Genomic DNA, 114296 nt, shown 5'->3' with positions numbered 1-114296 from the left:
TCTCTTTTTCTCTGTCTCTCCCCTCTCTCCCTGCTCCTCCTACCCCCACTGTCACCTCTCGTCGTAACCTCCGCTCTCTCTCCCCCTATGTCCTTGCCGCCTCTGCTCTCTCGCCTCCCTCCTATCGACTCCTTCTCACAACTCTCTATAGACTCTGCTACCTCCACCCTCTTCTCCTCCCTCACCTCCTCCTTCATCTCCCTCTGTCCCCTCACCTCCTGACCTGCTCACCCCTCCCCAACCCTGGCTCTCCTCTGTGCTCTGCTCAGCAAGAACCACACTGCGATCTGCTGAAAAGAAATGGAAGAGAACCAAACTCCCTGCTGCCCTAGACCTCTACCGCACTCTCCTCTCCTCCTTCTCCTCTACTCTCTCCTCTGCTAAATGTACTTATTTCCAATCTGTAATCCAAGCCTCCACCAACAACCCATGTAAACTATTCTCTACCTTCTCCTCCCTCCTAAACCCTCCCCCTCCTCCTCCCTTCTCTATCTCCTCTGATGACTTTGCCTCTTTCTTCTCTTTTAAAATCTCAGATATCCGCAAACTCTTTAATACCTCTCCCTCCCCGATATCTTGTAACAATTGTAAGTCGCCCAGGATAAGGGTGCCTGCTAAGAAATAAATAATAATAAAGATAAAATATAAAGAAATTGCCACTTGTGCATATTCATGAGCAGTCAAGACTGGGGCGTGGTTTGGTACCGGGTAGATTTATGTTTTTTTGGGATCAATTTTTTTAAATTTTTATTTATTTAATTAAAGAAAACAATACAATACACAAAACAATTAGACCAACTCCCCCCCCTGATGGCAACTCCCACCCCATCCAACCCACCCCACCCACCCCAAGAAGGACCCTAGAAGCAGAATTCAGTCAATAACAGGTGAAGGTCTGTCCAGCAAGGTATTGATAAAGTCTGAAGCCGACTCCCAGGCTCGCACAGTCCCCCCCCCCCCCCCCCAGCCCCATGGATCCGAGCGGTGGAAAGCTCCAAATGAACAATGTCGAGGAAAGAGAATCCATTTATGCCAGGGAAGGGAGTGGGGGACTGCCAACGAAGGGCTATCATTTTTTTAGCTGCAGTGATGCCGGCTAACCAGATCCGTTTTTGATTAACAGAAAGATCAAGTGAAGAGTCATCATCTAATAATAATATTTTAGGTGAACAAGGAATCTCTCTATTAAGAATAACATATAGGGTTGTAGAGACCTGCTTCCAGAACACAAGCACATCAGGACATTCCCAGACCATATGTAAGAATGTACCTACGGTACCCTGGGGACAGAGCATGCAAAGGGGAGTAGGGGCCAGTTTCATATGACATCTAGTAGTGGGTAGATTTATTGTCTGTATCTTAATTAATAGCAACTGCTTCAGACTGATTTGGCATGCAGAGAGAAAAAAAAACGTGGGCTGCAGTGGATATTCAAATAAATTGTAAAATTGAAGAGATGGGCTTTGTATCACAAACTTGGTGACGGAGTTGGAAATGGCGTGCAAGGAGTAAGTGCATTAATTTGTTACATATATATATATATATAATTGGGATTGATTTTATTCATAATACAAGGGCGGTCATGATGGTCGTGTTGTGCTGAGTTGGGGGGGGATACGTCTATTATATGATATATGCAATAAGGCCTGGCTGGGCATCCGTATATGTTGAATATATGGACGCCTCGGGGGCCTTCAACCCTAAGGACCCGAGAAGTCCTTATATTCAATGTATACGGACGCCCAGCCAGGCCTTATTGCATTTATAATCCTGGTAAAACAGTGGATTTGAAGAAAAAAAAAAGCATAAATCATGTTTAAGGCAAAAAATGATCAGTGTTTTTTTTAATTAAATTTTTACATTAAATATCCTTACGCCAAATAAAAATTGTCTCATGTATGACTTTGAACTACACACCAAGTTAAGATGAGTAAATTAGTTCAATTAAATTCATGTGAAAGAAAGTAAATCGTTTTTTTTGATAGTGTGCACAATCCTATTGAAAAAATACACCAGGGGGCGGAGTTCTTTTTTTTCTTCCTGTCAGTGCAGACACACTGAGCAGAACAGACGTGAGGAATAAAAATAAATTAATCTCGGATTTCAGTAATTTGTTCAAGATCTGTGTCAGAGAGGGGTGGATAATGTGCACAAGTGCTTTTTTGAGTTTTTCTTTGGCGTTTACAATACATTTACAATAAAATACATTATTTCAAGTGACAAAGTCGGGGTGAGTGAGCATAAAGACAGCAATTTTTTTTTTGGTATCTTTTTTTTCCAGTTCATTTAATTGTTCTTCATCCAAATCGGCATGTCTACTTATTACTTTGGGCTTTTTGCAGGTAATTGGTCACTCATTTTAATAGTTACAGCTGTACATCTGTAAGTGAGTATGCAAAATGGCTACCGACAGTTAGTTTAAATTCTGTGAGGCAGAACAGTGATTTAGAATATGTGACAAGGCTCCAACTGTCCGTATCCATCCAATACGGACAGCTGGAACCTTGCTTGACCAATCACATTGCTTGTTTCACATTTATTACGAGCCCTGGATTATGTAAGAAATAACCCATGACAGGATGTGAGGTAAGACAGTTCTTACCGCACGCCCTGGGTGTGTTGTGTGCCTCGTGCCTTCAACCACCCAGGAAGTTTGCGGTCTTCAAGAGAAGCTGACCAATAATTTCTGAGGCTGTTTTCACACCAATTCACACCTAACGTCCTAGATTGTAAACCAGCATTAGATGATATGTGGACAAAACGACTTCCGTGTCAGTTTGCGCAGTCCTTCCAGTAGGTGGCGAGCACAATAGAATTCTATGCCGAACGTGACCTTGTTTAAAATCCCAATGGTTGTGTCAGCAGAGAGCAGGCGAGAATTTAATTTTTTTAAAAATATGTTTCTGAAATCGGAGGGTATTGGTGTGATGTATCTGTTATGTCTAGTTTAAACATTGCATACTTGCTAGTCAGTTTTATAAGGTGATATTTAGTTTAATAAGTAGATGCGGCTGCTGCATATACCGTATGTATATGTATATATATATATATATATATATATATATATATATATATATATATATATATATATATATGCTGAGTGAGTGGTTATTTCTCAGATGGCTTTTGAATAGTGTTACTGCTACTGCTTGCCTCTGAGTTTTCTTTGTTCTGTTCTCTGACTAAATAAATACCACAGTATATATGCTGTTAATTTTTCTGTTATTCTTAGTGACGGAGATGAAAAAAAACAGTTTGTTGAGTGATTTAAATGCTGTTTCTGTTGTATGTTGACATTTTTACCTATAGAAACACTGTTTAGATAATTGTTACTATTAAGGCGTAGTAATATTAATAGATCAGGTAAGTAAGTTGGTCTATGATGTCATAGCCATAAGGTAAGACAATTATTACCGCACGGTCATGTGATCTTGTTCAGCCAATCATAGTACTTAATTTATCCAAGCCATTTTATAAATATATATACAGGGTGGGTCAAGACTGTCATAAAGGGGGGATACCTGATACGAAACATACTGTTAAAGTAAACAATATTTATTTTTAACAAAAGGGGGGGCAGGGGGCGGGAGGGTCTGGACCCCCTCCCCGGATCCGCCCATGATTGATTTTATATATATATAATAATAGTTTCACTAGTTAAACAGGAGAAGTATGCAAGGTTGTGCTAATCTATTATAAAAAGAAAACAGATAGATAAATTAATGCACCTCAAGATTGTATTTCGTCTATTATTCGTACTGATAAAACAAGGAAGCCGTTACTTGGATCATGGTAACGTTATAGCTATTTGCACTTGTTTTTATTATTATTATTATTATTATTATTATTATTATTATTATTATTATTATTATTATAGTCAAAATTGTGTTAAAAGTATTATTATCTACCTATTATGTGTTCATTTTTAGCATGGATGAAACCAGAGTTAACATTCTTTATGACAGATTAAATTAGCATTTTCTAGACAATGAATAAACTTAATATCCTGTTAGGTCATTGCTTGTTATCTTTAAAAAAATCACAGTTATTTAATTTTACTTTTGGTCTATAAAATAAACTTCATACCTTGAACTTGTATCCATGTTGTTCTGGTACTTTAGGTATTTGTACTCCACTGTCCAATACGATTTGCCTCGCGCATATCTACATGGGGCGGTACAAACCTCAGTCCTCTACAAATCAGAGTGTTCTATTAGCAATGGTTTCCCGCTTTATGAAAGGTAATGTACGTGTTTAAAAAACTAATACAGGTAATTATGTACATGTTCATTTAGGGTTGGTAATATAAACTGCAGCCTAAGGTATCAGAAAATGCTACTGCATAAAAAAACTAGTAGCAAATTAAGAGTTTTGGTAGCAAAATGCTACCAAATATACGTTAACTTCGAGCCTTGGTGTTAGAGCAGCACAAACCAATTGTTCAGATTGAGCTATCCACAGAAATCAGGTGACCATTCAAAATGAAACAAGTGAAGAAACTGTTGCTTGGATTTGTGATGATCATTGCTTTTCTTAGACTGTGAAGAACAGCAATCCACACAAATCCAAGCAGCTGATTCTTCTGAATTGTTTCACTTGGAATGGTAAATTAGCCCAATCAACACCAATGACCCTCACCTGTGGAGAGCATCCAAATAATTGTGTAGCTCTTGTACAGTATGTGAGGCCTTTATTAGGATCAATGCAATTGAAGTCACTGTAATCCAACTGTAATCTGAAGCAATTTACTCTTCACCTCCATCTGATAAATGTAATGTATCAAATGTTGACAGACAAGCCTGTGACAAATCCAATCAATCTAGCCTAAACTGAAAGGGCAATGCTAATACAGGATTCGATTAAAAATGCTATGTAACACCTTGTTATATTGGCATTTCATTAGTGATATAACACAGCTTCAGAAGCTCTTGTGATTCTGTTTCAGCTGAAGAAAGACCATGCATGTTTTAACATAAAAAGCATAGGTGTTGTCTTTGAAAAAAAACAGACATAAAAAAAGATCAGACATCCGTCAGGATCCTTGTACACCAATTAAGACCAGTAGGCCATTGATGGAATATTGGCACATGCAATAGCTGTACTGCACAATAGCAACACATGTGCAAATAAAAAGTATATATTTTTCCTGTGATACTAAAATAAAAAATAAAGCTACATTCATAGGCCTAACTTTTTTAAATCCAAGTTTGCTACACTTAATTAGCTTAATTACCATTGCTGCTGCATCTGTTTTCTGTGTGCAGTTGAACTTAATTTAGAATATGTTTTTTTCAGTTTGAAAAGTCACTAAAGATACAACATAATAGTGTAGTCCTCTCCTCCACGTTGGTTCTCACCAAGCTTTCTTTGCTGGGCAGAGAGAACATTTTCAGTGCTGTGTCATTCTCATTGAATTAAACAGTTAAATATTCTTTAACACACCAGCATGAAAAAGGGAAAGGCCTTCAATGTTGTGCTGTTCCTACAGAGGTCAGTGGGATCTGAGCCATGCGTCCATTTATCTTCACCGACTGGTAAGTGGGAATTTCAAATTAGGTAAAGGAAAAAGTAAAGAGTTATCATTGAGTATGGTGAATAGATGAGGGACAGAGTGTGCTCTGATAAGCATTAAAGTCACAGCACACTGAGTACCGTAAACACTGACAGTGCTGACGATCAAATGCCAGTTTTCACACTCACAGAGACAGACACGGAACAATTACAGTAAACTGAAATTCACAATCCAACTAAAGGGTATGCATCCACCAAGCCACCAGCTAGATGACCATTCAAAAGCCAAGTCCACCCACATGCAGCACTTCAGGCAGACAGGCTAGGCTATTATTAGACACGGTGCTTTGATTTAGAGCAGCAGAAACCACCACCTGGGGGAAACAACCCACAACAAACAGACAGTGTACTGAAACAAATGTCACAACACTGCAAAAAGAACAAGTAACACTAGGAGACAAAAAAAAACCTAGAAATACTGAAGAGAAAACTTAGTTTAGTTTATTCACTTTGTGCACACAGGGCCAGCACAGGTACATCTCAATAGTGCAGCACTAATGCAAAGAGAGACCCAAGTAGACCATACTCAGTAATAAACAATACAACAATTATTATACATCCAAGACGACTGGGTTGCCCCAGTCGTGTTGAGTGAGAAGGATGGCAGCTTACGTCTCTGTGTAGACTACCACCGACTCAACACGGTCACCTGCAAGGACGCGTACCCCCTCCCGAGGATCTGGATGTGATTGCTTGCTCCCGGTGGTTTAGCTCACTGGACCTGCGGAGTGGGTACTGGCAGGTTGAGCTCTCCCCTGATGTGTGGGCGAAAACTGCCTTTACCACAGGGCAAGGCCTCTGGCAGTTCCAGGTGATGCCATTTGGGCTCTGCAACGCAACGTTTGAGAGGTTGATGGAGATGATGCTGCAAGGGGTTCCACGGTCTGACTGCGTGGTCTATCTGGATGACCTGCTGGCACACCCCATCGAGTTCAGCAAGGGCCGGGACCACCTGCGGTAGGTGCTGGAACAGATCCGGGCCGCCGGGCTGAAGCTGCACCCTGGGAAGTGCTGCCTGATGAGAAAAGAGGTACATTTCCTGGGCCATGTAGTGGGGATCAACGGAGTGGCCATCGGCCCTGCCAAAGTGGACGCCGTACGAAATTGGCCCACTCCAACCTTCGCCAGGTTCGCGGATTCTTAGGCCTTGTCTCGTATTACCGGCGGTTCGTGAAGGGATTCGAAGACATTGTTCGGCCACTTCACCAGCCCACTGAGAAGGGCTGTCGGTTCAAACTGTACCTGTATGGGCGGTACGTCACCATCCGGACAGACCATGAGTCGCTGCAGTGGCTACTGCAGAATCAAGGAACCGCCCGGTGGATCGAGGCCCTGCAAGGGTACCAGTTTGAGTTCACACTGGGCCGGGAGGCAGCACGGAAACACAGACACTCTATCCCACCACCCCTGTGAAGAGGAACAGTGTTGGCACTGCACCTGCCTTGAAGAGAAAGAGGCCGTCAAGGAGACCCTGGCGTGAGTCAACGTTGTCACTACGGCCCTGGGGCCACTGTGGGAAGTACTGGCCGACAACCTACTGCGGCTGATCCAGAACTGGGCCCCGTCACGGTGAGACTGACCAAGGGCCGTCGGCTGACATGGGAAGAGGTGGCACCCCTCTCCAAGGAGGTAAAGGGCTTTGTAGGACAATGGGACAAGCTGAGCCACAACAGGACGCTCTGACAACATCTGTGGACCGCGGGGCGACCTCGGAGTGCTGAACAGACTCAGATACAGGGCCCTGCCACGTCGGTAGGGTCCCGTCATAGGAGGACCCCGTGAAAAAAAGAGCTGAGGAGGTCGGGAGGATTGGATGGTACAGGCAGGGTAGGCAGTCCACCGACTTGGCCATGACCATTTGCTACGGATCCAGTGAGGGAGTCCCGGAGGTGTACAAGAGCGCACCAACCCCCTTGGAGGTTCCGGGAGTAAAAAAAAAAAGTATTGCCTTTTCCCTCAGGACCCCTACCTGAGTAAACACTACTATATATATATATATATATATATATATATATATATATATATATATATATATATAAATGTAAGTTTCCTACGGTATGTATATTTGTCATTTTTATATGGGTATCTACTCACCCATAGATACCCATATAAAAATGTGAAACCAACCATTTTGTGCATGATAGTTACAAACATGGGCGGCATGGTGGCATAGTGGTTAGCGCTGCTGCCTCACAGCGCCAGGGTCCTGTGTTCAAATCTGGCCTAGGGTACTGTCTGTGTGGAGTTTGCATGTTCTCCCTGTGTTCGCGTGGGTTTTCTCCGGGTACTCCGGTTTCCTCCCACAGTCCAAAGACATGCTGTCCAGGTTGACTGGTCACTTTAAATTGCCCTCTGAGTGAGAGTGTGTGTGTGGTGCCCTGCGATGGACTGGCATCCCGTCCAGGGTGTAGTCTTGCCTTGCGTCCTGTGTATGCCGGGTTAGGCTCCGGCTCACCACGACCCTGTAAAGGAGTAAGCGATTAATGATAATGGATGGATGGATAGTTACAAACATACATTTTAATTTAAAACATGTATATATATATATATATATATATATACTGTATATACACACACATACATACAGTTGTAGTCAAAAGTTTACATACCCCAATGCAAATTTAGAATTACTAGAAATTTCTTGAAAACAAAGAATTTTAGGAAAATCTTTTGTAGCAAAAGATTTGCTTTTGTGGATGACAAAAAAGTTGCATACAAATATTTATTTCAGCGTTTTTTTTTTGCAAAACTCAAAAAATGCTAATTCAGAAGTATTCATACCCTGACAAGTAAAATTAAAATAATAGCTAGTTGAGGCACTAACTTTTCTTTAGCAATAATAACCTCTTTTAAACTACTAGGATATTTGTCAGTGAGCTTTTGGCATGATTCTTGATTTTTTTGGTATGAATTTTTACCATTATTCAACGCAAAATTGTTCCAGTTCATTCAAATTCCGAGGACTTCTCTTGTGCACAGCCTTCTTCAACTCGTACTAAAGATTCTCAATTGGATTTAGATCGTGACTTTGACTAGGCCATTCCAGAACCTTGATTTTATTCTTCTTTAATCATTCTGAAGTATATTTTGATGTGTGCTTTGGATCTTTGTCGTGTTGGAATGTTCAGTTGCGCTTTAAACTAAGTTTTGTAGTGGAGGGTTTCAGATGATTGGCCAATATCTTTTGGTATGCTATGGAATCCATTTTACCATGTATTGGAACTAAATTTCCTGTGCCATTAAAGGAAAAACAGCCCCATAGAAGGATATTACCACCTCCCTGCTTGACAGTAGGTATGGTGTTATTTTCTTTGTACGCCTCACCAGACTTTCTCCAAACATAACAACTATCAGTGTGACCAAATAGCTCGATTTTCTTTTTTGTTTCATTACTCCACAAAACCTTTGACCAGAACTCACATCCATCATTCAAATGCCGTTTTGCAAACTTTAAGCGATTGTCCTTGTGACGTTTTCCTAAGAGTGGCTTTTTCTTTGGCCTGTGATCATTGAGACCTTCACCATGCAATACTCGACCTATGGTTGAAATGGAAACCCCAGTCCCACTTGCAGCCAATTCACTTTGAATATCTTTGGCAGTCAATCTCGGATTGTTATTAACCTTCCTCAAAATTCTTCTACTTCTTGGGATACTCGGGGGCTCCCGAGTGGCGCATCCAGTAAAGGCGCTCCGTGCAGAGTACAGGATGTGCCCTATAGCCTGGAGATCGCAGGTTCGAATCCAGGCTATGTCACAGCCGACCGTGACCGGGAGTTCCTAGGGGGCGGCGCACAATTGGCTGAGCGCTGCCCGGGTAGGGAGGGCTTAGGTCGGCAGGGGAATCCACGGCTCACCATGCATCAGCGACCCCTGTGGCCGATAGGGTGCCTGTGTCTCTGCAGTGGAGCCGCCAGATCTGTGTTGTCCTCCGGCACTATTGGTCTGGTGGCATTGCTGTGGATCTACAGTGCGAAAAATGACGGCTTGGCAGGAGCACGTTTCGGAGGACGTGTGTTCCAGCCTCCGTTTCCCGAGTCGGCGGGGATACAGATAATAATTGGGCGTGCTAAATTGAAGTGAAAACTGGGGTAAAATAATTGGCGACGACTAAATTTAAAAAAAAATAAATTAATTAAAATAAATTAAAAAAAAATAATAATAAAAAAAGAAGAAATTGGGATAATCAAATGCTTGAGAATCTTATTGTATCCTTCTCCAGCTTTATGATAATAAATAATTTTCTGCCTAAGATCTTCAGATAGTTATTTTTCACATATTGACTTATTGGTAATGACAGCAATCATCCTATGCCTAACCCTTTTATACTCTCTAAGAATGTTCACCTCACAAGCCAACATTTTCTAGACTTTTCTAGAATTAGGTTCTGCATTATCATATTGAAATTGCTGGCACCTTGTAGACAATACTATCATAGCATCAAAGGGTATGAATACTTTTGAATTAGCATTTTTGGAGTTTTGCAAAAAAATTGCTGAATTAAATAATTGTAGACCTCTTTCTTATAACTTTTTTTTCTTGTATATATATATATATATATATATATATATATATATATATATATATATATACACACACTTTAAGTTATATATTATGGGCAGCATATTTTGATAGAATGATGTATAATAGTGCATGAATATACTTACAAATGTGTGTGTGAGTTCTAAACAACAGAAAGGCTTCCTTAAACCTTGCAGTGTGTCTCATCTTCCTCTTTGTAGTACACAGCCCACAGCAAACCCCCTCTACCCGTAATTTAAAATGAAAGGTATGGTCCTCACCAAGATGCTAATGGCACTGAAGATTCTTCATTGTTTTGGGGTCAGTGTGAGGCTTTAATAGTAGACTGATCTCTAGGACCCAGATCTAAGCTGTAGACTACTTAAGACACAACACACTGCTGAGCCATGAATCCTTGATAACAATTATGTAAATACAAATTTAATCTTGTGATTATGTATGCGTAAAAACTTCTTGGCCATCACCATTTTTTTCCTGACCAGTTTTAAGAATCTTTTTTTTTTTTTTTTTAAATGTCAAAACTTTAAAAATGTAATGCCTTTTCTAAATTCTGACTTTAATGGTTCTAGTTATTCACATCCTTCATGTCATTCTGGTATGCTATGTATAAACACGTAGTGGCATGGATTAAGTTTACAAAAAAAATGCTGTTGTAAAAATGCTGTTGTTGGACAAATCATAGCAGATCCATGAAATTGCAGGGTATTATTGATCATTGGCACGTCTGTTTAAAACTCTGTTTTGAAGAGCATTGAGATTCAGGTCTGTTTAAATGTTTAAACATTAATGATTTATTAATTGATATGTGAGAGTGTGAACAGTGTTATGGTTTATTAATTCTTCTAGGACTCAACGATAGGGTATATGAGCTCTCCAAGGACTCTTGAATATGACACTGTTTGATCTCCTGGTGGTTTAAAGGATCTGCAGAGGCTGACTTTAGAGGCTTGTGACAGAGCCCTGTTAATAAGGAAACAGTGAGCCTAGTGAGATATTATTATTCTATTTTGTATATCGTAACAGTTTTGAGGATTGTTGTAGGTATGATTAGTAATGCCATAAAATCACGATTTTGCTTGTGGGGCCTTTTATTGTTTCTTCACAAAACAACTGAACAGTATTATTATTTTTTACATGCATTCGTATTCTCTTGATGTGTGACAATGTATTTTGTTAATAATTATCTAATTACCCAAACAGTAGGACGGCAATGATATTAAGGTACTAATATGCCTTATCATGTTTGCTATACTTTGTCATCTTACCATGTGTTTTTATGTATTAATCGTTACTCGCAATGCTATGATACTGATACTACCTTAAGTTTGGAAGTTGGTTACATATAGCAATACTTGCTAAATCGCTGCAGAGTAGTATCGGTCCTTTTCAGCAGTGTTTTCAATTAAAGTGGATCATTTTTTTCAATGGGTGGTGACAGAAATGTCTGTCCTTCCTACGGAGCGTGTGATTGGCTTCGATTGCATGGGAGGAGATGAAAGTACCACATGGAGTTTGCTGCTCTGTGCACAGTAATCAGCCGTCGCTGGACCTAAGTGATGCTGTGGAAACGGTTCAGTGTCTAGGAGAAGCGCTACATCAATGTACTTTACTTCTTAAACAAAAAAACAAAAAATTAAAAAGCAAGAAAATTTGCTACTGTTTCAAATATACCCATAGTCTACTTTTTTAATGATACTGATATTTGCACGTTTGTAAACCGTTTATGTCTTGTATGTGTTTTATGGGTAACATACAGTAGTACTAAACTAATGGAAAAATGACGGTACATTGTGAAAATATGGGCTTTTCGGATTATCTAGTACGGTTACTTTTCTTCATTTTCATTTTGGAGGGGTTGGCAAATGCTGGTGTGTTTTATGGACACGTTGAAGAGAACCTTCCACCTGAAACTAAAGTAGCGGGTCTCGGTATACCTATGTGGAGAATATGCCCAAGGTTTCCTTCCGAATCTGGACTGGGTTTTGCTTTAGACGGGGAAGAGGCTTCTGATTTTTATTTGTACTACCACCAAGGACACCTGCTTTTGAAAACTGCAAAAACGTTAGACAGGGAAGTCAAATCGGTTTACGTTTTAACAGTGCGAGCAACATCATATGTCTGTTCTAACAAAACTCTGTTGCTAAATATCAAGGTTCTGGACAAGAATGACAACAAACCACGGTTCATTCAAGAAATGCTAAATGTAGAAGTTGATGAATTTATTCCAATAGGTACTGAAATATTGAAGTTAGTTGCTGTTGACAACGATTCCGGGAAAAATGCTAGAATCACCTACTATGCTTCCCCCAAAAACGCGCTTCTGTTTGTTGTTCCCAAAACTGGGCAAGTAATGGCTGTAGACTCTCTCATGGGTGAAACTAATTTTACCTTCTATGCTTTTGCCAAGGATAGTGGAGACATTGCGATAAAAAGTAAACCTGCTATAGTTCAGATTCGTGTAAAAAAAAGTAAGGTGGACGAGATTGCTTCTAAAAATAGGAAGCCGAGAGCCGTCTCAGAAGAAATGTTCTATGCAGTCAGTGTTGCTGAAGATATGAAAGTTGGGGACCTGATTTTCACTGTGCCGGGGCTGAAGTTTGAAAAACAGTGGTTCGAGGTGATTTCTGATGCTGACTCTCCGGTGCGGATTGATAGAGACTCGGGGAAGCTGTATTTAGCGCAGAAGCTGCAGAGTGCCACAGACGTGGTGGTGAAAATCCAAAACTTAAAAGGTAAGAGTAGTTCAAACAAATTGTTTTGTTTAAGCAACAAGTATTGTGTCGAAAACATGTACACTTTGTTTTTCTGCTAGTATCTCTTCGTTTTGTCTTACGTTATGGTTATTCATGGTTTAAATTACATTTTCTTTATGGTTTACTCATGCTTTCGTCTGGCTAACTATTATGTCTATAATGAAGTTGTGGTGATCTTGAGAAAGTCAGTCAAAAGGAAGAACCATTCTTAATTTCTACCTCTTGTAAATCATTAGTTATACCGTATAAAGATTTTGATAGTTTCCAATCAAAATGTATTGGAAATGTCCCCTATCTCGGATTTTATTGCTCTGGAGATGCTCAAACATGTTTAATTTTTAACCATACACTCCTACGACCATGAAACTAAATTATTTTTATTTTTACTTCTACCTGACAAATAAATAACACTTTTCCAAGCTTGAACATTTACCTCCACATCTCTGTTCTGCTGTACAGATAATAACACACAAACACAAACTCCCCTTTTTTTGTTGTTGTTGCTATTTTTTTTTTTTTATAAAACCAAGAGGATTTCTTAATTATGCATTAAACAGTGTATCTTATTAAAATCTACTCAGTCGTAATCAGGACAGCACTGAAGGGCAGGTGACCACTTTTTAGATACGAATTTACTGACGTTTTGGTGATGAAAGCGAGAAATGAGAACAAACTGTGGCGTTTATATAGTCTGTCAGCTTGTTTGCAAAAATCTCAGAAAAGCTTAGACTGAATACATTGCGGTACCTGTTCAAGCACGCACGGGCGTGTGTCAAGGCTTCTGACACAGCGCACTTAAACTAATTGCAGTTTTAAACAGCATCATTTAACTTGTGTTTTAAACAAAGTGAATGTATTTACAAGTATATAATACAGCAGTTAAACAAATAGTCAAGTTTATGTCTGTATACTTAATTTTCGTCTGATACAGTATTATTCGTCCTTGGTTGCAAACTGAAGCATGATGGTAAATTTAAAGTTTTATTTAGGAAGAAAAAAAAAGTTAAACTTGCTCGTGTAATGTAACTCACTTGCTTATGAGTTACATTACACGAAGCAAAAAAAGTGTGAGAGTAGTGCAGGCTTTAAATTAATATAAATTATATCTACAAAATTACTTGACCTGAGATCATTTTCTGAATCGATTGGTATCACACCATTGTTTCAATGTGTTTCATCATCTGCAGTCCTCAAGAGACACAAGAACAGGCATTAGATACAGTACTGTAACTTAAAATACTATTAAAATAGGATTATGTTCTGTTCAAAATGTTGTTTAACCTATGCCACTACAATTTGAAACATTGTTAAAACAACCTGGCTTGATATCACACCTTGTTCATTTTGGATTATTTATTTAAATCATTTTGCTTGTTTACTGTTTACTGTTTTTATTTTTGTATTACCCTGTTAGCTATCAGGTTGAGTTAAACAAACTCAACACTGTGGGGTAAACTTAACCAGCCATTGGTAGGGGTCAACATTAACCCGAGTTACTTTTAACGTGCAAGAGAGCATTGAACATCTGTTATTCCAGTTGGATAGATATATCTGTGCCCCACTCCTCTTATCCAGTGTAGAGTGGGCCTTTTGTGTAAGTGTTGTGTTTTGTTTCCTAGTATCAGTTGGGTGAGGAAATTAGTGTGTATACTGTACAAGTGTGTTGGAGTAAAGTGTGCGTTTGTAACTTCTGTTTGCCCATGTGCAGCCTGCCACATCTATCTCCTTTAAGTGTTACTGACAAGCATGCAGTGTGATTTGTTTACTATACTTCTAAAAAGAAAAATAATCCTCTCAAACTGTCAAACCCATCAAAGCATTATGTGTTTAATTATAGCACGATGATAGGCTTACCTAATCCTTATTTTAATTCAGAGTTGGGTGGAGGAGTTAGTAATTAAACTTTAAAACGTTTGGAGCATTAACTGCAGTGCTCCAGACCAGAGTATAGCTGAAAAAAAATTAATAAAAAATAATGCAACAATGTCACACTTACAGTAAGCAAAACTAACATAGCACATAATTACATGCTATTTTATTAGCTTAAATGAAGTGATTCTTTTTTGCTGTTAAATCTGTAGCAGTATGTAAAACATCACGCAGTTTTAGTTTAAAATGCTTACGAGTGTTTGAACTGTGAAAATGCACAGGTAAGTGACCCTGTGAAAGTAATTCCTTTAGAAAGCACTTTAAGTGCAGCTCCAGCAGGAATTATTCAATGTAGGTTATTCAATGTAGGTTACTTGTAACTGTGTCTAGACTAACTGTTCTGCATTTCTGATGTAAAGCCTACTACTCCCTCTGTTTGTTCAAAGCAATTAGGAGTGTTTTCCCACCTGTGCCTCACAGACCTATAGCACATGTGGTGTTAAATGTAAAGCACATTCACAGCTCACCACACTGCAAGGGCAGCAGCATGTTTGTTTTTTGAAAGACTTACTAAATACCAGTCAATTATCACCCATATTGTTTCAACATGAAGAGGGGCTGAGGAGGGGACATGTTAACAACACGAATGTGAGGGAAATGGACCATAAAGTGTTTATTGTTGAAATGTGCATCAAACGAGCGAGGAAAGCGAACATGATCTGTTTTCTCAGTAATAGCCTCATAGATTTTCAACCCAGGGCACCTTTGGAAATGAGATGTCATCGCAATGGGGCTTTTTCCTGATTTAAATCTCTTTTTAAAAGATGACCTTGAAATTTATGCAAAGGCAGCATTCAATGACAATATCCTATGAAGTTCATTGGACAGCTTCTTATCAAAATAGCTTTGGAGATCTTTTAAATATGCGTCTTAAAAAAAACAAACATTATTATATATTACAACTAAACTTTTTAAATAAAACAATTTTTTTCTCTAAGATTCTCTCATGATAAATCAAAAACAGTGTATATTGTGGTCAGGGAGAGCTAAAATATTTCTAAGCTCCTGCAATTATTGTGCTATACATACAATATTAATATATTGCCATGCAGGCAATTACTAGTCACCCCCTAGGCTTCAGAGTAAGTTGCTTTTTATCCCGTTTTAGAACTAACTGAATACCTGCTGCTATTTACTTTAACAATAGCTCATATGTTATCCAGCTGGGAAGTTTACCTCTGGTTTCATGAGAGGTTTTCATTCTAATAGGTTAGATTTCAAGCTAAGCTGTAGGTTTCTGTCTTGCCTCACAGTTTTGCACCGCATGTAAACTCCAGCAGCCCAAGGCATGTCCTGCTGTGGTGGAAAGCTGCTTTGCACTTAGCCGTGCTGCTGAGCCGCAAGGAATGTGGGCTTGCTGTGCTGCTTTGAGCTTGGAACTTCTCTTCCAGGCTTGGGTTGGCTTGTATGAATATGCCTGTTCACACTATGGTTGGCATATGCCCAGTCCAGCAATGCTTAGTTATTGTGTTTTATATTTTGTTTGAAATGGCTTCCTGGCTCTTTCAGGGTATTACCTCACCCCTTACTCATATCTGGGCACACTACTGTGGTCTTCTGTTCTTTGTCAACATCCTGATAAATTAACTGTAGTATACTGTGATAAAAGCACAGCAGAAGGTTGTAGTTTCAGAACGGTAAGGCACTGTACTCCCCACCCCTGTGCATGTTATGTTTTGTATTATTTTGTATTTGTTGTATTATTATTTAAAACGTATTGTTTAATTTGAATAAAACACAATGTTTTTTGTTGTTGTTTTTGCAGCATGGATAGGGTTAAACTTCTGATTGATTGATTGATTAATGTATTATTAATTTGGAGACGGTCATGTGTATATAAACCCGCAGCTTTGGCTGAGTGGGGGTATAGTGTTCAGAGGTGGAACGAGAAAGTGAGACAGTAAGAACTAGAAACAAATATAAGCAATTGCTACTCGTGCTGGCTTTAAACCAGCACCATACTTGTTTTATATAGTGTTCGCTTTACTTTGTGTTTTGTCTGTTTGTTTTGGCCTAGGTGCCATTTTGTTTTGTAAAGTGTTTCTTTTTATTTACAATTAAAATGAGCAAGCAGCGCATTCATACCCAGTCTGCTGTTGATTTTCATTCATTTCCTGGTCTGGCGACATCCACAAAGCCATCCGTCACAGGCACATATACATCTTTTAAATAAGTAAAGGATTGTAAAAGGCAGGTAACCTGCAACATGTAATGGTGGGGTAAATTTACCATGGTAAACTTGTGTATTGTAGATCATTGTTGAGTAGGATAGCAAAGCCGCTACTTTGGCATAGAAGTAGTTATGGTGGTCATTTAAGGCTTTGACAAAGGAGGCATTTTTTATGTGAGATAGTTTTCTTGAGTGTTCATGGGAAAAAGGGAATTTCTAAACATTTTTGTAACATTGGTCTATGGGGAGATAATTATCTTGAAACTTCTATTTTCTTTTACCCTTCCCCATACAGTAACATTCTTTTTGATTATTATGAAAACCAATGCTTACTTTTACCATTCAGATGAAGTTTTGATTAAAACAGTTTCACTGCTGTGTGTGCTTGTTTTTTTTTTTGTTATTCATTTGTTTTCCTTTTTTAAGCTCTCTTTGATTTTGACATGGTTGCAGAGACTGCTGACATGTCCTCTAAAGAAAGATTTAGAAAAGAAAAAGAGCGGGAGAGTTTTTACTTGCCAAACTTATATACATGCTAATGGAGGGCACATCTTACTGAAGATGATCCATACTGTGACTTCAATGGCTGGGCTGACAGTGATAATGTTCCTTGAAGAGGCTTGGTTTGACTGCATAAAGGTGAGGGGCGAGGTCAAAATGCAACTGAGAAAAGGGCAGCTGCAGGCAGCATAAGAGCCAGGACAAATGTAATAATTTTATATTAAGGATTAAAGCTATCTAATATGCTTATAGCATGCAATGTCATAGACATTTTTAAATATTTTAAATATGTGTGGGGGTGCTGGGGTTAAAACTAAAGCTGCCAAATCTAAACAAACTAAATACTTATTTTGACGTTTATGAAATCGAAATTCAGGATTTTGAAAAAAAATAAAAATAAACAAATAAAAATGTATTTCAATTGCCCAGATATCTGTCAAATTAGATTCTGGAAAAGGAAAGATATTACATTCAGACATTTCAATCTGTTCATTCTGTTTTGATCCTTTAACTGCAGCCTTATTAGTGAATCAAACGTCATGCCCAGTCACAGCCACCCTGCCATTGTGTGATGATAGGTTATTGACAGGAGATAGAGAAAAGCCCAGGGGATATGTTGTTAATGATGACATAGGACAAGGTCATTGGATTCTCCCAGAATGGCTATTTGGTTAACTATTTACATGCAACACCTCCTAAATTTTAACTTGGTTGAGGCTTTAATAGTTTAAAATGATGGCCGAATTGAGATCAACCGCTGTTAAGATCATTAATATAGACGCCTAATGGGATTTGTTGTCTAAATTTTGTTTTAACTGACCGCAGTTTCGAGGAGCACTCGGTAAGAACATAGCTCCCTACACACACACAATTCTAATTGCAATAACTGGGAAAAAAGGATCATTATTTTTCATTATCTGTAATATGATTTTAGTAAAAAATAACCTGCTGTACTCTTGGTTGTAAGCAACTGTGTTAAAGATAACAGAGACGTATTGTATTGCAAACCGGTAGGTGCAAGAAATGAAGTTGCGTGAAAGGTTGATTTGACTGGATCCTGTTCTATGGTCTTGCCCAAGACATTGAGTCCTGAGGTGCTGAGTCCGAGACCCAGTGCTGACAGGTCATGTCCGAGACCTTTAATATCCGGTCTTGAGTCTGTTGTAGGAGTAAATACAGCTGCACTAAAAAAAATACATATGGGGCTCCCGAGTGTCGCATCCGGTAAAGGCACTCCGCCTGGAACTTGGAGATTGCCGGTTTGAATCCAAGCAATGCCACTGACGACCGTGGATGGGAGTTCCCAGGGGGTGGTGCACAATTGGCCAAGCGCTGCAGGCTTGAAGGAAAAATTACATTGAGGTCTGTGACCGCAGTGTTTTTATACTCATGGGGGCGGGCCATGACTACATCACAGACTCATTGAGCAGCTTTGGTGTATCTTATTCAGGTTTTGGGTCTTTTGTACATTTCTATTTCAGGGAACACGGGTTATGATAACCTAATGTTTTCTACACATTCAGCTAAACCAGAACTAGATTTTCAAAACATTGTTTCAGTAGCTGATGTCAACATGTAGGCCCTCCATATATTGTACAGCCATTTTAGCTGAACATTAATAAGTCTGTAATGTGTGTGTGTTTTTAAAAAGATTAAATTCACCCCTAACATAGCTCTGTAATTTTTAAATGTATTAGTTTTATTTTGATTTATTTCATGTAGTTATTTATTTGGTGGAATATTGGGCTTCATCCACAAATCTTTAACACATGAATATTAAAAGACAGCTTTTATAATTATTCAAATAAACTTTGATATTCATGAAACTTTTCTTATGAAAAAGTGTTTATGCTTCCAAACAACAAGACTCCATAAACATGACATATTAACTTATTATAAATCACGGAATTGCAGGAACTAATGTTAAACATAAAAACCCCCCATAAAAACGGAGTTGTTTTTAAATAGCATGCGTGAGATGTAAGTTGTACTGGAAGAATGTTATACAAAAGAGCTGTAGACAAACATTATATGATTGTTATTTTGCAATCTTTCAGTGTTTTTACCATGGTTCTGCTATGCATGGTTATACTATGTCATTTACCATTGATTGCCATGTTTTTTTCATGCTTCTGTTGACTTTGCAATGCTTATCTATGCTTTACCATTTCATTATGTTTTATGATGTGGTTCTCGTTCCCCTTTATTGGATATAACTTTGAGCTTATGAAGCAACATGAGTGGTGTAATGCCAGCTAGCAATTGACATTTTTGAAGCCTTATTAACTGATTTAAAAATGTCTTACTGACACTTAAGGCTCATCAGCCGTTTTAGATTTAACAAGCAGTTTTCATTTGCATTCAGTAGATAGTCAAACTTGGAGAATATGTTGAGATTCCACTGCCCTCTATATTGGAAACATAAGAGAAAAACATCCATAAAAAATGCAAGTGCAGTTGCAGCGAGTGGAGAAATCAATATTATGTAACACAGACTGAATAAAAACAAATCCCTCCCCTGTTATTATTGATTTCATCTGGGAGTGAAATAAAAGTCATAGACGATCATCTGCATATTACACTGCAGATTTTCTTTTGAAATGTGAACATCAAAGGAAAATAAACTGCCAGAAAAAAGGGCCCGTTTTAAAGATTTAAGAGATGCAGAAATCAATTAAGTAAATATGCAAAGAGTTATTTGGTAATGCTCGGCAGAAAATCAACAAACAAATACGGCTAGTGTAAGATTTCACATTCAATTCAGGTTCTTCTTGATAAGTTGTTGAACCACCCTCTCATTATCTGTGCTGACAAGAAAGGCTGGGGTGAACAAATAAATGCAAGGGCTATCTCAGGAATCGTTCAAGCAACAATTTACTTTATAGATAAGCATTAACATTAATTCCACCATATCACCTGCAGTTAAACATTTTGTGGACACTCTACTGATGACATGATGACTTACTTAAATTCTAAATGAGAGTAATGGAGCTGTAAAAATGCAAGAGAAATGTTCATGACGATAGAAACTTTATGATGTGTTTTTAACCTACCCCCCCCCCCCCCCCCCTTAGGAACTGCAAGAACAAACAGAGGCTCATTAACCACTGACAGCTGGAAGACAGCTCAAAATCACCAGGAGCCAACTGTGGGGGTTGTTGTGTGAAGTGATAGGTATTAAGAGCAGACTGATTCGTACACTGTCAAAATTGACTTTACAGTTTGCTCCTTATGTCCAAAATGGATGATTACACCGTGTAACAATTTTAATTGTTTTTTTGGTTCCTGGGTAGTAAGTGTTATTTCCTAATTGCTTATGCCTCAAAAGTATAGAAAATGGCTATTATTCCCCACAAACTTTGCTTTTGTGACCAGGACAGTGATATTTTGAAATATACCTGTTTTCCAGAACATTCCAGATAGATTCAGTGCTGAGTAAACTTGGAGTAACTTCTAGAACTTTCTAGAACTTTCCAGTAATATAAATAGTAGTATAAATACAGGGGCCTTAAGCCCACCAGTTCAGTTTAGTTCCAGCTGCCTAAGTGGATACATATCTGCATTTTTCTGAGATGGCATCAAGAGGCTGCAATGGTGGCATTCCTGATGGGTCTCCAAGGCGGTTTTACCAAGTTTCCCTGCTATCTTTGCCTTTGGGACAGCAGGGACACCAAGGCGCACTACCACAGGCGGGACTGGCCACAGCGGACCGAGTTCTCTGTGGGGAGGAACAACGTCGAGTGGGAGCCACTGGTGGACCCCCGGAAGGTGCTGATGCCACCACTGCACATCAAATTGGGCCTTATGAAACAATTTGTCAGAGCTCTAGATAAGGAGTCGGCAGCCTTCAAGTACCTTCAAGACTTCTTCCCTAAGCTGTCTGAGGCAAAGGTCAAAGCTGGTGTCTTCGTCGGACCACAGATAAAGAAGATCCTGGAGTGCTATGAATTCCCCAAGAAGCTCACTAGTAAGGAGAAAGCGGCTTGGAACAGCTTTGTCGCAGTGGTTCGGGGCTTCCTGGGCAATCACAAGGCCGAAAACTTATGTGGAGCTGGTTGAGACTCTGGTGAAGAACTACGGCACAATGGGCTGTAGGATGTCCCTCAAAGTCCATATCCTTGATGCTCATCTTGATAAATTCAAGGAGAACATGGGAGCGTACTCGGAGGAGCAAGGCGAGCGCTTCCACCAGGATATACTGGACTTTGAACGCCGCTACCAAGGACAGTATAACGAGAACATGATGGGAGACTACATTTGGGGGCTGATTCGTGTAAGTGATTTACAGTATAATCGTAAATCTCGAAAAACTACTCACTTCTAAATCTTTTGTAGTCATTTTTGTATTACTTTAGTATAAATACATGTTAAATTGGATTCATATGTTGTTTTTTTCTGACTTTATGTGAACGAAAAGACACAAATTCGCCCGTTTTCTCATTGGAAATAGGTAAATTCCAAAATATCACTGTCTGGTCACAAAAGCAAAGTTTGTGGGGAATAATAGCCATTTTCTGTACTTTTGAGGCATAAGCAATTAGGAAATAACACTTACTACCCAGGAACAAAAATTGTGTTACATAGTGTTATAGAGTAAGAAAAAAAAAAAAAAAACTATATTGTAAAAACAATAGTATTTTTTGTATTTAATTTTGTGCTACAATTAATAAGTTACATCTATTCCAAATACCAGACTAGAACATTCCACAGTGTAAAGAGGGAGGGAAAAATGTAGTAAACATTTTAAAAGGTTGTTATATATGCAGTCAAAAATCTGAAAATATAACAGCCATCCACAACTGGCACCAATCATAGCCGTTTCAGCTACTGTACTCCTAAACGATTACAGAGTCTTTTGTTCGAGCGTAGTGACGCCTTGGTAAGATATGAGGGCACTGATAAGGTTGCACACTGGTACTGATCTGGTATTATGGTTTTATGTTACAATATGAAAATGTTACCATTGTGGCATCATTCTTTAAATGTCTGATTCCACAGCAGCAGTTCTAAAATTGCCCCTTATAACAGAACTATAGCATTTACCTTGCAATGTCACTGGCTATTAGACTATTTGGCATTAGGGTATATATGGGAAGAGCCCAGTGAACCGCAAAGTCACTATGCAAGTTTAACAAGGTAAACTTGTATTAATGTAATACTGCCATTTCATTGCCAGATTATTCAAAGCTTGCATTCTGATTATAGTGGTACACAAAGTTGTTTTACTTGCCCATATTACACGATACAAAAAATACTATGTATTTTCAGGAATAAAACGTGTACAATATTATACTTGTCAGGTTATGTATACATTTTTGGTGATTTATGTTTTACAAACATTTCATGTGCTTTACATATTCCATGTAAGTAAATGTTAATAAAAAACCATCAACTTGTTTTTCACATATAAAAAAGGCCTGTCCTTTTTATAGTTTTCAGTTTAAAGTCATACAAGAGCCTTTGAATTTGAATGACAATTCAGCCGACAAAGAAAACTCTGGTAAAGATAAGCTAAATCTTGCTGAATTTTCATTACAATTTTAAAGCGATTTTTAGGACTTTAGGAACCATATTATAATAGGAAACGTTGTTTTTTTGTGCTAGTCATTACCAGTCACTTCTACAGCAGAAGTACGCTGGAGTTGCATTCAGAGTGTTTTGTGATGAGTGGTTCAGACGGGTAGCCTCACCTCAACAGGGACCTCTTGCATTAGAGGCTTGTTCCTTGTGATTCATATAATCAGTTGGCCTCCAGAGGGTCAGTCTCTAATGAGCAGTTGTCGTAAAAACTGTTTCTGTTCAGTAAGTGGATGAAGCCCCGGTTCTGTCTGCACCTGGGTTTTAAGGGCAAGACCTGGGATTTTACACATGAGTTGAATTAGAATGTTGCTGATTGGGTGACACAAAGAGCCTTGACCTTTGCACCTCAGTCTGTCATGCCAGGGCCCCTGATTAGGACTAGTGTCTCTGGAACTCAGCTTGGATCTCTTATGTATGAAAATAAGACCTTTTCATAGACCAAACATGAAGTAAGTTAGGTACAGTAACAACAATTTAGGCCAAGTTGTTTTACTTAACGTTATAGGCAGATGAATAATACAGTGCATCTGCTGCATTGGGATTTGACAACCAGTAATACTAAAAGAAACTTCAGGTAAAAAAAAAAAATGAATTGACAACAATAAACGCTTGTTTTGATGTTTTGACAAACTGTTTTCTTCAATTTGTTGAAGCGTTTGTTTATCTACCTTTACTAAATCTTTTGTGTGTGTGTTTGATGTTGAAGATTGGGTGGGTGGGAAGACTTGCCATTGTTTACCATTGATATTAACTTACATTTAATATGTGTTAGACATGCCTTGCCATTCTTTAATCATGCTTGGCTATTTTCAATGTTACAGTTTTTGGCAAAATAAGGCACGCTGAGTTTTCTCATCGACACAGGAGGCAATGCAGTCACAAAGCCTCTTGTCATTGCCACTAAATAGGTTACTCACTCTAGGCTAAGCTTTGTCATGATAATGCAATGTTTGGCATTTTATTAGGACTACAGTATATTACTGCACTTTTTACAGTGTCACAATGAAAGAATATACCCTATTTACAAAGCTATTTTGTCTGTTTTGTCAAAAAAAAAAAAAAATATATATATATATATATATATATATATATATATATATATATATATATATGTTTGATATTCTAGACTTGTTTTGACATGTTTAACAACAGCGTAGTGTGGGTTCATAAGGAAAATTTGATAAAAACATTCATTCAATAATGCAAGAATGAGAGCTTTGAGACCCAGCACAGCAAACAATTACAATGATACAAACAATTTCACTTACAGAGATCTGCAGTTACACCTTAAAATTTGGAAAACGTGATTGAGTCAAATTGTAAATTTTTTGTTTCTCTAAAAACTGGACACCACAAATACTGTGATTTGGTGGAACATTTTGGAAAGCCTCCGTTAATAATAATTCAGCATAAAATAATAGACCCAGTTTATTACAGTGATCAGTTCTTCACCCAGTTTATCATATTCCTTTCACATACAGTACATACGTCTCATCATTTTTTCACACACAAGGGAACCATGTCATACTTGTTTTTATAATCCACATAGTTAGAACAGTATATTAAATCCACCATGACTTATAAGAGTAGGCTATTTCTCTTTCTCAGCCTCAGTGATGGCAAGCCTATTACTGTAACACCGTATCCCATTGCTGGCTCTGTTAGACATGAGCTCTGATTGGCAGCCACACTAATTCTTCCTTGTCAAACCAAGCACTAAAACAGAACACCAAAGCACTCTAAACACACTTTTTGTAATTGCATTCAAGATTTTACACAAGCCTTGTATTATCTTATCAATTGGCTCTAACTAGCAAAGGAACCTCTATACCAGGGGATCAACACACATGGTCATTGCAGAAATACCCATTACTTTACCAAGAACACCATTTTTTATTTACTAAATACTACTCCTGTGTTATTAAAACAAAACTAAGCTTGTTTTTGTATTACTTCTTTTAAAAGAAAGTGCACGACCATCCAACAGTCTGTCTTTCTGCTTGTATCAGTCAGTTGGTCCACATGTATATTAAGCCTGCAAATCTAATTATTATCCAAGTTTCTTTGCCATTTACACATTACAATACACAATCCCTAACTGAAAACAAACCTTCATTAAGCCATTTTCTTATGCAACAAAATCTATGGTTCTATTATCATTTCAGCAACAACTGTATTCAGGAGGGACATACATCTGTCATTAATTGTCATGCAATATAAGATTGGCATTGGTATTTGACAACCGGTATGTTTTTTTTTTTTTTTGGGGGGGGGGGGGGGGGGGGGGGGGGGGGGGTTCTCTTAAAACCCACACAAAATAAAAACTCTAAATAAATACAGTATACAGCTATTCCTAAAAAAAACCAGTAAATCAGATTCTATTGCATGAAAGCCACAAGACCTTTAGTCCCCTGAGAAGAAAGGACGCTAAGCCTTTGTTTTATTTCTGTTTTCAATCGTCACACTTTTGAGTGTCAGAAACATTTTTAGTAGTGATAAAAAATAAATAAGTGCCAAGCAGCGTTCTGAGGTGCATGTGGCAAATGTGTCACTGGGATGGATAAAGTGATGCACAAAACTGCGCAGAGACCCCTTTGAAATCCACAACAAAAGAGGGATAAGCAGTGTATAGGGGAGTACTGAAGCAAGTCTGCCTTTGCCCATGTCTGTGAGTCTGAGAGAGGAGGTGTGCTTGCGCATTTACATTACATTCATATAAAAGACCATCAGATCCTCCGAGGGATTAGAATGTATGACAGGACCTACAAATGGAAGATTTAAAGTTCACATCCTCGGTTTGCAAATCTTCTTTGCTTAGAGTTTTAACCCATTGTACCCACCACACTCGACAGATTTAGCAAAGAGGAGGTAGATTAAAATTGTAAACATCAAGCATATTAGGCACCCCCATTTCCAGGACGTCATCAGTTAAATGGCTAGTACTTCATTTGTAATTCAATAAACAACACGTCCAATGATTAGCTAGATAGGGTTTTATATCTTATCCTCAATCCATTCGTTCACCGCTGTATGTCAGAGTTCATTTCCCCAGCCTCCACCTTTTTTTTGGCTTTATCTAAAAGAAGGGCAGCTATCCTGCCCCCTGCTCATGGCTTCCCTATAGTCAGCCTCTACACTATCAGCAAACTAAATAGTGGGCAGGGGTACTTCGAAGGGAGAGGCCAAAAATGTAATGAACCAATCGGAGGTAGAAATTTGCCTTTATCGGGTTTAACCCTATAATTAAAACACTTACCAATGATATGTAACATTACAGAGGAGACAGTCTCAGCACCCATCTCTCTATGAGGAAGTTAACACTGGGTATCGGGTCAATACATATTTTAACATTCTATTTGTTGTCCATCCTGCTAGCCTATAATTGGGTCAATGGATGATTTAATGGGGGTTTGTTTTGACCATCTTTGTTGTTTTTGATGACAGAAGATCAGTTGCACCAAAAGGCAGTTGTTTAAATTTAAGGTTTTGTAATGATTTCTGGAAGGGCACTGTTTGTACCAAATTAAAAAGGTTTCATTTTGCCATTCCTATGCAAAGTATTCTACAGTAAGGACATGTAAATATGTGCCTATGTGTGTGCCTGTGTTTGCACATGTGTAAAATGTTAACATGTAAGTGTGTGCGTATACGTGTGAAATGTTAACATATAAGTGTGCATATGTTTGTTCTTTGTGTGGGAGGGGGGGGTTGAAGGATGTATGTGTGTGCTAATGTGTGAATGTTCATTTGTGTGCTTGAGTTTTTTTTTATTAATTTTTTTTATATCACAAGTCTGGTATCACAGATTCTAGAGTTACCCTGTTGTGCCACTATCACTGGTTTCAGGCTTATGTAGTGGTGTTTGCTAGTATGCAGAAAAACAGAACAGAATATGTTCTGGCATAAATACTGAGGTAGCTGAACCTTTAAAAATAAATACAGATACAAACTGAATTGCCCATAAACCCTGAAGTTAACCACTGTGCATTTTTGCCTAAGAGTAAAACATTTTTTTATAATATATAAACATGAAAAAATGCCTCCTGTTTTTTTAATAGATCTTATGCATACCTATTGAGGAGGTAAGCAAATCAGATGAATATCAAGGACACTGAGAACATTTCAAGGGTTTTGAAGCCCATGGGAAATGGCAGACTCTTAAATCCCTTTCTAAACATGCACTTTTAATTACGCTGCAGAAGTCAGTTCTCAGGTTGAAATACTGTATGAAATGAGCATGAAATTGCTACAGTGTATTGAGTGTTATCTTCGCGAGCTTTAGCTGAACACACTCATTTGCAGTTAGTAACAGGTCCAACCTTTGAAGTTTCCTTCTAGCGAGTGAGAAGGGCTGCTTTGATGTTCTTTGCCTAGTGCATTTCAGCTGGGATTCCTGACAGTAAAAGAGTAGATGGGGAAATGCATTAGCTACCTCCTGGCCTGAGAATTGTGAGATAAAAGACAATGTGGTTTTCCATCTCACAAAGTAAACGACTACTTCATGCAGTTTATGGGGAATTTCAAAACGAGCTAAAGCTGATGTTGTCATTCTCAAAACAGTTCTTTTTTGCAATAATAATTTTGTATAAATGAGGTGAATTGAGGAAACTGAACCCCTTCCTGGCCATAAAGGTGACATGTTTGGTTCTACCCACTACACATGCCATAGGGTCCCTCCCTAATTCTTTAGCGCATTATTTATTTTATTTAGCAGACACCTTTATCCAAGGCAACTTACAGAGACTAGGGTGTGTGAACTACACATCAGCTGTAGAGTCACTTACAATTACGTCTCACCCGAAAGACAGAGCACAAGGAGGTTAAGTAAGTTGCTCAGGGTCACACAATGAGTCAGTGGCTGAGGTGGGATTTGAACCAGGGACCTTCCGGTTACAAGCCCTTTTCTTTAACTACTGGACCACACAGCCTTATGTATCATACTTATGGTTAGTTACTGTTCCAAATCAGTCAGCAGAAAAATACTTATATACAGTATTCATTTATGTATTTTACCTTTTTTCTGCTTGATTAAAGAAAATCTCTGTTCTAGTACACACCCTGTGAATTGTGTCTGTCGATCTAGACTATCATTGCCTTGTTGTCCTACACATTCAATACATCTAGGCTTGCTACTATTCGATTTTTATTTTTTTGCCAAATCGACGATTAATATCAACGTTTATTTTTTTAAAGAATTTACCTTTTTTTTCGATCTTTATTTTTCAATTCAAGGAGAGCATGGGTGAAATCGACCTTTATGCTTAAAAAACCAGACTTTTTATGCCATTGAGAAACGTCTCATTTAGAGAAACCCCTTTTATCATATTTGACTTGCAACAAAACTTGCACTTATTCTAAGCTTCGCCCCTGTCCTTAATCACAGCTGGACTCACTGGAGGCAAGGCAGACTGGCCCGCTTCGTCCTGCAGCGGAGACTTCAGCCGTTGATCAGGGTATACTGTGCACAATACTCATCAAGTGTTTTCCTCATGCGCCCCATTTTCAAATCGAAGTAGTAACTGTCACCGTATATACCTATAATAGCAAAAGTTTACCTACACCTTAACCCGCTAATTTCAAAGTAGGCACTTTGAATGACAGGTGCTGTAGCTGGTAAATGAAAGTGCACAGTCAGTCTGATGATTGACAGTAATTTAAACAAATGAGAGCATTCTAGTGCTGCTTCAGCCAACAAGATTATTATTATTAATTTCTAAGCAGATGCCCTTATCCAGGGCGATTTACAATTGTTACAATTATATCATATTATTTTTTTACATACAATTAGCCATTTATACAGTTGGGTTTTTACTAGAGCAATCTAGGTAAAGTACCTTGCTCAAAGGTACAGCAGCAGTATACCCCACCTGGGATTGAACCCACGACTCTCCGGTCAAGAGTCCAGAGCCCTAACCACTAATCCACACTGATGCCCTGCAGGACAAAATGACTGATGGTGAAACTACACTAGCCTATTAAGGAACCACTGATTTGACACAGCGACCCCTAGCCATTCACAGCGGAACAGAGACTGAACAGACAGCAAGTATAAAAACTACACAGACTAGAGATAATTTCTTAAATTATTATTTTTGGTAAGAAAAAAAAAAATAGTGAGTGGTTTTACCGACGTTTATCCTATATAAATTTATTTCAGTCGAACTCATATTTTTTGGGAATTCAATGTTTAACGAGCTTTACTGATTACAATCGAAAAGTAACAAGCCTAAATATATCCATTTAAATTTAGTATAGCAAATAAAGTAAAACAAAAACAACAACAAAAACGAGAGTAGTGTTTGCAACTAGTCTCCGTTTTGAATGACACATTGTAGAAATCAATCAGCTGGATGCAAACTGACTATCAGCAACTTTATTTCAGCATATCATTTTAAATTGTATTTTTTTTAATGTATCCATTTTCTAATAGCAATAGAACCCTCATAAGAGGGCTCTACCATCTGGTAAGGCCCTTCTCGTTATGGCATTCAACGGCACGAGGTGGTAATGCTTAATTTACACTCTACCAATTTGTTTGTTGCAGTTAACGGATATACAGATGAACCCGCTTTATATCATGATTGCTGTGCAGGCATAATTCATGATATAAAGCGGGTCATGATATAAACCGAGTTTCACGTTTGCCTATGACAGCACATTACGAGTGCGAGACAAAATGAAAGAAAACTAACAGTGAATTAAAGAGCAGTGTTTTAATACTGTACATTTAGTCGTTCTTTACATTTAAACATGCATATAGTTAACTACAGGACAAATACGTTTGTATCATTAACTGGAACGAAACAGTTTGTGTCATTATCCAAAAAAAGGCACTGTTGAAGAAGAAAAATTTGGCGAGGTTGGTGTTTTGTAACAAACTGTATCCCGTTTAGACAACCCACACAGTATGTGACAGGCAAAATGTCAGTTTATCAGCCAAAATGATTATTGGTTGTTAGTTGCGGTGAAAATGAATTACTGTACATCATGTGGTTACTTAGTAAAGCCATGCGGCATTTGACAAGCTGCACAAAAATTTAGCTTAAGTTATTGAGAATTATGTTTACCATGCTTTTACTATGCTTTTCAATGGAATACTACAGTAAACTTTTATATGGACTATAACATACATAGATCATTTATGTTTTAGTGTTCTTAAAATCAGAATTTTTTTTTCTTTTCTTTTTTTTTTATTTTTTGGTGATTTCATTTGGGATATTTTGTGAAACAGCGGTCTTGTTTGTGAATTGTTTCAAACAAGTTGCCTCCACTGCCAGCAACATGTTCCTGGATGAGATGTTGAGTCTCAGAGGATTAGACATTTTTTTTCTGCTGTTTTTGTTCTAAAGTACAAAGTTGTGGTTACTTTTCCCCAGAGCATATTTATAGAGGCAATAACATTGCTCAGCATATCCTCTCTTTTTTTTCTCTTACTGATAGTGATTTCTTCAGGCAGAAAGCCAATACATTTAATAACTGGTACGGTACAGATTGATTTCTGGAATGTCAATAGGCCAGCTGGATCAAAACAAACTGTTCACTTTTAAAAGCACTCCAAAGTTCCTTATAAATTTGCAGAGAGTGCATATCTCGCATTCAGAATGTCAATGGCAAAGCATTCTAAACGTTTAAACCACAACAGGTTCTATATAAACAGATGAATTGCATTAATATCAGGATTTTTCAGTTTTTAATTTATATTTAATGCTTTATAACATGTTTATAAGAGTGTGTTGGCTATCTCTAATAAAGTGGTAAGTGTACTTTCTCTTACACTCTTTCTATGACTGACCCAACTTGCTTTGCTCATGGGCCTGACACAGCAAATAGTGTGTGAGAAATCCACTTTAAACTTGATTAGAGGTAGCCACGGTACTCTTATAAACATACATGACAACATGGAAAGCCCTAAACCGGTGGTTCCCAACCTTTTCTCTGCCGCGGCACACCTTGATACCTTTTAATTATTTTTTGAGGCACACCACCATATTGTCTCCGAATGAACTTGCTCTCTAATCTCCTCAGTTTAAGCTGTTTACCACCCTTGCCATTTCCTCTTAACATCTTCATCAAGCTGCAATGCAAATTTTCCGATTGATTTAAAGTTTTCTCTGAGCACCATCTCAATGTCACCTGACATGACATGGAACTGTTTCAATTTCCTTGACTGCATGTGCACCTAACATTACTCTGGTGATTTCTTTGCATGCTGGTAAAATTAATTTCTCTGCGATTATATGTGGCTTTTTTACCTTTGCTACAAGATCAGCGACCACATAGCTTGCTTCCAGCACTTTGTCAGAAACAGTTGCACAGTCTATCATCAGTCCATATTGCAGATAGCTCTCTCGGAAGTGTTGGTTCACCACTTTCACTTTCTTAGTTTCATGTTCAGCTTCATCACTGCAAGTAGATGTGGAAGTGCTAAAATCTCTTTTCTTCCAGTATGTGTCTATTTTGGGTCATAAATTCGAAATTCACCGCTGTAACTTTTGAGATTTGTAATACTTACAACTTTGTACTTTATTAAAGTCTATTTCAAAGCTCATTTCAAAATGTCTGCTCTAGTGCACTGGGGTTTGAGATCTGTCCTCTAAATCACTGCAGGAAGAGCGAAAAAAGTGCCCTTGCTTTTCTGTTCCATACCACATCATGGATCATTATTGCTGTATGACAATGTGGGCAATAATCCTTACACTATCAGTGAACTAGAGCGGACATTTTGAAAAGAGCTTTGAAATGGACTTTAAAGTTATAAGTGTAAAAAGTTGTCATGATGTTAACAATGAAAAGAAAAATTACAGGTACGTTATTTAAACAGTTGTAGCAACACGTGGGGGGCGTGTAACGTTATATTTTTCAGAACCCCGCTACTTACTCTTTAAGGCAAATAATAATAATAATAATAATAATAATAATAATAATAATAATAATAATAATAATAATAATAATAATGTTTTAAGTCTGATCCGCTCACGGGGTCAAAAGTTATAGAGGGGTCAAAATTTGGTATATTTTGGACCCTCCAACCTTTGATCGATCTTTAACTCAAAAACTATCTGAGCTAGAGACTTGTGTCAAGTGTCTTTTTATTGGAAATTGATCAATGATATTAAGAACACAATTAAAAGGCAAATTAGTAAAATTACCCCTTGACAAAAATTCCATGTAACATTCAAACTCTCTGCTTCACACAAAGTTACAAGAAGGTAATATTTTTTGTTTGTTGTGAAACAAAAATTGAACATTACCTCCCCCCATTCCAGAGAATTCTAAATAATAAAAAGCTGGAACAAAAGTCACACCAGTCAGTGTCGCTTTTCTCTCAGCCTTTTTGAAATGTTGGATTTAAAACCCACAAGCTTGTGGAAGCTGAGGTGAGACTTGGGCACTGAACACTGCATAGTTATCAAGGGGTATCCAGCACTTGACGTCTAACTCTGACCAGTAGACACTGCTGTGATTTCCCCACTCAATAGCTTTTGAGTAAAAGGTCAACTTTTGACCCTTTGACCCTTTGACCCGATCAGGATGAAAATGTAATTCTTGTTTTTTCTTTACCTTAAACAATCGAGTTTGGTGTAAATCAGAGATTTGTAATTGTATGACCCAAATGTCCTTTTTCACCACTTGTAAAAGCTGCCTATTTTGAAGTGATGAGTGTGCAGCTGTTATTTTTCTCACCTCTGAAACTATGATTTTGTATAGAGATTTTCCATTTACTAACTCACAGTTGCAAAGGGGGCAGAAATTACAGTTACACAGCCCTAGTAGTAATTTATAAAACCATTTCACTTCATCAATTCAGTTTTTAGAAGTGGTTGAATAATGGTAACATTTTACAGTAAAGTGGCTGCCATACGGGTAGGGGTTTGAATAAAGCTGTTTAAGTGAATGAATGTAGGATGTATTTCTCAGGTAGGAAAAAGAAAATAACATTTAACTTAGTATATATTAATTACATTTGAATTCCCACCACTTAGTGAAGCGGTGGATGATATATCTATTACAGAAGAGGTCTCATGCCAGGCATCTGTACGTAAATGTAACACACACTTACCAAGTGACTCGGTTACTTTCTTTAAAATGAACTGCTCATGATATATAGCTTATATACACTTGTGGTTGCTCATCACATATGAATGTGAGAACTGCAAAGAAAGACCCTCCTGTCTCCATAGGTGGTGACACAGCTTGCTGCACACTTTCAGCATCCCCTTGTTGTCCCCTGATCGAGTTTCTTCTCTGGGCAGCCTGTATTGACATATACAAGCATCTCAGCCCAGTAACTCAGTTCACAAACTTTCCTTGCAAATGCAGCTTTCTTTTTTTTTTTTTTTCAGGGCCAACATGCCCTGTTTCCTAAGCACAAGTCTGCAAGATAATACAGCAGCACTCTTTTTAATGCACCGAGAAAGAACCCTGCAGCTAACAAGCTCCCTCAGTTAACAGTTTCATCTTTAATTATAAAGTGCAGAGAGAGACTTAGTCACAAGCAGTAAACACTTTCACTTAAGTGAGTTCAATTTGGTGTACAGAGCAGACAGAGATTTACATTTAAAAAGCCAGCAACACTTGAGACAATCCCACACACAGGTTTACTTTTCAATGCAAATGTTTTATGCAGCGAACAGCCATTTCTTAAACCAGTCCTCGACAGCTAGTACTAATAAAATGATGAATGTGTTTGTAATTTAACAAGTCAGACTCTTCCCTTTTTAAATACAGATGCATACTTCGGAAATCAGGAATATAAATCATCTACCCTAATCCCCAAAGGTTGCTTTTGATCTGTGTTAAAACAATACAGTTGTTAAAGCATTTAAGGGAGTCTTGGACTGTTTTAAATCGTATCTAAAATTTTAAGCAGATGTAGCTTTGTAAATGTGGAGGCTCAGTGCACTTGCCTCTTGGCAATTTTGTATCCAGACAGTCAGAGACCATTGCAAATAAAGGCACTGTATTGCTGGTGAGTCTGGATTTTTAATGGGAAACAGCTTTAATTTAGTGAATTATGTTTGAACTTGATTAGAAGGTATCTCATCTTACTAATCTTTAATAAATTAATTCAACATTTGAATGATTTTGTAACATTTTGTGGGGTCTATTCAATCAATCTAAACAGTGGTGGAACTAAATACCACCGTCCTTTAAATAACTAAAGAGGACATCTGTCTTTTTAATTATTTGTACAGACAGAAATCCACTGAAGAGACTCTCAAGCACTGTTTGATCTTCATAACCCTGTTTCTAACATTCTAATGATCTCAGTGGCAGGTTTTAGATCATGAATAGACCCCCATATCTATTGATAGAATGAGGGTATTTCTAGAAATTATCAATAAATTATGATTATCTCATAGTAATTTAACTTATTAATTTGTAATGCTGTCCTGCCACTAATTATTTAGTGTTTCCTTATATATATTAAAAAAAGACATCTGAAGCTACCTAAGATCATCAAAGCTAAGGCACTGGGTAAATCTTTCAACAAACTCTACTGAACTCTACTTTTCAAACCAATCCTTTTTACTGAACTGTTAACTGAAAGGGGGAAAGGGACATTTCACCTGAAACCCATGTTGACAGAGTCGATTAAAAAAGGGGCTGAAATATGATGGTCTTTGCTGTCACCTGGGCTTGGTAATTGAAACCAGGTTTCTGAATGTGCAAACATTCTATACCAGAGACAATAGGTGCTGTTAGAGAGGCATGCCTCACATTCACAGCTGCATTAAAAAGGTTAGCAAGTGATGGAGGGATGTTATTTGTACAGAGTTGGTCAACCAGTAAAAACCCTTAAATAAAGAGCACCATTGGGATATTTTTTCAATACCAGTGTATTCCCCCGCAAGAAGCCTTAACAGAATTATTAGTAGTGTGCAATATGGCAACACTATATACAGTAATTTGTCGCATATCCGACTGTGGTGAGACCAGAGTAAGGGTGGAGATGTAAGAAGTCGGATGAATGAATCCTGTTTTAAATACCATGATACACAGCTGAAACCATTACTATATTCACACAATTATTGTTTTGAGATTCAGCTTGTATTAGGGAACTCCCCTAAATCCCTTGTTTAGAAAGATACAGGGTATTAATGCTTATGACAGAGTAGCCGTCTGCCGTGTGGATGCATGCATAATAAACTAACTTTGCTGAAGAGGTTGATCAAAGCGGATAAACGGCTAGGCTGAGTATGTGACGGGTGGACACGCGACAGATTACTGTATTTTGAACAAATATTGCACTATGGACCTGATCTAGCACACTGGAACTGAATGGTATCATGGTACTTCATTAGTTTACCACAGTGAATTGCTTTATACCATTGGGATGGGTAATTCAAATATGAAAATGTTACCACTTTTGTAGCTACCAATATTCCACCTAGCTGAGAACCATTGCTTTGCTATTCTAGTTCCACTCCATTGCCATTGAAGGTCAGTAGGAAGGATGTTAAGCATTGGTTAGAACTGACCAACAAGCAGAAGATCCTAGATTAATATCACAACTGAGCTGATGATGCTTCAGAGCCATTACATTGCCATTGTAGTCCCACAGCATTGTCTTTGGGACTTCCTCACTCATAAATAACATACAGATAAATGCATTTTCCTTATAACTCTTACACAAGCAATGGAATTCATTGTTACAGTAGTTTTGACTGCATTCACCTCTTCTACTGCAGGATTTACAGTATATTGGTCTCAACTTCTGACTTTGGTTCCCCCATGGCAGTTGTTATCTAAGAGGGATTTTCTTCCACTGTGACAGTCAGCCAGCTGGCAGCACAGTGCTGAGTTTGCACTGAAATCCAGACAAAGGCACTGCCAGCCTGGGACCGAGCCTGCAGACACCCAGTCTCTCTGGGTCAGACACTAGCCTCCTACCGTTTAGGTGATCTGCAACACCACCAACAGCAAAAAAAAAAAAATGTTTTCTGCTGCCATTTTATGCAAATAGTTTTTAAACATTTGTGGTCAGTGGTCAAACTGTCCCTTTAATAAAACCTGGAACTCTGTAATTTTATATTATTTATTTTTTATACCAAATATATTTCTTTGTAACAAATCTTTGCACCCTTGTTGTCACAGACATTATGCTTGAACACAGCTTAGTTAAAGCCCAAGAACCTTTTAGCCTGAACCAAGAAGACTGTATTCCTACAATTTGACCAATGCTAGCCTTAGGAGAAAACCTTTTATTGACACTTCTTTAACATATTATTTTCCCTTTGTTGTATCTAAAATGGCAATATATTCTTGCCTGGAAGGCACTGATAGAAAGGAAATTACTCCTAACTTCTTTTTTTTTATATAACGAAGAGAAAACAGTTTGTGCTTTACGGACCAATTTTATGCTTCGGTAATAATTTGTTCATAAACATTTCCATTTCTACATCTTTGAATTGAACAGCTCTGAATGGAAATGTTGCATTTATGGAAATCTGTCAGTTTACATTACAGAATATGTATATAATGAGTAGTTTGAATTACATGCTTCCTTTGTGATATCTGTAATAACATGTGGCATGCTGCCTTTGGATCTTCAATGTATACAGCCTTTAGTGACTCTAATCTGCAGGCTGCTGCAGAGACCACTGGAGTGTAAAGAGGTGCTGGGACAGCAGCAGCTTCTGGTCAGTAGCTATGACCATAAAGTTTGACTATTGCCAGCTCTATCAGGCACTGCTAATTTATCTCCAGGGTATATACAATGGAATTGTACCATTTAGTTTTCATTGCAATTCATCTTTGGAAGGGTATGTTTCGTGACTGCAGCTAGCTGATTATACTGTGTGAGCTATAGTGCTGTGTTGCTTTGCATGGATAGATGGCCCTAAGCCCTTGCATTCATTCAAACTCCTATCAAACTGCAATTTTCTCCTGTTGTAAACCATTGATAGTGGGCAGATGATACAGTACATCAACATTTAACAAGCACTATGTCAGTAGGCTGTATTCTTACAAAAAAAAGAAGGTTATGAATGAGCAATGCTTTTATTTGGACCTGAGTCCAGAGTTAATTATTTGAGATACTATGACAGAATTTTAAATAAAGTGCTCCCACCATAGCTGTTACCCACTAGTTCTCTCTAAAATATAAAATTACAAATGTTGCATTGAAGCAAAAGCTTAGTAACCCTAAGCCTAGTGCCATCCTATGGAACATGCACTAGGAAAAAAAGGTCACTCTTTTGTATCAGTCTTACTGGCGTGAGCATTGCATGTTTAGCTTCATGTTGATCCATTCCAGTAGCTTTATCATCTAAGTTTTTCACAGTTCACCACAGAAGACTCTTGGGGATTAGGTGGTATATTCTTTTTCATCTTTGTTCCTTCCTGTTATCTGTACTTTTTTTTATTAAATGATGGTCTGGATAATTAGAACGATGGTCTTGTCTGGAAAATCTACTGAATCAATTATGAATTTGAAAAAAAAAAAAAAACATCCAGCCTTCTAACTAGATTAGTAGTGTATATTTCAAAAAGAGGAAATAATTAGACAGATGAAAGACATAATTGTAAAGATTGTGAGTTCTGAAGGTAATGAACATGTACCTTGTGTTGGAGTCAATTTTGCCATATTAATAAAATCTATGTTCACTGTCGAAATGTATTTAATTGAATCTTCCCTTTTAAGAGTTCTGTGGTGTATCCTAGCGAATGCTTAGAAAAGTATAGTAAAACCAAGTAAAAGGAATAGTGGAAGCAAAGTAAAATACAGAAAAGTGCTTAAACATGTCAAATGCATAGCATTGAAAACCGCTACATAATGACTGCCAAATGACTTGTAGCACAGAATGTTATGAAACAAATATACATTTTCACTTAAGAGTGTAATACAGTTCATGCCTGATTCTTCCAATAATGAACAAGAATATAGCATCATCAAATGGCATACTGTTACACCTCGTTTCCATGGACAGCCAACTCGAGTCCACTCGAGTGAGCTCGAATTAGTCTGAATTCTCCCAGAACTTGAGTTGGGGAAAATGGAGGCATTTCCATGCTTTTCCCAAGTTACCACGTGAGTTGGGCAGGAAATACTTGCAAGTTAAAAGGTCAAGATGTGCATTCGCTGCAGACGGTATTACAGTCAAATTGTCAATGTTTTAAAACATAAATCCATGTAGATATTATTTTGCATTTGTTTCATGTAGAACATATACATCTGGCAGATGTATGCAGAACAGTGAAAGAAGCGCTGGATAAGGGACATAATGTGCCAGATGTCAAAGTGGATATGAGAATAGCAGTGATGAAGCCAATATGATTGAAAACATTAAAAGCAGACCGGACATTTCCATCAAAGGATTTAAAAAATCTGGAATTGATGATGCGATCAGAAACCCAGAGGCAGTGTAAACTGCGCCTGCTTCTGTAGCAGGACTGTTCTTTTTTATGTTAAGCATTTTTCATGTTCTTTTTTTCTTTATGAGGGTTTAATTAACAACCAAAATTATTTATGCCAGACTTGTTAGAAAGTCTGTAACAAAATGGTTGAATGTTAAAATAAATTAGTTATGCACCATATAAAACAAGGCTGATTTTGCTGCAGTGACATTGTAGATGCTAGTATAACGAGTTAGTGTAAATGAGATACTGTTTTAGCAGACAGATTTCATTAAGTAAACATTTATTTGAATCTTTTTGGAATTAGTATTGTAGCGATCTTGGTTAAAGGAGGCAGGCGCATCACACAGGGCGAGGCAATCCACACACAGGCGGAGGGCAGGCGTGAACCCGGGACCTCTCGCATTAAAGCATAGCGCCGATACCGCTGTACAAAAGAGCCGGCTCCTTTGCAAGGAGCATATATCGGGCTTATGTCTTTGTGTGTGATTACATCACCTACCAGCCCTGCTGCTGCCTACCCCCGTGCATGCTACAGTATAAATGCAAAACGAAGTGAAAAACGGCAATTCAAGAATTGTCAGGCTCCTGCCCCAACTCGAGTAATTTAAAAACATAGAAACGGAAGTGTGGGGGGGCAACTCGAGCACGTACCCGGGTTATGTGGTTCATGGAAACGTGGGGTGATTTGTTTCTTCAGAAATCCCTTTTTTTTTTTTAAACTAAATTAATAAACTAAACTTCCCTGGGAAATTAAAAACCTTAATCTTCCTAATTCCTGAAAACTGACAACTTCATAATTAGTAGAGAAGTTTTAAGTGTGGGAAGCTGCAAGACATAATGAAATGATTTGAACGTAGGCACTGGAGAACAGTTTATAGTCTCTAAGCACTGTCTTCCGTTCTAAACATTATACAATCCGAACAAGTGAATACTCATAAAATTAAAAGAGTGAGAGCCTGCAATATTGTTTAATTTATGAGGTTAGCATTTAGAGGTGAATCAGGGAAAAACAATTCAAATTACATAGCGCTAATGCAGTTTGCTTTTACTGGGCTGGATCAACACAAGAAAAGCAGCAGTCCGCATCAGCTCATCGTGTTTTCAAGCTCTTACAAATTCAAACCAGATGGAGCCAACCTATTTTAAAGCAATACATTTGCCAATTTTATATGGGTTAGAGGCACTTCCTCTTTCTCATCTCATTAATAGTTAACAGAAGAAAAGGGGGTAGGAATTAACAATGAAAATAAATAGCCTTGTACATATCTTTTTAATAATTTTCTGTTTCGAATAACAAAGAAAATGTAAAAATCTGCGAGCCGCTAGAATGATATTTTCCCCAGTGGCCTGGTGGGTTCTCTACCCTTCCTCCACAAATCCCTATTGTTTCTTTTAACTTGATCTCCTTTAGCCTTCCAACGTCAGTCATGTATTTCAGTGAGTATATTGGCGTGAAGAGGAGGTAATGGCTGTGACTGGAAAATGAAAAATGTTTGTGGGGATTTAACAACTGAACCTCCAGGCTGACAGTGGCATCATAGCCTTCATTATTCCCCACTAAATAGTCTATCAGAGGGCAGAGACTCCTGTTACATACCATGACTGCCCTCTGTGTCTGACCAGGCTACTGCTGATCTTCAAGGCTAACGACTCGGAATGTTTACTTGGCTTCCATAGTAACTAAACCTGTCAACGGCTCCTGCGACCTTAGATGGCATAATTCTCATGAAGAAATTAGGAAGTAATCCTAGGAATGCTTTTTAATTGGGAACAGGGAGCTTAATGGTTAATATCCAAATAATGAATTTCCCTGAGCTGAAAGAAAGCATCTGTGATAATGCTCTTCTAGGCAGGGGTGTAAATTGGGAGCTGAGGCTCTAATTATAAACTCCCTATCTTTAGCCCCCTTGCGTGTGAGAATTTTAACACTTCACGTTGTATGGAGCTGCACATGCAGGGCTTTTAAAACAAATTGAGTCGAATGGGAGTTCCTCGCAGGAAGCTGAGCGCGATCACGTGCTCAGCTTCACCAAAACTCCATGTCTCTGTTGTTTATTTCCTGACTGGTCTGACGCCACCCACTCCGGCCGTCTGTGACACGATCATACAGTAATAGAAATAAGTTGCCAAAGTAAGGTAAAAAGTCCTTCTCCTCCTCGTCCTCCTTTTTCTACCATTTTTTGGCAGATTTTTGAAGACCCCAGGCACTTTTATCCATGCATATGTATATTACAGGACATCCGAGTTTAAAGACAATTAACTTGTTTTGTCAACATGGAAATATACTAGGGAATGCATTTATTTTGACGTGTATCATTTATATTAAACAATTTGTTGATATTTTAGAAAGGTCTAGCATGCGGGGATTTGAAACTATAACCAGTTTGCAAGCATGTTGTGTTACTGAGATTTTTTTTTCTTTTTTCGAGTCATCTCATCATTCTGAGATTCTGATCTTGATCTCTGAAAAAATTTGGTTTCCTGTCAGTGTGACACTCATTGTGGTCCTTATTGGTGCAATGATGGACATTGACGAAATATTTTTGGTTTCTTTTTAATCACTCGATCATTCATCCTTGACCATGACACTCTTGAGTGACTGTGACTGAAGCATATGCACTTAATCACCTAATTCAGGGTTCTTCAGTAGGCGGCCACGGACCAAATCCGGCCCGCGAGATACTTTCTTTTGGACCGTCAAGTGCCAGCTGTCCTTCATTACAAAAGCTGAAATTGCTGATACATAAGATTATAAGGTCGCCGCTAGCCAGGGTATTTGCTTCACCTAACAAGTTTTTTTTGGCAGCCTAATACAGGAACAAGTCAGCTGATTGGCCAAGCTTTAATTCTGATGAGCTATCATTTTGGCATGCGTCACAAATCTCCGCCCATTTGCTTAGTTTTAGTGCCTCATTGGTTGAGCAATGAGAGAAGGCTTTGTGCAATATGGAAACAGCGGTAGTAATATTTTTTTTCTTTAGTGTGGCGAAACTATCTAAATATTCTTACAAACATTGCTGCACATTAATTCGAAGCCACATCTGTGTCTAAAATGGCAAGTGATGTGTGGGATTAACATAAAAAAACAACAAGAAGAAAGTGATGATCCTATTTTCTGTTATGAGGAGAGTAATAAACGAAAACCAAAATTGTGTTTTTTTTTCTTTGTACACGCCCCCTTTTCCACATATATTTTTGAAGAGTTTATTTAAGTTAAATTTGACAGTTTTCACTTGCATGCACAGCTTAAAAAAAGTAAACCCCAGTAATGCTATTAGTTTGTGAAAATGTGTAATTTGCCACTTTGTTTATTGCGAAGAAACTACAATGGCAGGATTTTTTTTTAAAAAAAGGAAAAGGAAAAAAAAGTGATGTACTGTTTCTGCCTGAAAGACACACGTCAAAAGAGTATAATTTTAAGTTTGACAGCCTCTACTTTATAGTTAATTCAGTGGAGCAAAGTAAAGCCTTCACAACCTATTCTGGAATATTATAGTTTTATATATTATTTTAGGATAAATAATATTGGAAATTGCTTTAATTTCACTAGATTTAGCTGGGAATTGTGCAGCATGTGATTGGAACAGGTAAGTGAAAGTAGTTTTTGGATTAATTTAACTTAAATACGATAGAAATGTACTTTAGCGTAGGTATTGTATTAAGTTATATGATTGATTTAACCTATTACGTTTTCAGACGTTGTCAGACCAAAAACATATTTTAAAAAAAATCTTCCGAAACACCAGATGTTTGTCTTCAATTTATCATAGAAAGGCTTGGGAAGTTGAGAGCGGCTGCTGTATGTTTAAAATGAGAAACAGTTTGGTTTTATTACATGAACAAACTTAAGTGCATATGTCTATATTTCCTTTATTTTTCATATGATAAACTAAGTATTGTTAGGAAAATTAGCAATGCGGCCACCAGTAAGTGCTCAGTCACAGGAAATTGGCTGAAGAAACCAAGCCTGTCAAAGAATTTTTATTTGGCCTTAAAAAAGAAATTCACCTACGGCACACCTCTCAAAGATGGCACGGTGAATATGCACTTAAGTTTATTTTCCCATCTGTTTACTGTCATGCCATGTATTTAATTTAGAAACTTTTAATTTACATTTAAACACAATGGAGCTAGAACATGCAAATTTAGACACCGTGCTACGCTTTTAATCAGGCGCTTAATAAGATGCTTAAATACAACATAAGTGCTTTCAGTTAACTTGAATGCTTGCTGCGCAGTAATTGTCAGAACATTTTCTAGTTTTAATAAAATTAAAGTTAATAACATGCTGTTTTAATAGCATTACAGTGAGATTTGTATAATTATTTGTTTGCATGATGTTGTTTGAATACTGGTCAGGAAATGATATTTGCTTTCTATTTTTATTATTAATGGTGATCAAACATTGTATCATATTAAGTAGTTATTTCTGAGATGTATTAGTTGATTGGTGCAAGTGTAGTGTTGGAACGTTTTGTTACTGTATGTAAAGTGTGATTGGATAGTCGGATTTTTATGACCATTTAAACAACCCCCCACCACTACACACATCTTGAGCCCCCTGTGGCCCCCCAAGGTTTGGACATTGCCTTATCTGGCCCGCCACAGAATGTAATTGAGTACCACTGTCCTAGTGCAATCATTGTAGCTACACACTGTTTAAAGTCTCAAAAGCTGTCTAAACATGTTGTCCTTAAGTGCACAGGACAGCACTTCATATTTAAAACAAATATTTCATTCCTGATTAAAACAAAACCCTGGACTGTTGGTGGAATCACTGCTATATAACATTGATCATGTTTCCTATAAAACGAAAACCTTTCCACAAAATATTTGAATTGTAAATTAATTTAAATACATTTTATATGAAATGCTAAATCAATTGATGCTGATGCTGAATCCAGTGGTTCTATTAAGTTTTTTTTTGTGAGGCAGCTCTATCCTGTTCTAAAATATTTGACTTTGTGGAAACATTGACAGTTTCTCTTCTAAGAGACGTCTGTTACTTAGGATTCAGTTTCTTCTTTACTGTTTGTCTATTATTCAAGCCTTGTGGTGCTGCCAGAGCTCCCACAGGCAAACTTGCATCAATCATCACTAATCCGCTATCTGTATAATGAAGATAAATAATACACTATAGTTTCTCATCGTTAATATATGTACAATTAAGTATGGTGTCAGTAAGCTTTTGGCATAAAAGCTGTAGGCCTATAATATTTTTAAATAATACACTAGGCTATTTTCTCTCATTAATATAATAAATAAAAAACAGGCATATACAAGCTAAAACTTTTTAAAGAAGATGGTAACTTTAGGTAAGTTTAAAAAGTGACATACATTTTCTGTATGTTTATGTTTCTATTGGACTAAACCCCAATTAGATTACATTCCCAGGGGATTTACAGGCCACATAGGTTAATTAATTAGAAGTGAAAAAAGGGTAGAAATGTTAGATTGTTCTGTTACAACAGACGTGTGAATTTGAATACAGTGAATTATAGGTTATGGGCGCACTATACTGAAAGGAATTATGTGTTATGGGAGTAGCATACTGAAAGGAATGCTTGCACTGTATCTTTCTTGTCATTTTGGGGTTTGAAAAACCTGCTTTAGAGGAATAAATGATCTGTAGTGGAGGATGGAAATAATTAAAGATGTGATTGAATGGATGGGAATGAGAACCGATTCCTCAAATCAGTGGTGGAGACATCTGAAGTCAACTCACTCCACAGGAAACCTTCACTTGTTCCTTTCGCTGGGAGAATGAAAGAAATGACAACACAGTTCATCTTTCAGAAGACAGTGTAGTTTGTTTATGAAACAATGGCAGCTTCTTGATGCTGAGACACATGCAGCTTTGAAGACCAGTGTTTCTGTCCATCACATCAATTTGGAAAATTCTAGTAAGCAAAAAAATGTTAATTTCTCATTTTCAATAACATGTCACTGGAGAATATTGAAATACTGGTCCATATGTCTTTGTAATGTGTCTATGAAATGAGCAGTTTCTATTGCAGCACACGAGTCAGTTGAGACATTTTATGTAAGTCAGAAAACATTATCTCGCAATGTTACGTGTCTCACATTGGTTCTTACCACTAATTACCAGTCTAAAACCAATGGGAGGCATTTAGCAAAAAAAACAAAAAAACAAAAAAAAACCCATTGCGATTTAGAATAAGAGATTAAAACAGTAGAAACAATAAAAAAGACAAAGGGATTCAATTTCAGACCCGTGGGTTTCATTTTTAATAGCTGATGTTACGCAGTTGCTCAGTTTTATATCATTAAGTGGTGTTTTTCTCCCTCTTCGTTTTGATTTCTTCCTCTTAGAATTGTTTTTTTCTAAATTCCTGAGAGGAAGAGAGAGGGGAGAGACTAGATGAAGGTTGTGTATTATAACATGGTAAACCCAGCAAGGGGCTTCAATCTCTCTGAGATCTCCCTGAGTGAAACACAGCATAAACACGTACTGTGTTTAGTTATTTTATATGCACTGTTTTCTTTAGATTAACTGTGAAAACTTGTCATTATTGGTTTTGTTATGTTACTGACAGTTGTCAGTCAGTGTAGACGTAAATAAAATGCATATGTTATGTAGTAGATAGAGTGATTTTATTGCTGATGCGGTAAAGTGGGTAATTCATCCCTAACCACAACCTTTATTAAGATAAAGCTCTCAAGAGTTTCATTTCAGAGTTGGTAATGTCAATGTAAAATACTGTATTTAGTAAAGATTATCATATTCATATAATAATGAAGTTCATACAGTGTTAATACTTTGCTACAGTATGTGTACAGATACAATATAATGGGTATTTATTTCTCTGATTTTAAGAAGAATTAAATCAGGCCACTATAGACAGGAGGGGAAAACCATGAAAACAAGCATCAGTGTGAAAACTCCAGGGACACTGCATTGTAAGCAACGTCAGGGACATCAAGTAGAAATGTTAAGAGGGCTCTGCTCAACACTTCTGTAGGAAATGGCAGTTGTTCCTCAATGGAGGTGCAAGGGTTGGCCAGTCAGTGCATATCCAAGGCTGTTAGCAAGAGCTGCCAAGCCTTAGGCATTTTTCTGTATCACATGTGCTTTATTTTACCAGATATACTGTCTACTCATGTCAGTTCCCCCCAAGGTCAGACATTGGTTGTATTTTGTTAATCTTTTTGAAGGGTGCTTTGAGAATGAGTTTTAATAATATTGTTATAAGTTTGTAAGAAATAACTTTAAGTTAAAATTTGTAAAGTTATCAGAGAAAAACTCAAGAAATTGGTGCTTACGAGTTTTGTTGTTTTATATAAAAAAAGAAAAAAAAGAAAGCTAGAGAACTTAGCATTTTGTTAAAATTAAACTAAATGAGCTTGATCCACAATCACTTTTTTAAAAAACAGAAAAACAAACTAGCCAGCAATTTGTTAGGTGTTTCCTTTTGGAAACACAGTGACACAAAATCTGTGTGCAACCAGGCCAATAATCCACTTTATAACTCTCTAACTGAAAACTTTAGGCCCCGGCTTAATCCTTAAATCTCCTTAGGCCTGGCCTTACAGTCACTGTGAACCGAAGAAGAACTCTCTTCAAATTAAAAAAAGGGCTCTGCTTTCCCAAGATACACACCGGCTAGCAAGGCAAAAATGAATGTGGCAGCTTTGTGGAGTCATACAAGACTCTTTCTTCCATTGTTGTCCCTTTCCATAAACAGGCCTCCATATGCTTGCAAGCCTGCTCGTTTAAATAAAAATAAAAAGTGGCGCTACTTAGCACTTCTAGTAGCACAGTTTACACTAACAATAGACAAATCTTTTTTTTTTTGATCAATAGGTCGCGCCCAGGTCCTTGTGTGTGTATTAAGGAGAGTTGTACTACAGCTGTAGGTATTATATCCATTGTCTTCAACAAACACAGATGAACTATTTTTCCCATGTTAGAAAACATTGCCATTCATTACTCTGTATAACTACCCTGGCCTCTATTCTGAAGCGGGCTGATTAAACCAGCATGTGTCCTGAGGAGGGAGTACTATACTTTATATGAAGCTATTTAAGTGGAAAATCAAGTTGCGCCAAGGCTATTTTACCTGCATTATAGTGTACCAAAGAATTTGAATTCAGAGATCCTGTGGAGGATTAGTATGAATTGTTAAACAAGGAGCTGTCAGAGCTTCCCAGCATGACACACTTCAGCCCTGCTGGGCCTAGTTTAGCCTCAGCCCTTTTAAAGGCCACCTCACTAAGTCTGGATCCTTTTTACTGTTCCTTTTGATTGACACACTGATAAGTATTTAAAGACACATAACTCTCAAGAGAATAAAAAAGAATACGGTTTGGAAGCCCGGCACGTCTCACAGGGTGAAAGGAGATCAAATAGTTCAGGAAAGTCGGCAGTATTTTTTTTTAAACCAAAGGAAAATTAGCTGGAAAGAAGCTGAGGAATTTTAGCCTTTTTTTCAGAGGATGTGGTTATTGAAATTATTCAATTATGTATTAAGCAGTATTATTTATACAATTATTATAAAATTATTTAAAATAATCTACATTTTTGTTTATTCCTATCTCTGTTTCCCGTAATGAAGATGTTTTATGCCCCTTGCAACTGAAACAGAGATTTCTGAAATTTGAAATGAACTAAACTGCAATCCATATGAGGGGGTGGAACTTATTAGAGAAACCAACACCTGCTACTGGCTTTTAAATAATCCAAATTTCATTTGACATACAGTTCGTATAGGAGCCTGGGAGAGGCCAGACTTTTTCTCTTCCATTCAGTGACAGTGCCTTGTCAGTCTGAAACACAGACACGCCTGAATGACAGAGAGCCCCCCTTACAGCTGGCAAATATGCTGCTCCGGCTTGTTTCTGTTAGCAAGATGACAAGGTGCATTTCTATTGGCGGACTTCAAATGACATGACGGGGAACTTCTGGAGAGTCAAAACAGCAGCCTTTTTTTTTCCTTCTGGTACGTTTGATTGTCAGTTTTTGAAAAGAAAATTTTACATAAATCGTAAATAATAAATGAGTCCTTGCATACATTTTTTAAATGTTTTATTTTTTAATGCAGAACAAAAGTTTTGTTATTCATAATTTAAATCAAAGTTCCATATTTCCAGAGTCTTTTTCTTCTGAGTTGGAGTGGGTAAGTTACAGAGTTATTATAAAAACATTATCCAGAATAGGTGTAAAGTCTGTATGAATTATTAACTGTAGTCCTAAGAATAGTTTTAAAACTCAAAGTAACAGCAGTTTAAATGGGTCACTGCAGAAAGAGACATCATTTTTTGTTGGTTTCAGCACACCTAGAAGTAAAACTTAATCGTTCTCTTTTAGTGTCAGGCATCTTCAAATAAATGATTTCCTTCAGAAACTGCTAATGATATGCGCTTGGAGATCAAATATCCAAGACTTTAATCTTTTCTCTTATCATGTCGTTTTTTTTTTTGTTTTTTTTTTAATCCGTGGAACTTTGTCATCATAAAACTGTAGCTCAGCAGTGGAGGACTCAACACTAGAATTATTATTATTATTTTATTTAGGATTACCAAACCTACGCCTTTAAAATAAGCACAGTTCAGACCAATTTTAATCCCAAATCCTTTTGAATAATCACATAAGAAAAATAACTTTGGATAAATATAAGTACAAGACTTGAGTGTGTGTTTTGCGTATCGGCCAATGGCACAGGTCTAATAAGCATTCTGATTATGCAACCTATAAATAGGAAACATTAATGTCCAAATGTGAATTCAAATCACATCAAAGTGGAACATCCCATCATGCTGTTTAAACCACAGTGCCTGCCGGAGATGTATTGAACTATCTGCTAATGTGCTAAATAGATTATGGTGTTTGCTGAGGCTTTTCTACACAGTTGTGGACACAGTTGCTTATTTAAATGAGTCTGCAAAGTCCTTGACTGTTGCTAGAAGGCGTATTTATTTATTGTCTGTAATAGTTATTCTATTTCTGGAAAAGCAAGCCACGGCTTTTGAAAGGATCTTGTGTTATCCTGAGACAGTGTTAAACATCCAGAGGATATTGCTAAGAGAGAGAATGGTCGTTGCATGGTGGCAGGGAATCATTTTGTTGTTCTCATTGATGTTTTTATATATTCTAGGCCTCATTTGCGAAAGGACTCTAAATATGGAGTTGGCGCGCACTTAAAGCAGTTAGCCTAACGTGCACGATAAATCTAAATTTAGTGCCCCATTTACTAACAGAGAACGCATTAATTTACTTGCAGTTTGGCTAATTTACATACCATACCGTGCATGTTACATGTCTTGTGAGCGATAATTTAATGTGCAGTGACCACCATGATACCAGTCCAGGCGTATCTTTTGGTCAGTAGCTTATTGTGAAGGTGGAGGTGGCTTACATTGACCGAAAATGAGTGAGCAACAGACAGAGCACTCAGCAGCATATACAATAAAAGCAATGTTGTGCAATGGCATATTTTTCCCTCTGTGGGGAATATGTAATATAATTCCCTTTGAGCTTTAGCAGGGCTTTTTTGTGTAAATCGCAGTTTATTAAATAGGTTGCAATTAAAGCTTAATGGCATAGTTTAAAATAAATAGTTAATACAGTACTCTAAAGCAGGGATGTCAAACATACGGCCCATGGGGCAATTTTTTGGCATCTCGCCCATTACTTTATAAAATTGCATCAATGTACTGTATTGTTATGGAATTCTTTAAAACACGCTTATATAACACGTGTATTCAACACGTGCATTCTGTCTGCATTGTATGAGTGAGATACCCATTAAGCCAATCACAGCTCACAGAGGTAGTAAAATAGCCAATCAGATGGCACACAGGATCCGTTTCCTCACGTACATAATTTTGGTTAGGATAATTAGTAGCGAAAAAGTAATTGTAGATGTCACGGAAGCGAAAGGTGGAGGCGCAACACAGAAGATTCCTAAATCGTTAGCCAGATTGTTTTCACTGAATAATCTTTACAATAAGGCAACATGTCTGATTTGCCGTGCAATGGTTGCAGTTATGAAATATTATACCATTCAATGTTACTATGACACGCTCCACAAAGCAACACATTTTGAGTTTACTGGAAATTAAAGAGGCTATGGAGTCTCAACGAAAGGAAAGGACTCTTAACTTCAAGAAGCCATGGAAAGTGCAGAATTACCTTGAAAGAAATTAACTGGTGGGATTACAACAGAGAGTCACCATATATGACTGAGCAAAAGAGTGGATTGGCCAGCAGAGTTACTGGATTCTGCATCAACTACATTATGTGGAAAAGTTGCAGAATTAGAAAATGTAATGAGCATTATTATCAAGTGTGTGAGAAAAGAAGTGTCCTGACAGAAGTCATGAAAAGGTGCAATTCAAAGTAGTACTGTTTACTATTTCACATTTTCACAGCTTGTCAATATCTTTTTTTTTTCCAGTGCTGTTAACTTTATATTTTGGGATATAAGTTAAATATTGAGACATAGCATTATATACTCAGACATCTTTTTTTGTTGTTGTTTGAGATTTCCATTGAAATAAAATACTCTTCTATTTCTCATTATATTACATTTGTGAGTTTTTTTCTCAGTGTTCTAGGAAAGCTGCTTTTAGTTAATGTGTTTTGTGTAAATTAGTATATTTGGGTATATTAGCCTACATACAATTTATATAGACATTTTTACTTACATTCCGAAGTGTATGTATATATATATATATATATTTGTTAAGGTGCAGCCCATCAAGTGAACACTTAACTTAAATGGCCCTTGTTGCCAGATTTTTCTGTTCAAACAAATTTTTATTTATTTTGCGTTAGTGAATCTGTGAATCAAACGAACAAATCTGTTGAATTGATTCACTAAACTGAATGAATCAAATTAATCCAGTCAGTAAAAAGAATCAAACTGCACATCACTAGTTTTTAGGCCAGAAAAAGAGGTTTAAATAGCGCGCCTATCAGTGGTTAAAGCCCATTTTCCAAACAAACTAATTATCGCTCACTTTAATGTGCACAATACAGTCATCGCCCTTTAGTAAATACGGTGTGAATGAAGCTTATCTTATTATTCAGAGTGGGGTGCCTCATTTACTGTAAATACATTATTGTGTATTACCATATAGATCACATGTTCATTCTAATTACCATAGTATGGCACAATAAAATGAGTGTGCACCATAATATGCCCACTATTTTTGCGATAATTAATAAAATTGCAATAGTAAATACGGAAATCATTAACATGCACAGTAATTGCAATTATTGAGCACCATAAAGTTTAGCGCCCTTTCGTAAATGAAGCCCTCTGTCTGGAATATTGCTTATAATTGAATGAGCCTTGACTTTTTTTTCTTTTTTAAGATTCTCATCTCTGTTTCTGTTAAAAACGTTGTTTATGATAACTGCTGACAGCTCATAAAGGCAACATCAAATGATTTGGGCTTATGATAAATAGGAGTTGAGAATTTAGTCAGAAAGAATCCTAATGTATATTCCTATTTTCAATACAATTAAAATGCTAATTTTGGAGTTTCTACGTGCACCCAAGTTTTTATTAGTTTTTTAAAAGCAGTGTAGTGAATGTTACATTGGATCACCTAGTTGTTTATGTGTATGTTTTTAGTTCTGTATAGGTCACTTAAGTCACTTCTCTAATCATAGTTCTGAAGGGCTCTTCTTAAAAAAACAGCAACTGCACATTCAAAAGCCATCATTGCTGTTACTAGGTAAGTCCCACTTTTTTGAAACCAAGAAAAAGTTTTAAAAAGAGTTAAGGAGGTTCATGGACCACAATACTGCTTAGTGTAATTAATACTTTATCAGTTTGTCAGTTTGATGCCTATCATTTAAGCATCTTACATACAAGAATTTGGAAACTTGAGATGACATGTTCTTGCACTGAAGGCTTAAATTTATACAGCATTGTGACGGGGCAGAGGCCCTGCACATGTGTTGTGTTGAGTTGGCAGGGAAGGAGTTAATCTCTCCCTGCCAAATGCATGTGAGAATGTGGCTGGATTGAATAATTGATGTCATTTTAATTAGGCTCCAGCCACAGGTGTATTAAAAGGCAGTCAGGCTCCTTTGTGAGAAGGAGGAGTTTGGGTGAGTGTTTGTTCCTGTGTTAGGTACTATTTGAACCCTGGTCTAGTGAAGGCAAATGCCCGGCCAACCAGGGTAATGTTTTGTGTAAACCTTTTGTTTGGCCACTGGGCCGTATTTGTTTTGTGTTATTTATGTTTATTTGTTTAATAAACATGCACATGTGTGCATCATTATTTCATTACAAATTAAGTTGTATAAATGGAAAGAAAGCCCCAAACACAATTTCGTTATTCGGCACATACAGGAAAGAGCAACAACGCAGTAAACATGATTTGTAAATAAACAGTATAAAATGGCACTTAATTAACAACATGCCCGTAGGAAGCCTGTTCTCCGGTACTAGATCAGAAAGTGGGACAGACTCTATAGGATCTTTAATTAGGATGCACGCTCCCTCAGTGAGTCAGCTTGCTATCAGCTAGCAGATGGAGTGCTGTAGTTACCAGATTCTTCAGCAGGGGCATTGCGTCCACAGTCATCTTCTGCTGTGCACTTCTTTGTTCCTAAAGTCTCCCCCCTCTTGAGACTGGGCTGAAGCGAGTATTGCTCAAATGAGTTTTTAACTTTTTAAGAATGATGCTTCACATGGTTATGGTGATCCAACACAACTTCCTGCAAACTTAATTTGTAGAGTGTTTAAAAGTGATAAAATACATAGGGGGTCTGCTATTTGGAATAATGTTGTGTTGCTGTTATTTGTCCAACAATAATTAGGTTTCAAATTGAGCTTGAAACCACAGGAATACAGTGTTATGTTGTCTTTAACTATTAATCTTCATTCTGTGGTACTGGCAAAGTAGTGAGCTAATGGATAGCTCTTGCAACCCTGGGGTTCCTTCCACTGCAGACAATTACTTGCTTTCTTGCATGTTTCATCTGCAGACATAGTTTTTCATTGAAGTCTTTAATCTTTTTAACAGCCCTAGTTTTTGCTATATCTTGTCAATTTGTTTTGTATGGAATTAACTTTGTATTTGAAGTATTTGCAGATCATGAATTACGGAAAAAGATTTAAATGTCATTTTAAAAATAAAATACTTGATAGTGTTTCATGAATAAGGCTGCAATCTATATTTGAGTTAATATGTAATTACATATATGAATTACTCTTAGACAGACTAAGGTAGCTGCACAGTGTTTATTAAAAGTTTATTTTTTTTAGATTGATCACTCAGAAACAAAGTAATAGGGAGTATTTATTGCTGAGTTGTGATTCAGCTTGCTTGACATTTCTATTGTCTTGTTTATTTTAGGCTTCACATGTCCATAGGCATTTACATTTTCATGATGTGCATTACTATTAAAAGAAAAAAGATACAGTATTTATTGCCTTGCACAGAATGAGTAGGCTTTTCTGCTGTTGGTGATCATAAAAATCAGTCATATATATTATCATATAAGGTTGGTGAGAGGAAAGTGGAAATCGCTCTTACCATCTATCACAATGTTCCCCTGCCAGTCTTTCCCTGTAATAACATTGCATTTATAGGTTATCACAGCAGGAATAGCAACATGGCCAGCTGAGCCCTTAAAACACCAGATGCAAAATCACAAACAAAAAGGTATTGTGGGGCAAAACTGGGCTTCTGCACTGATATTTATTCAACAATAAAAAAATAACAAAACTAATAAATACACTTTTAAAACACAAAATAAAATCACAAGGGCCAAGGTAAATAAAAAATAAAAGTTAGTTAGTCAGTCTCTCTCTCTCTCTCTCTCTCTCTCTCTCTCTCTCTCTCTCTCTCTCTCTCTCTCTCTCTCTCTCTCTCAATAATTAACAATTACCAAATTAAGGCTCCAGCCACATTCTCACATGTGTTTCTGGCAGGGAGGAATTTGACCTCCTCCCTGCTGATCAAAATAATAATTCTGGTAATAATAGAAAAATATATATATACAATAACATAACAACAAAATAATAACAATAACAACAAAATAATTATATATATATATATATATACAGTGCCGTGAAAGTATTTGCCCCCTGTCTGATTTTCTGCATTTTTGCATATCTTTAACACTGAATGTTATCAGATCTTCAACCAAAACCTAATATTAGATAAAAGGGACCCTGAGTGAACAAATAAGACAAACATTTGTTACATATTTCATTTATTTATTAAAGAAAGTTATGCAACACCCAATGCCCCCGTATGAAAAAGTAATCGCCCCCTTAGACTCAATAACTGGTTACGCCACCTTTAGCAGCAATAACTGCAACCAAACGCTTCCTGTAGTTATTGATTAGTCTCTCACAGTGCTGAGACCCACTCCTCCATGCAGAACTGCTTCAACTCAGTGACATTTGTGGGTTTTCGAGCATGAACTGCTCGTTTCAGGTCCTGCCACAACATCTCAATGGGCCATTCCAAAACTTTAAATTTCTTGTTCTTCAACCATTCTGATGTAGACTTGCTTGTGTGTTTTGGATCATTGTCTTGCTGCATGACCCAACTGCGCTTCAGCTTCAGCTCACGGACGGATGGCCTGACATTCTCCAGTAGAATTCTCTGATACAGAGCAGAATTCATGGTTCCTTCAATGATAGCAAGGCGTCCAGGTCCTGATGCAGCAAAGCATCCCCAAACCATGACACTACCACCACCATGCTTGACCGTTGGTATGAGGTTCTTACTGTGGAATGCAGTGTTTGGTTTTCGCCAGACATAACGGGGCCCATGTCAGCCAAAAAGTTCCACTTTTGACTCATATGTCCATAGAACATTGTTCCAGACCTCTTGAGGATCATCCAGGTGCTTTTTGGCAAACTTGAGACGAGCATTCATGTTTTTCTTGGTGAGCAATAGTTTCCGCCTTGCTACTCTGCCATGAATCCCATTTTTGCCCAGTGTCTTTCTGATGGTGGAGTCATGAACACTGACCTTATCCGAGGCGAGAGAGGCCTGCAGATCCCTGGATGTTGTTCTAGGGTTCTTTGTGACTTCCTGGACGATTTTACGCCTTGCTCTTGGAGAGATTTTGGCAGGACGGCCACTCCTGGGAAGATTCACTACTGTCCCAAACTTTCTCCATTTGGATAATATGGCACTGACTGTGGTTCAGTGGAGCCCCAGAGCCTTTGTAACCCTTTCCAGACTGATAGGCATCAACAACTTTTTTCCAGAGGTCTTCAGGAATTTCTTTTATTCGTGGCATGGTGTGCCTCTAGAACCTGTGTGCTGACAACTTCACTCTGATGGTAAGGGCCAAAGTTAGTCAGATTTATATTGGGCAGGGCTGGCCCAAATCAGGCCTGGTTGTTAACCAAAGTACTCAAACAGCTGACCCTAGTTATCCCTTTAATTGGGTTGAGTTAACTAGGGGGGGCAATAACTTTTTCACACCTGAAGATTGCATGTTTGATTACCTTGCACACCAAACAAATGAAAGAAGCACCACTCTTTGGTGTCATTTTTTCTCTCAGACTCCCTCTATATACTACTACAACCCACAAAAAAATCTGACCAAATACAATGTGGAAAATGTGCAAAAATGCAGAAAATCAGACAGGGGGCAAATACTTTTTCACGGCACTGTATATATATATATATATATATACAGTTGTCCCGTGTTATACCGCCCCCCTTTATAACGCCACCCTCGCATACCGCAATCTATTCTCTCTGAACAAATGTCACCAGTATAAAAACAATGCTTTTTTTACTTGTTATATCACCACTCCGCTGTCCGCCATCTGTCAACTTCCCAAGCCAAGCAAAAGTATAAGCATTGTAGCTTAAATTATTTTGTAAAATAAATATATGGCAGTGTTCAATGGGGGATAGTATTCAGCAGGCTTACAGTCGTGCCACAAATGTTTAAATAACCAGTGCAGTACAAAAAAGAAATCGTACGCTTTGTTTTTATGAATTGTTGTTTAGGTGATTTGACACAAAATGAGTGTTTGTTTATTTATTCATTTATTTATTTATTTATTTATTTATTTTAAGCAGAAATTTGTAATTTTCTTATTGTGGCAGCATACAAAAAACATAACTGATTGTATTAAATCAGTAGAAAATATGTGATAAAATACTATGTGCTGTAAAGCCCTCTTTGTGGGTTTGCAATACCTCTACGCTTTCAACGCCGACCATCAAGTTTTTGCTTTTCAGGTTGCACAGTATCCTTCAACAGTGATTTATAGACTTGTGCAGTAGCTTTGACTTGGTGTTGATAGGAGAGTTTTAAAAGAGAGTGAAGTGGCCCATTGAAACTGAATTTATGTCTGCCCTGTATCGCCTCAGCATTCTGCACATTAAAGTAAAACCAGGAGCTCAAAGGTTCCTATTCCAGCCCATCACCTTTCATTACAAACCCCAGTCATTGTTTTAAAACCAGAGGCAGAAACTGAACAAGCCCTTCAAAGTGAGCCCTGAGATTATTATTCAATCTCAAGGGGCCCCTGTTTTTTCTTTAAGGTGTTTGTTTTATCAGTGCAATAAATAACCTGCGTTTTACGCATTTATTGATATAGTGACTATAGCAACTGCACATGCAGTGTTCATTAGATTGAACCAATGGTTAGTATGTTAAAGGCTTCAGTGTGAACTTCCAAATAATGAAAAACAATAAAAGGTCCAATGATCGCTTTCCATTGAGTTACATTTAAGGGAACATACCCTTAAAACCTATAGCATTGTAATGAGAAAGTCTTTGCACTCTAGTTCCATTCTTTTTCATTATTTGTCACTTATTTTCAGTTATTCTGTTCTTAGGCTACTTTTGAGGTCTGAAATGTAGGGAGTTCACTGCAAAACAGTGGCATAGCTATATGTAACAGAATCCACAAATACTTTGGTGATTCTGCAAGGTTTGTAGGGGTCACCTTTGCTGTGGGGTCTGTAGCCCTTCACCTCATGCTAAAAACACACCCGGCGTGATAGTAAAAGCAGTCATCATGACAGCAGTGCTTGATTGACCCAGATGTGCACACAAACAGACCAGCCGTACCTACCAGCAGTAAATGCGATGAACTCCTGTTCCCTTGAGGGTCATTTCTTAGTACCGCTGTAAGATCATGTGGATATTGCACTGAGGAGGAGGTGAACTACTTCCCTGCTTGTATCGATGCTAAGTGTTTTGTTTTTGTGTTGTAGGTGATAACTGGTATTTTTGCCACCTGACCCTGACAGTGCCCAATGTTTCCAGTTTGGAGTGGACCATGTTCCCATTCCCCTCTTTGGCAGCTGTTGCCCCCGATGCAGCGAAGGGCACCTCGGTTTATAAGCTCTCTGCGAGTCACAGGGGCAGTGATGGACCACCACAGGCAGCCCAGTACATTCTGATTGAAGGTAAGAAGCAACAGACAGTGATATGAAATCAACGTTGAAAGCTTTCCAGTGCACACTAGAGACACTGTCAGCTAAATTAGCAACAAATGTTGTTTCCAGCATAATGGAGTGATAAAAACTGATCAGATTACACATACTTACAGTCTAATGTACAGCATAGTCCTTGTCTTTTATTTTTTTAGTTTTTATAGTGATTTCATACAGCTGCTGTATTTGTCTACTGCAGCCACTGGCCCATGTTCTTTCATTAGCTTTGTACAGCACTTTTGAGATTTCCCAACGGATGAAAACCACAATATAAATGTAATATACTTACAATGTTCTTATAATATAAACATTCTTATACAGGTAGATCTTGAGAGTGCCTGCTCTTTAAAGAGTGACCTGTTCCAATATTGACTAGGGTTAGGGAATTATACTTTCTGGATAGTGTTGGTTGTCATGGTTGATAAATCTCCAAGAGCTGTTAATTTTGTTTTTAATGTACAAAAAAAAACAGATGGGACATCTTCTCATAAACATGGTTTAGAGAAAAAAAAAAACATCATTACATTTTATTGCTCACAAATGTACAGTAAGATACCATCATTATAATTAGGTTATATGCTTATGATTTCAGTTGTCTAATGTTAATTTTAAATAGGCTGTGTTTTTTTCACAGAAGAGTACCTCTTTCCAAATGGTTTGCATTAATAAGAAAGAGCATAGCTTAACTATATACAATAAAAATGGAGTGACACATCTTTCAATAAGTAAGCTTGCTCATTTTCTACTGGTTGGTAGCTAAGGAACTGACACTTCTAATTTAGCACCTTTTCTTTTAAAACAATTCTCGATGTTGACAAGTCTTGATGCAACTAAGTAGCAGGCCACCTATAATGATGAATTCAGACAACCTATGAAACCAGGTGCCATTATATGTTCTATACTTCAAAGCAGACAGAGTTGCTTTCTGAAGTCTCTTTGGTGTTACACAGTTGTAAGCCTCCCTGTATTGCTGTGTTGTGTTAAGGTTTAAAAAAAGGGCTTGACTCTCCATTGCTCAGTGTTTTTTCTTCTTATCCTAAATCTCATCAGGAGGTGAAGACAGATTCGAGGTTGACAGGAGCACAGGAGAGATCAGAACCACTGGGCTGCCACTCGTCCCACACAGCGAATATGTCCTCACAGTACAAGCTGTCGACAGGCTGGGCAGCAAGGGGCCCTACGCCTCTGTCTCTGTGCTGGCCGGCTCCAGACCCCCGCAGTTCACCAACGTGTCATACACTGTGTTCGTTCCTGAAAATACCATGGCAGGACAAGCGTGAGTAGAGAGCCCAGGGACTGTAGCTTGAGGGAAAATTGTTTGAACAAGCTCTGCTCCCTGTTTTATTATTAAATAATCTATTGCCCAAGAAGTTGAGTTAAAGTGTGAAAATTATAATATTTATTTACAGTCAAGGTGGGAAGTTGTTAAGCAGCGAAGAAACTCTTTGAACTAGGTTCCAGCTCAGCTTCCTACTGCTTAAGCAATAAATGCAAAATATTAAGCATGACTCACCAAAGTATATTTGTAGGATTAATGGGTAATAAAAAGTGTCTGACTCCTACTAAGTGTTGCACTTTTCTGTTTTCCAGGGTTGCAGTCGTGGAGGCAATTTCCTTCCAGAGACTGAAGCTCTCGTACACGCTGCTCATTAATCCCAGCAGCCTCTTCAGCGTGAACCAGGAGAATGGAGAGCTGAGCCTGACCCGCAACGTGGACTACGAGAGCGAGCACCACCTCTATCACCTACTGGTGCGAGCTCTGGAGCCAGGGGCGGGGCTGAGCACTGTTACTGAGGTACAGAATTAATGGTGTTTTGAAGCAGCTACAAACACAAAAACCATCACTTCCCTAGTCTCTAGTCTCAGTGTATTTAAACACATGTGTGGCACACCTAAAAAATACTATAGTACCGTCCAAAAGCACGGTAGTTTCCTGTAGTATACTGTATAGGTAACTAGTTTTGGAGATTACTATAGTATTTTTTTATATGGGCACACTCTTCTACTGTATGAACCACCTAGGTTAATTTGTAATAGAAGCTGGTTCTTACAAACCAGGCTGAATAACTCACTTGGCTGCAATCAGGTCAGAGATTCCTACACAGACATACTCAGTTTGTTATCATATTAATACAATTGCTTTTCAGTGTTTAAAAGCTGTTGGAATTCAAAGGAAACCTGTTTGCTGTTGGTTGCTGTTGTACACCATTGCATGGTATAATTCGTCCACGATTAGCTAGCTAGCTGCAAAAATAAGACTCAAGTTTGCACAGCAGCCAGCTAGAGAGAACATATATTTCAAAGCCAACAGTGAAGGTTGTTGGCGCTGATGCTGTTTGTACACATTTTCCATCTGGCTGGTGATTACAGGGCTTACATCCCCCGTCCAATGCCGACACCATCTGTAGGCCCCACTTTTTCAAAGGGCTGTTACTATTGCAGCTTGAAAACCCCAGTCCTGCTTCATCTGAACAAACTGCCAGATCTCCTCAGTCACTTTCAATTAAAACATTTGTTACTGGGTATGAAGCAAGACACGTTTCATTTGATGAATGAATAATGTAGCTAAACTGCAACTGCAGTCGAGCCCCTTAATCTTCAAGTACTTGTAGCACTTATTATAACTAATACACCCGCAAAACTGTGACATGTAAAACAGCCATTAGTCATTATAACTCTGTGTCACTGTACGCCAAAGGTTTGAGAAAGGATTTCAAATTTCAAAGTGATTCAGATGTAGTATGAGTAGATACTCTAGGTATACAGTATCTTTGAAAGTTTACTGGTAGAGGGCAAATTGATAAAAGGAAAAGGGCATAATTACAGACTTGAATTCATTTTTAATAGGGAGACTCTATCCTTGTAACAGCTTTAAAGAAATATCAAATAAGAGAACTGTAAGAAGGATAATAAGTTTTTGCTTTATATAAGCAAGGGAAGAGACAAAAATTACAAAGTAATAAGGTCATTATCAGCAAAAGATAACTTTTCATTTATTAAACAAAAATTGAAGGGAGGAATGAAATTCAGCACGGAAATAGTATTATATTCATTCACAGTTAATGTATCAGTGATCATTTGTAAAGACAATATATTGATTCTAATGGGACTTTTACTTTGTACTTGGTGTCAACTGGTGGAAATCAATTGTCATTATGACAATCATTCTCTTAAAGGGAAAGTCAAACCCACATTTTCTGTGCCACCCTACAGTATGTGTTCTCATAAAGGTAATGCAAATAAGATACATGTGGGGATCCAATTAGCTTCTTTAGCCTAACTCGAAAGGTATGATGGGTGTTATACCAGAAACTGTACTGAGAATAGCCAGAGTGAACACTAGTACCAACAGTCCCAGGCTTTATCCAGTGCACTGCTTGTTTGCATTAGCCTTGTCCTCATGCTCCAGAAAACAGACACAAAGGGACCCATGTGTTTTGACATGAAATAAAAAGTGACGAAGGACAGAGCTCCAGCAGCGCTCTGGATAATTTGATTAATTCTATGCCATTGCAGGTAGTGGTTCATATAAGCGATGAGAACGACTGCACACCGGAGTTCCTTCACTCCATCTACAGCCGAGACAATATCCCTGAAAATATCCCTGTGGGCACCTCTCTGCTGCAAGGTGAGACCCCCCCACCCACCAGAGCTCCCCAGAGACAGCACATCTTCTTTTCTATCATGCATGTGTTTGGATGTCTGTTTCTAGTCTCATACATTCTTATTTAGAATACTAAAAATGTGTATGGAATGTAATTCACAAAAATATATATGTCATTCTACTACTAATAAATTCTACTTTCATAACTTTTTTTTTTTTTTTTTTTTTTACAAATTACACTTGTGTATCCTAGGTGCACGTAGATATCTGAAAACACCAAAAATACACATCTTCCCTGTGCCGTACTGTATTGTACTTTGTTTAGTTAGCTGTTTTTCTCCAAAGATGCTGGGGCAGGATGACCCATGTACCCCATACCCCAGTTAAAGTGCATTGAACTGATACATCCACATCTGTATTATCTGTATACAGAAGATACTTAGATTTCCTTTCTAAACCCTGAGTGGAACATTTCTAATATAAAACAGGCATTTAACTCATAAGCACAGTATTACAGCTATGGCCAAAATTTTTGCATCACCTAGAGTTTTAAGGTTGATACAAAATAAAATAAACTATATTAACATAATTTAGATATTTTATTTAACGTCATGTAATCAAAGAAACTACAAAATGATATCGCAAAAGTATCGGAAACCATACAAGTAGTACAGTGTTTAATGTTAGATTTCAAAATGTCACATTTTTTAATTTGTTAGTTTTTCATTAAGTATATGGAAAACTACAAAGCAGTATGTAATTAAATATGTTAATGTAACATTATTCAGCAGGTTTCATTCGACTTTATGAAGCAAAATTAGTTAATTCTATAAGTTGATGCAAAACTTTTGGCCAGGGCTGTAGGTTTATACTGTATGTGGTCCTGTGAACGTGTAGTTTGCAGTGCTCAGGTGTACAGGTGATGCAGATACTCCAACAACGACAGACACAAAGTTCACGTTTCAAAACAGTTCTTTATTTTATTTCTTTCTCTGTTTGAGACCGTTAAATAATAATACTGGCTCTACACAACAATGTTAGTTTCCACAAATAACAAAACAATTAACACTCACTTAACACAGTCCATTTCCTTTCTCGGTCAATCTCATAACCACATCAAAGGAACAGATTACATCGTCACATCCCCAATTATACCCTTAATCACGCCCGATGTGATAGCTACTTCAGTCATGTCTCCTCACATCCATGACTGACACATCGCATACCGCTTTAGGGCGATGACTTCGGGCATTGTGACTCAGCCTCCTTCCTGGATGTCTGGCTTCCGACTGACCCTGGAATGAACTGCCAGACCAACCAGTACGAGGCACTCTGTTCTTGTTAGACAGCGCCCTCACAGATCAGGAGGGAGATTGTTGACTAGGATTCATTCGCTCTCTGTCACAGGTCCTCAGTGCAGAGTTTAGTTTTAATTTTACCACGGTTATTCTGAATTCTATAAAGTGATTGTGTGCTCTTAAACACAACATTGTGCTTTTATTGAGCGTTATAAATAAAAAGCGAAAAACAAATAGGCTAATAGGGCACACACTGTACCCTGCATACACTGCTCCTCATGCCTCTCCTGCTCAAAGTAAAATTGTTGAGAAAAAAAAAAATGCAGACACAGTTTTGGCAGTCATGACTGTTTAAATCCTCTGTCGATTGTCTCCAACTTGTTTTTGCACTCGGTGCACATACCACTCATCATATCTGTTAAAACGAGTGGCTCTTGACTGGATAAGATCACCTTCCAATGAGATGATCCACCCCAAAACAGTGAGTCTGACCCTGCTATGTGGTCAAAGAGCAGGCTGAGCAAGACCTCTTCAACTGGAGGGTTAATTAGATTGGAAAGGACCTGGCACTTGATCCCATCTACTTGATTTGGCGCTTATTAAAACACAGATGATGTCTTGTGGTTTTAGTTGGCTCCGCTCCTCTGGGGGTTTCCTATATGCTTCTGGTGTTTATGAGCTTAGAAACATATTCAGTGTTCAACAAACAAAGATAGTTACCATGCCATCAAAAACCTATTAATTTACATATATTATGCCTGTTTTCAAATGCACAGTTCCTGGAAAATTTATGTTGACCATACTCAAACATTGGCAAGCTGGCACTTTTGAGCAAAACAATACCATTATCCTATCCTATCCTACGTCCCATTCACATACAAACATCCCCCCCCCCAAAAGGACCAATTTTAAAATACAGTTGACCCTCCCAATCAACCTAAACTTTTAAATAAAAGTTCTGTTATTAGAAGTACTGTATGAACTGCATGTTTCCTTCTTCTGCTTATCCGTAACATAGAAATATCAGTGGTCCACAAAAAAACTAACCAAAACAAAAAAAAAATACAGAAAAGGTGAATATATTTTTTCTTCAGAAAACAAGAATTGCTGTTTAGTCTAACTTGGTTTAAGCTAATACCTCTAACTATTTACAGTACATATGGGTATTATGTTCAAGTATATCTGTCTATCTATCTAGATACTGTGCTTGAATGGTTAGTTCATAGCATGCTTGAAGACACTAAACACATTGTGTGCTATGTGACAGCCATCCGCTGTGTTCTCCATTTGTTTCTCAAATGTGTTGCCAAAAAAGCAATCCTGCTAATTTGATAAGAAATGGTTATTATTTTTTTTCAATATTATTTACTTTAAGTCTGGATTAAGCTGTAAACTGGGAAAAGGAATACAGTATGAGCTGTGGGGGGACTGATTTCAAAACCCACTCTAATTATCAAGCAAAAACTTCCAGAAAGGATTTAGCAAAGTATAAAGCCTCCATGGATAAGGTTCCTATGTTTAATTTAGTTTCCACTGTGACTCTAATTTTTAGTGCATGCATTAAAAATGGTAATAAGTAGCCTGAAGTGATATTATATTAGTCTGTGTATCTTTAATGAACCTTCTGCTGTTTGAATCATATCCTTAAGCCTTTGCTCTATCCCTTTGCAACAAGTTCCCTGCTGTCTCTGTAGAGGGTCTGTGTGCTGCCACATCTGCGTGCACTGAACTACTTATTTGCCTTGGAGATTATAGGGCCTTCATCTGCATGAACCAAATTGCTGTGCTGGCTTCAGCTGATGACAGCTTGCCAGTGGTATAATGAAGCAAGGCCTCTAGATTTGGCGAGAAGTCTGGCATGGTGCCTAATGACAGCAAACCCTTCTTGAAGTTTACTTTTGATCTGCTAGAGTCAACATCAGCGCCTCAGCATTTCAACTGTTTACAAACAGATGGGCTCTTAAATGTATCAAATAAAGAATTGGCCTCCCAACATAGTTTTAATTAATATTGGCTCTTTTAACATGACAGACTACTTATTTAAAAAAAGCACTTACTGTACAAACCCAACAGGCTCTTGTGGAGAAAACAAAATGAAAGGGTTTTACTTTGAGTGGATTAAAAGATATTTAATCGAGGTGAAGCAAACATAGAATTGCATATTCTGGTGTTAGAGTGTGGACATTATTTTGTCAGTCTGAAAGATTTCAACAAGACATATTACATATTATTAATTATCATGTTATAATATACATCCATTTTGTCTAAGTGAAGCATAATATTTCATTTTTTCTCTTGTTTTTGAGCAGTGTTGGCTAGAGACTGTGACACCGGTCCAAATGCAGAGATCTCTTACTTCATCCAGAGTGGTGACTTTGACATAACTCCTCAAGGAATCATCAGCCCAAAACAGCTGCTCAACTACGAGCGAGTCAATCACATGTATGAGTTTGTGGTGGTGGCAGTGGACAAGGGGAACCCTTCCAAAACTGGGACAGCATCTGTGCGTATCCGCATGGCTAATGTCAACGATGAAGCCCCAGTGTTCTCACAAGCAGTGTAAGCGGTGCCTTTCCTTGACTTGTTGTATTATCTCTTTATTATAAGTGTCCAAAGCCAGTTGAATTGTGCCCATTTATTATATAGAAATCATGAAGGCTATTTTATATCATCTCACAGATAATTCCGTAGCTGGATTTGACTCACTTTGAAACCCTAGAAGGAAATCCAATCAAAAGAGTTTAGTTTGCAGTATTCTGAGGGTATAGCTTTTTCATGAAAACTGTCATGAAAAATATATCATTTTTAAAGTATGATTATTTATTTATTTATTTAATTATGTATTTATTTACTTATTTAATAATAATTAAGTTATTGTTATTTTTATTGTATTATTGATACAAATAATACCAGAAGGTGCCTAAAATAGTAGAAAGCATCATCCAGCAGTGAGCCATGCAGGCTACTAAGCTAGGTACTAAAAATACCATTTTTTGACAGATGAATGCATGTATTCTAGTCTATTTGTAATGAAACACATCCTTTTCACGTCACAGCTATAAGACTTTCCTCTCGGAGGACGCCGGTCCCAACACCTTGGTGGCCATTGTCCACGCCAAAGATCCTGATGGAGATGCGGTCTCATATGCAATCACTGGAGGCAATGAGGATGGAAACTTTGACTTGGACAATCAGAAAGGTGAGCAAGGGTGACAGTACAGCACAGACATTCACTAGGCCAGACTCAGAGGGTTAATGCCTTTAGGCCTGGGTTAGGCCTGGGTTTAAGACTGATTTAGCTCACATGGAAAATCATACTGCCTACCTACACTTTTATATGAACACTGTGTTAATGGAGGTCTCCACAGACATGGGTACATAACTGAAACACAGTTACCCATTTACCCAAGCTCTTTTCTTTGGAATTAACATTTTGTTTCAGTCATTACACCCTTAATTATTGGGGATATTTGACTGCTTTTAACAGTTTTGGTTAGTGACAGCCACACAACACAGCTGGCCTTTGGCTTTATAGTTGCTAAAGTTATTATTTCAAATTGGGAGTCTCTTTTCTTCTTCTAGTTGCCACATTGAATGTTCTATTGTAGTGAATTCCATAAGTTGTTGTGTAAATAATGACAGTATCAATACTTCATTGGAAATATATTTGTATGCTTTTTTCCTTGGAATCAGAGACCTGCTTACTTACAACCTCTTGCAAAGGTTATTATCAGTGCTCACTTATGCTTTAATGCACAGTATACAATTTGTATATCTATCTATCTATCTATCTATCTATCTATCTATCTATATACAATATATATATATATATATATATATATATATATATATATATATATATATATATATATATATATATATATTACAACTTATACAGATATATATATACCCATTTGTGTATTTCAAGTCATCATCAATGGCAGCATACTTCATGGTACTCTGTTTACTGTCATGCGCATGATTATCTCCCCTGATTTAAGAACTGAAGGCCAGGCCCAATGGGAGAATATGTGCATCCTACTGTGGCATAGCAGATAGTGCCACCTGGTGCCTGAAACAGGACATGAACAACTGTCACTGCACTCATCCAAGCTAAAACAAGGCGTGGCTGAAGCTTATCTTTCGTAAGTCGCCCTGGATAAGGGCGTCTGCTAAGAAATAAATAATAATAATAAATAATAATAATAATAATCTTGCTTTTGGAACACTTTGGTGTACAATCATCATCTGTAATACCACCTACATTTATTAATAAACAAAAAAATGCTGTTTGGCTTCAGCATTGCACATAAAAGCCTTGCTTTTAGAAATGCACAAGACTGATATATACTGTATATATATATATATATATATATATATATATATATATATATATATATATATATACAGTGCCTTGCATAAGTATTCACCCCCCTTGGACTTTTCCACATTTTGTAGTGTTACAACCTGGAATTAAAATGGATTTAATTAGGATTTTTTGTCACTGATCTACACAAAATAGCCCATAATGTCGAAGTGGGGAAAAAAAATCTACATATTTTTCAAAATTATTTACAAATAAAAAACTGAAAAGTCTTGATTGCATAAGTATTCACCCCCTTTGCTGTGACACCCCTAAATAAGCTCTGGTGCAACCAATTGCCTTCAGAAGTCACATATTAGTTGAATGGAGTCCTTCTGTGTGCAATTAAGCTGTCACATGATCTCAGATTAAATACACCTGTTTCTGGAAAGCCCCCGAGTTTGTTAGAGAGCATATCTAAACAAACAGCATCATGAAGACCAAGGAGCTATCAAAACAAGTCCGGGATAAAGTTCTGGAGAAGCACCAATCAGGGTTGGATTATAAAAATATATCCCAAAATTTGAACATCCCCCGGAGCACCGTTAAATCCATTGTTAAAAAATGGAAAGAATATGGCACAACCACGACTCTGCCTAGAGAAGGCCGTCCATCAAAACTCAGTGACAAGGTAAGGAGGGCATTAGTCAGAGAAACAACCAAGAGGCCAGTGGTAACTCTGATGGAGCTGGAGAGATCCACAGCTGAGATGGGAGAAACCGTCCATGGGACAAATATAACCCGGACACTCCACAAAGCTGGGCTTTATGCCATTACTGAAAATTTTGGATTTTGCCAAAAGGCATGTGGAAAAAGGTTCTCTGGTCTGATGAGACCAAAATTGAACTTTTTGGCCTTAGCGCAAAACGCTATGTGTGGCGCAAAGCCAACACTGCTCATCACCCTGAGAACACCATCCCCACGGTGAAGCATGGTGGTGGCAGCATCATGTTATGGGGATGCTTTTCATCAGCAGGGCCTTGGAAACTGGTCAGGATTGAGGGCAAGATGGATGGAGCCAAATACAGGGAAATTCTAGAGGAAAACCTGTTTCAGTCTGCAAGAGACCTGGGACTGGGGCAGAGGTTCACCTTCCAGCAGGACAATGACCCCAAACACACAGCCAAAGCTACACTGGAGTGGTTTAAAAACAAGAACCTGAATGTCTTAGAATGGCCCAGTCAAAGCCCAGACCTCAATCCGAGGTATAATATGTAGCAGCTTATCCATAGTGTTGTATTTTATATATTTGCATATCCTGAATTGAAGTGAAGAAGAACCAAGTGATTTCCAGTACAATACAAAGGGAACCAGTAATAATGTTAACAAAGATAATACCTCTATTTTGAAGCATTGCTTAGCATTTATTTAAATCTTAAAGAATGTGTCATTTCTAGGTATCATCAAGCTGCGTAAGAGTCCCCTGCCAAAGCTGCGAGGTGCCCAGTATATTCTAAACATCACAGCAACTGATGATAATGCCTCAGGAGGACCTACAGCCCTCAGCAACTGTGCCCAGGTCATTGTGGGAATCAACGACATCAATAACAACAAACCAGTCTTCAGGGAGGTAAGATGAAGTCCTGTGGCATTTAGGACTAGTAAGATTGGCAGGTCCTGAAGTGCACTTTTAAGTTATGAGGTCATAGCTCTCTTATAAAGGTTATCTGCAATGTATCAGTGAATGTGTTGGCCAGCACAGGGATGTGTTGTAAAGCATACACAGCATACTGATTGGAACAGCAATGTTATGCTTCACATAACATCATTCTCCAGTGTTGCCAATCCAGCATCACAATTAATCTAAAGAAAAAAAAAGCAAGTACAAAGCCTGACGTTTCCCTGTTTTCTTGGCTAGTGCTCCACCTACAGTGACAATGCCTGGGTCTTGGAGAACCAGCCGCAGGGGACCTTTGTGCTGCAAGTAGAAGCCCATGACGCTGACATAGGTGTGAACGGAGAGGTGAAATATGGAATCATGCATCGAGATGGAACTACATCAGGGTTTATCATTAACCCAGATACAGGTGAGGCATGTGATTGCTGTAAGGGGTGTCAAACCCAGCAACTTGACAACCATCTACAGAGTGCTACAGAGTTGGTTGGTCTATGTAGTTCAAATATGTTAACCTTTTGTCAAAGAGTTGTATTTACTCACATCCATTTAAGATTCAGAGTTCTTTTTGAAAATAAAAGCATATAGGGCCATGTTTACAGAGTGTTTACTTACTTGTCTTTAATTAATTCATTTTAATTTTACAAAACTAAAGACTAACTATTAAATCAATCCTCTTGAGCACTCTCAGTGTGTTTTGTTTTTCTTTTTGTAACATGAACATGATGCTTTCCCCTTTCAAACAGTAGGTGTTAATTAAAGAATGGAGGAAACACTTGGAAAATATTCCCCATAATGTCTTGTGGTAAATCTATATTTGAAGATCCTTTTTGTTATTGGTGCTTTGGGTTAGCCTCAGCATTTCACATATAAAGGTGTTGCACTTATGAGTGTGAAACAGTTTTTTGTAGTCCCGTCATTCTGAACAATTGATTATATAATGCTCCTATAACCCGGGGCAACTTCATATCCTGAAAAAGTATACTGCCATGACTCATGAAGCTACATTATTGTAGCTGTGACTGAATAAGATGTTTCTAGAACTGTTCACAAGAGTCAAGCAAAAATGAGAAATTCTTCCTTCTTTCTGGTAAAATTCCTGTTTTTGTCTGTTAATATAGGAGTTATCACCACTGCCCTGAGTTTCGATCGAGAGAAGCAGAGGGAATACACACTGTCAGTGACTGCTACAGATTTGGCTCAGGAGCCTCTGATTGGGGTTTGTCAAATAACCATCCTTATTGCTGACGAAAATGACAACAACCCCAAATTCGAGAACAGCCGATACCAGTGTAAGTAAACGATTCAAGACACTACTTGATATCGCATAACATGCTGTGTGTTTTGTTGAAAATTGTAAGTACAAAGTATAACGGGCAAGAGGTGCCTTCACTTCATGAGGCATGGGTTTAAATCTAGCTGTGACCACTAAGCAATTGGCCTCAGTTGGCACTGGGCAACTTTGAAGGCAAAATAAGGGCCAATAAATAGATTTATTTGGAGACTGAACTTCTTCTTCATCACCCACAAATGGTTGTCCCTCCAGGGCAGGCTTAAGGCAAGCTCACATTGCCACTGCTTGTGTTATACCTACTGAGAGCTTTCACTGAAGCAGGTGGTGCTGTTACTCATCTGTGTTTCTTTGTGCATTATTAGATTTCCTTCGCGAGGACACCCCGGTGGGTACAAGTTTCCTCCGAGCTGCAGCCCATGACGATGACCAGGGGTCTAATGCTGCCATAACCTACTCCCTGTCTCTCCAGCAGCCTGAGTATTTCCACATCAACCCCAGCACTGGCTGGGTATATGTCAACCACCCCATCTCCCAGGTACATGCAGTCCCATACAGAGATTCAGATTAAGCTTTCAGAAACTGGACCAACCGTATCCATATTTCTGTTTACTTTACATTTCCATTGATATTTCAGTGTGTGAAATTTTTGTTACAAATAGAGATATGGTACATATAAATGCACCAGTCGGGCTCAAGGGGTGCATTATCCTTTAGAGTAAAGTACCATAACTTACCCGCCTTCATATGGCTTTAAGATATCATGGCAAGACTGTACATAGACTAACATATACTAACAGAATCAAAGTATGTGTTTCACTGTTACTTTTGAAAACAAAATAAGCCATGTTGGACTTGCATTCATTAGGCATGATGAGAACAACTCCCATCATTACCCTAAAATTAATGTTTAAAAAGAGAGTCCTTGAGGGAAAGTTGTAGCTGAACTTTTAGTCTTGTTAAATTATTAAAGCACATTTCATGCACAACACCTTGCGTTTAAGTCTTTCAAGAATGTTCCCCACCAGGCAGCTTTGAAAACAGAAAGGACAGCGCAGCAGTCTACTGTAACACTTTGCAGAGAACCATGTTCTACTGTGTCCTATTTTTATTTGCATTCAGCAGTTTGATCATCTTCATTAGTGTGATCTTGGTTTAAGACATTAGGTCTTGCCATCACAGGTTTGTCAGGTGAAATCATTCTGGTTCTGGTGTTTTAGGTTCCCTACAGTTCGTAACTAAATTCCTTTCTTTTTGCCGATGATAAACATACGTTTCTGTAAGTTTAGTGTTTTCTACATTTTTTCTTTTTTTTGTGTGTTGTAAAATATTTTGTCAATAAATAACATGGAGTGTTGAAGAAAGTGTGTATAATTTCCAGACTTCCCGGATCAGCCGGCACATCATAGCTACAGATGGAGGTAACAGAAGTAGCACGGTGGATCTCACCATTACCATTACAAACGTGCACAACCAGCCCCCGCAGTGGGAGCAGGGAGAGTACTGGGTCACACTCCCTGAAAACACCATCCGGGACACAAAAATATTGGTAAGGAGAAAACGATTTCACAAGACTTGCCCTGATATCTACAGCTATGGCCAAATGTTTAGCATCACCCTATAGAATTAACTAATTGTGCTTCATAAAGTCAAATGAAACCTGTTGGATAATGTTATGTTAACATATTGAATTACATACCGCTTTGTAGTTTTCCATATACTTATAATTTCCATATGAAATACTGTACTACTATTATGGCTTCCGGTATACTTTTGCGATATCATTTTATAGTGTCTTTGATTACATGATGTTAAATAAAAGATTTAAATTCTGTTCATATATTTTATTTTATTACGTCTCAATCCTAAGATTCTAGGTGGTGCAAAACAATTGGCCACAGCTATACAGCTGTTTCACACTGCTTGCAGTGAGGTTATTTTTGTGGTTTCTTGCGACATGAAGATCTATTTTAATGTAAACGTGCTTACACTGTCTAAACAATTCAAAGAAATAATTAGACACTATTACTATGACCAGGAACAATACATTTACTGACTACCCAAATCACATCTGTAAGAACTTTCAGTTGGTGGCAGTAGTATCATTAAAATACATATTGTGTAATCACATTACACAGAAGAAATATTCACATATTCTATACACAGTATTTTATTTTCAGCAGCACTTTTTTAAAAAGTATTTATATATGGATGACAGTAGAGAACAGTATGCATCATGCTATAATTACTATAATTACATTGGTAGATTGATGTTTAATTTTAGAAGTGTTAATATTCTCGACTAATTGGATGGTGTTTGATTGGATGCAGATGCATGAATCTGCATATAAATGAGTTCTAAAATGTGAGGAAAACGTCATAATTTAATGAGATATTTCAGTTGTTTCACAAGTGCAATTAAAGTGCTTACTTCCATTTATGTTTTTTGAGTGATTTATATTGGTGATGACACAGAAGATAAAATAGAAAGTAATATAGTGAGCACTGACTTATCCATCACTATGGTTTTATTGACAATTGGGACACCTTCTGGGAGAGACCAGGGTTTCTTTTAGGAAGGGTGGCTTACATCCTAGCAGGATAGGCTCTCATATACTTGCGAAGAACATGGAACATTTCCTCACTAACTTTCGTCCTGATTGTTGACTACATGTCTCTAACCCTGGATTTTTTCTTGTGTCTAAATATCTGAACAGAATAGTTGTTCTTTTGCGGTAGCTTCTGAGCTGCCTTCCATCAATCCTATTAGGACTATCAAACCACAACCCAAGCATTTCTGCCATAGGCAACATAGTTCACGCCCAAGAATTAATGTTAATAATCTTATTAAGGTCCCTATTATTACAACTATACCTCTGATAGCCGAGATGGAAAACTATTGCTTTGCTTTACTTCATGTTCGCTCCTTAGCTAACAAAACCTCAGGACCCACGCATGGGCACACTTTAGATCTTGTCATTACTCTGGATTTAGGTGTTCATATTTCGTCCATAATTGATCTTAATATCTCTGATCACTTTTGTAGTTTATTTGAATCTTTTTTACCTGTACCTGATAAGTGTGGGACTCTTTGTAAACATGGTGTAAATGTTCACTGTTATGCAGATGAAACCAGGTGATATCACTATAACTTCAGTCCCTTTGGAGTGTTTTACTAACATAAAGACTTGGATGTCCCAAAATTTTCTGCAACTTAACTCGGATAAGACAGAAGTTTTGATAGTGGGTGCTCAGCAACAACTTGACCTGTCAAAAATAAACTTGGGTTACCTAACTCCTAATTTGAAATCTGAAGTGAGAAATTTAGGTGTTATTTTTGACTCTACCTTAAGTTTTGAGTCACACATCAAAAAGATTATAAATGTTTGTTTCTACCATCTCAGAAATATTGCCAAAATTAGATCTTTTCTGTCTATTTCCGATGCAGAGAAAGTAGTCCATGCCATTTCTTCGAGATTGGACTATTGTAATGCTCTGTTTGCTGGACTTAGATGCCAAGCCGTATCACGACTACAGCTTGTGCAAAATGCAGCTGCAAGGGTCCTCACCAATACAAAAAAGAGAGCTCATATAACTCCAGTTCTGGCTTCTTTGCACTGGCTCCCAGTAATATATAGAATTGATTTTAAAATCCTTTTGCTCACCTGAGTGACCTGAGTTGACCTGAGTTGTTGACTCCCTATCAGCCTCAGCGTGTGCCGAGGTCAACTGATAGTGGCCTCTCTGTTCCAAGGGTTAGGCTCAGAAGGAAAGGAGAGGTTGCTTTCTGTGTTTGGGCTCTGGAACTGTGGCATTCTCTTTATTGTGTTACAACATGGAATCAAAATGGATTTAATTAGGAGTTTTTGCCAAAAAAAAGTCCATAATGTCAAAGTGAAAAATAAAATATACAAATTGTTCTAAATTAATTACAAATATAAAACAGAAAATAATTGATTGCATAAGTATTCACCCCCTTTGCTATGACACACCTAAATAAGCTCTAGTGCAACCAATTGTCTTTAGAAGTCACATAATTAGTTGAATGGAGTACACCTGTGTGCAATTAAGGTGTTTCACATGATTTCAGGTTAAATACACCTGTCTCTGGGAGGTCCCATAGTTGGTTAGTACATTTCCTAACAAAAACTACATCATGAAGACGAAGGAACATTCAAAGCAAATCCGGAATAAGGTTCTTCAAAAGCACCAATCAGGGGTAGGATATAAGAACATTTCCAAGGCATTGAATATCCCTCGGAGCACAGTAAAGTCCATTATTAAGAAATGGAGAGAATATGGCACAACTGTGAATCTGTCTAGAACAGGCCGTCCTCAAAAACTGAGTATCCGGGCGAGAAGGACACTAGTCAGGGAGGCCACCAAGAGGCCTATGGCAACTCTAAAGGAGTTACAGTCTTCCACGGCTGAGCTAGGAGACACTGTGCATATGGCAACAATAGCCCAGGTGCTTCATAAAACTGGCCTTTATGGGAGAGTGGCAAAAAGAACGCCATTGTTGAAAAAAACTCACATCAAATCTCGGCTAGAGTTTGCCAGAAGGCATGTGGGAGACTCTGAGACCAAGTGGAAGAAGATTCTATGGTCTGATGAGACCAAAATAGAGCTTTTTGGCCTCAATGCTAAGCGCTATGTTTGGCACAAACCATCCTGAGAACACCATCCCTACCGTCAGGGCCTGGAAAGCTCGTGAAGATAGAGGGCAAAATGGATGCAGCAAAGTACAGAGAAATCCTGGAGGAAAACCTGCTGAAGTCTGCAAAAGACCTGGGACTTGGGAGAAGATTCATCTTCCAGCAGGACAATGACCCCAAACATACAGCCAAAGCCACACTGGAGTGGCTTAAAAACAAAAAGTTCAATCTCCTTGAGTGGCCCAGTCAAAGCCCGAACCTCAATCCAATTGAGAATATGTGGAAATAATTGAAAATTGCTGTTCACCAAAGGTCCCCATCCAACTTGACGGAGCTTGAGCAATTTTGCAAAGAAGAATGGGCAAAAATTGCAGTGTCCAGATGTGCAAAGCTGGTAGAGACTTATCCAAATAGACTCATGGCTGTAATTGCTGCCAAAGGTGCCTCTACCAAATATTGACTCAAGGGGGTGAATACTTATGCAATCAATTATTTTCTGTTTTGTATTTGTAATTAATTTAGAACAATTTGTAGATTTTATTTTTCACTTTGACATTATGGACTTTTTTGTGTTGATCAGTGGTAAAAACTCCCATTTTGATTCCATGTTGTAACACAATAAAATGTGGAAAAGTCCAAGGGGGGTGGATACCTTTGAGAGCCACTGTATATATGTGTGTGTGTATATGTATATACATTTATATTATTTTACCTATCTTTTACATTGTCTTTTATTTTCTTCTTCTTTTTACAATATTTTTTTGTAATTACTGCTTTTTTTAAGTCTATGTGAAGCGCCTTGAACCTCTTGGTATGAAAGGCGGTCAACAAATAGTTTATTATTATTATTATTTTTATAATTATTATTATTATTATTATTATTATTATTATTATTATTATTATTATTATTACTATTGGTGTCTGCTGTAGATGTCAACAGTGCATGGTAAAGCATAGGCAAGCATTGTAAAGCCCAGAGAGGTATGGTAATGCACATCAAAAAAATATAACAAACTATGGTAAATGCATAGTACAACCATAAGAAAACATGGGAAAACTACAAATTAGAGTGCAAGTATACTGTGGTAAACATTTATAGGGCATTATAGTGCCATGGAGCCTTGTCAGTACCAGTGTGCTTCTGTATCAGCAAAGTAACCACAATGTGTATCTACACAATATGTGTTCCAATCTTAGGGTTTCTTCAGAGACTTAGAATGACAGAAGGTTCAGTATAACTGCTTAGTTTGACACTGCATTGGAATCCTTTCCACTATGTGACCAGTGATGTGTTTGGCCACTCCATCTCACTGTAGAGGAGTTGATCTGTTCTAATAAAGTGGTGAGTCAGTGTACCAGTCCCCAGTGTTATTTTGTAGTGTTGTACTCTGTGTGCTGCCATCAAAAAGCAGTGAAAGGCATTGAACATGGATGCATAAAAGTAATATTGCTTCATTATATACTAAACAATATAGAATTTATTTTAATAAAAATAAATACTTAGACAATTATAAATAACTTTGGTACATATTTTCTCTACGTCTGGATTTTACTTTGTTATATAACTCATTCAAATGCATTTTGTAAGTAGGGAAAATTCCAAGGATAAATTAATCTGGAGAAGTCTAAATACTAATTTGGCTCATTAAATGGTGCAAACATGCTTTTTATAATACATTCATTAGCAGTTCTGTTATCTTGTGAGTCTCTATTCATCACCTTTTTTTCTCCTTCTTACCTTCCCATCTATCTTTCTGTCTTGCAAACTTCTGTTTCCTAATAAAACATTTAAATATCCCCTGTCTCATTGAGGGACTCATTTCAAGAAATGATAATTAGTGACTTCAAAACGCAGTAATTGCAACCTTGAGGAAATAATTAAGGACCCCTGTCCCTTACCGGTTAATGGGAATATCATTTTCATTAAGTGGTGGTGGTACCCCTAATAAATCATACAGGAAAATTAATAATGTGGGGTTTCACGGTCATGCAAGTTTGTGTCACTCAACAGACAATCTAAATTATTAATTTAAATGAACTCATGGTGTTATGAATAATTTACTCTTGTATACATCATTCACTAGCCCCCATTTGGATATATTTCCTGGCCTTTTGCTTAAATCCCAGATTCTCCAGGAATTAAGATAAAGTGTGGAAGGGGATTTCACCAACTGCAAACCTGTAAAACTCATCCCCTCTCATTCTCTGAGAATGCCTTGCTTTTTATGTATTTATGTACTTATTTATTATTTATGTTGCAATATTAAGGTCTCTTTTTCCTCCCGCTAAACAACTTTACTCCCCCTGCTCCACATTTCAACTGGCCTTGATAGGGGAGGGTGTCACACTTCTGCCAGCATTATGAGGTGGCTTTCAGTGTTCAATAAGTATGAGGAGACTATAGGACAGAAGTACTGTTGTATTGTCCTGTCATCCATAACTATAAAACTGTCAAAGGTTGTAGACGATACACTATGAATGGTCATGGAGTATTGTAGTTAGTCCATAAAAGTTTTGATGCTAGAGCTCTCAACACTTGTATAAGCAGTAAGACTAAAATAAAGTTTTTGTTTTATCATGCTCTCCCTATGTTCATTTAATCTTGTTAAATTGTATTCTTTTAATAATGCGTGATTCAGGTTTTATGTATAAAACAGAATTATTTTTTTTGGTGAAGGAGGGTGAGCCAGTGAGCTCTTAAGTTAAAGTGGATTTGATTTTCCCACATCTCATCCCTCCTGGCACCAGCTCATGACCTTGGTAGAAGAGGGATCAATGAGTCACACCTCACTGAACTAACTAGCCATTCATCCCCACGCAAAGCCTTTCCATTTTGCCTAACCTAGAGGTATTTCTCTTAACAAGAAAGAAACTATTCAGAGATACCAAAGTGAGGAAAAAAGCTGCATGTCTGTATAAATCGTCCTGTAATTGCTGCTTTGAATAAAACATGAATATTGATTATCTGTTAAAGTAAACATCAAACTGCTTTTTGTGTCAAATGACCTCTCCACTTGTCGCCTAAAACACAAAACATATTTTTTCGAAGGGACAAAAAGGATCACTACTGTTACAGATTATTTACCTCCTTTGCAATACATTGATCACCGGTTCTTTACTTAGCCTTCAATATCTTATAATACAGCTTTGTGTACTGATCCAATGTTATAAGTATTGCATTACAGTCAATTGCTTAAAAAGGCTAAACAAAAATATTTAATTAAAACAGTATTCACCACACAAAGTCTATATGCCAATTTGCATATGAATTGTAAGAAATGTAGCTGCTTTATTGAGGAACAAAGTAGAAAATGTCTTAATCAGTACCATTATTATCTTCAGAGCTGAATAGTAACTCTTCTAGGATGTGTTAAATTATTGCATACAGAAGGCTTTACTACTGTTGGTATACTGGGATCTGTGTCTACAAGATTATGGTATACCCTTAATAATTAGATTCCTGCTCCTTGCTTCTAACTAAATGTTAAAGCTCTTCTAGCTTAATTGGTTTGGCCTTCATCAGGGCACTTATAATGCAAATGAGTTAGTAATCTCCTGTGCAATAGCATTAGATTTAAATCCTTCAAGACTAATAGTGGCCTTGGAGTTGCCTTTGGTTTAATGTTGATTTTTTCTTTGTCTGTGGTAACATTTGATTTGGCTTTTGTGACAGCATCTATTTTTCAATAGTTTTATAGTCGTTTTCTGTATACTGAGGAATAGAAATTTGTTTAACAAAATTGATGTATATTATGCTTGGTATTCCAGACCATAAAAGCAACCTCTCCCCTGGGTGATCCGAGAGTCACTTACAATCTGGAGGAGGGTCAGGTTCCAGAAACCAACATGCCTGTGAGGTTCTACATCAAGCCAAACAGAGCAGACGGATCGGCTTCCATCCTCGTGGCCGAGCCTCTGGACTTTGAGACGACCAAGTTCTTCACACTGCGGGTCAGAGCACAGAACGTGGCAGCGGTTCCTCTGGCATCCTTCACTGCAGTCTACATCAACCTCACAGGTAGAAAAGAAAAAGCTGCCTGCAAGCATGACAATGAGACAGGCTTACTTACTGGCTTCGTAGAAAATGTTATAATGCTGGTAAAACGTAACGATTCTCAGAATTTCCAAATACTTGGAACCAGTCAGACTGAAATGTATTGTAACTTGACTGTTTTTAGAAAGTCACAGTTAGTGACCTATCCATGTTCATTTGTTTCATGCAGATGTCAATGACAATGTCCCGTTCTTCATGTCTGCCACCTATGAGGCCACTGTTCCTGAAGGAGCAGAGGTTGGGACATCAGTTGCGCAGGTCTCAGCCACTGACCTGGACTCTGGACTTCATGGAATGGTTAGGAATGCAATATGTTTGATGCACAGTATAAAATAGAACACAGTCTCCCTTACCATACTGGATCACTGGTTGAGTACCTGCATTCCTCCGTGCAGCTTGTGTTGATTGGTGGTCTCCCATCAATATAGTGACTGAGACCGGCTGAATCTAAGATGGTGTGGATGCAAGCCATTCACCTGCAATTGCTCCCCATCCCCCACATGTACAACCTCTGGGTGACTCCTTCTCAATTAAGGAATAACAAACTAATCTAATGAAAAATAAATAGTATAGTTTTTTTGTTTGAAATATACAGTACATTACTATTTTTTGTAAATATACAAATGTAATTCTTTATTTATATATTTTATTTCACTCCAGACAAATTATTAGATATGTTGTCTGTAAAGAGATTTTTTTTTTTAAACTTGATTTCTTGTTTTGTGGAATATTTTAGGTTAACTACCTCATTCTGAAGGACCAGAGTGGGGATTACCAGTTGTTCAGTATTAATACACAGACGGGTATCATATACACTCAGGCCTCCTTCGACAGAGAGCAGAAAGGGTCCTACCTCATGGAAGTCCAGTCCCAGGACAGTTCAGAGTCTGCTCGACCTGGTCTGCAAGGACAGCCTAACACAGGTCTGTGGTGTACTGAAGACCTAGTCAGTGTGGGTCATTTTAGTGTAGGAGACCCTCCATTTCAATGTCTTGTCACATCAAGAAGCCTAGCAGAAAAAAGCAATTTATGGGTGACGCCAACCTGCGATTCTTCCTGCTAAGAAAGGAGGTACAGGATTGGGTTACACTTTTTACTCTGAGCAGTGGGTGGGTGAATAGAGGGAAAGTATCCTAACTTTCAGCAATTGTACATAAGGAAGATGCATTTAACAACTTGCACACAGAGACAGATTTATTAAGATGTATTACTCCAAAGTACAATTTTCATCCTTTTTTTGTAAAAGAAAAATCTAACTGTTAATGTTACAAAACTGGTAACAAAGAATTTATGGGACTCTTTTACATTTGCTAAAGATTTATTTTTTTAACATTACTTGTTACTATTGCAAATAAATAGCACCTTGGGTGCTTTGTATTTTGGAGTAAAAGATCTTGATAAATCTGACCACAAGGACCACAGAAAAGAAGTCATCCTTCCACAGTAGATAATGACTCATCTGTTTGTTTTTTTTGCAGACACAGCCTATGTGAGGATTTTTGTCACAGATGTGAATGATAATGCACCCGTTTTCCCCCAGCCCATATATGAGATCAGTGTGGAGGAAGATAAGGATGTAGGCTTTGTTGTAATTACAGTTACAGCCAACGATGAAGATGAAGGTAACACAAAACGTTAACATTCACTGTTAAGATTACACACTAGCAATCCTTGCTGTTTCACAGTGAAACTAGAATAAACAGGCGTGTAAAAATAGCATAGTAGATATAGGGACGGATTTATTTGTGTGTATTCTGCTCAATGTTGAGCAACATTGTAATGAGTGAATCTGGGAATTGTCCAGAACCTATACTGACCATAAATAATGTTTTCTATCTATGCCAATTATTATCTCTGCCTATATAGAGGTAGCTCATGGGCTGAAGAGCTGGACTTGTCTTTAATAAGCTTGAGCAGTAATCCTGACAAGGTTACAGAGGAGGAATGGCTAAAATGGCATTAAACGCTGGAAAACTAAGCTTCATACTGCTTGCATATCGAGATCGCAGAAACAAGCTTATCTGCCAGAGCTCCAGACTCTACAGAATTGGCAGGCTGAGACATTACTCCATCTGTTACATTTTCATTTCACTTAAAAGGTAATCGTTAGCCTTCAAAGTGACTGTTGTTTTTGTGTTGGACACAGGTGTCCAACTAGCCAGATCTGTATTTATACAGGATAATCCAAAAAACATTTTACAATCCCATTAGAGGGTAGCCTTGCTGAGCATGCATGTCTCGGTACAGGATTTGAAAGTGAGGCTTTTGTGGTTTGGCCAGTATGCCACACACAATACCAAAATGTTTTTATGTCCCAGTGAGGTTCAATATGTGGTTTTTATTAGCGGTGTGCAGTTTTGGAAATTTCAGTTTGTTTCCGTTGTGGTTCGGTTTTACTTTTAAAAACTTGGTTGTCGGTTCGGTTTTCGGTTTAAAAAAAAAAAAAAAACTATCTGGTAACATTAGGAAAATATTTATTATTTACATGTATATAGCAAAATGTACTGAGGAAACACTGGATACTATCAGTAGATCTCTAATGTAAAGTGTATTATTATTTTGAGACATGTTTTATTATTGGTATTTTGATTTTTGTTTTCACGAAGGTAGCAGCATGCAAGGCAAGATGTTACATTTTCTGATGGTTTTTTAATGAAAATAATCAAATGACAATAATTCAAAATCAGTTGCAACTGAAAGTTTTTAACAAGTGATAATACACATATTAATTATAAAAACACTTCTTTGCTAACATAGCTCAGAACAATTCACAGATTAAATTACTAACAAAATACAATAAATGTAATTCTTCAGTAATTTACAAACACAGTATTGACGGTAAAGCAAGACTAGTAAAAAAAAAAACAGCAATTTGATACTTACACTGATGTTCACAAAATAATGTAAATACAAAATTGAGAACTCCCTGCCAAACATGAAAAACAAAGGCACTTAGTGTCTCAGTTTCTCTGGTGTTCTGTTACCTTTTTGCTACCATTTGTTTGAATGTTCCCCAAACATCACTCTGACTTGTTCTTCAGAAACATGACTACTTTCACCTGAACTGGCTGGGCACTGCAAACCAGGTTTCACAGCATCGTCAGTTATTTTTCAGGAAAAACACATATTTTCAAACACGCAACCTGAATTATTATTATTATTGATTTCTTAGCAGACGCCCTTATCCAGGGCGACTTACAATTGTTACAAGATATCACATTATTTTTTACATACAATTACCCATTTATACAGTTGGGTTTTTACTGGAGCAATCTAGGTAAAGTACCTTGCTCAAGGGTACAGTAGCAGTGTCCCTCACCTGGGATTGAACCCACGACCCTCCGGGAAGAACCCAGAGCCCTAACCACTACTCCACACTGCTGCCTGAATTAAGAACGCTGCCAAGTCTGTTATCCTGCTCCGTGGTGTTGCCTGAATAGAATTTGGATGGCTAAAGTTACCTTAGCTATGACTTGAATGGGTCAAACTTTTTGTGAACTGCATTCCTTAAAGGATCCAATATTGATAGTTAATTGATAGACACTTTCTCTGAGCTTTTTTTCCCCACTAGTCCGCTATGTTGTGCCATCATCAGATACAAATTGGATTTAAGTTACATTGGATTTCACTTCATTTCTATGTCAGCTTCTCAAAAAGTTAGTCATTTCGTAAAAGTCACTCACACATTGCCCCATTAAATCATACTTACATGTATTTGCATATAGTTCATCCTTAAACTAGAATGTGGAGTTTGACTGGATTCTCTGGAATGCAATCGTTGTTTAGCTGCATTGTAACAGAACAGTTTTTAGCATTCACCAATTATAAGGGGTCCCAGATAAACACCCCAAATTACTGTCCTATATTCACAACTAATGAAATATTTTAACAGAAAAACTGTCTGCCAGCGTGGAACACCAAGGTCACACACACTGATTCAAACTTTACAAATATGTTTAATGTACCCCCCCCGAATGCAGTAACAGCATGAAGAAATGAATAGGACCTGGTTAACCTCAGTGAAATTAAACAATTAAGCACAACAGTTGGTCTCAGAGTTTCTTTGTATTGGTACTTTAAGGCAGGTTAGTAACCATTAAAAAGTTTAACAGCTGTTCTCTCTGTAATTACTCTCAGCGGCACCTCTTTCAATTTAGCGTATGATCACCCTTGTACAACAAAACAAAGTAAAAATATACACAGTAATACTAAACTAGACATTTAGGAGTAGCTAATAACATCCAGACGTTGCAAGTTGTAAAACATCAAAACAATGTCCTTTGTATCCAAGCGAAAAAGAAACCCTTGGTAAGCTCCTTGGGTAGAACGAACAATCCACAACAATGTCTCGAATATAATAAAATGAAAAACAAAAAACCAAAACAGTCCAGCAAACAAAAAAACAAAAAATAGTCCGATCAAAAAACACAATCCATCAGCGTTACTGAAGCCAGTAACCACAAATAAAAGAAAAAAACCAAGTGGATCTCACCCGATGTTGAACTTGAAATGATGAGCTGAATCACTGTATTTTAAACTCTGGTAGGTTCCGCTGCTGCATCACTCCAGAACAGGAAGAAAAAAAAAACAGCTTCTGCATCCATTAGCCAGCCCATATGCTTCAGTGTAGCGTCATGATAGTATACGTTTAACAACAAAACACTGGGTACAAAAAAAGGCGTGACCAATAGAACAAGACGGCTTAATTACAGACCCGCCGTTCATTTTTTCCCCCTTCTTATATTAGAACAAATGAAAAAACATCAAATTTAATGCCTGGCCAGGCTTTCTGTCATACAATTAAGTACGGCAGGTGACACGCTTATTGTATCACTTCTTTATGTGGGCACGGCCACAGCATAACTATATCAAATTGACATTTCAGATCACTGTACTGGAAGAACACTTACAATGGAACCAAACTGCTGTTAAGGCACAGTTAAACTGCGGCCTAACTAAGCTTTGCTGTTGTACTATATGCACTTATAACCTGGCTTTTTACTGCAATTCACTTTTTATTCCAGTGGGTTTTCATAGTTTTATGCCTGTTCCCTTGGCAAATGGGTTTTATTGATGATTCAAAACTGAAAACGTGTTTATGTACCTCCCACTGAAGAGGATCTGGCTCTCAGGCATATGTATGTCTCTAATAGGATTATTTTGTCTCTGATCTGGTTAAAGGATAAGCTGTAATCACATCTGTAGTGATTATTATTAGATGGGAAAGAGGATATTATCAACATTTACTGCTGAAGGAAATATTCCACTGAAAAAGTGTTTAATCTCTGATATGATTAAAAGCTTATAGAAACACACATTTGCAATTGTGTTCCATTAATAGTGGAGCTCAATTTGAACTAGTAATGGAATAAAGGGGTCTGTGTTCAAAACATTAGAGTGGCAACTATGTATTGAATTGGTCTAATGCTTTAAAATGTGGGTCACAACCCTACTTCCAAACCCCATCATTAGAAAATGGAAACAATGAAAGGAAATAATAAGGCAATGGTCCATGGGGAATAGTATTTAATAGCTTGACAGACACCCCTTAAACACTCTAATAATTTTTTTTTTTTAATGTAGCGGTATGTTTTTTTTAACCCTTTGACAAAAATAAGGTACAAATCTATGTTCTTAAACAATTCTCAATTTACAATAGTGATTTATGCCGATGTTGGTTTAGATGTATTGTCCATTGTAGTTTTGTTTAGCTGACAGCAAATACCAGCCCTCTTTCTCGAGGTGAACCTATCTTCTGGTCATCACCCCTCTGCTTTTGAGAAAGAAGTGAGGGGATGCCATATGGCCTTTAACTTGGCTGCTCCTGGCAAAAGCACTTGAGTTGCAACCCAATGCATGTCAAACTGCATCACATTAATCGCTGTGATGAACACACTTCGTGCTGACCGAACGTGTATTGTGTATTATAATAAAAACATAACACATTTTGTCCAGATGGCATTTTTCTCATGAAATTGTCTCTGTTTGTAAATAACAGCAATATAAGGGTACTGCCTCCAAGTTATTTTCCATATCAGGGTTAAATGGAGCATGCAAAGTAAAGATACACGAATGCTCACATCTGCATAGGTAGCAAGCTTTTCTTTTTCCTTCAAAACCCTCACTCTGTTCCTGTGTGCTTGCAGTTTTATTAAGGTCAGACTACAATTAAAACTGTAACTAGTGTAAATCAGCAGCCTTCTTGGGCTTTTTTGTACAAGAGCATTAAGTGCAGTGGACAAATGCACAAACCTTTCTTGGGTTCAAATCCGGCTTAGGTCATGAGTGAAATTTATATGTTGGAATCAACTTAGAGGTTGTTTGTCTTTGAGCATGAGCGTGTTGATAGAAAGAGCTTCTGAGTCGAGTTGTATTTACCTTGCATTTGTGCTGAAAGCCGGCTTGCCGCTTTCCTGGAATCACCAACTCTCTAATTCGAGTCTCTTCTTCTGTCTTTCAACAGTCTCCTCGCTTGCTCTGTTTTTTACTTTCTGTCGTGTGTGAGCAACTGCCTGAGCAGTCACCCTGTGATTGATTGTCTATTTCTTTCTTGGGAGAATACAGTTCCTCCAGGGGGCTAGGCTTTGCCGCATCCCCACTGTCGAATGATTCTCCCAGCCGCCGTCTGGCAGCTGAAGTGGGCCTTGTAAACAAACTGTGTTGCTTCATCCCGCTGTAGAGTAGACCTCGCCGGCTGTGTTGGCCGCCCACCTCGTTGAGTCGGGCCTTATAAACAAACAACAGTGTGTTCTCCCCCATCTGTTTCTACCATGTTTTTCCTGTCTGCCTTCAATTCGCCCACTGCGGTTTCGGCCCTTGTGTCTCCCTGGTGTATGCTACGCGCTGCCAGGTGTGTGACCACGCAGTTAGGGTAGGCACCGTTGCATAGCTGCCCCCAGGTGCTTCGGTACCTTGGTGCACGCGTAGCCCTTGGTACTTCGGAATCTCGGTGCACATGGTGCTCACAGTACTCAGTGTGCAAGGTGCTCAGTACGCACGGTGCACACGGTGACCAGCGCTACAGCGCTAGTGCACGGACACGGCGCCACAAGGTACACGGTGCACATAGTGCTCACGGTACTCAGTACGCACGGTGCACACTGAGTACGCCTCGGTGGCCAGACCGTCGGTGACTCTCGGAGCCCTAGAGCCCCTCCTACATGAACTGTCCCAGGACCTCCTGCTGGACATCCCGACGCACAGGCCCCCCATAGTCGCTCCCCATCCCTGCAGGCGAGAAGGGTGAAGCGTTCGAAGCAGGCGAGGGACATTATGGATTCCTGCAAGGCCCCGCTGTCTGAGCCGGTGGCCACTGAGCTATGTCTCCTGTCCAGCACGCTGCTGCAAATCTCCAGTCTCCAAGGGCAAGCTCTTGGTTGGAGCCTGGCTAGCTTAATTGTGGCTCGCAGACAGCAGTGGTTGTCGCAAGCCAGGGTCCCTGATGCGGATAAGACTGCGCTGGTAGACGCTAGACGCTGCATACCTTTGTGCCAACCGTGGAGGAGATCCTGCAGATCACATCTGGAACGCAAGGCGTCCCGGCAGGTGGCCACGTTGTTCCCTCCCCGCACTCCCGCGTGGGGCAGGTCAAACCGCTGGCAAGCTCCTCCGACGCGGACTATTACCAGGGCAGTTCCAGTTCCCACGGCTCCGCTGGGTGACCTAAGGCATGACCCTTTTCGGTACAACAGTTGCAGTACTGGCGCACTTGCACCTCTGACACCTGGGTGCACCGTGCACAAAGGTTACGCGCTTCAGTTCCGCATGGGACCTCCTCCCTTTGGAGGAATCATGAATACTTTCATGACAGACCCTCTCCAGGCCTCAGTACTTCAGAAGGAAGTGGCTGCTTTGCTGTGCAAGCGAGCCATTCATCTCATAGACCCCACCTCCCACGGAGAGGGGTACTACTCAAGGTATTTTCTGGTGCCCAAAAAAGATGGCGGCTTTCACCTCATCCTAGACCTGTGGCTTCTCAATGGGTTCTTAAAAGAAAGGAGGTTCCAGATGCTGACTCACCGTCACATTCTCCAGTCAGTCAGGCCGGGTGACTGGTTCACCACCGTGGACTTACGGGACGCGTACTTTCACGTTCCCATTTGTCCAGAGCACAGGAAGTATCTCTGCTTCGCCTTTCAGGGAAGCGTTTATGAGTTTGCTGTGCTGCCATTCGGCCTCTCCCTAGCTCCTTGTACATTTTCAAAGTGCGTAGATGCTATCCTGGCCCCCTTGCGACTGCAGGGGATCAGAGTAATAAACTATTTTGACGATTGGTTGATCTGTTCCCAGTCGCGAGAGGGAGCAATGGCCCACACGGCGGTCGTGACAGAGCATCTGGCGAGGCTGGGCCTCACCATCAACGATGCAAAGAGTTGGCTTACACCGGTGTTGTGCACGACGTACTTGGGGCTCTGGCTGGACTCCAGTACTATGCGCGCATACCTGTCGGACGACATAGTAGCAGCTATCCAGGGTTGCCTCTCCCTGTTTCAACAGGGATCGCAGGTCACCCTCCTTGTAGGAACAATTCAATTATTGATCATGTAATGTTTATCTGGGTTGATTAGTTCTCTTATCAATAATATTTAATTGGCATGTTACAAAGATCGAGGATTTACTATGAACACACATACACGCACAGACACAAGGAATGTTTAATCAGTAGTTGTATTTTATTAAGTACACACATATTAAACAGAAATCAGAAAAGTCAGAAAGTAAATCTTAGTCTCTAAGCACAAAACACAATTCAAAACTCACTGCACTCATGCTGGCTAGCAGGCAATTGAAATATGATACCGCCTGTCTCCTCACACACAAAGTAGCAACTCAGCAGCTCAAGCAAGCTGTGACGTAGCTAGTAACTTGCACACATACACACACGCCCACATACGAGCACAGCCTCAACTGAGATGATGCAGACAATCTTAGAATATATCACATTAAGCTTATTAATGGTGTATAGATTAAGTATATGGTAAGGTTACTTTTAAAGAAATTCTTCTTATAACAATATGAAGTAGATTACTTATAGTTACTTCATCAAGTTTCACTAAAAGTTAATTCACACGCAAAGTGTGCAAACTAAATAATTAACAGTTCAATTCTATGTGAATGTGTTACAATTAATTAATTTAGTTCCATGAAAGGAAAATGCAACTGGAATTATACTCAGCAGTTCCTTGAAGCTTAGACTTTTGGTCCGCTGTTTTGGAAACTCAATCTGTTGTGTCCAGTACACAACAGATTGTGTACAGTGTCAAAAAGCTCTCCTCTCAGCAATGAAGCCTTCAATCCCACATTGGTTCAAACTCGGCAACAAAGCTTTCGATTTTTGATAGTATCAAAAAACAGCTGCAACAGAGTCTTCAGTCCTCAGTATAGGATCCACAAAAGTGCCCATCCACTTTGTCCTCTTCGCTGAAGCTTTAGCTACGCCGGTAGGAGGGCACAGGATACTGTGGTTGTAGGTGTGAAACAGACCCAGACTGGTTTGTCTGATAAGAGTCTCTGTAAGTTTTACGGCCGTCCTCCAGCCGGGCCTCAGTCTCATTGCTTGTGGTATTGACTCGCTTGCAGCTTGCTTCCTCTTCTTGGGACCATTTTCAGGCAGTGTCCCAGAGTTGCAGCTTTGCTTAGCAGATTGACAGCACCTTGTTTAGCATTCGATGTGGAGCGCAAAATGTTTAGTTTTGCTTGGATATTTATAGTCTTTTTCACTCTGCTAAATAGTCACTTTCATGAGATAATTTGTGTATCTTGCCTTTTTTTAAACTCAGTCCTTTGATGTTTTAATGCCCTTTTCCACTGGGACATCGCTAGTTTGTCTTACTTGCATCAAAATGATTGTTATTGCACGTGTGAATTATCTGTCCGTAATTCAACTATCCGTTCAGCCTAATCAAGTCCAGGTACCGGTCAAGTTCAGTATGTCTGCAAGCAAGAGGCCCCCTTCTCAAGACACAGCAGTTTGCCCTGTTTCTCAAGACACACAGTTTCATTAATTAATCCAGTTACATCTCTAATACACGTTCATGTATCATTATCATATTCAGGGAATATGTCCCACATCCTATTGTGCCAGAAACTGTTGGGTCTGATGCGTCGCTCAGTGCATTCCACCTACATCCCAAGCGCAACAGACACCATCGGCTGACGGTGTCTCATATGTGCTCGGCAGCCCTACGCTGGTGGAGGGCGACCTCTCATCTGTGTGAGGGTGTACATATGGGAGTGGTTTTCTTTTGTCAAGTGTGACGACAGATGCCTCCAACTTGGGTTGGGGTGCAGTCTGGGAAGGCAGAGGAGTCCGCGGATCCTGGTCGGACCGCTGGACGTCCCTGTTTATAAACATACTGGAGATGCAGGCGGTCTCCCTTGCTCTCCGCCATTTCCTCCCAGTGCTAAGAGGTACACATGAACCTACTTTCTCCAGGTTCTATAGCCTTAATGTGGTAGACCCTGCCCAGCCTTCATTAGGCACAAGGGTCCTTGAGGGTGCAAGCTCACACTGCTGACCTCTGGGTTATATGGTCCTGATGTGTCCCTCATATGCTGCTGTTCCTTCTCCTTCGTGGCGGCTGTGGTGTACTATCCCATAGTCATGTTGGTCGTCGTCTTCGAATTGAAAGGGAACGTTAGGTTACCTACTATAACCCTGGTTCCCTGAAAGAGAAGACGACCACCAACCACAAGGTCACATTGGTTGCCCTCACGGGTTCGATGGAAAAACAGAAATGGCTTTCTCAGGATGACGGTTTTAATCCCTCGGTGGGTGGGACTGAGTGCGTCATCCCAGGAAGGGGCCTATTGGCAGCTCTAGTATAAAGAGCTCGGTAATACCTACCCAATGGGCAGGGATATCCCATAGTCATGTTGGTGGTCATCTTCTCTTTCAGGAAACCAGGGTTACGGTAGGTAAACCAACGTTTGGTACCTAAATGCCAATCAATGGAATAAAATGGTTCAATAATACTTTTGTGTGCAGTTTTTGCCTACAAGACTGACCATGATTGGAATGTATAGGGTTAAGATAAAATAAAATTGATTATACTGCGTTTGTGGAAATTAATATCAATATCATATAAAAATATAGATATTTATTCAAATTAAGACATTGAAAGGAAACTGATGGAAAGCCAGACAGAAACTAACCACTAAGAACATACAACACCCCCTGCTGCTTGCTGCAGCTCTGTCTCTGCTCGGCTGTGTCCCGCCACCACTCAGTTATAATATGTTTAAGAATTGATAAACTTTATTTTGGGTACTATGGCAAACAAAATAATTCCGATGATGATGATAATAAGAATGCAAGCTTGAAATGATCATATGTTTTGTTTGTTTTCTGACAGGAGCCAATGCTAAACTGAGATATCAGATTACCTCTGGGAATGTTAAAGGTATTTTTGACGTGGAGCCTGAAGTTGGGACGATCTTCATAGCTCAGCGTCTGAACTATGAGCAAGAGCAGCGCTATGAGCTGAGACTGGTGGCCTCCGATGGGAAGTGGGAAAACCACACTCTGGTAATCATCAATGTGATAAACCAGAATGACGAGGCTCCCATCTTCAGTCAGAGTGAATATCATGACAGCATCATAGAAGAGCTAGCGGAACTGCCTGTTCTAGTGCTGCAGGTGGGAATAACTCTCCTTCCCCAGACATGAAAGACATGAAATCACTGCAAGTAAAACAGTCTACTAAATCAAACACAGAACAACACGACTGTTTGAATATGCTATTTAAATGGTATGATTGTGGTAGATGAGTAATATGTTTTACAAATGTATTGTGTTTTTTTTTTTTTTACTATGTACGGTACAGTGCTTTGAGATACTTCTTATGTATAAAAAGCACTATAAACATGCAAATAAATAAATAAAGGGGAGTGTATAAAAAAAATCCAGATACGTATTTTATAAACCAAAACAGGCACCTGTACCTACCTGTAGTTAAGTAAACCCTGTTGAATACACTGGTTGTATATGACCCTTAAACCATGGCATTCAAATTTAAACTTTAAACTTTCTTGACTATAATTGGAATCAGATTTAAAATGTGTAAGTCCATCACAGGTATTTCTTACCTGTAGAGTTATTTAAAAGAGTACTGTGTAAAATATATATTTGGCTTACAATATAATATACCTACTGCTTATAAACTGTAACCAAAACTTTTCAGGTTTCAGCCACTGATCCTGATCAAGAGGCGGACCAGAGTGCTCTGCGTTACTCTCTACATGGACAGGGAGCTAACAGTGAATTTACCATTGAGGAGCTGACTGGGAAAATCTATGCCCAGAAGAAGCTGGACAGAGAGGAGCGGTCCGTGTGGCGCTTCCTGGTCCTGGCGACAGACGAGAACGGGGCAGGTCTGACTGGCTTCGCGGATGTCATTGTGGAAGTGCAAGATGTGAACGATAACCATCCTGTCTTCCTCTGTGCTGTGGACGGCTGCTTCATAGGACACGTACCAGAAAACTCCCCGGCGGACACCTCCATCATGGAAATGACCGCCACGGACTTGGACGACCCCAAGGCTGGCAAAAACGCCATATTGACCTACAGGATAGTTCAGAATGTGCGCAATGAGATCAACCTGAACCTGTTCTCCATCAACCCTTCCACTGGTACCATTTACACTGTGCTGAGATCCCTGGATAGAGAAAGAGAGGATAAATACCTAGTTGTGGTAGAAGCCCGAGATGGAGGAGGTCTGACAGGGACTGGGACAGCCTCCATATTGGTGTCAGACATCAATGACCATGCTCCAGTCTTCACACAAAGGATGTACACAGCCTCTGTCACTGAGAACTTGGACATCAACAGCGAGGTGTTGGTGGTTTCAGCCACCGACATGGACGAAGGAGAAAACGCCATGATGACCTTCAGCATCGTCGGTGGAGATGAAGATCGCAAGTTTTTCATTGAGACGGACAAGATCAACAAGGTCGGTACCATCCGTCTGAAGAAAACGATTGATTTCGAGAAGCCCCAGGAGAGAACCTTCAACCTAACCCTGAAAGTGGAGGACATGGATTTCTTCAGCTTGGCCTACTGTGTCATCCAGGTGGAGGATTCCAACGATCACGCCCCTGTCTTTTTCCCACAGTTTTATGAGGCAGGACCCATTTTTGAAGATGTCCCAGTAGGCACCATCATCACCCAGGTCTCCGCTGTTGACTTGGACTCAGGGCAGAATGGAAAGTTCTTCTACAGCATTTCGCATGAGTCAGATCCGTTTGACCAGTTCTTGGTGGACAACAGTGGTTGGGTGGTAGTGGCAGATTATTTGGATCGTGAAAAAGTTGCCCAACACCGTCTCATGGTCCATGCCACAGACCTGGGGAATCCAGCTATGACTGGCAGTGCTATAGTCTTAGTGACAGTGCAAGATGTCAATGATAACGGACCAGAGTTTGAGGTCCAGTACGAGCCCATTGTGTGGGAAAACGCAGCGGCACCACAAGTTGTCAAGATGAATGATACATCATTGCTGCTCTATGCCAAAGATAGAGATACTTCCACAAATGGAGCACCTTTCTCTTTTCAGCTGCTGAGTGATGGTAACATGGCGACTAGTTTTAATCTCACTGACCTGGGAAACGGTAGCGCTATTGTTACTGCCTTGTCTACTTTTGACAGAGAAGAGCAGAAGAACTATTACTTGTCTGTCATGATGACTGACAGTGGGTATCCACCAGTGAGTTCAACCAGCACACTGACAATTACGATTGGAGACAGAAATGATCACCCTCATGCTGCAGGGCACACAGAATTCATGGTTTACAGTTATGATGGTAAGTATTGCCATCGCTGTGATATTTTGCACTGTAACCAAAGCCATGCCAAGTCCTTCTACAATTGTATATCTCAACTGAGCTTTCAAGCAACTGCATGTAAAAAGGTATTGCAGTCCTATGCACTAATGATATTTTATTTGATTCCAGCAAGTCATTCATTATAGTAAATGCAACAATTGTAACAAATAATATATGCAAATTCGAGTTTATAAACCAAACTGATTCACTGACACTTTACCCACACAACTAACCATATACATTGATGTTGAAAACACAATTGACATGAACTAGATTTCCGTTAAAATGCAGAGTCATAATATGTCAACCTGCATAACTGCATAAGTCATCTTTGTAGTTTGTGACAAACCATAACAATTGGGCTATATTTTTCATTATTTTCATTTTTAAGTGTTTTGTTGACTTTATCATTTTTTTTTATTTTTTTTTATTCATTTACATTTTTTTAATTTGTATTTTCGGCTTTCTTTTAATAATACTGTATGCAGCTTCCAAACAGATGTAAGTTTTACTGCACAGGAATGAGTCTTTTATTCTATATCAATACCAATGCCACATGTTAGCTGATAGGTAGTGTCTGACTGTTCTATAAGCTAATTATATATATTTTTCTCCAGGTATCCTGCCAACAACTCTGCTGGGGCAAGTTCAATCCCCTGACCTTGACGACTGGGATACAAAGATTTATAGATTTGAAGCAAAACCATCAAGGTACTTTAATCTTTTATTATAGTTTAAAAATGCTCTGCTGCACAAGCTGGAACTCATGGAGAAAAACTGAAGATATTTGGTAATATTTCATGCAATTGCCATTCTAGACAGCTTTTTACTGTACTATTGGCAACTTTGAACATCAGTTCATATTAAAACATAACAATTTAGGTGCACTGAAACTACAATACATTGCAACTGCATTTGGTTGCAGTAAGAACTATACTATAAAAGCTGTATTAACCCTTTGATGACACACAAGTACAATGCTTGTGTAAAATGGCACTTCCATTGTTCTGTTAAGATCTTTTTACAAATGCACAACATTGAACTGTTGATGTAAACTAAGAGAAAACTCTATAACATATAGACAGGAATCAGAAACCTCAAGCAATTGGGGAGTTTATGAGCATGTCAGTATTAGGAACAGCACTGTCAAATTCTGATTGCTGTAAGAAAGACGGTATTATAATATTTGTATATACATAGTGGCTAAGCTTACTGTTTCATTTTTTTTTTTAATAAGATCTCAGTAAAATAGTCATCAAATGAGCCATTCCAATTACACTGCACGTCTGTCTTTCAAGCCATCTCACAAGACTTTGTCATTGGCACATAAAACAGTAAAATGATGGGCATTAGAAGGATAAATCAAAGCACTTTCACTATAGATTACCAAAAACATTTTTGTGCATTAACCCATTGGTATGTCTTTTTAACCTGAGAAGTGACCTGGTTTAAAAAAGAAAACTGAATCCACTGTGATAAACTCCTTTGGATGCTGCATCTGTTTTGTGTAAAGGGGCGGCATTGTTGGATGCACTGCCTTTCTGATCCCGATAGGTTCGCTGAGGTTAAAAACTATAACTTCTTGTGCAAGTGAGCCTGTATGGAAAGTTAAGAAGAACATACCTTTTGAACGTATCTTTTAATGCACTCACCAGTATTAAAAACACAGAGCAGACATGTTACTAAGCACTTCAGTTCAGTTCATCCACAAACTTATTTATGTTGTGATAATTGGTAACCTATTCCAGGTCCAGTACCTATTGTAATTGTAAAGTGCAGTGAATCGAATTAAGTCATACATTATTCAGGCCCTTATCATTTGATAATGTAGAAGGATAGTTAGGTAACCTGGTGCCCTGTTAGTTTTACACTTGAAAATAAATGATTACCAGTGATTACTTATGGAATTATAGAATCTTAAAGAGCACTAATCTAACACTATGAATTATACATTAGATTCTGTAAAATGTCCTAGTGATGTATCTTTATTATGTCCCCCAGTAAAGGGGAATTGGGTGACTAAACAAACATTAATTTCACTTATGCTCTCCTGTCATACTTTCTTGACTATCTTTTGCAGGCATTTTATCCTTGATGAAAACACAGGCTCGCTCAGCATAAGAGAAGGAACCCCATCTGGAACCTATAACTTGCAAGTCAGAGTGATGGATAGGACCTGGCCAGATGTGGTCTCCACAGTGAAGGTTGTTGTCAAAGAGCTGAAAAAAGAAGCAGTTCAGAATGCAGGCTCCATTAGAATAACCAGTGAGTAATTATCACAGTATACATTGCCACACAGTCCATTTCCCTGATAGGAAACACATTCCTTTATACTGAAACTTCAAAAGTAAGTGGGATGAATAATCTGTAATATGTCAGTCTTTGAAGTCATTCAAACATTTCTTTAGAAGTGTAATGTGAATAATCTTTCCCTTGGACTGTGCAAGCATCACAAAGTTACATTACTTGCACTTGTTCTAGAAATGAGTAATTCCAACCATCCAGCCAACGTTTGAGGCACCATTACAGACTTTTGATTCAGTAAGACTAGATAAAAATCAGTAAAGCGTATATGTTGTAGCTGTTTTCCCCTTTTCAACACACAAGAAGCAATAGTAAGCAAAGCCATGGAAATATTGAGTGCTCACCGGTTTTCATCTGGAATTCATTCAAATTATTATATGTTTTTCTTCATTTTGAAAGACATATTAAAAACACTTGATTTTTAAAAGCTTCTTCCTCTTTTTTGCTTCAAAGATATGACGGCAGAAGAGTTTATCTCAGCTGAAGCTGGCAAAGAGAGTAAATATTCAATGCTGAAGAGTGTCCTGTCCGAGATTATTCCCGCCCAGCTGGATAACATTCACATCTTCAGTGTGATGAATGCCAGCCAGCGCCTCAGAGAGGTCTGCGTCTGGTTCGCCGCACACGGGTCCCCTTATTACAAGGCAGAAAAACTCAACGGCAATGTGGCAGCCTACAAAGATAAGGTAAGCAGCACAAAGTGGGAGCCTTTTGGGCAATACGTTTATCTTTTTTACTGCTTTGTGCAAAGGTTTCTACTGCACATGGAGAAGAAATTAATTATTTCCAAAGAGAAATAAAGTATTTAGACCCTGGAAATGGATTATCTATTTTACGAAAGTAATATATTACATTTGAGAATAATAATCTAATAAAGCACTGTATGTAGATGATAGTTTAAGAATTGTTAGGTTTTCTTTTTAATTAAAATACTTGTAAATCTTTTGCAACTGAAATCAGGGTGTGATGGAGAATGAGTTTCTTCCATCACTAATATGGACATTGAATAAACACGTAACCTAACTGTTGAAATCTGCGGGCCCTGTGAAGAATGTGCCTGTAAAATAAAATTAAAAAACAGAGAGAAAAGAAAAGTGAATCGATTTGGTTCAGAGCGATGGATATTTTCATTGTTAGTGTGCACCCCATCACCAAAAATATCCAAATGTGTATTAAAACAGAAGCAATCAAGACTACTCAATGTGTGACTTGTTTCTCCTCAGCTGGAGGCTGTCCTGGGTTTATCCATTTCCCAGACAGGAGTGGATGAATGTGTGTACAGCAACTGCAGCCACACAGGGGGCTGCACAAGCACAGTGTCCATCAGCAGCACTCCCACAGTGGTGAACGCTGGCAGCGTCTCCTTGATCTCCATATCCACCTCCAGCAGCGCCCAGTGCACCTGCTTGGCTCGGGAGTGGCTCCACCTTTCCTGCTCGTCGTATCCTAGCAACCCCTGTCTAAATGGAGGCAGCTGTATGGACAGTGATCTGGGCTACAGGTACTGTACATCCAGATGGAATGTACTATTTAAAGGCAAACATTGATCACAAGTATCACAGTTATACATTATAAACATTTACTTACCTGTTCAGGGGCTACATTCTTAAAATCTAAAGAAATGTCCTATTGGTTTCTACAGCTGCTACCAGCATGCATTTCATTATGATAATATGGTTTACATTGTGGACAGTTCGGACTACCAGGCTTTGGATTAGCGAGAGTCTACTGTACTCATCTAAATAAACTTTGTTTACTGTGGCATTACTCCAGTTAAAACACGGTCTGTACCTGAATTTGTCTGTCCTATACTTTCAGGTGTAAATGCTCCCCTCTGTTTGATGGGCCAGAGTGTCAGCAGACGAAACACACTTTCCAAGGTCACGGCTACGCTTGGTTCCCTCCCATAAAGCCCTGTTTCGAAAGTCATATTTCCCTGGAGTTTATCACTGAATCAGCCAATGGACTGCTACTGTACAATGGACCAGTAACGCAGTCACAGCCAGGAGACCGCGAGGACTTCATAGCTTTAGGTGAGACATTTTATCTCACTGTATGTTAGAACTATGACAGCCCCAGGCTCTGAAACTGCAACCTGCAAGTCATCTACTTCAGCAGGACATACAGTGATTTTTGTTTTTCAATGCAGCCGAGGGTTAAATGAGGAGTGATGTGAAAGCTTTCATGATTAGTTGTGTACATGCATCATTTGTTATGCAATTGTGGAGAAAGCTCTTTCAGTTTGTGTGCTGAGATGTCAATGAAACAGACAGAAAATCAAACTGTCCGTTATTGATTTCAGTCATGCATAGTTTGTACAGTACAATCAATACATGGCAAGGTTTGATAAGGGCCATCATGGCAAGCTTCCAACAGATACACCAGTAGTTAAAAAGAGAATTCTGTGGAGACAAGCATTATATAAAGGTTGCTGTTGCTTATTTTATTTTATTAAACAGTTTAGATTTGTTTTTCTTTTAAAAGTATAATTACAATATATATATATATATATATATATATATATATATATATATATATATATATATATATATATATATATACACACACATACACATAGATCTAATATAGGCATGTACAGCAACCCTTCACCATTGCACAGACAAAAATATTAATAGTACTAATTAATCTTAGTGGTAGTATAATGTAGAATTTGTTTAACTGAGTGGCTTTCCAATATAATATGGAAATCAGAGGCTGTTCAACAGTCCAGAACCTGAAATGCAAGAAACCCTGCCATGTCCTACTGTGTTTCGCATGACTGAAGACAATGTCACAACCTATTGGCAGAGGTGGTATTGTAACACCCAGCTTCCCTCTTTACAGAACTGAAGAATGGAGTTCCGTCACTGAGCATTAGCCACGGCTCAGGCTCCCTGCAGCTCCAGCTTCCCTCCAAGGTCAGAGTGGCAGATCGGCGCTGGCACCACATTGATATAATCAGCAATGGGAAGGTATGTACCAACAATACAGAGAAAGACATTCTGATTTGACTTTACCCTTAAAGAGCAATTTTGGTACAGGCATGAATGGTCACATTTATCTCAACTAATGTTTTGATCTTGTTGTTTGTAAATCATTTTAGTTATCACATCCCGGTGACTTTTAAAACTCAGAAGTTTGTGTGGCCTGCATCATTTTACCCCTAGTGGGAGCTCTATAGAGGCCGTAAAGTTTTAAAAAGACACCAGGATGTGATGACTGAAACAGAAAATTACATATAGTGATTATGAACAGCAATACATGCTTTAGATAACTGAAATATTTCAGACCTGCACCAAGTTCTGAATCGTCAAACAACGACAGACTGCCCTGCCACTGAGTGCTCTTCCTATTGACCTGTCCATGCCCCTGGAAATCTTCAAGAGTTTTCTTGTCATTTTCCTTCTCTGAAACCAGCCAAAAGGGAGGCATTTTAATTAAAACAGAGTCAGATAGACATTTATTGATTTTCCAGATGTCAAGCCATCACACTGCAGGGAGCTGGAGGCTTCGGTGTTGGGGATGTGCTTCTGTCTCCCTGTGCGAGGGAGAACTCAAGCCAGACTTTTTGTTTCAGTTTAACAGGATAGTTTGTTAGATTCCGCATCCCTTTTCTCAGAAGGTTCTGTAGCCAGGTTTCAAGCATGTACAAGGTGGTTCCGTGAAGTACTTCCTAAGTCTCTCAGTTGGTATCTGCAAAGCACTGGCCCCCCAAACAGGAGTCAGTTTGGCCTTCCCTTAAAGTGGAAGGATAGCCAGGATATATGGGTTGATATCTAACCTCAGACAATCTACATGCTTGTATGCAGCCTCCCAGTTACAGGATTCTAAATATATCAACACACTCAAAGCTGCTCAAGACCATTCTAGAGACAGTCTAAATGTATTGTGGTGATTTAATATTGGAAACGTATAGATTGATCAAACTGGTGACAAAGGCAGAAGTTGATCATGAGGCAAGTATGCTTCTCGTGACGATTGTACAAGTCACAAACACTCGCTGGTTACATCATGATTGACTCGTCTGTCTCAGACTGTGCAGCTGATCCTGGACCGATGCTCTGGAGCACTTGTGAATGAGGTGGAAGGGCTTGGCGTTGAGGTGGTGGAAACTGACCAGACTATGTGTAAAACATCTGGGGAAACACCAGGAAAAGAGAGGTATGCGTTTACACTATCTATGTATGAACATTCATGTACTTGTTATTCATTTGTAAAGAATTGTTGTATGGTACTAGCTTGAATGTTCACTTTATGTACAGCACTCTGCCACAACATTTACACAAATCTATAATCTTTCTACATTTAGTGGTAGGCATTCTCATTAAGCAAATTGCCCTCAACATCTTGAAATAGCCCAGCATAGTCAATGCCTAATGATGTAACTATGCATTTGTGTTTTGTTTTGTTCGTGGTAGGTTCCTTGATGTTAATCAGCCTCTGCAGCTCGGTGGAATGAAGGATTCCTTACCATACCGAAGAACCCAGCTGCATTTCAGGGGTTTCACTGGCTGCATAAGAAATCTGCTTGTCGACAGCCAGGTCAGTAAGGCTCTTAATTGTGTGGTATAATATATACATGGGGATTCAAAAGTGGTTCTGCAAGCTGTAGCATAAAATGAACCCATGGCATGACAGTGACATGCCAGCCTGTCATGATCGTGTGATGCATTAGTGACCCCTATATTAAACACGGTATGTTGTTGCCTGTTGGCTGCACAATACTTTTTATCTCCTTGCCATGAATAATATACAGCTTCTTGAACTCCCCTATCTTCCTGATGTAAACTATTAGTACTTCAAGTAACTTTTGATTACAAAAAAACGGAGGAACAGAGAACACTGATGTATATGCATGAGGACATGTCGAATGCTAAGTGTGTTTTATAAAGTTATGGATGAAGTTCATTAAATAAAACCTCCCCCTTTCTGTGTTTATCCTGTCAGGTGTATGACTTGGGCAGCCCAGCGGAAAGCCTGAATAGCGCCCCTGGCTGTGCCCTGACCGACGGAGTGTGTCAGACCGCTGGGGGACCCTCCTGTGGTGCCCATGGGAAGTGCCTGGGTGAATGGGGCTCCTTCAGCTGTGACTGTCACCCGGGCTACACCGGCCACAAGTGCGACAAAGGTAAGCAGAAGCGATGCACTGGAGAATGAAATGTAATTATCAAGTGACTTTATTGGTTTTGTATGTGTGTGTGTGTGCACCTTGGGATATAGTTGAGTTCCCACACTCTGAAATCTTTCCCTTTACCAGCAATGATATTCAGAGCGCAACCTACAAATGGTAACTATTATACTGAGCAACACACAGCTCAATTTTTCTGCAAGCTCCTACATTATTATGTCCTTGTAGTATTCCTTAATACAATCTGTAATAATAGCTTTGTTCTTTATAACTTTTCCACTGTAAGATTCTTCAGAGGGGTATTTGCCTCTCAACAGTGGTCCAGATAAGTTGCGTACATGCTGTTTTTCTGCATTAAAAAATGTGAAATATGCACTAAATTTAATTTTAATATGTAAAAATACGCATAGCAATTTTGCTGCACAGCTTGTCTGCCTCCCGCCTCCCCTAAAACTTCCATTAACAACTACATCTCCCAGAACACAATGTCTTCACTTACTAGGAAACTGTACACAAGCAAAACCAACCCAACAAACATTATCCAATCTCTGGCTAGCCCTGTTGTCTTTGTAGCCAATCACAGTAAGAATAAGACAAATTTGAAGCTACACAGGTTGAAGCATAAACACTCCAGTCCAGCTACAAGTCCAACTGGAACCATCGTCAGAGGCAACCGATAAAAAAAGGTGCCTATAATATTAAACAAACTGTTTTATAACTTATTAATGCATTTCCTTATTTTATTTATCCGTATGGCTTTATATTAAAGTTTAATGTTCACTGAGTTTAAGAATGTAATGTTAAAATATAAGTAACGTAATTAATTTGCAAAGTCAGTGTGATACTTTGAAAAAAAAATGTGCTGACCAGATAAAGAACCTTGTAGAACACACGTGTGGTTGTACAGTAGTTCAAAGTAACATTGCTGTTAAAATTGAAAGCTTTTTTTAAAGCCTGCCCCGTTACCATTAAGGATTGTACAGTATTTATCGAGATTACTCGTGACTTCAAGGTAATGTTGCATTTGACCACAATCTGGTTTTCGCCAAGCACACTCCACTAAAACTGCTCTTCTCTCTGTCACTAATTCTCTACTTTCTGCCCGTGCTGCCTCCCTCTCCTCTGTCCTAATTCCCCTCGACCTCTCTGCAGCCTTTGACATGGTCAACCACTCTATTCTCCTGTCCTCCCACGCTGACCTGGGACTCTCCGGCACTGCTCTTGCCTGGTTCTCCTCCTACCTCACTGATTGCATGTACTGGGTGTCCTGGTGTGGCTCACCCTGCCTCTTGTTCTCTTTCGATACATGTCCCATAAGGCTTAGTCCTCGGACCCCCCCTGTTTTCACTCTACACCCGCTCCCTGGGTCCCTTCATGTCCTCCCATGGCTTATCGCATCATGTCTATGATCTTCCTCTCCTTTCCCCCCTCTGACCCCGACGTTTCCTCTCGTATCTTGGTCATCTCCTCCTGGATGCATTCGCATCATCTCAAACTCAACCTCTCCAAGCCAGACCTCATTTTCTTCCTCCACCACCACTGATCTCTCTATCTCTGTTCCTCTTGACTCCACTCCCCTCTCTCCCACCTCATCCTCCAAGAACCTCGGTGTCACCTCGACCCCTCCCTCTCCTACTCTCAGCACATCTCTACTCTGGCACGCTCCTGTCGCTTCTTCCTCAGCAACATATGCAGAAATCGCCCCTTCCTCACCAACTACATGCAGTTCCTAGTTCAGACCCTGGTACTGCCCCAGCCTCCCTGCCTCTGCCACCCGTCCACTCCAGCTCATCCAAAACTGCTGCTCGCCTTGTCTTTTCCCTTCCTCATTTCTCCCACGCTACACCACTGCTCTGCTCTCTGCACTGGCTACCTATCGCTGCTCGCATCCAATTCAAAACTCTTGTACTCGCCTGTTACTTTGACCTTTCTGCTACCTCCTATCTCCAGACTATCATTTCTCCCTACACCCCCTCTCGCCCCCTCCACTCCTCCACCACCGGCAGATTAGCTGTACCCCCCGTCCGCTCCCCCACTTCCAGAGTTCGCTCCTTTTCCACCCTTGCCCCCCCAGTAGTGGAATGACCTACCCATGGATATCAGGACTGTTCAGTCCCTGACCACCTTCTGGCACCTCCTCAAGATGCACCTGTTCAGACAGCAAATGGAAACTTCACAACTCCCGACTATACTGGACTATATGGCACTGTGAATAGGATGGCTTTGGAGGTGACGTCAGGCCAGGAAATGAATGCACAACACACAGGCAATTGCGGGGCAAAACTGAGATGCAGTGGCGCTCAGCTTTTATTAAATCAAATAAAAGGTTTTCACAAAACAAAACACTTTACCAAACAAAACGGCACAAGGGCCAAAACAAACACAAACACAGATTCAGTAATTAATATTAGCTGACAGTCAAGCATTCTCACGAGGTATTTTAGGAGCAGCGGCCAGTCTTCCCCTGGCGGTGGAGGCAAGAGCAGCACATAGTCTCCCTCCATCACTGATGCGACTCTCCCTCGGTTGCGGGGGGACTGGTGCGGCTCTCCTTCGGTTGCTGGGGTAGGCGTGGCTCCTCCCTCTCGCGCTGGAGACACTGGTACCAGGGCTGCTGTTCTCTCCAGGTCTGCCTCTATGTAGGCAAGGACCATCTCTACCACCTCCTCCAGTGACCTTAGGCTGTGTCATCACTGCCAGGACTTCCATCGGTCCCCATCCCTCTGCTACAGGACATTAATTACTATGGGGATGCACTGGTTCTCCAGCCCAGGTTTTTCCATGATCCGGTCCCATAGTTGGCCTGAGACTCGCTCCACTTCCATTTTTATTTATCCTTTTTCTTTCTTTCATTCAAAAAACACACTTTTTTTTCAAACTTTAAAAAAAATAATTACATTAAAATAATTAAAATAATTACAGTACTTTCCCTGGAGTCTTGGAGGCGGTGTTGTCCCGGTTCTGGCTTTGGTGGTGCGTCAGGCCAGGAAATGAATGCACAACACACAAGCAATAGCGGGGCAAAACTGAGACGCAGTGGCGCTCAGCTTTTATTAAATCAAATAAAAGGTTTTCACAAAACAAAACACTTTACCAAACAAAACGGCACAAGGGCCAAAACAAACACAGACTGAACAAAACAGTGTTGTGTTGGTGTAGACCCAGCACGCGTAGCAATTGTTTAAGCTTTTTAGTTTGACTTTCTTTACCTCCCGACTCGTTCCGCCTCTTGAACACACCAACCCCATGCACGGGGTTACTAAAGATGCGTGTCTTAAAGTTGTTGTGATGATTCATATTATGTCATGGAAAGTGCTTCAGTACTTGGAGAGCTGTCATTAGAAGATTTGATTTGGCAGGTTTTTTCATGCCCCTTGTGTTTGGTTCCCTGCAGCTCAGCCAGAATGGTCTTTTGAGAAGAACAGCCTGATCCGGTACCAGCAGAGAGTAGCAGGCAGTCCCCGCAGGACACAGGCCCAGCTCCTGGTGCGCACACGAAGCCCCTCCGGCACCCTGCTCTCCATGGCCTCCAGAGACGCCTCAGAATACATCATACTAGAGGTGAAGGGTTCAGTGCGAATGGAACTCATCCTAAATTACAGTGCAGTCATTTAAGGAGCAAGCTTCCCAATACGTTTAATATGATAACAGTACCATACCTTTCTTAAGGGAGTGTTTGACTTTGATTTGAAATCTTGTATTTGAAATCCTGCTGGGCTTGAAATACATGGAATAAACGTTCCCTGTTGTTGTGGATAGGTTGCATGCAGGTTTGCCACAGTAAAGATGTGATTTGTGGTTCTTTATGAATGTATTTGTCCACTCAGGCTGTTGACGGGCAGTTCGGAGTGCGGGTGAACCTCGGGGATGGGAACCACTCCCTGCGGCTGCAGGCCTCACGCATAGACAATGGCCAGTGGATTCTCCTGAACCTGGATCGCTATGACAATGTCTTCACACTGCGACTGGACCGCGGGGGAGGAGCTCGACAAGTCAGTGCCACGCTTGGCAACAAGCGGGAACTTGTCATAAATCCCTCCAGCGTGCTGCTCGGCAACAACCTCTTGGAGAACCAGCAGAACGATTTCCAAGGTATGTTGAGGAAACACAGTAGCTGGACACAGGATCATACAAAGCTTAGTTAAAATGGAAATCTCTGAGGATGAGCAAAGGTTTGGTTGATTCAATCTGTCCCTCAACTGAGCACTGGAAATGTAGACTCTACAGAAGAGTTTTTTTGGAACACACATTCTACATCATCACAGCTACAAAGAAAATAAATAGATCAGATAAATGACAAACAAAGTGAATGCTCAGAACTCAATGCAGTAACATTCAACTGTGGACAAAAAAAGGCAAGAACATGAAAAAAGCTGCCACATCACCCTCTAGTGGATGATAATAGCAACTACAGCATGTGTCAATTATTTAGTATTGCTGCCAGCTCAGTCCAATGAGTGGTAATAACTTTAGTTGCAGGTCTTTTTATGTAAAAATGGTAACATTGCATACCTTGGTCTTGTGCAGGCTGTATGCGGGATGTCAGACTGAATGGCCACTCTCTGCCGCTGGACGGGAGGAGCACCGAGTTCAACACAGTCCTAGACCAGAGGGGGGTGCTGGGGGGCTGCCACTCTGCCACTTGCAGTAGCAAACCCTGCTACAGCCCCTTGTACTGTGTGGACCTGTGGAGGAAGCATGAGTGCAGGTAATATTGCAAGCATCCATACCTTCATTGTGTTTACCTAATATTGCAAAAAGTGATACACAATAAAAAATATTAAGTATGGCCATTTGCCATCTACAGTTTGTTACAGCCATTTGACATTCTAACACAAACATGGGTTTAAACATGTCCAAGTTCTCTAGTGAACAATGTAACTGAATAATGCTTGAAAAAGGTGTAACAACACAAAATACACAAAACCAATTGCTGACAAAATTAAGAACACCACCAAGCTGATTTCAAATATATTTGTGACCACAACTTCATGAAGTAAAACACATTTTTTTGTCTTGTTTTCCTCGTCACAGATGTCCAGCTGGTCAGGTGACAGTGGTGGATAACGTGTCTGGTCTCCAGCAGTGTGCTCCTTCTCCCTGCGGACCACTGACCTGCCGCAACGGGGGCACCTGCGTCGCTGAGTCTCTGAAGAGCTTCTCCTGTCACTGCATGGAGGGGTACAAGGGGCAGCGGTGTGAGATCAGCCAGGTGAAAACAGGGAAGGCAGCGGCACTGAGCCCCAGCTCCATCCTGGCCATCAGCATGTGTCTACTAGTCTTCCTAGGTACTTATGAAAGCTTTCATTACAGCAGCTGACCTCACTTGGAATCCAAGATGTTCTGAACCAGATTGCTTTTGTATCTATTCTTTCCATGTTTCCCTTGTGTGTTTATGTGTTTAAATATGACTCCTCTGTGCATGTTTGTATGAGTACTTTTGCATTTAGGAGTTTATTACTATGTATCTACTGTATATATGATAACAATCTCCAAACCCTTACCATTGTATACAATTGGTTACCTTAGCTGTTCCGGTTGTTCCAATTATATTTGTAACTATTATTTTAAATATACTAAATCCCAGACCTGACCTCAAAGTACTTCATCATTTCATTCTACCCAATAAACCTGTGTTGGATTAGCTTCATTTAACATGCACTTAATGCAGTAAAGTAACAGTGGAAAGAAGCCTGCATTATGGTGTGTGTAAGACTTTCATGGCAGCGCTGATTAGATAATGAGAATGGACACTGTTATCTTGTATCTTATGGTCTGTTTTCATAAAAAAACACACTTGGGAGCTACTAAGTTAAAAAAAAAAAAAAGTCCTGAAAAGGCCTAAGAATTATGATAAATTATAATTTGGTTTAGTGTCAAAATAGCAGAGTGTAAAAATTGAACTGATCTTTTGTTTTTCATGTATAAACTCTCCTAACCGGTTGGATGTATGTACAGTAACTGTTTCAATGTAGCTAATAGTTATTCTGTTTGCTGTTTGTCTGTCCTCAATCTGTACACTTGTTTTCTGTGTTCAAAAGTAATAAAATGACCTACTTTAAAAGCTTGTTTCTGTAATATACTAGGCCATGAAAACTAAAGTTTAATAAACTTCTATGTTGCAATTATATATTTTACACATCATTATAAATCCAAAGTTCTAAAGTCAAAGAGGACTGGTTTGTCTTAACGTTCTCCTCGGTCTTCGTTGTTTGTTCAGGTATTTTAGTCGCTGTCACGGTGTGGAACCAGAAGGGCAGCTCCAAGTACCAGAAGAGGGGAGTTTATCACATCCCTGCAGAACATGAGAGCTGGGAGGACATTCGGGAAAACATCTTGAACTACAACGAAGAAGGGGGTGGAGAACAGGACCAGGTAACACTGAACACACACTGCACATTAAAACAAATACTGGCTAACTGTAATAGACAGGTTCTAATACAAGGACCGCAGATAAAGAACCACAAATCACTTCTCCACAGAGCTGAGAAAAAGTTAACAGAACGTAGGAAGAACTTAATTATATATGCATGAAATAGCCAGGAGTAGTGTGCACATCTCAGACAATAGGAACATTAAAAAAAACACTTAGATTCTATTCTGTTGAATTTGATCCCCTTAGATGTAGAATATGAGATGAGCCTTGAAGGACAGAAGGTCCTTTTCTTGTCCTCCCTCCATGTGTTGTTTGTTCTGTGACAATTACCATAGGAAGTCTCACAGCTTTTGTGTAAAACAAATACACAGAAGTCACCCCTCTAATAAAATTGCTTATAGTTTTGACCCTTGTGGGTTCCTTATTTTATTCTGCAAGTCTGACCAAAGTTTACTCTAAAGAATAACTGTAATTTTGTGAGAATCTATTTATTCTGTTCAGATTCTTAGATCTATTATTATTATTATTATTATTATTATCATCATCATCATAAACATAAGCATTAATACCCAAATGATGTCAAGTTGTCGTTCTTTTTCAGAATGCCTATGACATCACTGAACTGAAGCGGCCGTTGTGTTCCAGTTTGTCCCAGTCATCCTCAGGAACCACCATGCCCCTCCTGAAGTCATCTCAGGGTTCCCAAGAAGAGGTGCAACCACGAGCCATGGCCTGTTACCACCAGAACATCGGCAGCATTGCCAGCTGCCGTCCGGACTTCAAAAACTACGTCTCCAGGATAGTCTGGGAAGCGGACAATGACGTCCATGCAGTCCCAATGGACAGTGTTCACATTTACTGCGTCGAGGGCTATGGATCTCCAGCAGGGAGCCTCAGCTCACTGGAGTCCGCCACGGGCCAGGAAGATTTGAACTACGATTGCCTGAAGTGGGGCTCCAAGTTTGAGAAACTCAGAGAGCTCTACAGGCGTCCCGAATTCACCCTGACTCCAGGAGAGACGTACGAAATAGAAAACACTTTTTGATACCCCAGAGAGGCAATTCTAAGTTCTTTTTTTTATTATTTAAAACATGTGTTTGTGAAATGCAAGATTTACTTAGTTAAATTGTAATCTACTACATTAAAAAAAGTATATATATATATATATATATATATAAATAATGGGCCTTCAACTTTGTGAGGGAGATACAAAATATTCAAAGCACTGGGGCTCTGAAAAGATCTATGAGGGTTTCCTATTTAATTTGAGTTTGTATTACTAGTGTCTTAATGTATTTATTTCTCTGTATCTTTCAAAGATGAGCCTCAAAAAGTATTTTGATAACGCTGCCTGAATTGCTGTATCCCTCAGTTATTTATATCGGTCTGTAGTGCTTTGAAATTAAATGGGGGAGCATTGTCCCTTCTAGTTCACACCTGCAATATCTATCAAATATGTTTCTTTTTTCCCTTCTGTATGTTTTTGAAATCATCAAACAACTGTGGTTGTAATTGCTTAAGAAATCATTTGGAAGCAGAATTAAACAATTTTAGTTAAAGCAATAGCAGCTTTGTAAAATGTGCATAACGACAGATTGATATTTAGATATGACTTTGCAGGGCTGATATGTGGCCAAAATCTGTCCAATGGGTAGCCAAATCAGGTGCCAAAAATCAACTGTTTTGTGATAAAAAAAAAAAAACTACTTTTACTTATGTGAAAAATTCAGTTGTGAAATAATTAGTAATATATACCGATTTCACAAAGAGGAGTGTTTTATCTGTAAAGCACAGAGAAGTCATGGTATGAGCTGTGATATCTGTCAACACTACAAACCCAACGGCGACACAAATGTCTTACTGGAAAAAAGTGGCTTACTGTACGAGGGGCGGTGGAGAGAAACAGGAGACCCCATGTGCTGCTGTGATACATCGTGTAGTAGAAAACCACATCACTCAAATATGAAAATAGGTTTCTGACTGGAGAGTCTTGGATTCAGATCTTCTGTCAATCTATTTGAGCTACAACTCGATCATAAAACACTGAACAAGCTGAATGGGTTTCTCTATTGATGAAGGATCCATTCCAAGATGACTCAACTCTTGCACTTCATTAACTGTTAATGTAACATAATGCAGTAACGTCAGTGCACTGTAATGCATGTAATGGTTCTGGTGACCCAGTAACCCTAATGTGATGCATCCTGTTTAATAAATATAACTTGACATAAGACCAATATTACCCTATGCTGTAAATACTGTACATACTCTTGTTTTATAACAACCTAATGTCTAATGTTTTTTTTGTACATGACTAAATAAACTGATTTCCCTAGTCATTAAGTGTTGGTGCTTTGTATTGAATGAAGTGAGGTAGAGTTGTTGTTTTTTTGTAATATATCATTGAAACTGTTTTCTTAACATGTCACATCATTGATGCTAATATAAGTGGTGCTGAGGCACAAAACCAATACCAGGTTCATTTAGAATTATCCTAGTTAAAGGAAAAAGAGCCAGAGACACAATTTATTATTGTACATGCATATAAATATCACTATTGATTTAAAACCACCAGGCCACAGATCCACAGATGGGCCTACAATGTTTTAACCAATAACAGCAGGTTACAGGATGTCACAATCAGTACAACACCAAACCCAGACAAAGTGCATAATCCAAGTGTGACAGGACTGGCAGAGGTTGAGACTCAGAGACAGTTAAGTTCAAAATAAAGCTTTTTAATAAACAAAAATAATCAAATAAATAGGCACAAGGGCCAAACAAAAAGGTTTCAAACACAAAATAAACACAAAACAAAACTTACAAATAAAGTTTCCAGGCTGGGTGTTGCCTTCACTGGTCAAAAACCCACAGCACACACAAAACCACTTCTTCTCTTCTAGAACTCTCTCTCCAAAATGAGCGGCTGAGGCCTCCTTTTATGCCAGGTGGCTGGGTCCTTAATTGGATGATTAATTAACTGATTGCTCCCACCTGACACAATCAATCTGGGCAGGGAGGAGAATTTAACTCCTTCCCTGCCAGTATTTCTAAGGGCAGAGCCCTGCTCTGCCACACCAAGTCTAAAAACATTTATACAAAGCACTTCTAAAACCATCAAAATACCAATCATTTAATATATAATACACGTATAATCTTTATACATAACAAACACATCAATACTATCCTAAAGCTCTACTAAAAAAAAACAGTGACTAGCGCTAGTTACAAAGCAAACTGCATAAGCACCTCTTATTGCATATATAATTTGGCACATCCATTAACCTCAGTGCAATTAACATACAACAGTGCAAACCTCAGTAGTATTATTTATATTTCTCACTGAATGCCTGTAACTGTAGTTAATTACCCCACCACAACATCCCAACATGTACACAATAAACAAACCATGCTTAAAAAGAATCAAATAAAAACGCTATCCTCGATACGTTCTTCAAACTCTCTTCAATACCTCAGCATCACAAACTGGGCATTCCTAGACAAACAGAAGTGTTTTGTATTATACACCAATATCAGTACAAATTCACTTAGAACACCTCTGCAACAGTTGAACAGCATTTCAAGCACACGGAACGCTTACCTATATACAGATAATTAGTACAATTCCAGCACCCAGCATAGCCCAGAAACAGCACCGACCAACACACACCAGGTCTGCTTCTCTTGCTACAGACCATTTACACTTGCTCAGTTCCCATGAGTTTATACCCAAGCGGTGTCACTTGGAAACCCGTCCCCGATACAGTAGTGTGTGCTGGTTCATACCAATGTGATATCATTGGTAAGTAAAAATAAGAAAATATTTCCCCTGCCACCATTGCCCCTTAGTACTGGGAAAAGGGAGGTAATGACACAAAAGGTTATGTAATGTTTGTGTCCATAATGTTCCTTTGGCCAATGTTCCTGGTCCTTTTGCTATGATTACGATATTATCTAGGGTGCAATTTGTCACTTAAATCAAGTCTCTCCAGCCTTTTTTTTCAGAATAACGTATTAAAACTACTGAATATGTTATCCTTGGGTAATCTTTCTGTAAAGCGCTTAGAGTTTATGACTCTATATGCTAGGACTGTACATGCTGGCCCTATCACCATCTAGTGGTGATACCCATTAACTACAACATACAGTATACAGTACCTTGCATAAGTATTCACCCCCCTTGGACTTTTCCACATTTTGTAGCGTTACAACCTGGAATTAAAATTGATTTAATTAGGATTTTTTGTCACTGATCTACACAAAATAGTCCATAATGTCGAAGTGGGGGAAAAAATCTACATATTTTTCAAAATTATTTACAAATAAAAAACTGAAAAGTCTTTATTGCATAAGTATTCACCCCCTTTGCTGTGACATCCCTAAATAAGCTCTGGTGCAACCAATTGCCTTCAGAAGTCACGTAATTAGTTGAATGGAGTCCATCTGTGTGCAATTAAAGTGTCACATGATCTCAGATTAAATACACCTGTTTCTGGAAGGCCCCAGAGTTTGTTAGAGAGCATATCTAAACAAATAGCATCATGAAGACCAAGGAGCTATCAAAACAAGTCCAGGATAAAGTTCTGGAGAAGCACCAATCAGGGTTAGGTTATAAAAAAATATCCCAAACTTTGAACATCCCCCGGAGCACCGTCAAATCCATTATTAAAAAATGGAAAGAATATGGCACAACCGCAACTCTGCCTAGAGAAGGCCATCCACCAAAACTCAGTGACCAGGTAAGGAGGGCATTAGTCAGAGAAGCAACCAAGAGGCCAATGGTAACTCTGAAGGAGCTGGAGAGATCCACAGCTGAGATGGGAGAAACCGTCCATGGGACAACTATAACCCGGACGCTCCACAAAGCTGGGCTTTATGGAAGAGTGCCTTGAAGAAAGCCATTGCTGAAAAAAAACCCATATCAAATCCTGTTTGGATTTTGCCAAAAGGCATGTGGGAGACACAGCAAACATGTGGAAAAAGGTTCTCTGGTCTGATGAGACCAAAATTGAACTTTTTGGCCTTAGAGCAAAACGCTATGTGTGGCGCAAAGCCAACACTGCTCATCACCCTGAGAACACCATCCCCACGGTGAAGCATGGTGGTTGCAGCATCATGTTATGGGGATGCTTTTCATCGACAGGGACTGGGAAACTGGTCAGGATTGAGGGCAGAATGGATGGAGCCAAATACAGGGAAATTCTAGAGGAAAACCTGTTTCAGTCTGCAAGAGACCTGGGACTGGGGCGGAGGTTCACCTTCCAGCAGGACAATGACCCTAAACACACAGCCAAAGCTACACTGGAGTGGTTTAAAAACAAGAACCTGAATGTCTTAGAATGGCCCAGTCAAAGCCCAGACCTCAATCCGATTGAGAATCTGTGGCAAGACTTGAAAATTGGTCCCCATCCAACTTGACAGAGCTTGAGCAATTTTGCCAAGAAGAATGGGCAAAAATTGCAGGATCCAGATGTGCAAAAAAAACTCAGCTGTAATTGCTGCCAAAGGTGCTTCTACCAAGTATTGACTCAGGGGGGTGAATACTTATGCAACCAACAAATGTCTTTTTTTTGTTTAATTAACTTTTGTGTCACAGTAAAAAAAATTTGCACCTTCAAAGTGTTAAGTATGTTGTGTAAATCAAATGGTAAAAATCCCAATTAAATCCATTTTAATTCCAGGTTGTAACACTACAAAATGTGGAAGGGAGTGACTACTTATGCAAGGCACTGTAACAACAGTTTTTAGCTTAGAGTATACTTTCCTCACACAACCATTCTCACTTTTGTACACATACGCCTGACTGTTGTACACTTAGGCTGCAGGGAGGACATTCATAATAAAATACATAAAGTGTAATTTCTCTACTGAATGTGGAGCATTTTCTTTTTATGGTTAGTTGATAGTCAAATTATTATTATTATTATTATTTATTTCTTAGCAGACGCCCTTATCCAGGGCGACTTACAGTTGTTACAAGATATCACATTATACATTATTTCACATTATACAGATATCACATTATTTTTACATACAATTACCCATTTATACAGTTGGGTTTTTACTGGAGCAATCTAGGTAAAGTACCTTGCTCAAGGGTACAACAGCAGTGTCCCCCACTGGGGATTGAACCCACAACCCTCCGGTCAAGAGTCCAGAGCCCTAACCACTACTCCACACTGCTGCAAATTATTTTTGAACACTTTTTCTAATTAGGACAATAAATGATCCAGTAAAAATATTTATCGTAGATCCTTCTCTTTCTAAGGCAGCTTTTGATCCTAATTATAGAAGATGCTGCAAAAGATATTCTAGTTCTATCTTTGATACTGCTGCTACACGCCTCTTCTTGCCTGGATGCAATAGCAGGAAGTGTCCCTGTGACCCGGAGCTCATAACGGTTAGGTTTTTGGGTTTGAAAGAGCGAGATTGCCTTGAAATGGATCTGGAAGGTTTTTTCCACAATATAAGTATAGTAAATATGGACTGGAGAGGAGGGCTATAGTGGAAAATGATTGACCCGAGGGAAGACTATTGTTACCCTGGAGGTTTTCTCAGGGGGCATTTAATTTTCCACTATGACCTGAGCCTGCAGTACATATTTAATATATGAGTCAGTCAAAGTAATAAGAGGCTTAAGGTTGGATAGTAAATATGACTTTGTATACTGTAAAACCATAAATATTTGCAAGCCTTTTATTATGTTTTTATCTCCAGTTCCGCCGCCACTACAATATATAACAGGGATGGAAATAAGACTCCCATTGCATAGCAGTTTGATCCGTTCCTGGCTTTACTATGAGTTTAATAAGACACACTTGACCTTGGTACCTATACACTGGAGCTAATTAAGCTCATAGTATATATAATAATATATATATATATATATATATATATATATATATATATATATATATATATATATATATAATTTTCATTAAATGTATTCAAGTTCCAGGTTTCAATCATTTGTAGCCCACTGTAAGGTACATTATATATATATATACAGACGTGCTCAAATTTGTTGGTACCCCTCCACAAAAAACGAAGAAAGCACAATTTTCTCTGAAATAACTTGAAACTGACAAAAGTAATTGGCATCCACCATTGTTTATTCCATATTTAATAGAAATCAGACTTTGCTTTTGATTTTTTATTCAACATAATATTGTAAATAAGAAAACAAATGAAAATGGCATGGACAAAAATGATGGAACCGCTAACCTAATATTTTGTTGCACAACCTTTAGACAACCTCACTGCAATCAAATGTTTTCTGTAGCTCTCAATGAGACTTCTGCACCTGTTAACAGGTAGTTTGGCCCACTCTTCCTGAGCAAACTGCTCCAGCTGTCTCAGGTTTGATGGGTGCCTTCTCCAGACTGCAAGTTTCAGCTCTTTCCATAGATATTTGATAGGATTCAGATCAGAACTCATAGAATGCCACTTCAGAATAGTCCAATGTTTTGTTCTTATCCATTCTTGGGTGCTTTTAGCTGTGTGTTTTGGGTCATTATCCTGTTGGAGGACCTGCGACTGAGACAGAGCTTTCTGACACTGGGCAGTACATTTCGCTCCAGAATGCCTTGATAGTCTTGAGATTTCATTGTGCCCTGCACAAATTCAAGGCACCCTGTGCCAGGCGCAGCAAAGCAGCCCCAAAACATAACCGAGCCTCCTCCATATTTCACTGTAGGTATGGTGTTCTTTTCTTTGAAAGCTTCATTTTTTCGTCTGTGAACATAGAGCTGATGTGACTTGCCAAAAAGCTCCAGTTTTGACTCATCTGTCCAAAGGACATTCTCCCAGAAGGATTGTGGCTTGTCAATATGCATTTTAGCAAATTCCAGTCTGGCTTTTTTATGTTTTTCTTTCAAAAGTGGAGTCCTCCTGGGTCTTCTTCCATGGAGCCCACTTTCGCTCAAAAAGCGACGTATGGTGCGATCAGAAACTGACGTACCTTCACCTCGGAGTTCAGCTTGTATCTCTTTGGCAGTTATCCTTGGTTCTTTTTCTACCATTCGCACTATCCTTCTGTTCAATCTGGGGTCGATTTTCCTCTTGCGGCCGCACCCAGGGAGGTTGGCTATAGTTCCATGGACCTTAAACTTCTTAATAATATTTGCAACTGTTGTCACAGGAACATCAAGTTGCTTGGAGATGGTCTTGTAGCCTTTACCTTTACCATGCTTGTCTATTATTTTCTTTCTGATCTCCTCAGACAACTCTCTCCTTTGCTTTCTCTGGTCCATGTTCAGTGTGGTGCACACAATGATACCAAACAGCACAGTGACTACTTTTCTCCATTTAAATAGGCTGAATGACTGATTACAAGATTGGAGACATGTGTGATACTAATTAAAGAAACTACTTAGTTTGAAATATCACTATAATCCAATTATTTATTATCTTTTCTAAGGGGTACCAACAAATGTGTCCAGGCCATTTTAGAATATCTTTGTAGAATAAGCAATAATTCATCTCTTTTCACAGCTTCTTTGCTTTATTCTATTACATACCAAAGGCATGCAAGTATACATGATAAAATAGCTTTTAATTTCATCACTTTTCAGGAGGAATGAAGCATTATTTCAATGAGCTGTAAGGGTACCAACAAATTTGAGCACGTCTGTATATATATATATATATATATATATATATATATATATATATATATATATATATAGACAATGTGGCCGCTAGTTGTTTTTGTTTTATTAATTATTAGTACCAGCATGTAACTGTAACTCCACACTACTATACAGAAATATATTTTGTCACATAACACTATCATTAGCTACAGTTTACAGAGTCCTTACGTGGTTATCATGTGGTTAATTTTATTCATAGTCCGGTAGAGCTTCTTGCAGTGAATTAAAGTATAACACTTTCTAAACCACAAAATAACTAAAATAACATTTAAGACATGAGTGGTTCATCCTCACAAAATCACAACCAGTCAAGTGGCCTGG

General features: G+C 38.8%; 1 protein-coding gene across 1 annotated transcript; it reads left to right on the top strand.

The window, feature by feature from the left end:
- The first annotated feature begins 11655 nt into the window (after positions 1–11655).
- Positions 11656–107657, top strand: LOC117399960 (neural-cadherin-like). The gene is made up of 33 exons (XM_059022456.1): positions 11656–12843; positions 56594–56788; positions 57866–58091; positions 58406–58610; positions 60332–60443; positions 64027–64276; positions 64774–64916; positions 67478–67650; positions 67939–68107; positions 68817–68987; positions 69352–69524; positions 70368–70535; positions 77410–77659; positions 77865–77992; positions 78432–78618; positions 79174–79317; positions 89050–89333; positions 89878–91495; positions 92134–92227; positions 93597–93781; positions 94274–94506; positions 95044–95321; positions 95639–95853; positions 96665–96792; positions 97854–97981; positions 98239–98362; positions 98768–98948; positions 102343–102509; positions 102776–103040; positions 103476–103656; positions 103983–104236; positions 105169–105323; positions 105926–107657. Exons 1-33 carry the CDS (start codon positions 11889–11891, stop codon positions 106367–106369), a joined length of 8583 nt encoding a protein of 2860 aa, XP_058878439.1. The 5' UTR covers positions 11656–11888; the 3' UTR covers positions 106370–107657.
- Positions 107658–114296: the final 6639 nt, after the last annotated feature.

This window comes from Acipenser ruthenus, chromosome 4 (assembly GCF_902713425.1).
Source record: "Acipenser ruthenus chromosome 4, fAciRut3.2 maternal haplotype, whole genome shotgun sequence".
NCBI classification, from domain to species: Eukaryota; Metazoa; Chordata; class Actinopteri; order Acipenseriformes; family Acipenseridae; genus Acipenser; species Acipenser ruthenus.
This window is presented reverse-complemented; position numbering and strand designations above follow the sequence as displayed.

Bases quoted from the DNA above. Each gene is read 5' to 3' on its own strand.
- LOC117399960 (XM_059022456.1), top strand. From the start codon at position 11,889: ATGACGGTACATTGTGAAAATATGGGCTTTTCGGATTATCTAGTACGG. The intron at 58,092-58,405 runs GTGAGTAGAGAG...TCTGTTTTCCAG, and splicing joins AATACCATGGCAGGACAAGC to GGTTGCAGTCGTGGAGGCAA. The intron at 92,228-93,596 runs GTACTTTAATCT...TATCTTTTGCAG, and splicing joins TTTGAAGCAAAACCATCAAG to GCATTTTATCCTTGATGAAA.